The following is a 144,179-nucleotide window of genomic DNA, read 5'->3' on the forward strand; positions in this document are numbered from 1 at the left end:
TATTTGGTATTTCTGTCCAGGCCCCTGGAGTGAGACTGGGTGGGGGTGAGACTAAATCCTGTGGGGCATCTATGAGAAATTGCTTAAAATCCAGTGATCTTAAAAAAACCCCAGTGTACTCAAGACAAAGAAAATGGAATTTATAGATTTCTGTGTCTTACATGCTAAAACAAATATGACATTTTCAACTTCCAGAGAAGACAGTGAATACTTTACTGCTTGTGAGTGCAGTTTTCTCTGATGGGCTCCGCAGCCATGTGTGACTATGCTACTCTGTCCCATGGTCCCTCTTATCCAGTCTCTCCACGTTCAGTTATATCAGTCTTCGGCTTCCCTGCCTACTCTATAGTTTAGAGGCCCACCAGGGTTAGGTATCACTGCCATTTTACACAGATTTGCTCTAAGAGAGGGCAGCATGTGTGGACGCGTGCAAGTGCCATCTCCTGCTGCCCGCACCAGCTTGAGAGCAAGGAGTCGGGCAGCTGAACACGGAGGCGAAAGCTCTGGAAAGCAGATAGCAGACACCTCCCGCTCTGGACTGCACACTATTTAGCCCAACTGAACGTGTCTAATTTCTCAGTCACTGCTTCTCGCACATATGACCTGTTAAAAGGATTAAATTAAAAGAATTCCCAGAGCTAATCTAGTGATGATATTATGAGAGACAGGAGCTCAAGTGTATCCCATAGAAGGCTGATCAGGTTTCCTTGAATGTATTATTTATAGGGCCATCTGCTTTAGACAAGCACTGTAGGCTGAAGGGGAGGAGGATTTTGATGGAATTCAGTCATTTAATTGGGACAAGGGGGTTGTTGGGATTTTTCTTCCCCAAAATGCTATTGTAGTTATGTATGGAATAAAGCTGGCACCAAAATACCTGTGTGCTGATCTCTTGAATAAAATATTGCTAAGATCTGAGAGCTCTGGGGTGTCCTCACAAAAGAGGGCATTCATAATATGGTGTATTAGTATAAGGGAAAGAGATGTATAAATGTGTTCCAGTTTGAGCTATTGGTACACAGACTGTGAAATATAGTTGTATAAACAGATCTGTGACTGGAATGTGAGGAGGCAGGGGGAGCAGCCAAAAGAGGCAGAGCCTGTAGGGAAACGGGAAAAATTTCCCCAAAATAGCTAGTTTAGTTACTGTATAGCTCAGTAAATGTAGGATTTGTTTACAGCTATTATAGGCAACACAAAGTGAAATCACAAATGTAAAAAATAAATCATCTCTCTTTCTGATTTAGACTGACATGCTATTCAAATAATATGGGTCAAGAAATGTGAAATAAAATACCTCAATGAACAGGATTTGTGTTCTTTCCCTTCTTGTCTCTCTCTCATGGCGCTAAAAGCAGGCATGTTTTGCTGAGATTTCCCCATCACAGTTGCATCGTCAAATTTCTAAATATCACAGCTTCCTCAGGCTAAGTGATCAAGAATGAAATTTATCTCAGTGCTTTAGTTAGGAAGGTTCTGCTAAACCTTTGTACAGAACTTTGCTGGAAGCTACCTGTCAGTTTGCTGCCCATTTTCCAGTAATTCAGACTAATGACTCTTCACCCTTTTTTTTTTTTTCTTCCTTTTGCATCTGTCTAAAAGTAGCTTTCTGCTCCAGTTACTGGTTTAATAATGCTATGCTATCTACTGAGACAAAATTCTCACCCAGTCTTACCTGATTTGTCTCACTACTGTTTTCATAATCCTTATTTTGTTAGCTATTACAAAAAAAATCCAGGCAACTGGTTGTAGTGTTCAAAATTTTATACTTCTGAATTGGAGCATTTGCTTAAGAACTACTCTCCTGAACCCTGGGCCTACATAGGAAAGTTTTGTTTATGAAAATGCAGAAAGTAATCATAGACTGTCTGAAAGGCTGCTGTATATAAAATCAGAAAATCTTTTACACAGAATTTGAGTTTGGCTGAAATTTCAGTTACCAGATTGTGGAAGATTTGTCTCAGAGTTGCAACCTGTCTGTGTTTTATCCAGACAGACTAAAAATTAAGTTTTTGTCTGATATGTGACTCGACATGTGACTCAGATGCCAAATATTCACACGCCAGACAGCGAAGTGCAGATTATGGAAGGTGACTGAATCGGAGTAAGACTGGAATATGCTGGCATTGTTCTCACTAGCAAGCTTCACTGGGGTTTCTTTTAGATTTAACTACATCATGTAGCTGTACCATAGCCCTTCCTGGATGTGGCACTTTGAGATACTAGCAGGCAATGTTGGTTGGGTGCCAGTGCTGTCGGCCACAACAGCCAGGAAGGGGGTGCAGCTAAGCTCCTGGACAAATGGGCTTCAGGCAGCATGACAACATGTTGTGCCTACCCAGATAGTTGTACATAAGGGTCTAAGGAAAAGGGTTGTGTTTCTTCAGCATCCCCATCTCTGTGATGTTTAAAATGTAAGGATCAGTGCCCTAATCAGAATCAGGTGTAATGTAACAGAGGAGGAAGGAGATTCATATGATGCCCCAGGCATGGAGGCCACATTGGAGGAGTGTCTCTACTCATGCAGAGGTATGAAACTATGAGGGCAACCATTTGACATGTGCTTCAGCCTCTAAATACCCAGTGTTGTGTGTAGTGTAGACCAGACACAAATGTTCATGAAGATTAGTGCTTGTGGACAGAAAGGGACATCTACTATCCTGTGGTCACAAAAGTCTGAGTAAGCAAGACAATAAAAGGCAACCAAGCTGCTGCAGTCCCTTTTTGTTCCCATTGCTACAAGACTGATATCAGTGGCAGATTTTTCACTCCTCCTCTCAGCCTAAAAGCCTCCTGAGGACCAGCTTTCCTGCAACTGCTCTGGTTGGCTGCTCTGCACCTACTGCAGGGAAATATGACTCAATTAAAAGTGACAAGACCTCTGGGCAGGACGGAGGGCTAGGGATTTCAAAGTCCTTGCAAGACAAAATACTGAAGGTACTGAAGTTAAATAACTTGTGAATGGGCATCTCTGCGGAGGTGTCTTCCCCTTCCTGCAAACCAGGCAGAATATTCATGACAGCTTCCTAAAGAATACCTACAAACAAGAGGCATCTTGTCTCCCTATATGTTTCTACAGCTCTTATCACAAAGCATTTGACTACACCACCCTATAATTAAATAAAGGTTGGAATCCAGTCTGCCTGATTGCACAGTCATTAGCTGCCACTGTGATTACACTGCCACATTTGGTGGCAATACTTCTTAAGTCATCTCTTTTGCTCAGGATAATACTCTACCGGATGGCTGAAACAAACTCGCAGTTCACTGCTACTAGAAGGAGAGCACCAACTCTTGAATTCAGCTGCCCATTCCAGTGTCCTCCCTTGCTCTAAGTCAAACACTTGTTGGATGCGTCACTGAGTTCAACTCACTAAGCCAGCTAAGAAAACAATCCACTTCTGTTGCTGTTGGGTTCACCTTTGGCTGGCTTAATGAGCTAAACTAGCTGAGTGAACCAACGTGAAGTCAGAGCCAAGACAAGGTAAGCAGTGAGAGCAGCTACCAGAAGGGATGAGGGAAGACTCAGAGGGTGGCTGTGGTAGTGAGCCATCAGAGCAACTCAGTCTCATGTAACTTCCTCCTCATTCTTGCCTTGTACCTTCCTATCCACTGTGCTTGCTGACTGTTTAGTCAGTGATATAGTGGATCAGGGGAGCAGATCTAGGCGAAAAGTGATGGGGGGTGGAGGTGGGGTTGCATTTCTTCTTTCCCCCCCCCGAGTACTTTCAGCTAAAGCCACTTTGCTGGTGTGGATCACTGCATGGCTATATGAAGAGTTGTGTGGGCCGACACAACAGTGGGAAAAGGCAGGGCAAGGACTGCTTAACTCATCACTGTTGTTAAAAGATGTCCATAGAACCTGAGCCTCAGGGACCAGACTTGAACCTAAATTTTAGTTACCTAAGACAGCAGAACTCTAAAAGTAAGTGCTGATGTTTCCTGTGTAGTCAGTGAACACAAAAAGGGAAAAAAAAAAAAAAAAAAGGCTTTTGGAGGCTTCCAGGTCTTTTCCTGCAGGTTTAGGTGCCTACAATAGGTGGATTGGGTTTTGCACAGTAAATAGCAAGCCACATACATAGGTGCTTTCTTTGAGGTCTGCATGATCATGTTACTTCCTAGTGGCTGCAGTAAACACAGCTGAGAATCTCAGCACTCCTGCATGAGTATGGATGTTTCACCGGTTGCCTTTAGAGCAGTGCTGACAGGTGAGCTGCATGTGGGAGTATACAGGCTCTTACTGACTGTGTATCACAGCTGCTTAGCCATCATAGCCCCAGGTATGTGCCATGGTCACAAATGTACACCATCATTTTGCCAGACATCCTGAGGTGTGATCCAAAGGGTGTATCTATTTCCACAGAACCTCAGGATACATATCTTGCCTTAGCTGTCCTGGCACTAAAAATATATCATGAACCTCCAAAATAATACAGCTGTAACTCCATCACAAGTTTCTTTAAATGGATTGATTGTGATTTGCTTGGGTCATTTAGAATGTTACTGAGATGTCTCATTGAAAAGCAGTACTTTATAATATGCAGATGCTACTCTTGTTGTCTGTCCCTGATTTGTTATAGATTCAGAGAAATTATTTTGATATTATTGATTTCAATCATGTTTATTCTGTCTTGATTTCCATAACAACAAGTAAAGAACATTGGGCCTGAAGTAAAACATAGTTTTAATGTTGCAGCCTTGAGAGTTTCTGAGCACCCTAGGCATTTACTAAGAACAGCTTTCACAAGACAGAGGTCTTCAGTAAATGTTCCTTCAGCAAATGTAAGTCTGCCTAGCTCTGCAGGTCATGCTTTCTTCCTCTGATCCTTCTGCTAACCTTAGGTGTGTCATTCCTACACACAAATACTGGATGCTCAGTTTCAGCTCTGCTGTACCAGAATATACTTGCTTACAACACCTACAAAAAATTAAAGAACATGAAAATACTCCCTGAAGTCTGTTGTTCATCATACAGCCTACACAAAAGGCTGAATTCTTTTTACATGAGAACATGAGTACATCTGCTTGCAATCATCTTTCTCCCAGCAGCTGGCCTGATTAAGCAGAAATGTGATTCTCCACATTTTGCCCATAGAATGCTTAGTAGACGTTTGCAGCAGAGGGGCTGGGATACACGAGAAATCAAATAAATGTGCCTTTCACATATTGCTTCACCACCGGTCTGGTGACTCCAGCATTTGGAATCTTGGTCACTTCTTGCCCTACTTTCAGAAGGCAAGAAATGCTTAAATAAAGAGAAACTTGTTCTGTGACAGAAAAGGTCATTTCTTCTGGCCAGGCATTTGGAAAGGAGACAGGAAGCATATTATTTTAAAGGTAAACTGATAAAATATTTGTTTGCTGAAGGAATGGGAGGAATGTCAAAAACATGTCAGCATTCTTTAGATACTACCAGACGAAAAAATTATTGTGATGTCTTACTTCTGCCCTGACAACAACTGCAGGATGTCGTAAAGAAATGTATTAGCCTTCAATTATCTGTAGGCTCATGCAGGGTATTTTCCTTGCTGTAAGAATGCTCTTTGTCAGTATGTGCATGCGCACCCATGCGTGTCTGTGTGTGTGTGTGTGTGCGTGTGTGCATGTGTGTGTGAATGTGCATTTGGTAGCTAAGAAAGTGGCTAAAAATACTAGAAGTAAAGGATAGTGAGTGGACACAGAGGAATATTAGCAGAGTCTCTTACCAGGTAATGCTATTGTTTATTTCTTAATATTTTATCCATTTCAGCTGACCACCAAGAATGCAACTAAAAATCACTTACTTAAATGAAAGCTGAGTATTCTGTCCTATTGCAGTTTGTAGCACAGATGCATTATGGTTTAAGTACTTGTATAGATTTGTCAGATTACCTTTAAAAGGTTGCCTTTCATGCTGCTGCACAAAAGGACTGAAAAAGTAATTTATAGGTGCAATTAAGAATGACACGTTTGGGGAATAAAGAGAGGATATTTTTAACAAAAGCAAGCTTGACAATCGAGTAGCTCAGCTTTTGCATGATTCCTGAAAGAAAGCTGAAGGCAGTGGATGCAGTATACTCTCTATCCTCAAATTTGATTGCCAATTAATGTGCTTGTAAAAGCTAAGTTCCCTCCCAAGATTGCATTTTACTGGTTCACAGTGCAGATAACCTGGAGAGCAAGGTCTATAGGAGTACTTTGCCTGTGCAGCAATACAACTGTAACTGTACTGCAGAAATGCACACTACCCCTAGAGCACGTGCATCTCAGACCAGCTGCAGCACCTTTTCATTCATGTTACTGCATTGCCAGGAGAGGCTTTTGCTGGAGTGATTAAAATGGTCAGAAATCAAAACTCACCACATCCTTGGCTAACACAGCTGTGCAGGAAAATGCTGCAATAGAACTCTGGTCAGGAAGCCTTAGGTCAATGCAGCCTGCTTTGCATCTGATGCTTGGAGGCACATGGTTAAATCTGGCATGGACTTCTTTCAAACTCTTCAAACTGTACTATTTTCAAGACTTCAGATGAAATCCTGATCCTAGCTCAATGAAAAAGCAAAACTATCATGGCCATTGCTGTGATCAAGTTCTGTGCTTGGCCTAACTGAGTGCCTAATAGAGAGGAGAGCTCTCTCAAATAAGTCTGGCTCTGAGCACTTTTAAAAATCTAACTAACTGTTTTAGGGAAGTCGTTAAAACACAGAGACAATGCTCATGTCTCCCATTTAGTTTTTTCTAAAGTGTGTTGAGTAGGGTGGAAGAGCATTATCTGTCCCTTAATAAGTGCAGCACAATACCTAGCAGAGGACCAAAAGATTGGTGATTACTAGGGAAAGAAATGGGACACGTGAACATTTCAGAGGCTATGGAGAATCTTTGAAATAAAATCTATGAAGCCAGTTAGCAGATTCCAAATGTTTCTACAGATGGAGGGAGATGCCATTTTCCTTTGGAAGTCTTGCCAGCTACAGTCACTGAGATATTATCACCTATTTGAAGTTTTGACACATATGAGAATAATGCATCCTCTAATATGAAGATACATACAAACATCATACAGATATATGACCTGCCTTTATTGTCTTCTCATTTCACCACATCTTGACTTCTTGCCTGAAACACAAATAAAATGCATGAGTCTAAGCAAGAGAAATCACATCCCTACAATATGTCAGAAAAGGTTTGCATATAGGGCAGGTATAATGCAAAGTCTCTATCCAACAGTCTTTTACTATGAATGTCTGTTTTGTTCAGCATTTGTTCACAATTCCAGTTAGACTTTTGTCTTTGAATTCTCCCCAGTCACTGGAGACAATGGTGGACAGGAACTATTTAAAAAAAAATTTTTTTTGAACAAGGGAGTTTATTCATGTGCATTCACATACACACATATATATGCAGCATTTTAAGCTGACAGTAAATGACCTATCCTAGTGCCTGAAGATTCAAAGGGAAACATCTTTCATTAAAAAACAATAGGAAAGAACATTTATTTTGCAGAGGATGAAATATAGAAATGCTCTCATACTGTGTTTGGCATGACTTACTACAGACAAGACTTAATGATGTACAGAAGGGTAGTTTGAAAGAAACTGTGCAGGGTCTGATATTTTCTGGGGCTTCTCTCTGCTGGCCTTTCCTAAATGTTCTTTTGGATGTTGCAACACACTGACATTCTGTAATAAATCCACCCTGATCTTATTTAGAGACCTCATACTCAACACCTTTTTGTAATATGGCTTCATTCCCTGTGAATGCTAATGCAGATCATCTTGACTGACCTCTTCCTAATGATGATATACAGAGATGTGAATCCCTTCTATGATACACACAGATAGGATTCCTTTAGCTGTGTCAATAGCCTTTGGAAGTATTGATTGTGAAGTGTGATTAATGAGGAAAGATGCTGAAGCCTATACAGTTAACAGAGCATGGGTCAAACCTGGATTTTCAGTTATGGAAAAGATAAGCCCTTATGTTAGTACCTGTCTGTGGCAGTCAGTCAGTCTTACAGTTGGATGTCAGTGTAGCAATGGGAAAATGCAGTCTTCTTTTTAAAGTCTGTGTTTTCTAGAGAATATTCTTACTCTTTGCCATGCAGCTTTCTTCCTTAGCAGGTGGCACAAGCACAAGTGTTTTATTTCTGGGAGTAAATGTAACTTGTCCTCATTGTCAAGACCATACGCAGTTCTGTCTCACTCTTGCCTCTTGGTCTTTCTGATTTATGTCACCCCTTCTTTGCTTGCTCTGCTGCTTTCCTACATACCCTCTCCTTTCTGTAGCACTGTAACTAATCAGCCATTGTCAGATACCCTCTTAAGCCACTGTTGTGCAATCAATAGGCAAATGGCAACTCAGTGATGGTTTAGCTGAAGGAAAGTTGGCTTCAGCTGACATTTTAGTATATATTTGGAACTAACAGATGATTTGTAAATATAAATTCTGTGTTACTACCTGTCTTCTTCCTTTCACATCCTAGAGAGATGTGAGAGATTTAAGCCTAGAAGAGATCACTCTGCTCTGACCACCTGCATAATTCAGAGTATTAGACATCCCTGTATAAACTCATGTTTCAAGATCAAGAAGAGAGCTTGCAACTGAGATGATTGACTTTTAGCGAGAAAAAAACCCTCCCCTTATTTAAGAAAGATCCACGTACTCTAACACAATCCTTCTTAAGTTATTCCAGTGTTGTCCAGGAAAAATGTCTGGTATCTTCCATGTGTTTGTTAACACTCATCTGGTATTTTTCCTCTGAAATTAAACTCTCAACCCATCACACATCCAATTAGATTATAAGCACTCCAGAACAAAGACTGCTTCTCTATCTGTATAAACATCACCAAGGCACAGAATCCTAATATTAGTAAATGAAATAGATATGTTTCATAACTGTAATTGTCCTTGTCACAAACTAATCCTTGGATAATTTTGGATAATATATTCCTAAAGCTGTTCAGACAGCCTGGGAAGTGAAAAAGCATTTTCCAATATATTGCTAATAACGTTCTCAGATCTTTGAATATTTCTGTTTTGTATTGTTTACTTACATATAAGAGTTTAGTTCTCTCTGTGTGAGAGCTTATTTTTAAATGAAAATATATGCTGCTTAAATGGAAGCCAGAGATGAATATGTGAGAGAAACCTCTGATGAAATAAGAGGAGATGGAATGTGTCCATAATGAAACCAACATGTAAGAATCCTGTCAGCCTTTGTTTTACTTTTTCTCTTTTTAGCCTTGTCTAGAGTTGTCTGTGCTCTTACAAGTAAATTAATCTGTGCCTTGGGCAGTAGGAACTTTCCATGGCTGGAGGAGACTGATTGATTACTTCAAATATTGAGAATGTAGGTTTGATGGGAATTGTGTAGCAATGGTGACAGCAGTGGAGATTTGAGTGTTTTTGCTTCTTTACTAAAATATGCACCTTACAACACACACATGTTTTCAGCTAAATAGAAAAAGCCCTCTCTCTGCTTTGTATTTCTCTCCTTGCTCTCCAAGCCTTTCAGTATGGCTTATTTTAAGCACAAACTAAATTAATTAAGGCACACAAGATTACTACTGTGGAAAAGCTTTTCTCTAGGCACATTTAGTGGCTTGGTAATGATTCACTGATTTGTATATATTGGGGGGAGGAGAGTTGTTCTTTTTCTTTTTTGGTGTAGCAATATTTCTCATGAAAGGGCCAAGCCAGACCACACAATAAAAATTTCATATAAAATGATCAAGGATAAAATGCTGACTTCAGTAAAACTAAGGGTAAATGTTTCATGTGAATCAACAGGACCAGGATTCCTGTCTGGGTCACTAAAATTTGCTCAACAAGAGTTCCAGGTTAGGCCTCTGAGAAACGTGCTCCCACTTTGGGTGCTTCACACTTCAAAGTATGAACCCTCTGTGCTCCCGCAGTTTCCTCTTCACTGAGAAAAGGCATCAAATACCCTATCTTATTGTTGCCAATCGACAAGTGCTTATCAACAGCAAAGTTATATTGCGTGTCATGTGCTGTCACCGCCTGGATATGAAAATCTATATTAATCAGCATGAAAAAAATTTGTTAAATGATCACCTTTGAGAAGATGTTCTTAACTTAGTTATTACTTGAGTGAAAATAATCATATACCACTGTGCAGCCTCTCCTGCTCTATCATATTGTCATTGCTGTGCTTGTGCTATTTCTACAAGGTACAAGAACTCCTCAAAGAGTTTGTCTTTGTGTTTACTTACTCCTGTATAGCTGAACACTATTCTGGACACAAAAGGAAGAGAAGACATCAGTGTTGCCAAAGTGTAACTCTACAATTACCCCACTCAGGACCTACCCAGCTATCAATAATACTCAGCCACTACATATTAGACTTATAGCCATTGCATCTTCAGTAGTAATTACCAGGTGACAGTATCTTTCCATCATGGCCCTAATGGAAAGACAGGATTTATATTCAGAGGAAGATACTGGGCAACAGAGACTGGGTATTGTTGGCAATTGAGAAAGGAAGTCACTGTCCTATGCTTAGGAAAAGTACTATAGATCTGCAGTGCAGGATGTGCAATAAGAAGATATGTAACAGTAGGAAGATTTCTTTTTTTTTAAATAAAAAGCACTACAGTTTCATGGAAGAGGCAGTTTTCATTAAAAAAAGGAAGGGGTAGACAAATGTGCATGGTGATAGACCTTGAGAGAGGAGGAGGAAGCAAAACACCTTTGTGCTGGTTCTGGTAGCAGTAAGCTATTAAATTGTTCACCCCACCTTTAAGAACTGCAGCCTCAGAATTCCCATTTTTGAAGCTGATTAGCTTTCTGGTATCTGATAGTGTATCAGATGGTAGTGTATCTGGTCTGGCCCAAAATTGGGTAATCTAGCTCAAAATTGGGCTGTTTCACCCACCAGAGCGTTTTTGATTGAGAGGCCACAGCATGCTGCAGACAGCAGCATATTAGCTCCTCTGTGCCACAGCCATCCCCAATGGCAATAGCTCCAGTGCTTAAGAGCAATTATTCCAAGTCTAGAGGAGCAAGCAGGAACTTTAGAGGCCTGCCTAAATGAACAAACTAGGGAAGTTCTTCTGCTTGGGTGAATGAGAGGCAGCTTTAGTTGAGAAATCAGCCCTATTTGTATGTGTTTGGGACATAGCTAATAGGCCCTGCTCTGAGTTGGGTCAGGCCCCATGCCCAGCCAGAGCACAGCAGAGTTGCCCTCTGCCACCCACAAAATGTAACCACACAAAAGCAAAGAGCCATGGATGAAATGCATGCATTTACATAGGAGCTACACTTCTGTACTATGGTATTTTGCAAGATCAGGGTGTAGCAGCAGCAGACTGGAATTTAATATTCCTGAAATAGATGGGATTCCATAGTGCTATTATGATTAAAATTAAATATGTGCATGAATATTTGCAGGACAGAAGGTTAAACGATCACAACAGGCAAAAATCTCCTGTCAAATTTCCATACTCTGCAGTCGTGCAGTATTGTACTGCCAGGTTAGTAAACACTCCATTTGAAGTCACTGGCATCCAAGCATAGCCTGGTGCAGTGGGATTTCATGCTAGAAGATTAAAGATGTCATGATCTCTTACTCAGCAGCAGTACAGAAAGTACTACAAAAAGTGCACTCTTCTGGAAACAAACTGAACTGTAAATCAGAAACATAATCCAACATCAAAGGAACAGAGGCCTAGATTTTTTCACAGAGGAGGCTTAGACAGGGCATTGGTGAAACTAGAAAGCAAAGATATAAAGCAGAGCCAGGGAAAGTGGCAACAGAGCAAATCAAAAGAAGTAGAAGGTCATATGTGATAATGTCAGAAAGACAAGTAATGTTTCTACTCTGATAACCTCAGAATCCCACTCAGAGCTGAGATGTGCCACCTGTTATTAAGACTCCCAAAGCCTCATGTTCGAAACTGAGGCGAGAGAGATCACCTGTTCTTAGCTGGGTATGACTGCTGTATTTTTACCATTTGGGCAGAAATTTTCCATGCCAGGGGCCTGCCTCAGGCAGAGTGGTGCTGCTACTTAAAATTTCAGCCCATGTTAAAATTTCAGCCCCACTGATTTGATCTGCAGAGACCATTGCTAGGCATCAGTAAAGCCTCAGCCGAAACAGAAGGAGGAACCGATCCAACTGAGGCGCTCAGGCAGGATAGGCTCAGCGGATTCTGATCACTTCTTTCTCTGAAGTGATTTGCTCTTGAGAGAGTGCTGAAACCCCATCTCTCCTTTTGGTGCTGGTCCACTTGGTGTAGAATAATTGAATATTGACTGCAGCCTACAATCTGCTATTCCTTGAGGTGGGGTGGATATAATAGCCTCCTCCAGCAAAAAAGGGAAAGTCCTGTTTCAACAGTCACCCTGTTCCAACTTTTGGCCATGCTCTCCCACCTCTCTCTTACTTGGCCCCAGTTCTCGCAAACCACCTCTTTGAGCCATCACAGATCACTAGTACTGAAGAAAACTAACCCACCAAAAGCAAACCTGAACAGAGGTCTGCTGGTTTAGCACACTGAAAACACCAGAGCCAGTGCTAGTAAGAGAGGGGAGGACCAGGTAGCAGGAGAGAAGAGAGGAGGAGCATGATTTCTCCCTTTTGATGGCAGCAAGCCACCACATTGACTTAGCTGTTATCCACAGCCCAGGAGATAAGGCAGCTGCCTAGGGAAGCATGAACTGGTTTCCAGCCATACTGCAATTTGCACCTGATTAATCATAACCTACTTAACTGTGTGTTGGAAAGGCTGCCTTCTCTGGTTTCATACTTTAAAAAGGAACAGATATATATGCCTTGTTCTGGGAGGGGGTTTAGGACTACATATTCCAAGTGGAGAGTATATTCCTTCAGTCTTGGTGAAAGTGCCTGTGACTGAGGATGGCTGGGCTTGCAATAAACTCTTCTTACTGCTTCCTCTGGCCTAGTTTAGGCATGTTGAGGGAGGGAGAAAAAGTAATGTTTAGGGGTGCCTCACATGCTCCCTGCATTATACAGAGCATAAGGAAAGCATCATTCAGCCTTGTAATGCTTATGTACTCGTGGACATCTAAGTCACTCTCCTCTGCTCTCAGAGACACAGAAGGAGAGAAACAACAGCTCCCTGGTACAAATTGAAAAGTGGAAGTGGTTTGCAGAGGAGACCTGGGAGTTTGGAGGGATTAAACTTGGAGCAAAGGTGGTGGAAAGGTAGGGTAGAGTGGGATAGGCAAGGAAGGGAAATCTGGACTGGAAATAGTGTAACTAAGATCGTGGGAGTAGCACGAACATTGGGATTAGGTCCTTAGGAACAGGGAGCACGAGTTTAGAAAGACAGGGCAATAGAGAGAAGATGAAGATCAGGAGGGGTAGGGCAGGGGAAAAAGCTGGGCAAGGGAAACAAGACTAAGAATGGGAGTGAAGAATGAGGCAGAGCTGAGAAAGGGAGAGATAGGAAAGCTAGGACTGCTTAAGCAGGGATATTGAGATGAGAAACCAGGGGAATAAAGACTTAATAAATTCTACATGAAAAAATGTGAGCTTTGGGGAAGACACTGAAAGAACAGGAACAGAGTCAGAGCACAGGGACTTATTTGGGGTAGAGAAGCAGGACAATGTCTTCATCAATGACACACTATTATGTTTTTGAGCCTATTACACTCTGGATGGCTGCACTGCTACCTAACTTCTATTCTTTAGAAAAGCCTCTAAAACCCTTGGTGTGTGATTCCACATGAATGGAGCCAACCTAAGTTGGTACCACATGGTCCTGCCAGGCCCTGGTAACTGGTGCTGACATGAGGGTGCTGTGTCCCCAGACCAGTTTTCTGATGAAGCACGAGGGAGGAAAGAATAGTCTCGTGATGAGGATGTGGGCTGTGGCCTGGGAAGAAGAGGGAACCACGGCACCTGGGATGGAGGAGCTGACAGTGCTGTGGATGAAAATCAGTAACCCCTTCAGGGAAGGGTCTGATCACTGTGATTAGAGCCTGGTCACTGACAACAGAATATAGCACTGTGTCAAATAGCTTTTCTTCATGAGAGTGCCACCTACTCCATGAGTAAGTCCAGGATTTGGGGGAAAGAAAAGAAGGGTGTACAGACCATTAGGACAGTAATAATGTGTAGGAAGAGGGATGCTAAAATCAAATTGCCAAAACTAAGACTTTAAGGTTTTGTATTACTAACCTTGGAGTATTTGCAGCTTTTTTTTTTTTTTTTAACACAGTGTGTGTGCATTCTGGATGTGTATAATAAAAGAAGGGAATGAATACAAGTCAAAAATAGCTCAGAAATAAGAGTTTAGAAAAAATGTTTTGAAGCATGAAAAGAAGAGTCCTAAGAGACAGCAGTGAAAGAAAGTATTTGAAAGAAATCATTCTGTGGTGAAAAGTCACATTTTAATGTACTACAGTCCCTCTCAATCTCTTTTTTCAGTTAGACCTGACTCTCAGACTTACTGTATTTCTTCCAGTTTATGTAAAAATACATTGGAGGCAGTGGAAGAGAAAAAGGAGGATTTCTCAGAGAATTTTATATCCCTCTATGGTATGTCATTTAATGAAAGGGAGTAGTTGTGACCAGCTAACATTGCTGAATTAACCTGTTCTCACTGTTCTTATTACAAGAACAAGAAAGTTAATTCTATAGTGACGGCAGCAAACTACCACCAGTTAGCAAAAGGAGGAGAACATACAGACCAAAGGACACAATTTCATATCTGACAGGCTCAGCCAGAAGCTGCTACAAGTATCAGCAGTAGCTGAGCACAGCAAAAAAAAAAAGAAATACTGTATTTTAAGACATTTTCTATTGAAAATATAAACATTAATGTTTATTCATAATATGGACAAAGTAATGCTGCTACCAAGCAGGATTCAGTGGATGAAATGCTGTTATGCCTGTCAGTCACAAACCACAGACCAAGGTCAACAAAACTCACAGTCAGTGACAAATAGAAATTTTCCCTAAAGCAAAGGTGTTTCACCTGGGATTTGGGACTGGTCCCATCACTATTAGGAGGACTTCAGAGCAGTAGAAGAAATAGTATAAAATTCAGAATGCTTTGGAAATAACTGACTTAAATGGTCTTCCTTCTGTTTGGAAGAAAAACATGCCTCCTGCAGTTTCCTTGGAACAGATCACAAAAAACAATTTGGAGTGCCAAGTGCCTCTACCCTAAGGCTAGCTACCAGGGCAATATGATTGGGATATTTCGTAAAAACCTTATTAACAGAAAATAACAATTGTCTGGGTGTTTGAACACCGTTCAGCACTGGCATGTTCTTGATCAAATGGGGTCATTAAAAACGTCATGGTGCTTCTTTGCAAAAGAGAAAATGTTATCATCTCCTGCAACCCCTGGCCAATTTCCAACTCATCTATGTATCTACTAAGTTATGCTGATGCCAAACCTCACTATTTTATCATAAGTCTCATTATATTTGGTGCTTCTTTTCCTTAAAGATCCAGCTTCTGGAGTCCTGTGATTATATGAGCATCTCATGCAGACTATGTTTAATAACATGGTTGTTTTTATAATCTTGAAATCATGAAGCCTAAGAAAGGAAGAAGGAAAGAACCTATGATAATTTTCTAAACAAGATTTTTGTGGTTTGATTTTCTGAGTATCTTAGAATGGCAATACTGATACTATCTCTTACATGTTAATGAATATAACACACTTCTCTCAACAGCTACTGAGATCAAATGCAAAAGCAGAGGTGTGTCTGCTATTCAGAAATCTCTCTCTACTGAATTATTTTCTTAGTCACAGAATCAGAGAATCACAGAATGGTTGAGGTTGGAAGGCACCTCTGGAGATCATCTAAGTTCAACCCCAAATCACATAGTCAAAATGTACAATAATAATAAAGTGATTCAGACACCTAAAAATTCAATGATGCTTTGGGGCAGAGATTTTTTCCTTGTTTAGCTCAGATCAACTGAACAGCTTCATGTGTCAATGTCACCTTAGTTCATTTTAGAAGCCAGTGGACTTAAAGAGGCTACAATAAGCATGAACTCCAAGATCGTACAGATAAAACAAGGTTGCCCAAGCAGTTGGCAATCATTTAGTGAGTGACAGAAATTTAAAATATCAGATAGAATCTTATTTGCCTACCAAGAAAAAAAAAAAGTACACAAAGTCCTATACGCTCTGATACAATGCAAACCAACAGTATGTTCAGTGATCAGGATTGCTCAGGTTTACAGCTCCAGTGAGCTCCTTGCCTGGCTTCTGCCTGTTTCTCAAGGTCAGGCACAGAATGGCTTTCTGTTGGATTTCTCCCAGATTTCTGCCTCAGCACACAGGCTTGCAAAACCATATTCCAGACCCATGCTGGGCAATCTGAGAAATGAGCCAGCTCCATCCTGTTATCCTGCCGCGGGCATCCCTTCTATTAGCTGTCTCTGTTACACTAAGGGGTTTAACTGAGTTTTACACTGTGTCTGAAAGAGGCCCTGCTCACCAGTCCTAATCCTGAAGTTGTCTGTGGAACAATTCTGCAGATGACATGAATTAACATCTTTCAACAAAATTTCAACAATAAGAGTTTAGCACTGTCAACAGCAGTGGCAAAAGACATTTAACCAAATGAAATAAGTCAGACTCTTTCTGCTTCTGTCTCAGCAGCTCCATATCAGCAGTCCTCCTCTCTCTCTTTTTTTGAGAGTAGTACACAAAACTTCCCTTTCACTCTCCATGTGTAACCTGTTTGAAAATGTTTTGCTAAACACTGATTTCCTTGATGCTCTGTACAGATATGGAAGTCATTTTCCTGCGACCTTGGTCTAAACTATAATTTGACCAGTGAGCTCTTTTGACTAAGAGTATGACATAGCTACTGCAACAAGTTCCCCTTGGTGAAGACTTGCTTAGCTGGTGTCATTTGGGATGCTGTGCAGCTATGTCGACAGAAAACTCCCAACACTAGCATACCAGCAGAGACAAAACTGTAAGACAATCTTTTAAATCCTCTGTGCTGAAGAAAAGGATATTTTAAAGGGTGTAATGTCACTGTTAATAGAGACAATCCTGGAAAACCCTGCACTATCAAAGTAGCACACACAGTGACAGTGTTTTTAAATGGTAAATACCAGGAGGGGGTACCAATGGTGAGTGATCGTGAATAAAAATGAATACTTATTTGAAAATATATACTAATGAAGATGCAATAGTCGCAAGCTAAGCAGAAAAATATTTCTTGCTGCAACAATAGGGTAACAATGTGTTAGTGCTTAAAACAAGCTGGAACAGAAATAAAGACCAAAGATTGCTCCTGGAAAAATACCAGTCATCTTTCACCAGTCTTTGAAAAGAAATGGTGTTGTTATATTTTTAACAACTTTTTTATTTTATACTGAAAACTCCTGTCCTCTGAACTGAGAAAGTGACCTCCCCGGGAAAGATATTGCACTCAGTTTAACCTTGAGCATTATATTCTTCTGTCAATCATTTCTTCCACCAACAGAGCAATGATTTTCTACAATAACCTTGCACTTGAGTCAATACATTCTCTGAGTTACATGAGACAGCATTTTATCCAGGCAGTTTCTTGAGCCATGGTGATATATTTGGTACTGACGAGCTTTTGTGCTTCATATTCCCTTGGCCCAGATGCTCCAAGCATCATCTTAAACTCTGTATAGAACCAGCTCACATGCAAGACTTGTTACAAACTAACTGAACAAGATATTAGTTTGCCATTATCAATACAGTAGTGGACTGCAAATACTTAAGAGTTGCTTCCCTGTTTTTATAAATGACCTGTAGCCATAGTTTTGTGTAGCCATATATATGTACTCTTTGCTTATGTCCCTTCTGGCTATATTCTGTAACTAGCTACCCCCAAAAAACCAAATGGTTTTAGGAAAGAGAGTATCAGTGTTAAACTAATGAAAGAACCCATTGATTCTAAAGACTGGCTTTTGCTGAAACACACTGCATTACACATTAAGACTGCTGACACTTGAAACATTGAGCTATATGGAAGGAAGTTTCAAAAGCAGTGACAAAAAGACCAAACTAATTTTGATTCTCCATTGTATGGGAATTCATTGGAGAGGGTGGAGTGGGCTGAAGGACCTGGGACAACTGCCTCCTATGTGAGTGCTTAAATCACAGGGATCTAGAAAGTGCTACTTTCTCCCACCCTTCCCGCATTGAAACCGTAGCTCCTGCAGAAAGCAAGGGGCAGCTGGACTACAGTGATCACATCATGTTTTCAAGCCCTTTGGTGCTACTGTCATTACAACTGGGATAAGCAAAGAGAACTGAACTTTAGTATGAGTGCAGAATCGAGCACCTGAAGACAGGGGGAGGCAGGAAAATGGCTTGGGTGCAGTTACAAGTACTTTTTTCACAATGGGAAAGATTCATGGGGAACTCAGGAGTCACCTGAAGCTGCGTTAAGTCAGGCTGGGGAACTGCCCAGGGTGCAGCACATCCTTGTTCTGCTTCTGCAGTTTACAGTGAGTGATAAACCTAGGCATATAGCCCTGTCCCATCCACACAATTAAGCCCTGCCTGATATAACACAAAAGTGTTCCACATCATATAACAGGGGTTTGCCACACCATTGCATGGCTCTTTCCCTCCTCACATATATATAAAAATTGTGAATATATACATGTGTATACATATATAAGTGTGTGTGTGTTTATACATTTTATATATGTATTTATATTTCAACTACATACAGTGTGGAAACAACCCCTGGATCAGGCAGCAGAGACCCCAATGCTTGCCATTTTTCTCAAAACCAGCTTACAGAGCTCAGCTCTTTCTTGCTTACTCTCTCCTTCTCTTAAAAAAACCCCTTGCATTCCTTGCTGTACAGTAGCACAGCTTCATGGAGAGGTGAGAAGATTTCAGAGGCTTCCTGAGTGCTCTGGGTTTCTGCTGCAAGTGAAAGAGGTTTCTGTCCAAGATGGACTAGGATTTCGCTGGGCTTAATCTGGGTATTTCTGACATTTGCAGGGAAAGAATTTGGGAGAAACTTAATTCACTGAGGGAAACTTAAAACTGAAATAGGAAAATACAGAGTAAGTTTGGGAACTGTTGTGGTTATGATCCTGCTGAGCAGGGAATTAGTTTGTAATTTTGGATTTTGGCCCTGCACTTCTTCCTACATGCTAAACTTGTTTATATGCAGAAAGATAAAATCAAAATTTTAAAGCAGATTAGTTAAAATGCATTGCAGGCTTGTATGGACTTGAGAGGGAGAGACAGAGAAGGAAAAGAGGATGGAGGGAAAGAAAAAAACCCTAAGAACCTTTGGTTAATTCTGATTCATTTTGGCACCAAGACAAACTCTTGATTTTCAGCTGGTATTACAGGCAATCAAAGAACTGGCTTAATATAGGGAGAAATGGTAAATGACATACTACAGCTCATTTTTTTAAAAAAAATTCTTGTAACAAAAAGCTGTATGAACCACTGAAATGTCTTTACCGATTATACTGGATTATGTGTAACAGCAAAAATAAATATCACTAGGAATTTACAAACTGTGCAACACTAAACAAAAGGATGCATGTCCTGCACTACAGAAACATATTTAACTACATGTTCAAGTGCAAAAGATATAAAATCACATATGCCCATAATTATAGCAGATAACAGCTGCTGTGTACAGTGCAGAAGAGAGACTATTACATACTGAAAGAACTCCCTTACCAGATAATTAAATATGGTTTGATTGGAAAACTTGAAATACAACTTGGCAAGGGAATATGTGTTAAATGTTATGCTGAGAGTAACTTTGGTTATGAGTTCCCTTCAATTTTTTTTTTTAAGTGGTCTGTGGCATACTGAAGAGCTAAATATTTAGTCTGATAGCGGCATACATTCATGTTTGCATTATTTCAGGTGATCCTAAGGTTAAAAAAAATGTATTTGCTTTGCTTTCTGTTCCCTATGCCATTTGCCACAGTGCCTGCTCCCGCCTTCTCCCAGCGAAACTCCGCGGAAAGTGCCGTTACGGCCGTTAAAGGACTGCGCGCGCCGGGGGCGCCCACTGACAAGAGTCCGCGCAATGCGCCGGGTAACTGGGCGCCTCGCGCGCAGCGCGGGCGCGGGTCGGCGCCGGCCGTTACCGGCCGACAACGGGCGGCCCGCGCGGGGGGCGGGGAGGGGCCGGCCTCCCCCGCCATTTCCAGCGCGCCCCCAGCCCCGCCTGACCCCTTCCCCTCCCCTCCGCGCCGGACTGGGGGCGCGGCCGCCCTTTTCCCTCCTCTCCTCCGCTCCCGCCTAGATGGGGGAGCCGCGTCCCGCCGCGCACTTCGCCGCCATGCCGCCGCCGTGGCCCCGCGGGGCCCTGCCCTGCGCCGCCCTCCTGCTGCTGCTGCTGCTCTGCGCGGCGCCCGGTGAGTGAGGGCCGGACGGCGAGGGGCGCCCGCCGCGGGCGGGGAGAGGAGGAGGGTCCCGCCGCCGCACGGCTGCCCCGCGTCGTCCCGGCCGGGCTGCCGCCTCCCCGGGCGGGGAGGGCAGGGGCAGCCCGGGACCCGCCGGCGGTGCGGGGAGCCCGCGGGCGGGAAACAGCAGTAAATCCGGGGGGGGGGGGGGGTTGGGAACAGAATTCCCCCCCCCCCCAACCTTTCTCCCCAGGCAACTCAGGTAAAACGACCCGCTAACCCTGCGGGAAAACGTTTTCGGTCACTCCGGAGAAATCTGTGCAAGTCGAACATCTTTTTTTTTTCTTAGGAAAACTCTTTTTGAGCAAATAGCGCATTCCAGAAGAACGAGGCGCTCGCAGGCTTGCTGCGAGACCAGCAGCGCGGGTAACCCTCCACAGCTTGCACTAAAGCACTGTATTCTTTCTGCGAAATTGTTTTAGCAGCATGACAGCTTTGACAGTTTTTAGGACTGACTGGGAGGAAAAACTTAACAGGTCCAGTTGTTAACATGCCCCTCATTCAGCCACAGGAGTTTTTCAGGATTATCGTGCAACCCTGGACACTGTATCACTGTACTAACACCAGCAGCAGTTTTCTGCTGAAAAAAAAAAATAATTGCATAAGGTAAGCAAGACCACTATCAGGTTTCCTTGCCAAGATGAGTTGGGGAAAGGCTGTTGGAATGGTGAAAGCTTTCCTGTAGCACGTTAAACGTGAGTGTGGAAACTGGTGCTAAGATAGGCATTGATGGAAACTTGCTTCAGAGTTTTGCCCGATAGTCAGGAGTTGTAACATCTCTTCTGTATTTTTCATATGATTGCTGCTGTTGTTGTTGTTTCTTTCCTCTTAAATAAAACTGATAGCTAAAGTATGCATTTTATTTTTGCTTGTCTAGATGGTTCAAGAGGAAATAAGCTTAAACTGATGCTTCAAAAACAAGAAGGTAAATAAAGAGACAGAAAATTGCTTTCCTGTATTCTTCTGTTGATAAAAATTCAGTTGCTATGGATCAAAACTTTAAATGTGGTTGTCATTGTATTTTCGGTTCAAAGACGGTAGTCAGAGAAGTAGTGTGTATATATATACACACACTACTACATAGTATATAGTGTTTGTGTGTATGTACATATATATATGTATGTACAAACACACACACCAGTTTACAGGTGGTAGTGTGCAGACACTGTTGCTGTGTATCACACCAAAAACTCCTACACATATAGTGCCAACTCTGTGGAGCTGGTGCCTCCCTGTTTACCTGCAGTGTTGGAGGCTATGCTTATCACAACATCCCTCCTCCTCTTCAATACTAAAAGCCAACCAGCTGAAAACAAGGATTCATGGGCTCACACAGCAGACCTACATTTTGCTCTGCATGTCTGACTATCATTTAGCAGGATATTAGGCATACCTTTCCCAGTGTATGCATAGTAGTCATGACATTTATTTCTTACACTCTGGGAGGTCACAGGTTTTCCCAAGGAGTTACAACCTGTGGAAATACTGTTGTCTAAGATGCAGAAGAGAAAATGTGCAAATTACAATTGCTTGTTATGTGTTAACTTGTTCCCTGTGTCCCCTTGGCCCTCTATACACTTCCTTCTTGGAAGACTACTCTCCACGGGAAGGATTATGGCTGAGGGCCCAGTACACAGATGAAGCGAATGGCTCACTAGTTGAGCGAAGGGGATAGAAATGAGAGCTGGCCGGGGACAGGTGGCCCTACAGCAGATGGAGAGGCAGACTGAAACAGCCAAGTTGTAGTGACCTGCCTCCCCTCAGCCTGCTCTGTGGTTGAGGCAAAGAACTTAAACCTCCACAGAGGTGACTGCAAATCTCCCACTTTCTGGAAGTTTTCTTAACTTCTCACTGTTTTTTTCCTGTGCCTTCACCCACACCTCTTGCCAACCCTAAAACGTGTGTCCTGGTGCACTGCTGTGCACTAGGACTTTCTGTCTATTTGCACTTTGGCCGTCTACCTCACCTAAGTCCCCTTTTCCAAATGAACAGGCTAAGTACACAGTACCAGTCGCCTTGTTGGCATTGTCCCTTGTGTGACTCTCATTTATGTGACATTTGTTCTACTGTCCTGCTTTCCAGTAATATCACCCAGCTCAAGTGAATGGCAAGCTATCAAAGTTTCCAGCTCATCATCACAGGGCAGCATGCTGTTTTGCACTATTCGTGTAAAAACTCACCTCTCCCTCCTGCCATTTTCTCTCTTGTATCTCCTTCCAGTTGCAGTCCTCTGCCTCCCCCTGTGATGCTGCCTGGCTCCTACTGCAGTAGTTCTCTCATATCCACCCTCCTTCCCTTTCTGCCCCTGGCCTCTCCCCCCACATCCACTGAAAATCCCCATCCACATCCATGTCCATGTCCCTTTTCTCTCCCTTGTTGCAATGAACCCTTTCAAGCCAGGATGTTCCTCCTGCTCTACACACGCACTTATTTCTCAGGAAGAGCAAACATATACCAACAACACGAGAAAACTTGTCTCCTTAGCATGTGGCTAGCCAGTCATCACCTTCATACCTTTCAGAGGGGTAAATTCCTCTAGCAGCAGCACACAACCTACCTGTTAGGCATGGGGCAAGCTGAATAGCACATCTGGGGCTGGCAGGTTGAAGACATTCCTGGGCATTCACCAAGTTATGTGCTATGAAAACCTGAGGTATGGAAAGGGTTGTTATATTCAGACATACAGCGCTTAGCAGCACTCATTATTTCAAAGCTACAGGTGTACACAGTAGTTTCAGAAATACATATATACACTTTTGTGTGTGCCTCCCCTCACCCAAATAAGTTGTGTTTCTCTAGTATTCTTGGTCTTTTTAACTTCACCTCTCATTTTCTTTCACATTCAAAATAACAGCAGAATACAGAATTGATTCTCCCACTCTCTTGTTAAAGCACTACATAATGCTATATATGATTTGTCAGTTTTGGTTTATTTGCTTAAATGTCTTAGTTAGCTTGTATCTTTCAGATCAAAATTCCTGATAAAAAAATTCAAGAGAAGAAGGGTATCTGAGAAAACTTATTAGACTGATGATTCCAATTTTTACTACTGTTGTTACACATACAGTGCTGCCAAGAACAAAGATGATGACGTAATGAAAAAAGTGTCTTTAGTGTAATACATTTCAGGGTGATTAAAAGTTTCCTGGCATGTCTTTTGGGGGGAATTAATTTCAGCCCCTGTTGCCATTAAGCCTGAGGTGTCAGTGAGAGAAAACAAGGCCAAAGAGTTCTTAAGCATCTTGAAACGCCAGAAGCGCCAGCTATGGGACAGAACTCAACCTGATGTGCAACAGTGGTACCAGCAGTTTCTGTACTTGGGATTTGATGAAGTGGTGAGTACAAAACTTTCAGGAATTTTTCAGAGTTCAGAGTAAGTGGATGTGAGTGTGGATGCATACTCATAGGAGCACACAGGTGAGTGTAACAGTAAAGAATACTGCCTAGGGAGAAGCTGGCCTGTTTCCGTTCACAATTTGATAATATAATTTTGTTTTAAAGTAGTAAATGTTGCACAGAAATACAAGCTCTGTATTTGTTAGAAATTTCCACATTATTTTATTAATAGAGAAAATACTATTAAAAAACTTTAACGGAATTTTTGCGTTCTACTGAACTTAGAATTAATAAATTGTAACCAGATTTATGAACAAAGTTTACCTTGAGAAATAGACAGAGTAATCAACTGTAGTTCAGGAAAGAAGTTTAGTCATCTCAACCTAATCAATTTGCTTTTAAACACACCTTAAAATCCATACCAAGCTTGGCCTGATTAACATTCTTCAATAAAATTGTACTAGCATTGCATAAGATATGCGTGTGCCTGCACAGTGTGGTTAGCTCTTAACCATCACGAGCACTGGCAGCTATGCTTCAACTCTAAAATCTGAAAGAAAAACCATTTGCTAATGTGCAGTCAGCCTCCCTTCAAATTATAAGGATATATTTTTTAAAACAGTTAATTTGTAAAAACTTTGAAGTGGAATTGAGAATTTCCAGCTCATATGCATACCGCACAAAGCTCTACTAAATAGGCCACTAAAATAGAGGGGAAAATGTGCATGTAGTTGCAGTCCTATGTGTGGAATAATTTGTACATAAATAAGAGGTTAAAAATAGTTATAGATGTTCAATTCTTGGCTTTTGTCAGCCACATGAATATATTTAATGAGACTGAATTGGCACAGGCAAGCTGGAGTACATTTTAGACCTTCATACTATGTGAATTGCTTACAAGATGAATGCACTCATTTTCAAAGCTGGAATAATTAAAAAAAAATCCTTTGCTTAGACTGAAACAATGGATACATTTTTTGTTGCTTCCGGACATTATGCAGATAAAAAATACTTTTTAACTGCTTGGCTATACCCAACACAGAATAGGAAAAATAGGAAAAGTGATTTTATACCTCAGAAACTGAAGACTGTAGGCAGTTACTAAGAGGTAAGTAACATGGCATGCCATGCAGATAAGATGCATTCTCCTCTGAGAGTGCCTGTGTGCATTTCAGAAAAATGAGATGCAGCCTGTTATGGGATACAATGAATCCACTTGGTAGGTTTTCTTGAGTAATAAGACGCAGTTTTAACAATGAAATAACTGTTTGTTCCAGCAATGTTTTAGAAGGGACTTAGGCCATACTTAGCCATTGTGTATTTTGCAAAACTTTTTTCAAGTCTCAGCCAAAAATATTTCCAAAGAGTCATTCAGATGGAAAGACTTTGGCTTGGCAACTGTTTGATATTCCTGTGCACTCTTTTTCCTCTGCTGTTGTGAACAGATACAGAATTGAACTGCCTACTACATTTCTACAGCTAGAAGGTTGCACTGTATGTTCATTTTCACCCATGCAAAATGAGAGCGAAACATCACAGGCACAAAGCAAAGGCCTGTTGCACCCACTTTGCACCCAGGGACATCAGGACTAAAGGGCATAGGGCAATGGAGAACCAAGCCATTAGTTTTTAAGGACAAACCATTGAAATGTTTTTACAGTCCAGCACTGAAAAGGTAAAAGAAATAGGAAAAGTTCCAGTGCATATTTCAGTTGAAGGCTCTCTCTGTTTAAGCACTTTCTAGTGGGCAGAAGGTGTGAGTGGGGGTACCAGGTGAGGCTGGTCAGGACAGTTAAAGCTTATTAGTGTACTCAAAACACTGATACATCCCATAGAGAAAGTAGGTATAAGTCACAAAACCCCTTAGATCAAAACATTTAGTTTTTTCAAATATGCAAAGGATCAGGATTTCTGAAACAGACAAAAAGAACCTTGTACCTTTTTTGTTTCACTTTTTCTTGTAATTTTCAGGTTTGGAAAGCAAGTATTCTCTTTTTTTTCTGCAGAAATTTGAAGACGACATCTCCTACTGGACAAGCTTAGGCCGGCAGGGTAATGAATACTATGGTGGATATTACCAACACCACTATGATGAAGATTCACCAATTGGCCCACGAAATCCACATACCTTCAGGCATGGAGCAGGTGTCAACTATGATGATTACTAATGCCATTTATCCTGCTATAGTTAGTATCTATATGGCTGTGTTGGGCTTGGCTGAGTCTTCCCTCAGTCAATGGTGCTGCTTTCCTACTAGCTATTTGCATAAAACAGCAAGAATAAAGGAACTGTGAGATGCAACGTGACTTTTTTTTATGGTTACTTAGTAGTACACTATATATAAAGTGTTGTAGAAATAAAGCTTTTTTTGATAAAATAAACAGTTTTCCATTTACTTGGTAGAGTTTGTTGGCAAGTTTCATTCCAAAGCAGCGTACTACTGGAAATCAGTTTTTAAAGGGCTTTTTCATTTGCTTTCCTACAATTAATTGCCCAATTCCATCATCCAGTTTGGCATATATCATATAAGCCAATATATTTCAGATGTGCTTGCTCATTCAGATTTGTGTCAAATAAATCCAATTAGTTCAAGGGGAAAAGAAAAGAAAAATTCCTCCCAGCTGAAATGCTGCCTTGTTGCCTCCCTTGCTGTTTCCATACCTACCAAGGGTCCAAAGCAGGAACCTAACTTCAGAAGTAACAGTTGAGATACAGAGCACCCAGCCTAAGTGGTCCCTACCACTCCCAGGCAAAGTTAGCTTTTATGAATACTCCCTATTGTGTCCTTTGAGCTTGGCTGTAAGCTTTCACTCTAGCTTGAAATGTGGATTAAAATAACATGGATTAAAAAAAAAAAGTGGATTAAAATAGATAGTGATGATAGCATCAGATACTATCCAACACAGTCACCAGACGTTAATTTCATACCATAAAGCTGTCCCTACCCCCAATTCACATTAGGCTGAGCGTGGAAGCAGATCAGAGACAGGATTCATTAACGAAGTATAGTGGATTAAATGGAGTGGATGTGGTTGGGTGCATTCAGAACCTAAAAATATATCCAACTTTACCACAGCAACGTTGCTTTTTATCCCTTGTTGCTCTAGAGACAGTCCTTATGAAGACCTGAGGAAGCAGGAAGAGGGAGATTTCAGCTGTCCTGGGCTTCAGGAACAGTTTGGTGTGGGAAGGCACTCCTTAAGTTTGGCAAAGGTAGAGGACTGGGAAGGGACAGGTGAGGAAGGCTGGTTAGTTCCATGATTTTTGGAGTGGAAGTGCCAGGACAGAGAGAGATGAAATGTGTACCACAAGCTACAAAAGACTCTCAGAAGAAAGGCAGCAGGGATGCTTTAGCTGTCTGTAATTTAAAGCTTACAAGAAGTTTCCAAAGCATGGATTGTGGTAACACCAGTCTTTACACTTCTCCTACTTCTTTCATAATTGAGTATATTTCCTAATCTTTTTTACAGCCCCTGTTGTGTGATAGACTGGTGTCCAGGAGAGGCAGCCCAGCACTATCCAGCTCCCTGCAGGAATGTTTCCAGGGAGGGAGATCCAGACTGAACAAACATGTTAGTCACTTTTCTTCTTAACACAAAAATATGCACTAATATAACATGCTCCGAAAGAAATCAGATTTCTTCTAGGTTTTGGAGCGCTCACACTTAGAAGCAACCTTGCCAGTTAAATCGTTTTAGACTGGTGCATTTCCTAGGGTAGAAAGCCCTTTATTCCAAATATGGAATAGCCATTTATTCTGATTCAAGTACATACTCTTGCACAGTTGGAAAACCCCTATTCTTAGAAGAATACTTCATTTTGTGTCCTATCAAAAAAGTGAACAGAATTTGGCAGTGTTTTAACTGTGCTGATAATTTCCATCATTTCCCAGAATTTACAACTGGGAATTTAGACCTGCTGAATAAGGCAGAAAAAAAAAAAAAGTTGTAAATAAATACCATTCCAGCCTTTGTAAACTGTGTCCATTCCTGCAGGCTGACTCAGTCCAGCAGCTTTCCATGCCTTGTGGACTCACAGAAAACTTTACAGAATCTCTCTTCTGTATTCTCTAGGAAAGAAAAAACAAACAACAACCCCCCCACCTCCAAACTATCTTTTTCATTACATTGTACTGCATGCTGAAGGTTCCCAGTTAACCCATTTTCTTGTGGAGGAGTCCACCCGACTTGGAGTACAGTAGTCACAGTGATGCAGAAGCATGTGCAATAAGCTACAAAGAAAACAGGTATGAGTCATCACACGTTTGGGGAAAAAAAAGGAGAAAAAAATCTGTTTAAATATAATATACCATTTTTCAAATATCTATGGAGTGCCTCTAAGTTAAACAAACTTCATTTGAATTTCTGCCCCAAGACACAGACAAAACTCTGCATCCCCTCACAAGCAATCAAAATCCAGAGCAACTGAAAGGAGCAGCATTTCTATTTTGCTGTGCAGACTGCATAGAGCTCTTAACATCATGCCCAGCCACCCTGGCTTTGGCATCATGTAACCCCTCCACCAAAATTGTCCATTGTGCCTTCCTACAGAACAGGAACAGTTTGGCCATAGTCCAGCTTTTAATTTTTCAAGACCTGATGATGTCACATGCCCCAGTTTGGGGGTGTCAGCCTGATGAGTCAGTCAGACTGACATGGCAGTCCTGGCTACTTTGCTGAAAATACCTGAGGCATCACTTTTTTCAAATCACAGAACCACTGCTGGCTGTGACCCCCACAGCCACTGTCACATACTCTCCCACGGCTATACCCAGAAGATCCTCTCGTTCTCCAGGTAGAGTCTCTTCATCATCAGCCTAAATTATATCTTTTCATATTTTTTCTTTTTGACCTTCGTTGCCTTGAAGTTCCTACCTGTAACAAAACACAAACGGGGAGGTGGGAGGGGGCAGGTGCTTTTATCCCAGGACTGTTTGCCTAATAGATGATGTGGGTTTCCTGCTCACATCAGCTTTCTCTTTGAGTTTCTTGAGAAGAGGTGACTGAAGAGAGACATTCATAACTGCCAGGTTGCAGTCATGACTGTCAACTGCCCAGGGAACCCTCCAGAGTCCATACAGACACCCAGACACAAGAAAAGACCATCAGAGCATGATTTTACCAGATAACAACAACAACAACAAAATCTAACCAGAGAACATAGTCTACAGACACAAGGCTTCTCTAGACTATATGTTCATGGAACTATTCTTCAAAACAAATTATGTCTGCAAGCCCCACTGTAGTTTGTCTGTAGACCAGCAACACGGTTTACAAAGCTTTTGAGCAGCCCTGCATGTAGAAATAAGGAGAAATAAAACATCAGCTTAAAAAAAGGGGGGGGGGGGGAGGAAGAAAAAAAACTATGGACCTCACGTTGTGATAACTTTCAGACTGCTAAAGTGGCCCTTGCGAAGTTCAAGCAACCCACAGTAGTGGATGTCTTGCACACCTCTCCTACTAGGAAGACTGATTTCACTTGCCAGCACCAAGCTGGCTGGTTCACCACAGACCTCTGCTACATTGCATATCCCCTACAGAGAGAGAAAGACAGACTTGCATCTAACACCAGCTGAACTGATGCAGATCAGTATGACTGAATAGGCACATCAAGTCTGGTCATGTTAGTTTTATCTTGTCTTCCCAGCTAAGTGACAGCAGAAAATCCTAACACCCAAATTTTCTGAGAACAAGTACAAATAATACATTGTGTTCAGGCATGGAAATCCAAACATGGTTTGGCTTCATTTACTCCAGCATCCTGTATTTCCAAGCTTTCAGTCCTGCCACCTCTGTACTCCACCACCTTCTTCCATCAAAGGTGGCTCTTCTGGAATGGCAGCAGCTGTTTCTCATGCGTGGTTCCCTGCAAACTTGATGCCTTCTTTCTCCTACTGCGGAAAACTGTAATGCCAGATGGGAACAGAGAGCACCAACATGAAGGTTTGCAAGGCACACCTCATCAGCCTTCTCTCAGGCTCAGCTCAGACAGGACAAAACTTGAAATTACCCTGAACTTTCCCTCTCAAGCACCAGAAGACATTGTTTTTAACACCTACAATTCATGCCTTTTGAACCTGCTAGAAGACCACTCACCTGCTTTAAACACACAGGGCAACAGCAGTTTCTGTTGTTTCTGGAAGACACTAGGAAGAGAATGGGAACTGAACCAGGAACCGCTGAATCAAAAGCTAAAAGCAGTACAAGGAAAGTAACAGCCTGTCAGACAATACAGTCTGTCACTTGGGCCCTGTTGGGGGGCACACTGCATACTCACAAATGGGTTGTATCACTACCAGCCATTTGTCCTCTGTCTGATTTGCTCCTTTTATGAAGAAGGTCAGGCAATGAAGTAATCTAAAAAGCTTTTAAATTCATAACTTCAGTATCCAAACATTCAGATTTCCCCAAAGAGTTTTTTGAAAATGCACTTTTTGTGCTATAGTCTCTAGAAACACACTTGTTCCAGTACAGTTCATGTATTTTGTACTGAAGTCATTGGATTAAACAAAAAACAGTCCTGGAAGCAACAGCTGAAACCCACAACTCCCCTGTTCTTGATGACTGCTCTAATTGCTGGACTCAGATTGCACCCTGTATGTGTCACCTCTTTGTAAAGAAAGGATTTTGAATCCTTTGGCATCCCATGGCACAATTTGGATGAGGAGGAAAGATAAGGAGAAAGAGCACCTTCCCCAAAACATAAAAGGTTAAAAGGTTAGGGTTGAAAACACTGCACTGGGAGGTTGGTAGTGAGATAAAGTCAAGTCACTTCACTCGATGAGATTTTTCAATTTTGATTGATGAGGCTTTTCAATTTTGAGTGGCACTAAGACAAAATACCTTTTAAAAAAAGCCTCTGTCAGTCCTCCCTCCAAGGTATCCAAGCCTAGGTATGTGTCACTGTTAAAAATAAGAGGAACTGAGTGTTGATAATTCTTTTAGAATGACAGGCATAGTTATCAAAGTTATAACATTTACTGGCAATTCAATAAAATATTTAAAATGGAAATATTTCCTCAATTGGGGAGGCTGAAGTTGTAATCTATGGTTTAAAGAAAATCTTACATTTCCACATCATTACCAACTGCTTAAATTGGAATAAATCATGCTTTGTTTTTATCCAATCTATTTCAACAGACATCCTACAGTCCTTCCAATCTATTAAGAAACAGAAAGCACTGTTTTTAATTTTGAAACAATTATTTACAGATTGTTACTTTCTAATCAACATACAATATATGCATATATATGTGTAATGAGAGAAGTACCTACAGTGAAAACACTGAAACTGGAAAATAGAAGTTTCAATATTTTATTAAAATAGTATATTCGACCACTGTAACCAATAATACATTAACTTTATTCCCAGAGTACGCACAACACAGTAGTGATTCAAAATATCCTTATCCATGGTAATCAATGAAAATATCTCAAATTCAAGTGTACAACTAAAACTAAACCTTTGAAAAAATCTCTCATTTAAAGAATACATAAAGCTCTCATACAGAATTCTTTTAAACTCCTATATACTAGATGTCAGTTTCTCTCACCTGACAATACCACTCACTTTTTTTCTTATGCATAGTAGAACATCTCATATTTTATAGTACCCATTTTATAAATAAATTGGCATTTTCCATCCCGTTTGTGTTCATCTTCAGCTTCACAAAGAAACCAGTAAATAAAACTGTCAAAGACAGTCACAACAAAATGATCTCACAGCAAGATATAAAACTTGAAGATACTAAAAGATGCTTCTACTCTATTTTACATAAAAAGACAGATTTAAAAAGTGCAAGGCAAGATTTGCAGGGGAAGGGGATTTCTGTTTTTTGTTTTTTTTTAGGCACATCCACTTCTTTAAAGCAAGCTTCAGAATGAAATTCCAGTTTGTTCTTCATGATACCTGTTTCAAAGTCTCTCTTAAAAAAAAAAAGAAAGAAAAGAAAAAAGAAAAAAGAAAAAAAGTACATCCCACCAAATGTCAAGTAGAGAATTTCTTGTCCAACTAACAGTCTTCAGTTATGTCTTGTTCTTCCTTTCTTCATCCTTGCGGGTTTTGGTTTGGGAATATACTGATTGTTTGCTTGATACTCAAGTTCTTTGCGGAAGTAATGAATAGCTTTATTCAAACCTTCTTCCAATGGGACCTGTTCCCAAAAATGAGGAGAGAATCATATCACCAAGTTCACATCAGCTCTTTTCACAATAGTATCTTTTTAACACAGCTATTACAACACTTCTATAAAGTCCTTTAATTCTTAGCCAATATAAGTATTAACAGCACCACACACTGGTTACAACTCCGCACTGCTAATGTATACTAGCTTTCAAGCATTAGATATATTTTCTGATGTAGTAAGTTAAAAAAACAACAAAGTTAGCATAAAATAGTTGTAACTGGCCCATTTTGTGTCCAGATTTAAAAAATTCTTTCATCACACATGGAAGAGAGAAACACAGGAATTTAAGCCCTTCCTGGTTTTAATTAACGATCATCTTCCATAGAATCTCTGTAAAGCTAAAAAAGTTTTTTAATTACACCACTAATAAACAAAAAAAAGATATACAAACTATCAGCCAGTACCTCATTTTTTATTTTTAAATTCTATACACAACTGTAATTCTTCATATTCAATGCCTGTATTTAAACACTGCAGTTTGTAGACAGGAACAACAAGAATATTACCCACTTTTCTCAGGTGCCATATGCTCTTCTTGCTGACACCATCATCAATACAAGAGGACAAAACAGCAGGCCCTCCTCCCCCCCCCCCCCCCCAAAAAAAAGAAAGACTTGCCTACAACTTCATGTGCCAACATAGTGCTACAACTTAAGGGTAAATTTTGACCCCAAACATAGAAGGACAGAAGTATATCAAAGTTAACTTTTAAACCTTTTGTAAACCTTAACACTTTCCATCCTCCTTGTGCCTTGAGCTGTGGCAAACTCTGGTGTCTCTGAATCCTTTTGAAGTGGTCTGGAGCTAGACTTTCCCACTCTTAATAGGCTTTCATTTACTAGACAGGGGTCCACACCTTTCCTGGAAAGGTTTTCATCTGCAAACTCCCAAAAGCCTACAAACCACCAGCCTAGCTAGAAAGGGGAGCTGGCTAAGAAAGTCAAGATCTTTCTGGGGTTAAATGGGCCTCACCTTTCCCAAACATACCAGCTCTTATCTTCAGCTATGCTCAGTTATACATATGCACAGTAACTTTACTAGAAAGACTGATTAGGAAAAAATAGCGATCATAGACATTTTGCATTTCTTACATTTTATCTGTGCAAAACAACCACAAACTTGACATCATCTCAGATGGCTAATAACTAACCTTTCAGAGGTGAACAGGAATCACTGGGGTAGTAAGATAAAGTTAGACCAACCCTAAGCATGTTTCAAGTTTACCTACACACAGAACAAGCCCTGCACGTCTCTGCATATGACACCTGTAAGGCCAGAACAAGAGCACCTTATTTTGGTTTAGTTCGGTCTGCCAGAATAAAAGTGTCACCTATCTCAGGTTAGCTTCACAGTCTGTTTTTTTTTAGTTTCATATGGTATTTCCCTTTAAATGTACTCTAACAAGACGTGACATTTTTCTGTTGCTCATATTTCTCCCTTCCAATCCAAATTGCAATGATGTTGCAGATCATCTTAAAAATTACTCTAAAGATTTTTTAAAAATATTTTCATTAAATAGCATTGATACAGTACGACCAAATTTCTCCTTTCATAACTTGTGTTACCAGGGCAAAACAGGAACGAGGCCTGCAGCCACAGCAAATTCATTAGCTCTCATTACTAAGTACCACATATTCCAAAGGACACATCAAGCTTATGGAAGGGTAGCCACTTAATATTATGCATGTGAAGAAGTTAAGTATAAAAAACGTTTGCAGGATAGGTGTTTTAAGTCATTAGAAATACCAATGCTGATCTGCTCTCCTGTATGGCACAGGCCATAAAATCTTACCCAACAGTTCCTGAATCATGAGCTAGGGCAATGTTTGAGAGACTCCAGACACTTTACAGCCTTATGAACAACTGTCCTGTTAAACAGATATTCTGGTAACTTAGAAGATATTATTGTCATGTGACCTGGACAACGCATTAGAACACCCTCTCTATCCACCACATTTTTGGATACAACAGCAATACAGTTTTACATACCACAGGTTCCCAGCCAAGCAGTAACTTGGCTTTTCTGATGTCAGGTTTTCGTTTCTGAGGGTCATCCTGTGCTTCTGAGAGAAACTGGATTTCACTTCTACTGCCTAACAAACAAGAGACTGTACATTACCATCCTCAATTCACTATACCTGGCATTTACATCTTTCCTTCCTGTTGAAGCATCAGGTCTCTCTGCAGCTTTCCTTTATAATTCCTACCATTGAAACGCTTTTCACAGAGGTAGCTGCACTGAGTGCAACAGTTGGGTGAACCAGCTGTCACTGAGCACTTTTGCATTGGAGAAGGACTTCACTTCCTCTTTGCCCACATTCTTCAGTCTGATTGTTAAAGATCCAACATAGTACTTGGCTTTCCTCATGACAACATACAGAGACAGGATAAGGTCTCTGATGAGAAAAATCCAGCAAACTGTTTGTGTGTCATCTAACTGTGAGAGATTTAATGGATGTAGAACTAAATGACCTTTCCAGGCACAGGAAAGAGATCAAGTTGTTTGTGGGCAAACAGGCAAAGGGAGGTAACAATTATTTTATCTGCTAGATGGGTTCGGTACTGTAGTTTTGAATACTCCTCCCCAATCTGTGGACTCACAGATGTTTTCCAGAGGGAAGAGCCCCATGTTAGAATCATCACATGCATCAGCTTCTGTACCGTACATTTGAACCTGCCTTTCTCAGGTGCCATTTGTAGATCCCTCAGAAGCACTGCTGGGATCTACAGACTGAAAATCCTTGCCGAATGGCATCAGTATGTTTCATCTCATGAGGAAACCATATTAGAAGACTGAGCACAGCCATTTACTTCCATTCTTGGGAGCTTGATTTGCTATGGATCTCAGAGCAAGAGGAAGGGAGACCATGTTTTCTTCCTGGCCACATACAAGGAAGGTGCCAACAGCCCGTGCAAGAATCATTTTCAGACTTTGGAAGAATCACTGGTTAGATCAGTGGAAGGTAGAGAACGACTGTCACCACAGCATGAGCTTTTTTAATGGTAATTAAAGGAGAATCACTTGCAGAGTTGTGAAGAAATACCTTGCTGAATCTACTTCAGAAGCATCCTTATTTCAACTAGGAAGTTATGCAAGATATTTTCATTCATGCATTTTCATTAAGTTTATGTATTGTCCTTGTGCCAAAAAGAAGCTAAAAAACCTACCCTTTTAAAATCACTGTTACCATTTTGTCTAGTATGTATGCAGGGGTCATCCTGTATTTTTGTTAAGAGACAAACACTCTACATAAGAGCATAATAATATTTACTTGTCATCTCTACTCCAATACAACCTAACAGAGTTGAAGGGGTAGAAGAGGAAGGAGATGGCCAATAATTTATATACCTTCCATGAAATAAGTACAACATGCAGTGAGAAAGTCTCTTCACTGGCCACTAATAACCTACTAACTTGCATAAACAATATATAAAACTACTGGGATAGATCACCCAAATACACAGAAACAATGTATTCATTCTACTGTTCATGAACTGTTTTACATATAATTGAAAGAGGATTTTGATTATCTGATTAATATTTAATTATATGATCAGGATACAATTAAATGCCTTTGATAAAGCTATTAAGAAATCCAAAGACCAACTAAATTATCCTTATATTTTACACACACTAATCAAGTAACAATCATCACACAACAATAAGTACTTTATGAGCTTCATTGAAGAATGACTCATCATACTCACCAACAAGTTTTTTAATTAACTGGGCAAATTCTAGGATAGTGTGCTCTTCTGGGTTTCCCTAGACATGGAAGAATATTCATTACAACAGCAATTAAACACCTTAAGACATGCTAGTTTTCTGATATGAGAATTCTAATATGGTCACGTTCAGCTTTGTGAAAAAGCTAAATGCTTCATCTCCACTTTGAGGAAAAAAATAATCAATATTAAAAAAAAATTACACAATCCAGTATTATCCCATTTTCCTCCAACCAAGGCTAGTATAAAGTGATTTCTAATTACTGGAACCTGGGTACTCCTTTGGTGTCTTTTTTAAAAATAAAGACTTCAATCATTTCCTCTGTGCATTCCCCCCCCACTTTTGTTGTTTTGTTTTTCATATTCTAATTACATGAATCTTACTGCTAAAACAAACAATAAAATCTAGCAAATTTCTCTTTTCTTGGAACTACCAGATCCCAACATCTAGGGGCTTAGTATTCTTACTTATAAAGAGAATATAGGCTTTATTCCTGATGGAAAGAGCATTTTTTGTTATGTTTATTTCTTCTAAAAGCTAGCATCAGTGACAAGGAAGAAAACAGAGTTGATGGTGATGTTGGCTAGTGCAAAGCAACATAGTAGAACTCTCATACTCACCAAGTTGACAGGACTACTGACGTTGCTGTTCATCAAGGCCACCAACCCATTCACAAGATCACTATGAAAAGGTAAGAACAGATTGAGGCAGTATCCCATTTCCCTATAAATAATATTCTCATCTAAAAAGCGAGCTGCCTCTTTAGCATGTCAGTAAAGCAAACCAGTCAGCTGAGGAATGCCAAAATCAGATTTACAGTGTATATTTCAATGGGTCCATGTTTCCTTGCCTGTTTGCTCCACAGTCCCCATCACATAAAATTTCCTGAACTGAAGGTTAGTTTTAAACGGTGATTATGTTTGCAGTACACTGGATACAATTCCTCTGAGCATATCAAAGTCAAAACCAAGAAATAAAATGTTCATGAAAGACAGTAACTTTTCTTCTTTCCTCCAGTACCCAAAGTGCTTGCTTATTCAGAGGCCAATTTCCAACATATTTCAAATAGGATACAGTAAGTTTTTTATGCAGAGGCACATGACAACACTGCCTGCTTTGCAGTTTGTTGTTTGTGTTTGCTCCTCCCAAAAAATGTTAAACTCAGTTTGTTAAAAATAGTATTTTGGTGTTATCTCCCCTCTCCCCAACAAAATAACCCAAAGTTTTTTGGGGTAATTGCAACAGACTTCTTAGCTCAACCCTGGACATACAAATTCAGATGCCTTTTATTATGGCTTATTATCAGGAAAGCAATGGCTACTTCGAACAGATATGTGTTTCTGTAGCTTCTACCATTGCTATTATTGCATTCAGCAGAGGGAAAGAACAATATTTAGAAGTGCAGCATGTTTTTTTTTGAAACAAAACAAAATATCCCCCTCCCCTCCCCAAACCCAACAGCAGAAGGCTGGCACTGTTGTTTAGCTAGCAAGACAGAACAAAATGTACCTCTTATTCAGCTGAAACAGACTCAATACTGCAATCTGATTAGTGCAGATGGACTGTTGTATCTGAACAAATACTGCTAATTTCAAGGGAAGCATGTGTAGACACCAAGATCAAATTACAGGTTTGGCTTTCTCTTAAGTATCTTAAAGCCAAGAAAGAGTACGATCAAGTGAAATGCCTGTAATTAATAAAGCAGCTAACATAGTTTATTATGGCTGATAAAAAACAATTTCAAAATTAATCTTATTGAATTTATTAGTTATTTTTCAATTTTTGTTAACTAGCTAGCAGGAACAACATAAGAAACTCCTTCATCTCATGGCTGTCAAGACTTGACCATAATAGCAATCATAATTATGTTACTTCAAGTATTGCATTATTCTTGTGTCTATCAATGTTTATCAATTCTAAACTAACAGCTACTATGATTTGTAGTTTGCTATTATGTCACTTTGAAAATCTTCCAAAAGCTGTTACTGTTTATATTAAATCTCCTCACAAAAAGAAATTCTAGTGCTTGAAGTGTCATTTTGAAAGAAGACACAAAGACAGTATTATATTTTCAATGAATTCTAATTCAAGGGTTTGATCTTAGAATTTTTATTCATGTAACCAATCCTATTGAGGACAAAGTTTAACTTCTGAACAACGAGCTGTTATAGCCTAAGTTTGGGAATCATGTACTTTCAAACTGGTTTTGGTCATGTAGGCAGAAAAAAAGTGCATTTGAGAATTAAGAAAAGAGAATGGGACTTGACCTATACAAAAAAAGAAAATATAATATAAAAAGGAAGTTGACTTTCACTTGCTATGTGTTTTGAATTTTAAAATGGAAGCTCAAGGTATATTTTTAATTTATCTTTTTCCTTATTTTTTTCCATTAATGCTTTTCATAAGCAGAATGCTGCATACTAGAAAGGATCCTGTTCTGTCATCATTCTTTTAACATACCTGTCTATTTTTAACATGACATGGTCATGTAGAATAGCTGAAAAGGCACATTTTCTACTTCACGTTCTGGCACAAAATTTTCCTTTATTTTTAAGTGTCGTAAGAATAACAAATCAAAATGTACCAGACAGCTCTCTGAATCGTACCACTGGTAAGTGAACAGGATCAGCTCTAAGAATGAGTTCAGTAATGTGATGAGCTTGATGCAGGCTGCTAACCTCAGCCATTTAACACGTGCACAAAACTGTGAATGTCAATTTTTGGCCATCAGTTTGAGAAAGACTCCAACAACAAAACATTAGAATTCCTCTTGTCACTAGCACAAACCTGATAAGGTGTAACTTCTCTTGGGAGCCTTAGAACTGATGTGCGCAAAGCTGGTGAACAGAGGAGTTAACAGCACTAAAGAAGTCCACCAACCGATATGCGCAAGGATTGACATGCGCAAGGCTGCGGAATGGCAGCACTAACAAGACTGAAGAAGTCTGCCACCTGGAATCTGCACGGACCCCCGGGGAGGGGAGAAACAATACGGAGGTGTTGTGGTCTTGCCTCGCTAGCAGGGTCCTCCCAAGCAGACAAACAAACAGTCCTGCGATTGCGAAACTCGCAAAAGTCAGCAAAAGCAGTGTTTGCCCAGGGCCCCAGCCGTATAAAAAGAGACTTGGGAGCTAGGAGAGTTTGAGCAGGGACGGGAACGTGACCTGATCATCCTCTCCGGCTGGACCGTGAGTTTTTCCCCCCCCCCCCTCCTTTTCCTGGGACGCTGGGTTAAGGTAACTCCTCAAGGTTGAGAGTCCTCTCGCTAGGAGAGTGAACAAGCTAGCTTTCAAGTAGGGATAAGCAGTGCTTCCGATTAATAGCGCAGTAATCGACGGTTTCAGTTATCCTTTCTAAATTAGCAATTGCATTATTTTAATGGATGTTACTAATCCAAGAACTTGTGTGAGGAAATAAACATTTCTTTACTATTATTATATTACTGTCTCAGTCGTTGCTATCGAACCTTCACAGCATGACAGCGCGACAAAGTCAGAGTAGTCCTGCACAACCCTGGATTCCAAAGTATTTGACTAAATGGACAACGTTAGATCAGTTCTTTGTAAAAGCTGCTTTCAGTTCTTAAAAAAAAAAAAAAACAACAAAAACCCCCCCAAAAAACCAACAACAACAAACCACACCCACAAACCACATTAGCCGGAAATTAATGAGCAGAATTTAGGCAGTCTCGTGAAGTTTAATGCTGGGCAAAGAAAATACTTAAGTTTTCCATATTGGAAGATGCTGGCTTCTATCTTAAAAGGACATGTAGAAATAAATTTAATACATACTGCTTACTGTCTGAATTTTGCATGTGCTTACAGACTATGCTTTTATTTGAAATGTTCTGGTTTTCATGCTCACAAGCCTTGAAAGGAAGGGGTATCAAAAAAGAAATCCAGTAACTCTAGGTACAGTCCCTCTGTATCAACAACAACAATGCGCTTTGAATTTGCAGACTCTTATGATTACAGTTTTATAAGGCAATTCCACCTTCACCACCAGGAAAACAAACAAACAAACAAAAAACAATTCCTTAAGGAAATCAAAATCAAGTCCCCTCATACTTGCAAGTGAATTCTAATCTTGAAATAATTTCTACCATACACTAAGCTAGGAGAACTTTCACAGGAAGCTGAAAATGAAAAGCAGTTAGCGTTCTTAATCACATACAATCCACTCAGAGGCAAACGTTTTCCAATGAATTAAAAAAAATCAGTTGTAAAACAGAATCACAGCTGACCTAAACAATCTGTCATTGCAACTTTCTGTTAGATATAGACTAACACAGAAATTGGTATTAAGAAAGTAATATATTGGAACAAAAGACTCTGGGCATCATGTGTTTCACTTTTTATTAGTGAAAGCACATTCTAGTCTTGCCTACGCTGTAAATATTAGTTACAGCAATAACCCCTCAACCTTTTCCTTCTGACAGAAAGGGACACACACGCTGACCATAGCGCTCCCTAAAGACACAAGGTGGCAGTATTGCATTGCAATGCAAGGACTTACCACTGAGGCTTTAAGCAGCACGACAAACCTATCAGTTACTTGCTGTCCCTTGAGGGGAAGAGCACGTTAATACCTTAATCCAAAGTTCTAAACCAAATAATGTTTTGTTTCTTGGCTATGTTTTAAAAACCTTCAATGTCTCCTTTCTGAAAGCAAAGCTGTCCTAAGGATGGAAACAATTTATTTCTTTGAATAAAATGCAAGTGCATACTTGTTTTGTGTTACACTAAGTTGGCCAAGCTCAAAGAACCATCAGGCTAAGTAAACCATATCAGACAGCACAGACAAGACTTACCTGACATACTGGAAAGCTCTTGTCTGAGTTCCAGGTCCATAGACCTAAAACCAGATGAAAATTAGAGAAGTTAGAGGAAAATGAAAGTCCACTTTTCCCCTATTTCTTCATTATTCTGGAAGTCCCAAGGAAAAACACCTGGGACATAAAGTCCATGTTACAGGGACTGACAAAGATGTGCTCGCAGAGCCTTTGGCAAAGCAGCAATCTTTGAAGGTCTTTCTGTTGGAAGTGTCTCCAGTAAATATACCCTTATGCATCACATTAATCCAGAATTCTGGAAGTAGGAAACATTTTCTGAGATGTGTGACAAAGTGATGTTTTGTCCTCTTCTGGAGTACTGAAAGAGGCTGCAGCATGAACTCAGTCAGAAAAAAAAAGCCAAATATTTAAAGCAACCTCAGAATATTAAGATGTGGTTATGACAACCAATTTTTATTTGCTCATTAAGACAAGACAGCTTCAAAGAAACCACCAAATGTTAGTGGCCTAAAGTAAAAAGAAAAAAAATGTTAGTAGTTCAAGGAGTTCAGGGAAAAAAAAAAGTGACTCTCTAAATATTAGTATCTGTGGAAAGGAGAGGTGGAAGAATTTCTAGTGCACATGACTCCCAGAATCACCTGTACAGATTTGTTTAGAAAGCCTAGGCAGGGAAAAAAACAAGTTTTCCCTCAGATTATGTGCTGACACTTTGGAGCAACCAAATTGTTTACGTCTAAAACAGACATTAACACATAATTAAGGTATATATAATGGTATGAGATAATATTAGTTATTTCAAAGCTTAGTTAGGGGCAGTATTGAAATCCCTGGAACATAAATATTTAAAATCTGAAAGCTATCATTAGGCATATTTAAATGGAGAAAACACTTAGGCTTAAGTGGGGGACACACATCTTACCACTAGCTTGCTACGCTAGAAACACTTTTCTGAAGGGAAATGCACAATGAGAGGCCAGCAGACTGTCAGTATGCCCTCAGAGCAAACAGGAAGCAGATTTTATGCAAGTACAGAGCTTCCCACTTGTCCTTGATTACCTTGTGGGATAAGGTCTGCAGAATAAAGTTACATGTGCATGACTCCTGAAAAGTCACCCTTGTGGCTATATTTCTTAAATGCAGGCAATGGCTGGAGAATACACTGTGGTTTCCAACACTCCCTCCTCCCCAGTTTGTCTTAATATAACCCTTACAACAATAAAAAGCAACAATGGCCACGTCTGCCTAGGCTATGATTTCTTAAATGAGAATAATTAAAGGGATTGTTTTCACTTTGCAAGATTAATTTACTCCATTTGAACAACTACTTTGAACCAAAAGAGACTGAATACATCTGATTTATAAAAAGGTCAACGCTAGGTATTCTTGTCAGCCAAACTCTCTAGTAACACAAGAGTAAAATATTTTTTTGGTCTCAACCACTGCTTCTTGCTGACGATTCATTTTATTTGACCTGATCAGTGAGACAATTCCACCCTCAGTTCTTTTCTCATATCCAGTAATTTTCAATGTCAGATAGTTACTTCCTAAGGAACAGTGATGGTGGCCAAAACGTTTAAAGCATTTTATCCTCTGTTACATTCTTGATAAGGTCTGGATGGCATGGCAGTCAGGTTAACAACAAGAACAAAGCAAAGCCTTCAATATTCCCTCCCACAGGCTGGCACTGACTCCAGACTTATCTTACTGACACTCTGAAATATCCCAAGGATTGCATATTTTAAAACAAGATAATGTCTTCATATTTAGTAAGGCTTCACAGAACTTCCAGCGATTGTTCTCACTCAGTTCTACTTATAAAAGGTACACGGCTATTTTCAATAAAACTTGAGAAACTAGGCATGAATGAGGGGGGGAAAAAAAACAACAAAAAAAACATGCCCACATTTTTGACACCAAATACTGGAATAGCTCTCTATATGCAGTAGGGGAACAAACAGGGAAGACAAAGTACCTTCTGACCCTCTGTAGGCTAGATAAACTTTCTAAACACCATTTAGAGGCTCAGACTTTAATGCTTCCAGGATGCCACCAAACCAGTACACAGTTATGCTCATATGTCGATACAAGCAAGTCCTACAAGGAACAAAAGTCTCAAAACAAGCAGCACCATCTTCTTGCCTTCTTGTATTTGCTTAGTGTCTTGCAACAAACAGATCCAGGCTCACCCTGCAGCTTTTGGGAGAAGCCTGAGCAGTAAGAAGATGAAACTCCTTCTGCAGGAATTTGAAAGCTTTCTTGGGTGTTTTGAAAGGGGGGTTGATGGCCCACTGTGTGCTTGTTTTGTTTTAAGCTAATGCGATAGATTTGGGCAATTTGCTACAAAATGTAACCAACTGCCTGCAGCAGTGCAATGTCTCATCAAGAAAGGGCTGGTGTAGGGCATCATCAAACAGATGGAAAGAACAAAGCAGTCTTTGGGCAAACAATTACCCTGGCTGTTTAGAGACTGGTCCCACATTCACATTTGAAGAGTGTATCCATGCCAAAGCCTTGTGTTTTTCATCAATAACTATTTCCTTTGGGGACAGAAGGAACAACATTTGGAACATTGTTAAGTAAGTATTAAAAAAAGAAATGTCCTCATAAATCCTTCCAGCCAGCCAGCCTTGCTGACAGGTCCTCAGTCCCCAAAGCTTGCTAACTAGTGGACACCCCGAGTCTTAGGTATATTTGCTGCCTGCAAATAAACTTTGCAAATAAACTATAATAGTTCTGCTAATGTATAGACAAGAAATGGATTATCATTATAATACAAATAATTCACTTCAATCTTGCTATGATCTAAGAAAGAAGGGGGAAATCAGTTTATTGTTGAAGTGCATCCAACAGTCCCAAACCACTTCAGATCATATTTCAATGCAAATTTTCCCACCGGAAAACCATGGTACTGTCTCTTGACATGAGCATACAGTAGTATAAAATGTGAAATTCTAGCAAAAAAAAAAATTAAGAGTTTGTTTATTTTTGATCACTATTAGCAAATGATTCCCTCTCCTCCTCTTCCCTCTGAATTGCTTAATATCACTGCTCCAGCATAGAAGCAGCAGAATTCCTGAGAAATTAGGTAGGCAAGTGTTTATTTCTGAATAGGTAGGGTGTATAAGCTTCAAGTGGCAGACTTGTTTCCCCAGCACCTGCACTGAACACAAGGGGTCATGCAATTAGCCTATTCAGTGCTGAAAAGGCTGATCAGTACTGACTAGGCAAGCTGGGCTCACTGTTTTTACCAGCTACCTAAGACTGAGCCACAGAGACCTGCAGTCCTAAAGACAACTCATCTGACACTAATCATGTCATGTGTCCAATCAACACTGGCCACTAAGTCACAATCAGCATCACAAAATTACAGCCATGCTCTTTCACAAGCACATTTGAACAGTGGTAGCACTTTGTAGAAAAAACTAAAACTCTGAGGAAAAGTGAATCTTCAGGAGATGTTGTGAACAGAGCATTCAGATTACAACAGACTTGTTACTATGAAATAAGCATAAGGCGAAACCAGCAATTTAGCAATGCTTAGGAATAATAGAGTAGCCAAGACCCAACACTGGTAACACTGAAAAATAGAAAATTGCCTAAGATAACAATCACTGATAAGCAGTAAGCAAGTAAGCAACGGTTGATTTCTAGAGAAGACTAAATTTCAAAAATAATCAGAGTACTTAAGACAGATAGTGTATATCACTTGGCAGACTATACACAATTTGAACTTCCTCAAAGGGTTTTAGATTTCACCCAACCAGCAGGGCAGCGCCTGCTACATGAATTCTGTAAGGGGCAGCCATATTTTGGCATAGTATGTATTAAAAAAAGTTAAAGTAGGTGAGATCTATTACAGGACACCAAGCCTCTTCTTGCCAGGGCATGACTTAGTGCCATGGTATAGACTCTTTGGTATAGACTCTTAAATGCCCTGTCCAGTTTCAGGTTTTGTTCTACATGAATCACAGTAGCAGGAGTTGCTACAAAAATTTTATTCTCTTCCCTCCTTAGATTGTCTTCCCTTCCTACAGAAAGTCCTGGCTGAACTCTGGATTTGCAGTCACCAGTAGAAGAAATGCTATCTCAATCTCAAGACAGCTGCCCTGTGGAGGCACTTAGCAATATTTATAGTTGTTTTTCAGAATAAGAGCTCATAAGCCTTTGAGTAATTACTTCACTCTTCAAATCTAGGCAGTATTAATGAATTTATATGAAATTTCTGTGGTATATCAAGTAAACTGTAAATGTTTTCATGAGCTCACAACAGATCTCAAATTACAAACTGTTCTCCCTGGCTCCTCTCACTTTTATTACATGTGCCCTTTATTTTACAATAGTAAACTAAACAGGAGCAGGACATAGGCCAGGTAGTGTCTGTATTGTTGAATTATCATCATCAGCGTCTCTGGCACTGTTTTGGCCCGTTTCAGCTCTTGCTCTCCCAGACAATGCTGCGACATTGTTTAAGCATTAGCAAGAGACAAGGACCATTCACAACAGTCTGGATGTGGCAACTTCTTTTGGAGGCAGGAAAATTTAGCTGTATAGATGAGGGCTATGCCATGTCAGTTTGTCTGTAGTCACAAGAACTGTCCTGGCCTGCTTTATTTACTAATATATGATGTAGCCTGAGGGCCTTTAATGTTATTTTACACATAGAAAATTTTGGCTGCTCTGCAATTGTACAAAAAGGCATTTAGGTTGCTAACTTCCAAAAAGAGTTGAGAAAAAAAAGTTCCTCAACAGGAGGAAGTACCAAAACACGTTGCTTGCTTGCTTGCTGTGGATGTTGCCATGATTTGTTCCCATGGAAGAGTTGTGACAGAGATTTAAGTTCAGGATGACTGAGAACACTTTCTCACATTACAACCAGTAGCCTTATTTCTCTCTGGGAAAGGAAGAGCAGTAGCACTGACAGAGTGCATCCTTGCATATATAATTCTGTACACTTGAGCTTGACACACTGTGAGATTAGATTTTTGGAGGTGGACAACCTCAGTGTTTTCTAAAATCCAGCCTCTTTCACAGCACGTAAGGATAGGTTATACAGCAAATGGACTCACCACATCACTAAGAGGTCATTACTTACAGTTAGGGGTTCTCCCTGGAGAGCTTGCAGGATAAAATTACTGACAACTCTACCATCATTCATGTGCATTCGAGGACCAAAGGTATTAAATATTCTGGCAACTCTCACTTCAACTCCTTCCTGCGGGCAAAGAGAAAGAAATGTTACTACTTTATTAAGAATCTCTTTCTTCCTAAGAGTGCAAATTAACCCCTCCCCCACAAGCTTCCTTAAGAACCTCTCTTACAGATTTAAAAATGCATTGTTTTCTTACCATGAAACAATTCTAACCTTTCATCAACCTTACTGCAAACTACAGTGCATACAGCATGATGCTTTACACAAATTCTCACTATTTGTAATGCAAATTCTGAATCAGCGCTAGCACCGCAAATGATTTCAGCACACGCATTTTCCTTTACCAAGAACTTTAACATTTTCAATAGTACACTTCCAGCAACAACAACTTTCATCTGGGGCTTATCTAGACATAGAGAGACTAGATCAATTAGATCACTGTTTGCCATTTCCCAGAAAGACAGGGGTGTGCGTACAGGAAATGGTACATCTGTGGCTGAAGGACGCAGCTCATACACACTTCATTCAGGAGAGACCCTAGAAACAGTTTTCTTGGAAATAAGCATAGCTTCAAGTAGAAGAGAAACTTACAGGCAAACGATTTTCTCTCTTAGGTCTCCAAGTAATTCATAAACAAATCAATCCTGAAAGGAGTTTTGTGAAAGCAGTGGCTAGCACTCCACAGATGGGATAATGAAAGAAGCAAAACACACTCTAACATTTTAGATGTTAACTACTGTTGACAAACAGGAATCACCAGGCAATGCTGCCCAGTGTGGCCACAAAATAACCTCACATCATCTTTACTCTGCTGTGTTATCTTGGGTAAAGAAGTAGTTCCTGCCCGTGCGAAATGCAGCCATCAGGAACATGTTCTTCATTGTAGTGTAACACGTCAAATGTATGCTTCCAGCATCACATCCCAAATCCATTACCAATGTCACTAGTGTATCGTAGAATATACTCTGATACAGTTTCTTGTTCTATTGTTTTCCCCAGCACTCTGCCCTAAAAGGACATTAACTCCTCCAAGGAGAGATCGTATTTCATGGGGACTTTCCAGATATATCCATTAATAACAAGCACTGAAAATACGGCACTTGGAAGCTAGGGCCCCAAGATAAAAATAACTCATTAAACTATGCTGACCAAAAAGTGACTCTTATATTGCACAAGCTGCAGCAGCAGCCTCGTTTTCCTGTACTGGCTGGAAACTAGCGAGGGCTCTAGGTAAGAAAAACAACACTCACAGCATAATAGTAAACCCAGCACTTCCCCTTCCTGCTATTTATTTATTTATTTTTTTGTCCAACGTGGCAATGCTGTCTTTTAAAATGAGTAACTTTTTACTTAAAGTGTCATCAGGTAAAGCCCTTCCCTGCAGCGTACTGCTTTGAAAATCTATTTTCTGTGAAGCTGAATTTTCACATGTGCCTGTGAAACTGGGATCTATCTTCTCTTAAGAAACTCTTCCACAAATAAATATATTTTGGTGCCAGCAACTTAACATGTGACCTAAGCGGTTCCCTTTTCACTTCAGGAAAACCTCTCTGTGATCCTTTGTGCACATTCAGTAATTCTCTACTCTTTTTTGCATTAACTGCCTACAAATACCGAGGGGTACACTCCCATGCTCGGTTATTTGAACATCAACATCATGCTAACTATGACCAGCTCCTCCACAGAATTTCCACTAGCAAAGTCAATTACTTCCCCAGATTTGTGGGCAAACCTAGCACTAAGTCATGTGCAATTTTTCATTAAATCTTAAAGAAAGGAGGAAACTTTTTCAGCCCATGTTTGTACTGCCAAACAAAATAGAGCTTGAAACCAATCCCTGGCCCTGAGACCAAATAGGAACAACTAGCTTTTGTCTACACTGCTTAAGACTAGGCCTTCTTATAGCAGATTAATAGAGAAGAAAGTTCCTTGAGCAATCCAAAAAAGTCATGGAGCAAGCTAATAAAACGTAGCAGTGTGGACTGTCAAACCACTTTGATTCACTCCCACTCTCTTGTTTACCAGTAAGTGCGCATTCACAGCGACCATGCCTGTGCAGAGGGAGAGGGAAGACAGAAAAGTGCAGAAAATATTTTTTATGGCTCACAGATAGACTGCTCCTCTGAACAACAAAAAACCCATGGTGGAATAAAGAGAAGAAGGTGGGTACAAACTGATCCTATTAAAGAAAAAAAAAAAAGCTACAGCTGTCAGTGAAGACAAAAGGGGAACATCAGGTGCTCTTTTTTTTTTTTTTAGTCCCCTCCCCCAAGTTCTCCATGGTCTTCAGCACGTATTCTTAGCCATTAGTCCTAGAGATCCTGGCTTCATAAAGCAGCAAGGTAGAAAAGATGCTATGATAATAACTTAATTTAGAAAGCCATATTTCAACGTAGTAAGCTTCTGAAGAAAAGACATCTCCTTGCCTTGACTGTCTGAGAAAATAGATCAATACAGAACATAACTCAAATGTTAAGAGGTTTTTTAATTGAAATAGCTTCAACATATGCTGTGGCCATAATTCATTAGGATATCAGACAAACCTGTCTTACTCATTAAGTGTTAAATCTTCCTTCTTTGCAAAGCCTGTGGATGTATCTGAAGAGCAAGCATCAATCAGAACTCTCTACATACAAAAATCAGGAAACAGAAGGCTGCAAAGTGACCAGCAGACAACTGAGATTCACTGACAAAACAAACAAACAAACAAACAAACAAAAACCTTAAATAAAGCAGGTGAGTGATCTCTCAGAAAAAGCCCAGGCAGCTGAACAGATATCAGTGAGCTGAGACAAGTCTTGATCAACAATTCGGGTAAAACTACTAAGATTGCTGCCCACCTCCCTTGCTTTATTAGTCACTTCGTTAGCGACTACTATTCCTTCCTGTATGTTTCAGACATCATTAACTCTCTTAAAATTATTTCCCATATCCTGAATTGTAATCACAGCAGAATTACCGGCAGACAGTTCACCAGGACCCATTTGTGATATGTTTTTAAGCTACAAAGCTCAATACCGAGGCTTGGCCTAAGGTATCATATGTATATCTATCTATCTATATATACACACATTGCCTACTGTAGAAGCAAAATGAGATTCATTTCTGGTTACTAACAACTTTTAAAATTGTTTTGCAAACATACAGCAAAGGTGAGATTGAATTTCATAAGTGATAAGCTCCTAAATAAGGTAGGAAGGACAATCATGATATCTGATTTCACTTTCTGCATAATGCAGGTTCCTGAACACAACCAAGGAATATCTGCAATTCTCCTGTCTCATGGTTGAAATCATTACCATGCTTATAGGTCAGCATTTCCCAGACTAGAGAATTTACCACATCATTTCAAGGTCTCTTCATATTATTTGCACCTGTCTGTTAAAAGTTTTTCTGATTTCTAGTGCTTGCCTCAGCTTGCACGCATTTTGTTTGTATTGTACATGGCCAACGCAAACAGTCACAAGTCCATTCCACCAACATTTTTATGGAAGACTTTGCCATTTGGAAGAGATGCCCACCCACTTAAGCATATCTATGCCTGAACTACCAGGATATCCCCATCAAACAGGGATTTTAACTTCAGTATTGTACTGCACAGCCTGGCTTCTGAACACGAGGAGGCAGCTTGCGTCTAGTCAGTGCAGCTAAAACCAGTGTAATGATACCCAGGGAACGAGAACTTTAACACAGTTTCCAGTAAGTTTCCAATAAGGGCCAGGAATACACGGAAACAAACAACAATTCAGTCTGAACAATTTAATTTTAGACTTCCGTGTGATGGAGAGTTCTGCAGAGAGTAATACTCATGAATTAGTGTGACGAGCAGTTATGGATGTAAGATAATGCCCTGACAACAGTTTTAGAGCCATAGCAGCTATCTTATAGATAAAGATAAGATGCTTACCAAATTGAAAAAGTGTCAAAAACAATATACTGTTTGAATCAGAAGACAAATGCTACTATGTATATGTTGTTATTCAAATAGTGGTTAAACTTACTGAAATGAAAAGTAATAATAATAAAAAAAAGCTTAAAGTCTTCCCGACTTCTGAATTCAACTTGCCAAACAGTGCAGCAATATCAAGAACAAAGGACTAAGTTCTCTGATGATTACTTGAGGGAAAAATCAGAAAATGGACTTCTTACAGAACAGCAGGGAAACCAAAAAATACCCAGAGCACAGATTACAGGAAGCATTCAAGCCTTTTGGGGGAAACTGCCTGTATTTGTTTAATCCATGGCTTTGCTAATTTCATTGCAAGACAATCTTCTATTCTGGTCTATGGTAAAAAGTTCTTTTGCAATTGTTAACAGCATAAAGCATGTAGAAACAGTAAAGGCACTACTACAACATCAACAAAATGATTTGTCAGAATACAGGCAGGAAGACCAGAAGGTTTTTTCCTACTGTATACATGCCATGTTTGCATTAGGAAGTTCCAACACAGCAGGTATGCCAACCCAAGTTAGAAACAGATGATCTAGTAAAGAAATCCTCCACTTTACAGAAGGATTCCTACTACTAACGACACAATGAAATGATAGGTTGCGTTTTTATGATATTGCCTTAGATATTACAAGGTTCTGCTTCTCTCCCTCCCTTTCAGCTCACTCCCTCTAACTGGGTATGGACAACAGATAACTTTGGAAGACAATATTCCACTCCCACATTTTACAGTGCCAAACACAATGATACTGTGGTTCACGTGCAAAGCTCCTACACAGCAAAAAGAATTACAGACAGCTCTGACAATTCATCAGAAAATGTGCAAATCCATAAATCCAATAGTATGGAGCAGAAATACTGGGAAGTTTTAGAAAATGACAGTCTGCCAGAGAAGTATGGCAGGACTGCATGATAGAAACTAGAAAAAAAACAGTTTCAAAAGCTTGGCAGTATTTGAACTCCAAACTACTGCAGTTTGCAGGACTAGACTTTACTGAACTATGGGGAAGTTGTGATTTTTATCTGACATTTCTCTTTTCCAAAGTATAAAAGCATATTTGTAAGCCATGCAGTTACTACCGTTGAAACCAGCACTGCTTCCTCTCTCAGCAAAGTGGAGCCAGTTCATTAAAAAGATAAAAACATGACTAACAAACAGTGCTTGATATTTTCAATTAAACCACTGCATTTATTGAGAATATTGATACAACTGTGAGCGTGTGACCTTTCAAACTTTGCAGAGGAAAGGAATTGTGTCCAATTCTCTTTTCTTTCTGAATTTCGCTGACCTGGCATACAACTACTCAGATAACAGGAGAACGCTAGCTGTGGTGATGACACCTGCAGTTTAAGGGGTGTCAATGCCCTCTCACAGTCAGCAGTGGAAAATATGTTAGCATTTTACAGACTACCCTCTCCAACCTTCACCTGGGACCTGCTATTCCTGAATGTGAAACTCTTTTGCATGGCTTCTAAAAAGCTAAAGAGATCCATGATATTTTAACACAACTACTTAGTCTTGGCCTGATATATACCCAACAGCAACCATCACCTCTGGCACTAAAAGACTGTTCTCTGAGCTTTTGACTCACTGCCCTGATGAGACACAATGCTTTCTCTTCTTCTCCCCTATGCTGTCAGAAGCACAAGTACTTCAATTCCATTCTTCCACAAAGATAATCAAGTCTGCATCTTGTCTTAAGCAATCTACTAGCAAACTTCATATGACAATACCAAAAAAAAAATTGCTGAATGCTTAAATAAATCTATATTGACTATCAAGGGAAGAAAACAGCTAGCAATAACTAGAGAACGCAGGATAAACTCCCAGGAGACATTTAGGAGCAAGCTGCTTTATTCCAGCATAACTGTGTTTTCTAATTACTTAATAACTACCTGGCTATTCAATATCTTTGCAGTTACAATTCAATCAACAGTTTTCATTATCCCAACAGTTTGCATCAAGGCTTTTTATGATTACTGAAACTAGTCTGTGAATTAAAGATTAGAGAAAAAAGTGCAACTCATAATACAAAACAGAAAATTACCCTAGGGTTGCAATTGAAATGTACTTTTAAATTTAACAGCTTTCGACATTGATTTGCGTGTGTTATCCTCTCATATGAATATAATAAACTTTACCTTTATATGCCTTTCTCTCTTTTTTTCTGTTAGCTAATAAGTTTTCTGGCACAAGGAGTCTTCTCAGTCCTGATCTTGAAATATTCTATAAGGCAAAGCATAACTCTTGTCTACTTAAAGACAGTAATACTTAATATTTTGTTATGATAACTCAATTCACTTCTGTATGCTTAAAAAGGCAGTTTCGAAACTATCACATCATATCATGTACAACTAAGTCCATTTGCTACCACTTAAGCTTGCAAAGCCACACGAAGTTGGTATGAAAAAAACCCATCTATTTGAAAATAAATAAATGGAAGGAGATTAAGTTTCCCTGCACCATTCCACGGTGATCTGAAGTGTTGCTTCAGGTCTGGGGAATTTCTTAACAGATAAATAGTGAAAGAGGAGAAATTACATCTAGTTCACAGAACACCTTTAATACACTAAGCACTTAAAATGGTGTGTGTTTGCATTTACAACATACCTAAGCAAACATACCAGATTCCTGCCATGAAGGTAGCGTCAGATTCTGACTAGTATTTAAGCTAAGCCACAGAGTTGGAATGTACATAAATATAGGGACTCCCAGGTAGCTCCATCATTTCAATCACATTTTTTGAAAAAAGCTAAATGCACATGGTATGGCAACTTCTGAACAAAGCACAAAATGACAATGCAATACTGTGTGCTGAACCTCCACCCCCACCATGGGCACTTTTTTTCCACCTATGTGTCCACAAGATCTTATCTGCTGTTCAAAGAACGCTGCTCATTTCAGAAAATTCTGGTTTCACCGTATCTGGTAAACTAGAACTTTAAGTTATTTTTGTGGAGAAGCAAAATTACTAGCTAGGCAACCATATCACATCTCCAGCAAATACACACCATAGATGAAGTCTGCACAAAAAAAGCACAGGAAGGACTAAGAAGGACAGGCAGAATAGTGCCAAAGACAGGAGTCCAGAATGAAAAAAGCATGCAGATAGATAAGCTGTTGTTATAAGCAATAAACAGTTTCAAAGCTAAGCCTTGCACCTTGTTGGGGCAGTGGAGTGAACTACAAAAGGCTTTCCAGGAGGGAGTGCTAGCAAACACTGAACAAGAGATTGAGAAAAGGGTATTGAAGTTTAAAACAGAGGATGCAGCTTAGTTCCCAAATGAACAGAGCAGGGAACTAAAGCTCCTGCTGACTTCAGAAGAGCTGCAGCAGCAGGGAGGATAACACCACCTGGATTTATTCTACTCAGTTCTATGTGACTGACAAGTGCATTGAGGAGCACAGCTGACCTATATTCCCACACTGATTTAAGGAGGGAGAGCTGCTCCCAAAAGCTTTTAGCAAATACACTCTCAAATCACACAGTCAGGTGCTTCACACGAGATGAGATGGGCTTGTATATATGCTTTGAAATTGTGAACCCTGCAATTCTCCAGCAAATAGTTCAATTCCCCTCCTCTCCTTTTAAGGAAATGCTACTACTGCCCTTGGACTCCTTGAAGAGGAAGCACTGCTGGTGACAAGCCTGCTGGGCTTGTCAAAGGAAGGCTTTTGTAAACAAGAGACCAAAGTCAAGAAATGTTTAATTCATAGGGTCAAAACAGTGAAAGAGCAACCTTGCCAGCAGAAGGGAGAGCACTGAAAAGGTCTTAGTCAGGACACGCTATTGAGAAACTGCAACAACTGTGTATATAGAATCAGCTTTGAATATAAGCAAGAATTGTTTTGATTCTAAACAGCCCATCTGACAGTATAATTTTGAAGTATATTTCTATCTTATATTTTTGAAAGTATGACTAGTTATCTAAGATATCTAAGAATGTGCATGATGATGGAAGACTTTGGAAGAAGTGACAAAAAACAGAAATAAGTTTGCTTGTTTCTTCTTTTATTGAAGTTTAGAAGATTCAGGAAATGTTTTAGTCTGAAATCCTGCCCATCCAGTTCTTTTGGACTAGGTCACTCCTGTCAGAAAGTGCCCTTAAAAGCACAATACCCATTTTCACAGCAGAAGTCAGATACTAGCTAGCAACACTAGCAAAAGCTAATGTTTCCTCCCCTTACAATAGTATAACATTTAAACTCTGAAAAAACTCAACAGTGTTTCAGAATACAGAAGAATGTGGGACAAGCTTGGGCAGACTTCACTAATCTGTAATGAAGTACAGGATGGATCCCACAGGGCTGCCCTTCGGCACAGTTCATTTACATCACGAGTTTTTATTTAATGCATGTGTGCACCACAGTTCCACTTTACAAGCCCTACTATTCTTTATAAATCCTGCATAAGACTTATGGAATAGTATTATGACTCACCCCAAGGCCTTAAGACACAGCCCCTGATTTCCAAAATGACCCACCATCTTCCCCACTAAAAGAACAGTGCAGTGTGCACCACAGACTCGCAGAAAATTCAACACTCTACAGCACAAGGATTTCTCATAAAAACTGTGGTATTTAACAGTGAACAAATTTCCAAACTTATGAGGAATGCTTTCCTACAGTAAAGTACAGAACACAACAGCCTGAACTCTTGTTCAGTAGTATCACCATATTACAAGTTAAATGATTTAAAGTAGAGCAAAGGAGATATGAATGTCGAGATTTTTCTTCTCTATCTGGTAGAAGAGATGGGCTAAAACTACTACATTCACTGTGTTAAAATACCTTCCCCCAAACTCTTAACATTTATATTTAAATTTTTTTTCCAAGGTTTTAAAAGCATTTAATATTTTATCATTTAAAGATTAAAATTCTGTAGAATATTTTACAGCTGATGGTGTTTACAGCCTTAATATACAAAGGTGAAATCAGAGAAACAGTGATATGGTTTTCTTTAATGTGTCACATTTCCCAGTAGAATAGTATCCCAGAGACTAACTGAGCAGCAATTAAATATGAAAAGATTCACGTGCAGGTAAAAAGTCAAATGCTGGGTTAATTAATGATAAGTTCCTCCTTGTTGATTATTAAACCCAAGGAAGATGGCATGTATCATTTCACAAATACATTTGAAAATGCATTTTTACCCTCATGTTAATGTATTTGTCTAAAAAATAATAATAATAATAATTCTACAACTTAGTATTTGTATCTTTCACTAAGGGCTATATTTATACTTACATAATCCGAAGACATTCTAAAGTGATTTAAGTAGTCTGCTCTTATATGAGTACTCATTAAAGAACTTCTTCATTTTTACCCGTATATTTGGATTTCAAGTACACTCATTAAACATTCCACTTTTATCAGTAATGGCCCAATTCAGCAAAGCACTTAAGCAGAAGACCAACTTAAAGCAACTCTTATCTGGCTCCCAAATTAATAAGGTCACTTCAGTTTAATCTGTCTAAAAACTATTTACGATACTGAAAGACATAACAAGTCTAATGAGAAGACTAAAGCACATTTTCTTGGAGAATGCTACTCAACTGAAATATCACAACAGATGGGAGCAATAAAACTTCCGCATTAAAGAAAACAGATTTTGCAATTACAGTACAAACGCTCCTATTCAAGATGTTCTCTTTCTCCCTTCTATTCCCAAATACATGCAACACTCCAGTTTTGCTGTATATTTGGCCCTCACAATTACAGAAAATCCACTCTATCTGATACCACTTTAATACCTGCTTCATGTATGCATAGCACATGGTCTCTGCAACCCGCTTTCCTTCATCATAGCAGGCTCTGGGGCCTATTGGATTCACATGGCCCCAGTAATCCTCATTTTGAGGGTGAACTTCAGGATCTGTGGAGCAAAAACAAAACTTAAGTGATCTTTTATCAACAGAAAAGGTGACCATATGTAATGAATCTTTTGGTAGATCACTAGTATTATTTAGTTGAACAACTCTCTGGCCTATGTATTTAAAAAATATCACGTTTCAACATCACTCACTAAAAGAGTACTCACTGTAACCATAACACTTCATTCTAGATTCTAATCAGAGTTCAAAATTCCCCCAAAAGCCTTTATGAAAAAGACATAAACGAAGATGCAGGAATGTTATATACAACAGTCAGAGCCTGCTTCCACCACTCTGACAAAAGACTTAAAGCAAGTACTAATGCCCACATTTTAAACTGTGAGAAGTAGACCTGATGAAGAAATCAAGGTAAGACAGTGATGAAAATATATCATCTTGACACTATCATGCATCAGAAGGTTTGTAAATACCCTTTGGTTAGCGATACCTCAAGAGCTCTAACAATGATTTTATCCTTCTTACCTCCATACACCTCTGACGTAGAGGCCAGTAGCAGCCGTGCTCCAACACGTTTGGCTAACCCTAGATTTTGGCAAATAAGGGGAAAAAGAACATAATTTGAGCAAGCAAAAGAATCTTTGGGTTGTGTTTGCTGCTTTACTCTGATCATATATAAACATGCTTTTAAAGGGAATTCATTTTCCCCCACTAGTTAAATCCAGCTGCAAATCACATTTGTTGCTCCCAATCTCAAGCTAGGGCCTTGAAAAACAGTAGAATAGCACACACCATGAGTGATGTGTTTGCTTCTGGGACTAGAAGCTACACTGAACCAATATCCAGAACTTAATACATTATGCTCTAAATAAAGGCCAAACAAGCATAAACCATTCCAGTTATGGAATCAGGATTTTGAAACAACACACTGTCATGATCACCAAAATCAGAAAGATGACTACTTAAAAAAAAATACAGAATAACGTATTATAAGACGAAACCTAATATTTTTTCTCATTTATAATTATTGCCCCTTTAAACAGCCTAGATAATCTACCCAGCACTCGGGATTACTCCATTCCAATAACTTTGTGACCTTAAAGTTGGCATAGCCAAGCAAACAAAACCCTTTTCCAGGCTGTGCAACTGTCTGGTGGCATAGTAGCTTCTAAATCACTCAATTCTCTGAATCGTACCCAATAGCATCTTTCTCATATGAGAAACTCAGCAGGGGTAGGTTTTTTGCCTCATAACAACTTCTGTGGTTACAGACATCCAGTTAAAGCTGCAGCACATGTCAAATAGATTAAAGGTGTGAAGAAAAAGTAGTAAAGGCTTTAGGCCCTCTGTTTACAGGCCCATTTCTGAACAGCATCAAAACCGATAGCTAAAGCTGAGAATTTTGCCTTGTAATTATCTACTATGAAGCTAGACAATAAATGTCCTTGCAGAATTTCCTAGCCAAGACATACACAAGAGGGAGCAGTGCTATTAACATTTGGGCTTGACAGAGCCAATGGAGGTCTGCTAGTTCAACATTTGCTGCGACAGAATGGAACAGTCACTCACAGTAAACATGAGAGCGTTCCACAGCCGCCAAGGTAAGAACTGCAGTCAATGCCACAACGTCACTATAAAAAAATCCCATGCTCCTAATTGTTCCTACGATTTCTATAATTACTGCACAGGTTCTACTCCATAGCCAAGTAACAGACATGGAAGTTCTTGTGCTTTGACACCTGAGTTTGCATGCAGTCAGAGTTCACCTGCAGATATGTTTAAAGAAAAAGCACAAAAACCTTCAAAGAGGGGAAAAAAACCCTATTTTTCTTAAAGAATCTTTTATCTATCTATATCTATCTATATATTCACACACACACACACACATATATATGTTTATATGTATGTATGTATATTTTTATATATATGACTCAGCTGCCCTCCCTGCTAAACTCTGTCCAGGTGATATTAGGTCTAACAATGTTAAGTAAGAAGAAAAAAAAGACTTCAACTCACCCAGCATGTTTAATGTCCCAATAGTGTTGGTTTTTAATGTTTTTATAGGATTATACATGTAATTTGGAGGAGAAGCAGGAGATGCTAGATGATAGATCTGGTCCACTACAGAGCAGGATGGGGGAAAAAGAAAGAAAAAAAGCACCATTATTTTCCTGTATAGCACATTAAATGAGAAAGTCTTAGACAGTCAAGAAACAAGTATTTATTTTTGCCTGTCCTAACACTGGAACTCAGCGCTTACTATACTCCCACCTACAGATGACACATATGCAAACCTGTTGTAATGCACAGCAAGTCTCAATTTTCAGTAAAACAAAAACTAAAGTTTAATGTATAACACATTGTTGAGATAGATGCAGAAATTTGGGGTGCTGAGATTTTTCCACTTGTAAAAATTTTACTTATGAGTACTTCAGAACCAATGCTAGAAGATGCAAGAGGACATGCAATATTTTATTCCCCTCACATTTGTTAAGTGACTACCAGCTTCAGAGTTATTTTTCTCAAGTGGAATCCCCCAAAAATGGCAGATAAAATTTCCCAGACGAGGAGGAACCTTTCAGAAAAAAAAAATACTGTATTTTTATTTGTAAGCCACTTGTCGGTGAAGTATTAATGGCACTGGTATCATATTTATATTTTAATAGTTATGTCTTGAGGGACATGAACAGATACAGGCATTTAACTTTGTTCTTGTTTCACTGTCTACTGCCTTTGTTCCACTGGTGTTCTATATTGTACGTTGGATAATACAGCATTTCAGCTTTCTTTAAAAAAATGCAATCCTCAATACAAAGATTTTCCCCTCTCCGATTTATGAAATGTATTTCATGAACACACTAGACAGCACCCTACAATCAGTAAAGGTATACTGATGCCTAAGCTAACTTAAAGTATGCTAACCTGGGTATTAGTTACACACTGCCCAGGTAGCACAAGGCCCCCATTCTTAACTAGTTTACCTTGCTGCATTTTTGTGATCACAGTGTAGGCATGCCCAAAGATTCAAACCATCCACAGGAAATACATATTTCATATAACAGCAAAATAGAGCCTGGCGTAACAAAGCTAAATGAGTACACCATTTGTCAAGAGTATAGACCATAGGAAACTAGCATTCTTAATTTAACAATCATTCCTACTGCAAGAGAGCAGACAGAGAAGAGCTAGTCAAGGCTGTACTAGATTTTAAGTTCAAAGATCAGGCATATCATCAATCAGGACATCTTTATCTCTCCCTTTTTCTACTTTTGTTTGCTGTTATCTTAAGCTATATGAATCCTGCTTTGCTCTCTGTTCATTCAATAGTCAACCAGGCTTATTTATTTTTATCTGTTTACCCACATTTTCATAAAACAGTATTTCCAGAAAAAGGTATGGCAGGCATTTCTATCAAGGAAGACATGTACAGATTTCTGATATAAAGAAACAAGAATAGATTCTGATATAAATAGAATCTGATATAAAGAAACAAGCATGTAGGACTTTGCTCAACTTTGGTTTTGTAATAAGCAGTCAGGCAAGTTGGTATCTCCACTTCAGAACTGCAGAGAGAACAGCTCGCCCCCGGCAAGTTTAAGGAACTTAAAAAACCCTCAGGGAGCTGTGCAGTACACCACAATCAAGTCTTAAACATGAAACCTCTAAGAACCCAAAGATACTGGCTGATTAATACCAGTAACAATCAAAGTCATAGGTAAACCCTAACCTAACCCTAACCAGCTTCAGCATAACAGGGTTGCTAATTTCATTGCATGAGACAAGAATGCAAAGACTGGAGCTACTACATGGAAAAAGCTTTTTAAAAAAATTATAATAGAAATCAATAAAATAACATAAAAGGTGGACACATTCGTACAAGTAGTGTTGCAGTTTTAACAAACCTCAACTCACAAGCCTTTCATACAACTCCTAGAAATGTCTTTGTCTTCTATGTAAAGTCAATCACCACAGTTAGTAAATACAACTTAAAAAAGAGAGAACATGGATAAGACAATGCCCCAAAAAATTAAACATAACACAATCGAGACATAGCAAGCTACACTTAAGAAAGAAAAAGAACAAATCCTCCACCAAGGTCATCCAAGAGAAGTAATTAAAACATTATGTAAGAATGAGAATCAAGGTGAAAGGATGGAAAAAAGGGAAAAATCATTCCTTCTTTGTCCTGCGAAAGAAAAGTTTGCTTTTTTAAGAAGAGCTGGCACTGAAATCCTAAGGAACTTGGAAAAGTCAAAGCTAGCTGCTATTCTGACAGAAGACAATGTTACAGAAGACATGGTAAAAGGCTGTCTTGCCCTTGAACAGAACACTATTGATTTGGTGATACACTCAAACAATAAATATTTTTAAGTATCTTCCCAGGTGTTTTATAATTAGCAAGTAATAGGAAATGACACCAATACAAAATATAATACCATTCTTGGACAACAAATTGATTATCAGTAGCCCTCTGCTGGGTTCAACTTTCACAGTATCTGTGAAATAATGAACTTTCTTCTCCATTTTGACATTAAGCATTCTGCCAAAAATGTGATAGAAGCATCCCTGACTTTCAAATAAAAAGGCCCAAACCTTCCCAAATTTTCCCTTTTCCCATTTAAATCTAATTACACTTGCTTAAACAGCACAGGCTGCATATAAGATACAACTAATAGGAAGAATAATCACATATTAAGTTACCACCTGCTCTCAACTGACCGAGACAACACTGAAATGTCAGAGTAATATGTGTTTTCTGTTAAAGACTTCCCCTATTCCATTTTCCAGTTTCATTTGACAAAGCAAGCACACATCCTTACCTCTAATATCAAAAGACAAAATGGTTAGTGTGACAGTGTACATAAGTGGCTTGTTTTATCCATGTGGGATGTATTCAACAATACTTTAAGCAACTAAAAATTAAAAGGTAGATAGAAGCGTCCAAAACACAAGTGTATCTTTCTTATTAAAGCATCATACCCTCTTTAAGATAAACACGTTCTGTAACAAAATTTAAAAAACTGGCAAAGTTGGCAAGGAGTCATATTTAATCTACCTTCTCTCCAAATCTTTGTGAAGTGTATTTGCACATACATTCATGTTTCTCTGGATTAACTGACATTTTTAAATCCACTGGGTATGCTCACAGCTCCCATGACTGCAGTGGCTCATCCACAGGATGCATGTCAAAGTTCAACAGACCAGCTGAACTTCACCCCACGCTACATCCTCACATTATTTGCGACACTGAGTTATTAACATATCCACCGTAACTTCACGCCTCCCGTGATACCTACAAGACTATGTCTACGCAGTTAAATAGCTGAAACTGTCCTCCTCTTATCTCCTTTACTTTTACCCCATTCCTCCTTCATGTTTTCTGTTTCTCCCAATCTTGCTCTGCTCCCCAATACTGATGGCCATTTGCAGATAAATACGTGATGGTGACCTTCAGCAACAGCTTTTTACACAATGACAGGTTGACACGCATTCATTTCCCTTTTCTCCATGCTGGTTGAGAGCAGAGACCAGTCAGAATTGGGATTCTCTCTCATTTCCACACCAGCAGAAAGAGTCTGCAGGTCCAACTACAGTACCAAAGCTACAAGAGTAAATCTCTACTAACCACTCTAAATATTAAAGAGGGGGAAAAAATTGCCCTAACACAATACAAGAAATTCTACAAAATAATGAATGTTTCCATGATGGAAAAGGGCTAGGCAAGAGGGTTTACATTTTCATGTTTAAATTTTATTCACTACTTGAATTCAAAACGTCAACAGTGACCAACATACAGAGAAATTATTTCAATCAAATTTCATCAAGCAGAACAACTAACTATCAGCATAAACACACAACCAGCTTTAAGATGATCTGCATGACTCCATCACTCTTAAGTCTTACTATCTTGACAGAGTAATGACATTTGATAGTTTGTATTCTCAAGCAGGTGTCACAAAACATAACCAGTTCTTACATCCTGCCATGATTTCTTTGGTCTTCAGCATTTAACCTCTATAGCAGAAAGGAGCAGCAGCCTCCAAGATTTCAAAACAGCCCAGAGAGCTAGAGGGATGAAATTTAAGCAGATGTTTCGCACTGGTGAGGACTTGTTCTTGCATAAAAAAATGCAGAGAAATGTGATTTCATGGAGCAGACTGCTCTGCTATTTGCTATCACATCAACATAAACCAAGCATTTCCATTCAGTACCAAAACCAGTGCAATATCAAAGAGAGCTTTTCACAGTATGCAACCTGTATTAACTTGACTAACTAGAACAATATCCAAAGATGGTCTGAGACAGTGAGCGCTGCAGGAAGCGAGCTCCCAGTTCAGCCTTGATTCAAAGTACTACCCACACTCCTAAAAAAACTCAGTTGCATTAGCATTCTGTCTGCCACATGAAGTATTCCATGAATATAAATGAAATGTATGAAAATTTCAAGATATGTCTTTGCATGAAAGCATCCCTTCACCACAGCACAGTGCTGTCACGATACCAAATAAAATACGTAGACTGAAAGCTGACCAAAGAAACGCTCAGGGAATGCATTTACTGCTGCTCATGGGCAGCACACGCACTGCTTCAAGCAAGGTGGCTCAGAGGAATGAAACGGCAACTGACAGCTAAAGCCACCTGCAGCCACCACAGAGGTAAACTCTGACCTTAGTCTCTGGCTGTTTCTCTCTACCTGCTCCCTCTCACCCCTTTCTAAAACTGCTTTTTGATAGGCTTTGGTGGAGTTTTTTTTGAAGTGACGCTTTCTCGCTGCAAAGTATTTATGTCCGTCAGATAACTTACTGCCTGAACCTATTCTGTCAAAGGAAAAGCAAACACCTCCCTACTTCCCCTCACCCCTTTCTCAAGACCTGCTGTAATTTTCCGACACACAGCAGGAACAGCTCCTATAATGATGAACAGGGCCAAAAGCTCATGAAGATACAGTTAAGCCTGTAATTATCCAAATGGACATATAATTACAAGCTAGAAACACGTGCAAACCCGAAACAAAACCCCAAAGATTCCTTATCATTTTCAAATCTCATTTTTGATGCATAGATAAGTGTAACACACCTCACAAAAGAGAAGGCGCTCTCCTTCCTCTGGTCCTTCTTCCTCCCTTTGTTTCCCAGCTCTCAATTGCTTTTGAGTACAGAAGCCAGGAAGAAAAAAAAAGGAATAAAAAAGGGCTTTACTTGCCCACGATGTGGACATTGCCTCAACATGCTTCCTCCCCTACATGCAATGGCAAAAATAGACCTCTCCCCTATGGAAAGGGTTCAGCAAAAGCAGAACTAGCAGATGGAAGGAAGATGGGGCATTTGCCAAGTGGCACATAGCCATCTTCTAGATCAAACCGGCAGGGAGCCGGACAGCTCCAGGACCTTTCTCCCTTGCCCAGAAAGAAATCTTTAGAGTATCTAGCTTTAGACCAGCTCAAAACATTGTTTGTTTTCCAAAACATTTAAAGAGTGCTGGACCTTTCAAGAAGGTGGAAAGGCAAGCTTCTACCCAAATGTGCCACTCAATGGTGCTATCAAGCTCAGGATCTCAAGACAAGTACAATCATTTCTAGTTCCACTTTCCTTTTTTAACTGCCAGGTCTGAAAAACACAAGGCGTATAAGAATCAAGCAAACTCTCTGTACCTTTCCCTCAGAATTCCATCAGGCAAGCCAGATGTCCCAAACAAAAAAAGCCATATACCTAGCTTGGATGACAACCTCCTGTGCTCTGGCATAGACAAAATAGGAAGCTATTTAAGCCAGCAGGCAACTTAAACTCTACTCAAGCCAGAATTGTGGAAAGCTAGCCTAGCTACTGCTTTTCAGAGGATTAACAGTTTGGGGTCTCTGGGAGGAGCATCTACAGGAGGATAGGGGCAAATGCATCCTGCAGCTGGCCTCCACTCCTCTTCCCTTTTTATGAAGTGAAAAAAAAGATTTCACAACATTTAATTGTGCCTGCTAAGAAACCTTGAGCTGGCTTTGCAACTAAGCCGTAGTGCAAACTGAAAATCAACAGTGTACAGGGACGTGCAAAGCCTTAAGTATATAAACAGTGACCATAACAGAAGAACAAAAGCACAAACTTGCAGAATTTTACTACTGACTCAAAACTGGGGGCTAGAACTCTGTAAGTCACTGTGAAGATGACAACAAGAAGTTTACCAAGCAGGGGAAGCCAGGCTGGTCATAAAATAAAGAAATGTTATCCAGGAAAGTTTTAAATTTGAGAAAATATGTTTACTATGTTCTAGCTAGCTTGGCACCAAAAACCTAAAGGCAAGTTTAAAACTTCTACACACAAAGATGTTTTTCAAGCAGAGCCAGACACTGCAAATAGAAATGACTTAGTTACAAGTGTGTCAGCTGAACAGGACCGCAACAAAGTATAAATTTAAACTCATGCACAGAAACTGCACTTACTCTAACCAAAGTCTTTAGTCAAACTGAGACACAGCTCAAGTTTTTGTATGTTTATATTTGTGTCGTTTTTTTTTTTTTTACAGATTAGAATGGAGAATTTGTATAACACCTACTGTGAGAAAACATAATTAAGTTGCCACTCATAAGTGATCATTTATCCCCCCCCCAAACTGTAAATTTTGCAAGTTACAACTTATGCTGAAAAAAGCAATAAAATAAATCCATTTCAAAAAGCAGAGATAGAAGCTGGCATTAATATCCAAGCCACCAATTACACTGTGAAAATGACAATATCATGTGATGAGATGCAACAAAATCTCTAAACTTTTAGTTACGTGTTATTTGCAATTCCATCTTCAAATAAATAAATCTATAATCAGCATCAATAAAGTTTTAGTAATATACTGTAATCTTTAGAGCTCAACAACTAAAATGAATTTCAGTTGTGTCCATTTTTTTATGTGAAAAAGCTTTAAAAAACACTATAATTTAGTAGATACAGAATCTGTAATACCTAAATCCTGTTCAGTCTTGAGTTTTCCTTAATGCTAAAGGAGTATTACCAACATAACCACTCACATTTGCAACATGTTGCAATAAAACTGCCCTCCTTGGCATTATCTACCTGATTTTCCAGATGTATCAGTGTGTGTGTGCGCTGGGTGCTTCCAAAATGAACGTTAAGGGTAGAATCTAACACCTTTCCTATGATAAAGCTAGGAATGATCTTCATCTTCAAATTCCAACTTCAACGTGTGCTATGGGACCACAACAGACTAAGGAGGTCACTAAGTCCAGTAAGTACCTGCATTCATCATCTGCTAGCCAGTAAGCTTTGATCAGGAGTGTACAAGCAACTTGTTACAGCTTACACAGACAGGGGTTTCTTGTAAAGAACAGCTACACTAGTTCACTTACTGTTTGTTGGTCAGACCGGAGAAGCTGATACACTGAAGCTAGCCATTTCTACTGCACTGAACTATTTATGGAAATAAATGACTTGAAATACAAATTCATAATCAGCTTCTACAGTATTATTTTCTGAATGTTAAAAACAAACCTGACAGAGCTGGTTAGAGCCGTGTATTTACTGTACAAGCACGAAGCAGAAAATGATCCTATCTTAGCCCAGGATATTAAATCTGTGCCAACATTATATTTTTACTGCAGAGTATTAAGTACTGGCTGTGGCAGGCTGTCATTCATCCTCCTCTCTACCACTGTTGTCTTTGTACTGACCACAAACATTCTGCATCTGCCTGAAGATTGAAAACAAACAAACAAACAAACAAACAACCCCAGCTTTTTTATGGCTAAGTTCAACACTGCCTCCCAAAATGCCTCCTCCCCCCAAAACAGCCTACAGCCCCTCTTCCTGCGGAAGAACAGCCTTCCAGAAGCCAAAACAGTAATATTTTACCAAACACTGGTCTGACATCCCAGAATCATTCACTCTCCGATCTATTCTACCTATAACTTAAGGCAAACTGCAACTTTCTAAAGGTTTATCATATTGTTTTTCCTGGGGGTTTAGAGAGCCTCACCACAGACCTGGGCACCACTGCACTTGGCTCTGGACAAACAACATCAAGTGGCACATGCTGCCTTCTCCCTTGCCATGACTGTACCCTAAGTGCACAAGTTACAAGCCATCAAGTTGAGTGAAGTAAGTATTTGGCACAGAGAATGAAGACCAGGAGGATGCAGATCAGGGATGGAGGTACTCCAAAGCAGCAATGATCTTTTTATAAAAATAGCTGATGAAATTCCAGATCAGTTAAATGAAGATTAAGGTCTGAAAATTCTGCAAAAACACTGTCCAAAAAAGCAACATACTGAAGACATCCACATAACAAGTTAAAAGCTGTATTTGAAAAGAATCAACTCGGACCCACAAAACCAGCAAAGTCCTTTAGAATAAAAGCACTGTTAGTCCCAGTCAAGCCAAAGACCTATTACAGTTCTGTAAATAATGTTATTTTATACATGTATGTGAATGTTAATAACAACTTCATACATTCTGAAAACTCTAAATCTAAATGCCAATCTCCTTACCACTATGCATGCCATGTGCTCACCTTTAAGACTTCTCAGCCGGCAAAATGTATTCTTATCCCATCATTTGGAAACCTCTTCAGTGAAAGTTGTAAGAGCCCAATATAAAACCTAAACCACCTTTGTATTCACAACAGTTACTGAAAATAGAACTGACATTTAAGAGCTGTCTTGCCAGAAACTGGACTTCTGGAATCAAGAAATAAAGAACAGAACAGACCAGCTTTATGTAACTGATCTTCATATGAATTCTTATAACTCGTCTCAGAAAACAAGTGATAAAGTGGTTCCTCCTTACCTACCACATATGAACACTGTTCTTCTCACTTGATTCATTTTATGTAATATAGGCAGTGCATTCACATGTGTTTTAAAGAGTCTACCTTTGAATGTCAGAACGGTATTACTCATTATCCTCAGCAAAAAGAAATAGCCTAATTTGCATTCAGCTGACACAGACTGCAACTTTAGCAATGTCCTAGTGATATTTTACTGAAAGCTCCGTGTTAAACAGTGAAGTGTTGGAGGCCATCAACAAAATTTCTACTCCGCAACTGTGCTCCTATGGTTCAAAAACAAAGTGGCTAGTGTGATATACCTAGAGAAAGAAAAAAAATTCTCTAAATGAAACTTGTGACTAAAAACAATCCTTGAGGACTGCAGTGAACATCTTTTCAAGGGAGGAGAGTCTTTCTGAGCTTTATCATTTGCTCAATGTAACGATGAAGCACCCAAAACGTACTGTGCATTTGTGATCAGCAGAATGAAATCAGTTCAGTTGAGTCATTACTGACAAAGCACTAGAACTCCTGTGGCATCTTCAGGTCTGTTTTTGTTTCAGATTCATGAAGAGGCTGGTAAAAAACAACCAAAAACCCCAAAACACTAAGCGTGTCTCTAATATACAGATCTACAAGGCCAAAGGGACTGCAGCAGCTAATTTTTGCATATTATTCCTTGATTCCAAACAGGAGGGAAATGCTTCTCAAACGTTAAGGGACTGCTGATTGATTTCAACTACTCTATTATTATTGTAACACTATTTACTCTCAAAAAATTGTAATGCAGCACTTACGTTTAGTTTGACAAAGGTTTACTACTCTAAAAGCACTACAAGGTCTAAGTATTTCACACCATCCATTTCAATAGTTTCTTTGTGGTCACAACATTTATCACAAAAAGTTGTGTATATTTGAAATCACATTTTCCCTATTCTATGTCTAGCCCATTGTCCAGCTGAAGAGGATACTTCTTTCAAATCCAAGAGATGGCAAAAAGTAAAGGGAATGTGCACACATCACTTTATAAAAGACTATTTGTAAGGCTTCCAAAGGTTGCTAAAGAAGCAGGAAGAAAAGGCAGGAGTGCCAGGATATGGGCTGTGCATACCTGCCCGAAGTTTTCTGGAAGAGTTACTCAATTGCTGTAGCTATTGTGGACAAGAAGGAGAATGTACCTAACAGTAGCTGATAAGCAGCCCTCAAGCCTAAGACTGAGAAGCATTAATTGCTTTTAAGAGTCCACTTTGTGGTATGACTGCCATCTTATGGCTTCACCTTGAAATCTGCCCTTTTTTTTTTTTTTTTTGCATAAGTTTAGTATGCAAGTAAAATGACATTTTAGCATAGAAGTACAGACTTGGCCACTGAGTGAAATCACTAATAATATAAATAGAACCGAATGGGACAGAACAGGATAGATCCCCACAGGCACATAGTCAACTCTCTCATGTGGTCATAACTAACAAATTTGGGTATAAACAAAGACAGCACTAATCCTCAGTGACTATGCAAACTAACGAAGTGCATTTTTTCTTTTCCACATTTAATTACATTTAATCTAGAATTTCATTTAGTGGTCTTTAAGACAATTCTATTACCATCGAGTGGGTAGATCACAGTGACACTGGTGCAGGCATTTATACCCATTTGTTTTCTGAGTAGTACCTGTGACTCTGTATGCTAAAGTTTACAGGGATGTTAGCAACAGCTCTCTCAAGTAAACATCTTTTGGATTTCTAATCTTAAAGAATATAAAGAATGAGAGGTAGAAAATAAGCATAAAAAGGTGGATGCTCTATACTTTTTGCCAGATAATTCAGAAAAGAGTCTTAAGAGATCCTTTTCTTTATAGACTACCATTTGGGGGAAAAAAATTGTCTTTTCGGAACAAAAACCTCATTTATTAGTGTACTAGAAGTCAACATGAAGGTTAGGCTAAAATGCAAATATCTTTAAAAAAATCCCACGTAGTTTAAGAACACAGGGTTTAAGTATGATAAAACAAGCTTTATACAAATGTTTTGAGAAGTTGTGCAAATTTTCTTTCCAGACAACATTTTTTGACTATTTGCTGCCTTCCAAGATTCCTAAAAGTTACTTTCATTCAATTAAAGAAATCAGAGATCTTGTTTTTCTTCTTGAAAAAAGTCTCAGTGAAAGCTATCGGTTCTTGTGAGTTTTCTACTGACATCATCTTCCCCAAATACTAAACTAAAGGAAATCCTACTGGAGGAAGAGGAAGTCACTCAGCACTATAATTATCATAGGAACAAGAACAAAATGCATGTGTTTAGGTGATTTACCACCGTCTCTGGCCAATCAGATCTAGATCCAAGAATGCAGTTTGCCACTTCATGTCATGAATCAAAGAAAGATTTAAACAAGGCAGACTGTACATAGACTTTTTCACATAGACTTCACAGACTGCCATCACTGTGAAGCTAAAAAAATGCATCAAGAGATTTAGTGAAAGATAGGCATCTTGAGACTAAATTTACTTTCAATATCAAAAGTTTATTCATTCTTCTGTCTAGATTAGAAACGAGGTTTCTTACTAAATAAACCACTGATTACCCTCTCTGAAATTTAAGTGTTAAACATCCTGATATGACCTTCTTCAAACATGACAGTAAATAAATAGAAATTCTTCAGATAAAACCTGTTTTCTTAAACCTCTTTGTCATGACCCCAGTTATTCAAAGTCCTATTTACAAGTAAAAAGATTCTAAAAGTTAGAACTAACTGTGACTAAGAAAAGACGTAATGATCCATATGCCAAAAGGGGCAAAAAAACCCCAGCAACTTGTGAATCTGTTAAAATAATCATCCTCATTGTTTCATCTTTTTTTCTTTAAGCCTGTTCTTCTAGCCTTTTTCCTATGTTGGGCTATAAACTCACTGCTGTTTTTAAAACCAAAACAAAATTTTATCATGCCCCTATATCAGAATATCAAAGTTAATTTTATTTTAGTATTTAACCATGCCATCTTTAATCTACACTGTTGTAGAATGAGAAGAAATTCAGTAAACTGCCCACTGAATCTCACAGTGTAATTTATAATCAGCACGAAATGGGGAATTGGTGTCTTAATTCCACAGAGCATGGGAGAGTCGGCATAAGCATCTCGGAATTCCTATTCATTACTGCCCAGTAGTTGGACGACAGCATTAGCAAAACTGGTAATTCTCTGAAGAGGCGCCAAATACAATCAGTTAGAAAGAAGGTATTGCAGGGAAAAGATTAGGAAAGCTGACAGACAGAACTGGCTAAGGTACAAGCTACCAGCACCTGCAGTGAACAGAGAGCCAATTACTCAGATCCTAGTCCCATCACCATCAGTGGAAGCAGAAGTTTGAAGTAAAGTAACAGACAGTAACTGAACCAACGCATTGTCAGAACAGAGAAGGAGTACATGTTTGCCCAACTGTTTCAGTGGTACTGTCAAGATTCATCACAAGCAGTATCACAAGAGAAAAAATTGCTAGAGATTTTTTCCTGTAAAATTCAATCCATTAGAATACAGCAAGAAGAAAAAAAAATACAGCCTGAGATTTATTTTTCCTTTTAAAAATGAAACAACTACATTTCTACAAAGTTTTAAAGGAATGAGGCAAAACCACCACAACTCCAGTGTGACTGGAATAACATTTTCATTGATCCAGTACAAGCTGATTTATTTCAGAAGTCTATAAATACATATATATCTTGTAAATATATCTTTACTAATGCTGTCTTGCAATTCAGCATAATGTTCTGAGATTTATGGTAGATTAGACATTGAGTTATTTCTACTTTTTCAAATCAGGATGCTTTATCTTTCTTTTTCTGAAAACTGTGAGAATTCAATACTGTTGTCTTCCTATTCTACAGGCTGCTGTAGAATGACTGTACCTAAAATAGGAACATTGTTTTCCACAGAAGAAAAATAAGCCAGCTAAGAAAAATGAGCTGACCTGCCCTCTCAAACAGCTTGTTTTCCTCTCAGCTGACCATACAGAGTTGCAGGAGGTATGCAGGCTAGTGCAACTGTACTCTGCATAATGGGCTGAGCATCTTAATTCATCTAGGCCGCAGAGCAAGTGAGTGTGCACACAAGGGACATGAGACACGGATGGAGACAGACGGACAACCTATCGTCACCTCTGTGTTCTCAGAAATCATTGTCACATTACAAAGTTTTTAAGATTTCCTTCCTCCTATCTGACTAACCACAAAGAAAGCATTGTTTCAAAGACAAAAGCCCTCAGAACCTCTCAGCCCGTGATGGTCACAGAAATCAGGCTAATCATGAACAAAGCATACAGGTACTGGACGGATCAATCCACGTGTCTGTGCATAAATTGGATTTCTTTACAAACATACTTAGAGGGTAAAGCTTAACAAAGCGCAGATACCAAAGCACAGACTACTCACCTTCAATGTACAGGGGCTCAACAACATCATGATTTATCAGTTCGAAGTTCTCATGACCAATCCAGTGCTCCACATTTCTTTTCCTGCCCGTAAAGAAGTTGTCCACAACTGTAACCTCATGGCCATCCATCATTAGTTTGTCAGTAAGATGAGAACCCACAAACCCTGCTCCTCCAGTTATCTGCGTTAGGACAGTTGGTATAAATTTTTTTTTTCTTTTTACAGAAACACCAGACAAAGTCCACAAACATGAAGACAGAAGAACAGTAGCTTTCAGATCTTTGCTTACCCCAGGGGAAACAACTCCATTTCCATGTTTAAATTTCTTGCCCAATATTTAGGGAATTTAAAATTTCAAGAGAGATGCTTGATATGTTTCATCACTGTCAGCCTAGAACTTCAGCTAATTATTCACATCAACAAGATCTTTTAAAAATTATATTATTTTCCTTTTTCCTTCAAATTGGATTGTGCCTGTTTATGTCACAGCACAGCACAAAAAGACCCAAAAAGGATTCTCTTGCATTCCTATTTCTCAGAAGGACGATGACAAAATGTCAGGTTATTTTTGTATAAGCTCTCTAATATCAAGGATGTCAAAACCAGCCTTTCTCTGGTTTTAATGGAAAACATCTTTAGTGTTCTAAGTAAGTACCATGAATTCTTTCATCCTTCAGAGAAGGAAGGAAGGGTATTCTTAAATGAAAGTGAGTCCTTGAAGACCTCCCATTTTAAATATTTCATAAACCAAAACTTCTCTGTTTTACTGTATCCATAACCCACATCCTAAATTTCAGTCTCTGACACCATTAGCTCCAACACCCAACATTTGCCTGTTTTAAAACTTCATAATGTTTTATTATAAAGAAATAAGCAGAAATTAAATATTTAAAGACTTGTACTCTTGTTCCATAGTAGATGTAAGAGAAGGGAGTAAGTTCTTTATTTTTTCCCTTTCTGCAGCTCAGTTTTAAGAGTAAAAAAAGAAATATCACTGAACTCAGTACTGGAACAGTCAACATAGTAGAGGAACTGCAAGTTGTGTGACACATCCTACCACACACATCTCTGCACTTCATAAACTGTTTTCAAGAACACACAAAGAAATAATAGATAACTGCTCTCAAAGAATGAATGAACTTGTAAAAGCCCAGTGTGGCATCAGCTATTACACGACTGCATGAATAAATTCACATTTTGAAAAAGTGATTCAGCTATTATCTCTGTTATTCACTTTCAGTCAGAAATAACCAAACAACAGACTTGGTGAATTTGTCAAAAAGGAATCTAACAAATGGATTGTGTGCTACGATGACAAAATGCTGTGTGTAGAATGATGCAGATGGCTGAAATCCCTTCACTTCAGACTAGTCAAAGCCTATCCTGCCCACTCCCTCAACCCACTATTGAAAAAATGAGATTAACAGATTTTTTTTTTTAATCCAGAAAAAAAAAAAAGGAAATAGACAGCTAACAAAAAGGTAAACTGAAAAGGAAAAGAAGATAGCCATATCTATTTTCTTCTAAAACAAACAAAAAAACCCATGCTCACATTTTCTCTTGTTCCAAGCGTTAGTAAATTTTAAAAAAGCATTTACTTGGTCTATGTAGTATTCTTTTGGGTTTGTCAGTGCTTCATTGTAGCAGATTCAATATATGATTCAGTTCCCTCACAAACCTGAAGAGCAAAGAGCATTTATGGGAAGTGCTCTTTAAAAGGAAGTAACAGTCTCAGGGCTCCTACTGTCCTGCAACAGGCGGGGGGAAGAACAGCAACGTACCTGACAGAATGCTGAGAACAGGCAAGGAGAAGGGTACTAACTGAGGGACGACAGTCCTTTGCCAGGTATGACCACTTACAAAGGGAAAAATAAACTGCATGGAAAAGCTGTTGCCAGAAGTTTATCCCAACTCGAAAGGGAGCTGCAGCCTTGTTAAACATTCCAAAGGTCTTTCTGTGGAGACCAGGACAAAAGTTACCAGTAGATGACCTCAATCTATTCCTTCAACTGAGGGCCGATAAAATTCCCTGCTTCTATTTCTATTCCCAGGATTCCAGAGAAGACAAACTACATGTTGTCAATAGGGCTTTGGTTTGGTAAAACATGCTGAAGGTGTCTTGATCCCCCATCTTCCAATTTTTTGGGGAAAACAAACACACACACACAAAAAACAAAACCAAACAAAAAAAACTAAGCAGTGCTTGAAGCACTTGTCTGTGTCATATTTAAGGGGGGGGGGAAAAAAAAGCACAAACCAATTATGTTTGGAAAAAAGTTTCTAATTGCTTTACTGGTAAGTATTTTTTATGATAAAAATCTGTTAGCTTTATTAATGTATCACTTCCACAGGTATTAGACAAAGAACTACTTGGAAAAGGAGCTGAATTTCCCCTGGAAAAGTAAACAACTGTATAAATTATTTTTTTAAATCATTACTCAAGGCTTCACTAAAAACGGACAGATGATTATCACTGAAGCTTTCTATATAATCTTCCTGTAATCACTCATAAAGGCAATGTTAATACACTTTATTTCTAAATACAACTTTCTGTAAATAACAATGACATATTAATCTCCAAAATCATATACTGTACACAAACCATTTGCATATCAGATTTGGAGAGATGCCCCTGGAGCTTAAACAGATATTCTTTTAAAGGACCTCATTAATACAAAACATTTAATTATGTAATAGAGCCAAAGCGCTTGGTAACTTCAGCAGCTACTGAAAGCCATAAACATTACCGAATAATTTCCTCTACCTGAGGCATTTAAGAATTTTTGTATCTGCCAGACTTGTTCATTTCTGCTATCTGCAGTCAGATTGAAGACATCTAGTGTTCCATATGGAAATTATATTAATTTTTCATTTTATGCTTTCATTGGTTTACTGTATTCAAGTCAGAGAAAACACACAACAGACCGATCTTATGTCAAAACTATTATCCATAATGTTAACATAACCTTGCATAAGAAGGTGTTGCCTAGTCACTTCAGAAAAGTGAGCAATCATGCTCCTCAGGATGAAATTCAATAGACTTGAGCTCTTTTGGATGAATGTGCCAGAGAATCTAGTCTTAGCTGAGATACCTCCCCTCCTGGTAAACATCTGCAAATAGAGGAGCTATAAGCAAAGGTAACGGTTAGAACTGCTGTCTGCTCAGGTCAGTGTTGTGGTTACCTCCAGGTTGTAATAAACTAAAAAACTGCATTCCGAGAAAAACAGAACAGATTCCAGGAAAACTCACCCCATCAGCAAAAAAAAAAAAAAAAAAAAGGAAATAATCTGCAAAAGTTCATTTGCCTTGCCGATTCCTATGTTTACTCCTGACATATTTCCAAGTGTCATGCAAGGCCTACGCAAGCCCTCCAAATGCTGTCTTCCACTACTCAAAAGAACATTTTTCCTACATAGTGACTGTGATGATGTAACAGCCTGCAACTGCCCACTTGGGCAGGAAGCTTGTGAAGACCAATCTGAGTTCACACTGAATTGTTCACCAACTATGATAGATAAGAAATGACAATACAACTCACTCATCCTTTTGGCCAACTTTCTCTTTGGTAATTTCATCTCTCCGAAGTACACAGATGTCGAAGTCGTTCATCCCCAGGCCAGCAGAAAACACTTGTATTCCAAATACTTGCAAACCACAGTTGAAGCAATATACTCCTAGCTATATCAACAAAATATCCAAAATCTTTACGTGGAAGGTTTTAGTATTAAGAGTTCCACAACCCTTGAACAGCCTGCACTGATATTTTTCTTGTAAATACCTTCTAATTTTTACACAGAAATCATGACATTAAGGTAACACTATTACACTTGCATGTATGAGCACACTACTTAGGAATTTTCAGTTAAGCCTGTCTTTGCTTTTTTTACCTCAGTGTACCTTCCAATTTCAGCAAGGGAGGAAGCAGTCTACAAGTTTATCTCCTTTAGACTGTCATAAAAATAACAGAATAACACTGCAAAATTAAACTAGTGAAATTTGATAACACTTATTTTTTATGAAGTTTTTTATAGCACTGAAGACAAATTTGCTTTTATTTGCAATCCACTTGTCCTGTGGAAATATAAAAGGGAAATCATAAGCTATTTGCAACTTTTCAGCATTTTTCTTCTAAATTTTGAAGAGTCAAGCCAAAAGAGAACACCAGACAAGTTAGAACTATAGGAACTTTAGCAGGTATTTGTCCTAGACTTCACCCTCTACTGAAGAGACAGAAATTTAAACTATATGTTTACACATCTTAAGCAGCTTCACCTTCCTCCACCTCTTGGAAACCTGGGGACAATATTGTCCCCAAGACAGAGAGAACAAGTAGACTCTGACAACTCAGTTAACCTGAAAAGTGTTTGTAGATACAACTCAAAAGCTGACATAGCAGCACAGCTCAGCCTAATAATGCCTTGGACCAGTCCTCCTTCTGACCTAACACGTGCTCTTCTTCCACCCTAAAATGTCCATGGTGCTTGGAAATCCCACAGAAGCAGCACAGAAGATATCAGATGGAGAAACACTCTCTCAGTCTGACAGTTCTGTCTTAACAGTGCTGCACAGCAGCTACTTTTTGGGCCTCATGATTAGATTTTGTCCAGATCAGTCATACAAGCTTTCTGCACTTTCAAGATGTGCCTAAAAAACTTCCCAGTCTCAACAAGCTTAAGCCAGCTGGAAGCACAGACAAAGACCTTTGGCAACACAATTTAAAGATATTACAAACAGACAATAGTAGCTTAATCAGCGAGACACATCTCCAATCCAGAGCCCAAGTCTATTACCTATATGCTATATTTTCAGCACATCAACATGGTAAAAGTAGAGGAGCACTTCTCCCGAGCCAGGCAGCCCATACAAGGTCCATGGTAATTTATTTTATTCCTGCTCATGCCTTTAATTAATCCTCTATCCCCAATTACATTCCACACAGTTCTTTTACTTCCCAAGCACAAGCCCTGATTAAATACCAACTTACCAGTATTCTTTTGCGATCCTTTTCTGACAAAAATTTCACCGGTGGATATTTCTGGGTGAAACTACAGAACATTCCAAAACAAAGAAAAAATGTGTTAAGTTTCAACTTTGCGTTTTCTTAAGAATGCTTTTTCTTTCATATATCTGTCTTTGAAATGTCAAAAACAACTCTGACAATCTCCGATTCTGAAAGTTCTTTTAAGGATACGTTTACTTCATTTTTCTAAAGAAGAATCTGGGCCAGTATAAGAAATTGTTTATGCTTAGTCAAAGCACCTCCCACAATAATAAAAAATGTTTTAAAAAATTTTGCCTAACAGATTTTCTAGTAAAAATCACTGGGCTTCTGTCTTTTGAGGGCAGAAGTAATGGTGTTAGGTATGGCATCGCAAGAGAATAAAACAAAAACAACAGATGGACTTCTTTTAAAAAAGTTTTAAAGAGCAAACAACTTTCTTAAAAGTTCTTAAAAGCTCTGGAAAAGCAAATAAACTGGGTTAACTTATAACACTGATTTCAAACAAATCTCCTTGAAGTTTCATCAATGTAAAGTTTAAAACCAGAAAGTTGAAGAAACTGCTTTTAAGCTGGCTCAACCATCTTACCAGAGAGCTTATTCAGTATGATAGCTAATCATAACTTGCTTCCCAGAAGTGGCTAGACTGCCATTGTTTTGACGGTCTTCAAGCTACTTTCAACTTAATTTTTTGCACCTTCTTATTTAAGAGAGTTTAATCAGAAACAAAATATCCTAAAATAAAATTATGTGACATATGAAACTTAGGTGCTCTCTTAAGCTTAAAATTAATGTTCAGGAGCTTGAACACTTTTATGCACATAGAATTATGTCACTTTTTCTCCCCCCACTTGCACGCCTGCTGTATATGGCAACAACCACCTCCAGAGAGAGAAAAGACTTTTTTTTTTTTTTAAAGTAAATAGCATTTTAGTCTTGACAATATTTCAATATCTCAGGTGATCCTTAACTAAACATCAATATGACATTGGAAGGAACTCTATCTACGGTTATTCTTGTCCTTCAGTTAGTCCACATGCCTAGACGTGTAATTGGGTCTAGCAAGTGGGAGGCCTATAAGCCAAGAGTTCACACTGAGACTACATATTCATCTACTCACAAACAGATCAGAACTGAACTGACTCTACACCTCTGATCCTGAAGTACCAGGCCTCCTCTGCTTCTAACCTGCATCACTGGCTCAAGAGGAATTCTTCACAGGCAGAGCACAGATGCTGCTGTACTTGTGACACCTTTTACTCTTCATCCCAGAGTGAATGCCATTTTCAGCTTCCTGCATAGGGGAAATATGGCAGCAGAATCTTCCAACATTACCCATACAGGAAGACTGAAGTAAGCAGTTTCCTTCACGTGTACCTTAGCACTACAGGGGTCACAAATGGCAACCCTATTTCTTTGAAGCAAGCTGAAGCACTGAGAAACAGCTGTGCACATGCATAATACAGACATATGAAACAGCCTTCCTGTGAGAGAAAGGCAAATTCACCAATAACAACAGAGTTAAAAACACCTTGAAATTTTAAGTTTATGAAGAGTAAAAGAGTTAAGTGCCAAATGACTAGATGCAAGATAAAAGTCAATCTCCTCCATTTTTTTTTTTAAGACCATGCTTATATGGTCACATTAATCCAGCACGAAATCCAACTGCTGCCAAAGGGACTCCCAAACATTCCTGCCCCTTCCTTACACCAAGGCTAGCTTAGAGGCAATGGGCAGGATTCTGAAACTCATCCAGCTGAATGCTCAGCTGCTGGCAACCATCTTGGCCTAATGCTCGCTTTGATCCAACTTCCAACTTTACCTCGAGTTAAATAACCTTTTGTCAGGAAACTAGCTTAAGGAATTCTTGTCTTTCCTGCTTCCCAAAAGCATGGGCATGGTTTGCTTTCAGATTTTATCAGCTTATGAGGTAAAAAAAAATTGCCATTAGAGAAAAATATTTTTTTTTACAAGCAGGATCAGCCTTCAGGCATCTAATAGTGAGTAGTTATTTACTGTCATTTTACACAGATATAAAATTCAAAATTCACTACCAGCAAACATCTTACACATGATCAGACCGGCAGAGGTAAACAGCTACACTGTTTAGAAAAACCCCAACAACAAGAGGCAATGCTCACTCTTTTGATAAAATATAATTCCTTATCAGCTCATACAGAGGTAAAATATATTTTATTTCTTTCCTCTCATTACTAGGGACTTGCTACAGACATTTGAAACAACTCATTAATATGGCACACTACTCAAAATGAAAAGAGCATTTAGGTGCTTCCTGAGAAGAGCTTAACTTAACAGTTCCAACCCAACAATTTAATGCTCATTTGAAAAAATGCAATAACAACAACTACAACAACAACAACAACAACAACAATAAAGCCAATCAGGATACCCTAACACAAAGGTTCTCTGTGAGTGGCAGAAAGAAGCTGAATTACTGGGTTATCAGTAAAGATTAAATAAGTTAAGAGACAAGGCATCAACAATTTCATCTGAACACGAAGTCATTACTCTACAATTTCTCCATTATAACTGGTATGGTAGTATGACATGCAACCAATACAGGTGATCCAGTCTGTAATTTGTTTCATGTTGTCAATAAATTGCCTAGTTTGATCCATGAAGCCCATGCTCACATCAAGAGATGAGCAATCATATCAGTATTCTTCCTAAAATAAACTGCGTGTGGCAGGTGTCAGTGAATCCTCCAAGTCAATTGTGAAAAATCAAAACGGACTTTTTTAAGAGCATAGGGACGGACGGTGGAAAGGCAACTGCTCACTGACAAACTGGCAAGACAAAATTCAAAACACTGTGGGTGCTGAGCGTTCCTCTGGCTGACAGGAATGCAATTCTGCCCCCTCCAGAGGAACAGCACATCAGCACATTAACCACCAATATGACATATGTAACCACACAGGTTTATTGGCACTGCTTTGATAAGGCAAGATTCAGCCCTTTGTAAAACAGCATTCCCTACTAGCTGTTTGTCTGGCACATCAACAGCGTCATCTATGAAACAGCATCACTGTCAAAAGCAGCCATGTCCTTGTCACAATTGCCAATTCCCACTCCTATTGCAGCCCTTTCTTTGTGATGAAAAGCATCTGTCCAAGTGAAAACTGGGACTGGAGAACTGATATGGCTGCAAGGCAGCCAGGCTGGGGTGGGAAGGAGCTGTTTGTGAAGAAAGACTGAAATGCCTTAGTTTCTTCATCCAATATACTATCAGCTACATAAACGGGTGTGCTGGCATAAACGGGTGTGCTGGCATAAACGTAAGAAAAGGATGTTGCAGGGTGGACACAAGCAGCCAGGAAGTGATGAGTCAGCCTCCCCTCCTGCCTTGCCTTTTTTTTTTTTTTTTTTTTTAAACAACTATGCCAACTTAAAGGGCTTGAGGAACTATGGCACAGAAGCTCTCCATATTTAACATTTGTGTTTAACTTAGGATTTGCTCTTCACCCAAAAGCTTGTCTGCTTTTCTCAGTCATATAATCTAGTTTAATTCAAGATTATCACCTTCCCTTACAAACCCTGAGAAGGGAGTCTGTTACTTGTACTCATCCAGAGCATGCGTATAGACTAAGATTCACAGTCAAATCATTCTACATTAGCTGAACCATGTTAACTGATCACAAACACAGGGAATACAAGGTAAAACATTTATTTTCAGTCTCTTGAGGCTGAAATCAATAAGTTTTAGTACACACCTGTGCTGGACTTACCAAACCATGGTAATCTGTGCACCAACAGGACTTAAAACAGCTAATTCCTCCACAGCATTTGAACTTCACAAAAATCAAGCACTCACAATTACTTCAGTGGGACTATTCAGCCTAAACATTTTAGACATGCATTAATGTCTCCTGGCATTCAAGGCCCCAGGTCCCAAAGGTAACAAGGGTATACGCAAAACATGCACACATCTCAAGCCGAAAGCTACAGGACTGTCTGCTACAAAACAGAATCTGCTTTTTGACCAGTTCCCAAACTTAGCAGAAGAGACTTACCTTTTCTCTAGATCTTTGATTTTCTCCCTTAGAGGTGCAACAGCCTAAAATAAAGGAATAATATTTAATCTTTGAAGAGCAAGATTTACATCACAAAACATCCATAAAATAAGTTACTTTAGAGCAAGAATCATGCAACTAGTCATACTTGTCATATGAAGAGCTTCACTGAAGACACTCCAAAAAGCTTACACCTTCAGCACTCTTTATGTCAAAAAAAATTCTTAAACCATTTTTTACCAAAAAGTAGATCAGCTATTTTACCAAAAGCAAATCAGCTACAGTGTGAATTCTCTTAGCTTACCAGTGAAAACAAAGCATCTCCAAAGCTAATGCAGTTGTTCAAAATGCGGATAAGAACACTCAAGGTTATGATTCCTATTTAGCAAAATGCAGGCACGAGTGACTTGCCCAAAGTGGTTCAAGACAGCCGATAATATTGAGCTACAGCATAATAGGACAATCAGTAAAACCTCAACTACTTAAATGGACAGCATTTGGACATCCTTTAGTGGATACAGAGAAAGAGGCATTAGCTCCAGTGCAAACAGCTATAATTCTCTCAGAACATGGTATGAGAATTTAAAGAAACATTATCTTAAAAAACTAAAATATACCCTCAAATTATGTTGTAAAACACATTTCAGTTTTTAGAAATTATTATTAAAAGATTTTCTAGACAATAAAGTTCACCTACCAATATTTCTATTTGCATTTTCATAGCTTTGAAAGAGAAAATCAGTGAAGTCAGCATCAATTTCAAGTTCTTTATCGAAGGACCCAAAATTATAACAACAGAAACAAGTTCCCAAACTCTTGTCAAGTTCACTAAAAGCCTGTCACAAAATTTAACATATAGGGCCATACATAAGTTTAAAGTTGTCAGCAGGTATCACTTGAGATGTTACTAAATAGCAACACATTGCCAACCACCATTCATCTGTTTCATACAAATGCTGCTGGTTAGAGCTAGACAATTCAGAACTTCATGAACTGAAATAAGCTGCATATTTATGTTAAGAGGAACTAGTATCGTTATTTATATTCATTAAAGATCCAGCTCTGGAACAGCAAATAGTTCCTCAAATAGTCCTACTGGTTCTGATTGTTCAAGATACTGCACAACTAAAGCTTTAAACAGGATCCAGAAAAGCTTGACTTCTCAGAGATCTTGCAGTATCTTGCAGCATTTCACCACTCTTAAACAACTGGGATTTTCAGAATGCCTGTTGCAGGTATTTACCAAAAAAAACAAACCAAAACAAAAAAAACCAGGAATGCAAAGACATGAACTAAGAACACAGTCCTTCCATTGCTTTCAGTGGGCTTCTGACTGTGCCCAGAGGAATGGTTGCTATATAAACCTGTTAGAATACAAACTCTAGGTAGGCTAGACACATCTCAAAATGAATATGGTTACACATACAAACACAAAGGGAGGGGGGTCCTGACCTCAAAGACATTTGTATCTGTTAAATTCTTCCTTTCATTGTTGTTAGACTGGAATTCTATAAGCACCTGGAGAAAGTTCTGTTTGCAAACACTTACCATATTTCACAAGAAACAGAGGTTGAAATGGAAACTCAGAGGTAGTGGTATAGAAATTCAGAACCACCAGTGTGTTCAATACCCATGTCTACATTAGAAATTGCGAGCATTTGTGCTTAAAGCATTGGTGGTGCAAATCAGTCCCAGCCTACAACCACAGCTAATAAATTAGTTCAAGAGTTAAGAACAAAGGAAAACATGTTTGGGGAGTTTCAAATTTCTACTGAAGCTGATGCCTATTTAACATTTTGAAAGGATGACAGAGGAAGAATTTGTATGTTAAGTCCTACGTTCAGTAACAAAGGTCAGCTCTTAGGAGGACTATGACTACTACAAAGTCTCTGCAGCAAGAGAGTACCTCTAGAGTTACAGCTTCCAAGAAAGGTTTAGAAGAAAAAATATAAAAGGAGGAGAGTCACTGATCGATATCAGAAATATCACTATAATTAAAAACAGTACTGACACAAATCTAATGCTTTGAATGGTTTTAGTAAAACGAACAGTAACAAAAAGGGTTAAATAATCTATTTCAGTATGAAATGAGTGAAATGGAGACTTCAAAACAGAACAGACTGCAACAATTGGCAAACTAACCTCCTCTATTTTACTTTCCACCTTCTGCTCCCCATTTTCTTGAAGAGACCTGTTGGAGAGAAAAGAAAAAAAATAATCCACAACTAAGCAATATTCACTATAATGCACCTGCAACATGTTTTCCTTGTCAAAACAGTATCTTTTAAACAACACAAGCTAGTCTTATTTCATAGACATAGTGAGAGCAAATCAAAGTAGATGACCAGTCTCCACTGAAATCAACTAAAGTCTTGTCACAGAGTTTGGCAGACACTGAACCAAGCCCACAGAAAAAAGTAGTAACACTGAAGATGATGTTCATTTTACAGAGAAAACTGACTTTAGTGTAGAAAAGTGTCTAATTACTACACCAAGGATAAGGTTAGCAGAAACATTTTTCAGTGTAACTTTACTATGAAAGTGCCCAAGACGTCTTTTTGAGGGTCTGTTTTTACTGTATGCTACAAGTACGCTAATAAAATATTTTCCCTTATTGCCACAACTGTAATTTCAACCTAAGAGAGAGAAGGACAAATCTGCTTAGCTTTGACTTTGAACTTTTATAAAAACAAGGAAAAAAAAACATACTGAAGCTTGTCTTAAGTGACCATCTGAAGGGCAATAGTGACTTCTCACATGAATACTACTTCTATGAAGTGAAGCCAAGCCTATACTCTGAAGGATGTCAAGGTGACCTATGAAAACAGTCTTGCACAAATCTGCTTGGTCTTATGTAGAATGTAATTGTGTAAACTATCTTAAGCAATTAACAGTTTCCATCCTTTGAGTAAACTTCTACAAATGTAGAATATGTATTTTTTAATTTTACCTCTTACATCTAGTCTATATGATTTTCCTCAAGTTTCCACAATTCTTTTTTTTCCCAATTACACCCTCCCTCAGAAAGGGGAATTCTTTATCAAGCCTTATAGTAGTAAGTTTCTGCATACTAGAGGATTCATGGGCATCCAGCATAAAACGGAGTTCTTTCAAATAAAACAGAGCTCCTTTACTTGGGACCAGAAGTCATTACACCTAAAGAAACAGAAGGCCCTTTGTTAAGTAGATATATGCATATATATATGCCACACTGTTAGAAGCTACAGCAACGATTCCCTTCATACCCCTCTGTGAAACTCTCTTACTAAAGTTTGTCCAGTCTACTTTACTGAGGCAAAAATTTCATTGAACAGATTCATTTTGTCTCATCAGTAAGGAGTGCAGTAAACTGCTAGGCTGAGCCACACAGGCCCAGACCATCTTTTCATAAAAAATTGTAATTTATTGTAATAGTGGCAAATAAAAAACCCTCCAGTTAACACAGTATGAATTTATTATAAGGAAACCTTATTACATAATTCTTGTAAATTCTTCACATTTCCCCAAAAAACTGAAAGCTTCAAAAAGCTTTCAGGAATTATCTGTGGAACACATAACCTTTCCTCTTTGCTATACGATCAAGGAACATTGAGAAAACCCTTCAGATTACTAAAAGGTCTTCTCAGAAATGGTTCCTACTATTATCTATTCATGAATCCTGGAGTTTAAGGACTGGTACTAGACAGTTTAAGTTTTTAATAAGCTTTTGCTCCTAACAGAGACAAACAAAACATTTTCCCCACAGCCCCCTAAAATGCTCCTCAAATAAGGAGGCGCATGTAACTAATGCTAAAATCTGAGTAAGGAGAGCTTATCAGGGAAGCAACATATTGGTGCCCAATACCACCTGCCCTCCTCAGACTCCTTTCTGAGGTTCTTGCCCCTCCTTTGGAAATGCTCAGCTGCTCGTGTAACAGCTGCTCAGCTGCCATAGTTTGGTGGTCACTATAACAACATGGCAACCCAAATGATACCTCCATCTGCAAACTGCAGCAGTTCGGCAGCTGTTTTGTTAACAGCTGATCACTCTTGCAGCAAGCGTGGGAAACTCCAAGAGGAATGAAGTGGACAGCTAAGGGTAGGAACAGATTCCAGGATAAACTGTCCTGGGTGAATCAGAGTGCCCAGAAAATTAATTGATTTTCTCGCTTTGCCTCAGTCTTCCTCTACACTGTGCCACTAAACATGGCAGCAGAATAAATAAAACCTTTTCTAGCAAAACAACATGGAATGGTGGAATATTTTGTACTCTATGGGCAAAGACTTTGTTGCAGGGAACAGACTGTTTCCATATGCTCCTCACCTTCTATTTTAATCACATCTTCCCCATGAATTTTCCCAGAGGACAAACAGTTGTGCAAGCAGCAATACTGTGAAAACCTTTACAAGTTGCTTGTGTATGTTAGGCCTTCCTATTTCTAAGGGCAAAAATTCTGGGGGAGCACACTGCACGATATTTTTGTTTTTCAGCAGTTAAACCACTGGATTCTTTCCCAGCTAACTGTGGAAGGGAAAACCTTATAAGCACACCACTGTTTCTAGGCACAGAAGTGTAATTATGGTAAGCAGTGGAGAACCCACTGTTCTTGAATGTTTAAGCCTATATTGTCACTGAGAAGTGGTCAGGCCTGTGCTGAGGGAAAGCAGAATCCAAGCCCATGTGCCCAGCTAGGCTAAACAAGTTGCCTGAAAACATCTCCCAGTTCAGAAGATGAATTTGTGTAAGGAACAGAAGATGCTAAAATGTGTAAGATCCTGGGCCAGATGTGCAGCACAGACACTACCCTTTCCGAGACTGAACATCTTTTATTCAAAAAATGGTATCAGTTGCTTAGCAACCACTCCAACAACACTATGAGCTGCTGTTCTGTTTTCTCCCTACTTGATATATGGTGATACACGGTGATGAGAAAGGTAATAGTTAACTTTATTTCAGCTAAAGATAATCAATAACAAAAATAATATACAATACCTCATATTGACAAAGTTTCCCCATACAGCTGTAAAATAAGAAGAGAGAGAACATTTTAGTGTCATATAATAGTATACAAAGTCATTTTTTCTATTATCATCAGAAGGAATTTAAAACAGTATTAAATTTGTTCATCATAAATTATCTAAAAAAGTTACATGTATTACGTATATATAAACCAAGTGATCAGAACACAGTTTACAAGCATGGGAGGACGTCCCATGAAATTACATGAGACTACAAAAAAGGAGGAAAACAGAATCATTCAGTTAAAACAGACTAAAACATTCCAGGTTACACGTGGAATTATCTGAGCAAACAAGTCAGTGGATGCATTTACCTGATCATTACTCCCACACTATACTGCGTAATACAAAACACGCAAGAATTCTCTCAACCATAATTTGTCACAGCACACAAATTAACCAAACCAGAGTTCTCGACTTGTTTATCAGGGATATCAGATAAAAAAGTTGCATAGACCTGAACCACAAGAACTGGAGACTGCAGTATGACAAGGATAAAAAGATTGGCCACTACTTGTAGTAGCTGAACCAGTGCAAAGAGGTGACACAACAGTCCTGCATTAAAATTTTTAAGCTCTCTCACTTTGTATTGTGATGCAGACATAAAAAGGAATCTAAGCAATATAACCAAATGCCTCACTAAGCAAACAAAGCTCATTTGTTTTTGTACAGAAATAGTTTTTAGGAAGATAAACCACAGTATAACAGCACAGCAAACAAGTATCAGCTGTTTCTGAAAAGACTTATCTACTGAATCTACTCTATTAAAAAAAAAAAAAAACCCTATGAAGCTATTCAGGGTTTCAAAGATTACATTAAGACTATCAGAACACTACTTTTCCTTTTAACTAGGAGATGTAATATAGTCTAAAGTGAAAAGACGAGAAGGCTCCAAGTCATAGCGCAGGCTACACTAGAGGGCTGACAATTTCAGATCTTCTAGATGAGTAAGGTTAATACAGAATGGTTATGTAAGGGACTCTTCAACAATAAACAACACAGAAAATGCACCCACAATATCTCCAGAAAATCATTCTATAATTGCTCTTTAAGAGACAAGGCTCAGCCTAAGCATACAAATTCCACTAGGTCTTAAGGAGGGGTAGCCTGTATGCAGTTATCATATTAACGTACATACAGAACAAAGCTTCTGAAGTGACCTAAGTTTTCATAAGCTGTGTTTCAGCCCTCAAGCAGCAGACATTTAAATAGTTCGACAAATTAATATTTCACTTTACTTAGATTCAGGCTTTGCATACGTATTTTTAGGATTATTATGTATTGATCTCAAGTATATGATGAGATATCGGTGAAACAAGAAAGTAAAAAACACAACAACAGTCACAAGCACCCTCTGGGCAACGGAATAAACAAAACAAAAGAAGCGTGGGGGGGACAGGTGAGAATGCAATAATGCAGTTTCTTTTCTATCCATTTGGGGATGGAAAAGTAACTGAACTGTTTTTAACTATGAACACTGCTGAGTAATTCAAAGAGTAACTCAAACGGATTTGTGACAGACTATCAAACAAACCGCAGGAGGACACTAGATCAATGATGGTATCAGAAAACCTCTGTCGTCTTTGGGGGAAACAGAGGGAAACTATTTTAGGGACAGCTGATCAATAAAATCTAAATTAATATAAGACACTGGATTTTACATTTATTAGAAACACTGAAGTAAATTCTCAGAGGGGAAAAGGGATACAGTGTTGAGCATTAGGTTAACGTAATCTACTATTTGGCTAGGATTTTATAATTTTTATATTTATAAGGTTAACAAAAACCTCCTATTTTTTGTAGTGAATTGCGACCATTTAACTGACAATCATGGGTATAGAATTATCAAGTTATACATTGCTCAGATATACTGATAATAGGTTATTTTCCTGAGCTACAGAAACCTGTACAGAAAGGTACCATATTGTTTACGTAGTGGCAGGAAACATCTGGGCTTAGTTGGTGAAGCAGGAATTGACAAAAAATGAGAGTCGCCAGCTGCAGCGGTTGTGCCCGCTGTGTTGCAGCAAAGACAGTGCAACTACATTGCATACAAGAAACTGGCTTCTTAAAGAAAAAATATTATTTGTGTGCTCAGTGTCCCCAACAAGGAAGGGAAACTCAGAAAACCATTTGTATGCTTCCAAAACCACTACACTATGCTTGATATCACAGTTCCATAGCTAAGTAAAAGACCTTCCATTAAATTTCTAGAAAGCTTGAGTATTTTTGTAACACTGCAAAAAAGAATGAAATTGCAAAATGAACTACATACTTCACAATTCTTCAAATCCCTCCATGTGGAATTTTCTGTATTTCACACATGGAGAGAGGTGATGCAAAAACTTCCTTGAACACAAGACCCTTACAAAGAACTCCAAATGCATGTTTCTAAGGAAGTTCTCTTTGGCTAGTGTGCATTCACATATAGTTTATGTCAAGGCTGAAGGGATCGGAGGTACACTTTTGCACTTCAGTGCACATCACAGTTGTTACATAAAGGTTACAGCAAGGTAGCTCTGACATCCAGGCAAGGAAGTTTTTCTGAATGAAGGAAATATCATCATATTAAAACACTTGAGCCCAAATCCACAAGCAGAATGATGCAGAATTGCAAGCCTAAATCCAAGACAAAAATCTTCAAAGGCACCATAAAACCCCTTAATGCCTACCAAATTCAAGCACCAAAAGCTACAGGAATGTGGATGGTCAAAAATACTTCCATACCAGCAAGTCATGAATCAGGTGCTATACACAAACACAGCTTTCCAAGGCCTCACACTCCTAACGGATCCAAATTGAGCAAACCCTAACATAACTGAGCACCCCACAAAATTTAAAAGCCAGTCTTTAAATAAAGAAAATCCCCACACAATACCTTTTAAGCCAAAAGGTACTCATCAAGCACAAGAGCTCTATACCAATTCTCAAGCCTTAGGGATGCCCCCACAACCACACACACACACGCTACATACTTCCTGGAGAACTTCCTACCCATCTGACTAGTGGGCATTCACAGACAAAGTCTCCCTGCCATCTACTGAACCTCTGCGAAAGCGAAGAAAAGAATTAAGGATTAATTGGACTAGACAGAGGGCAGCATGACTTTGTAACTAAACACCCACCTACAAGAGAGAGGAAATAAAAGTTCTGCTTATTCTCTAAAAGGACTATTTGTAAATTTCATCCAATGACTGATTAAGGTAATACATATTAAGTTGCCATTAGGGAAGAGATCAGAACATCTGGATTGTTTTGAAACACATGAAAGCCTAGTTTAATGGCCTGTAGGAGAAAAATGTAGTCCTGCTTTGGTTCTATCTGATCTGGGATTTTTCTCTCTTTTCCTTCTGCTTCACTTCCATAAAATAATGACAAAATTCACTTTTTTGGTAGGATTTTTGCAAGAATTAATTACAAGTATCATGAAGACTAAAAATACACCAGAGGCATTAATCACTCCCATAGATACCACACTTTAAAGTGACAGTTTCCAAAGAAGAATGCCATGACTTGGAGGAAGCAATAACTATACTTTTAGAAAAGAGAATATTTGCTTCTTAAAGCCTTAATCACAGTTTTGTTATTAAAGAGGTATTTAAATTTATACAGCTAAACAGCAATGCCTCATAGCTTTCAGAAAACCCCAATCCTTCTTCCTTTCTCCCGTCCCTGAAAAATAAAACTATAACCATTTGGCTAGCACAACCTTACAGCAAAACTGTTGTAGATTTCCCCAAGACTTCTTGAAACTACCTTCAACAAGAGACAGTCACATATGAATAAAGATTAGTTTTCTTTCTATTGAATAAACTTGCAATGATGAGAATTTAAGTTCTTGTTTAATTTTCCAAGAGAAAACCACTTCCGAAATTAAGATGGACACAGTATAATGATCAGGCTACATCCAACAAAGTGCCAGGGAGCATTCCAAGTGCTATTTGTTCTTTGGATACTCCATTAAGGCAGGGGCTGGCCTAAATTAAAAATATATATATATAAAGTCACACGCATAAGAAGGAAAAACAGAAATCCCATACAATTTGTTAAAGAGTATCCACTGCTAGATGGACATTTCCTTATCTGTCATAGTCAGAGTTTTGGTTCTGACCAGTTGCACTTCATGGCAAGAAAAAGTTATTCTTTTAATCTTGAGAATATAGGAACAGAGTGTATAATTCCTTCGAGTCTGTCATCTGCCATAATACTTATTGCATTGGTTTTTATAAAACACAGATTACGATACTACTTGAGAACCCTGCATGCCTTAACTCATCCACAATAGTCTGGGTAACCAGAAAAATACTGCTATCAGCATCTGACAGTGGGGGAAAAAAAACAGAATTTCAAAGGAAATCTGCTACCCCAGGATGATCCCTCTTCTCTAGATTTCTTCAAATGACATTAAAACCAAGTCATGTCTATCACAATGCACATACGGTAATAACCACTCGATCTCTCATCTTCACTGAAGATACTGGTTTCAGTATCACATAAATTTTAAAACAGATGTTTTAAAAAGCAAGACTGTGATGCCTGTGGAGATTCAATTGTACTATGCATAACAATGGATGCAATCTCTTTTAAAACCGTTTTCTTTCCCAAAGGCTATGTTGTGTGCCTTTTCAAAATATCTAGCTTTGAAACTTCTTTACAAAGTTTTGCTCAAGTAATTTTAGCTGAAAACAGGGGATTTTTTTTCCCCCTGTATTGCCCTCCTTATATTTTCCAGTCCTCCAAACAGGAGGGCACATGATATTGGCTAGAAAGGGATTTTGCCATCAATGGAAACAGCAAGCAGAAACAAATGAAATTTTAGAGCAGAACCTTAGCATCTGAACACTCAGAGTGAATCACTCCAGCCAAATCTCTTATTTCAGAGATGCAAAGACATTCAAAGAGATGTTTTTTCTTAAATCAGACTCTCACAGTCACTCAGGAGCATCAGTCTCTTGATAAAAATAAGCTTTTCCTTTTCAGAGAAAAACTTGGCAGAATGGAAAAGCATGCAAGAGCTCATAAAATGTTGATTAGCATTACAGATGCATTAAAACAAGCATTTAATTCTTTTGCATATCTCAATTAGATACATAATAAAGAAAGTGATTATTTGGTCAGTGCATTTGGAACTGTATTTTATAGTCTGCATTCCAGAACAATAAAACCTCAATTGTATCCTAACTATAATCTCAGTATTTTTTTTTAATTTGCTTTAGAAAAGTATTATACTGATGAGAGTATATTGCAATACTATTGGATACACAATTGGATACAATTATTAATCGTAACTTTGTATTATGGAATGGCCCCTTCCTGGGTGAAATTTAGGAGTTTTGTATTCCTTTTGTATTCCTATATTTGTATTTCCTAAAAAGGTGTTAAAGGCTCTACCCAACATGCTTTTCAATTTGAAAAGATGCTGCCCAGAATTGTGGCAGTAATTTTATGAAATGCACCAGAGTAGAAACCCTGACATTGAATTCCTTGGTAAAAGCATGGCATATTTAGGGATAAGTGTTATACAAGATAGAAATATGATTAAATAAATGCAATTACGGCACTCCTAGTAAAGATACATGCACATGTATTTAGTATGTTTCAAATGCTTGGAAGGCTGTTTTAAATATTTATTAAACATCAGTAACATTATGTGAGCCAGACACCACCAATTAAAAAAAAAAAAAAAAAGTCTGTTGGCTGCTGTAAAACTATACAATGCAGACTAAAGGAGGCAAAAGGATTTACACCAGTTGAGTATTCTGAGCTCATGACCCAGCCTCAGGCATCAATAACATTATGTTAGTCACCTAGGCTTCCTGCACCTTCTAAACAAACAGACCTGTACAGGCTGCTGGGCACAAATCTCCCTATTTTGAGTGAAGAAAAGAGAAAGCAGCAGTACTGTTATCTCCAACTGAAACATATTATACTCATTATACTCAGTTTTAAGCAAACCACACCTTCCAAAGTCTACACAGCATCCCAGATTTCTCAAAGGCATTTCCATGTTTTTTTAAAAGGGATTTCCATTTTTAAAAGGCATTTCCATTTTTTAAGTGCTGTCTGCTTAATTTAGCTCTCAACCTTCCCTTTGTTTCCCTGACCTAGGTAGAAGAGTTGGGGACATTCTTCCAGAAACTCAGAGGCGCACAGGAATATTCTACACACCCAAGACGACGACGAAACACCAGCACACATGTCAAAACTCAGAACCTGAGCAGTTAACTGAGGTGGCATGACTCAAATGAGGGGTCATGACTCAAGCCAATTATTTTCAGCATTTTTTACAATTTGCTGACTGCTAAGGTTTTCTCAGTTACAGTACAGACCCCTGCAGTACACATTTAAGTCCACTGGAAACAAACTCACTTTCTCCAGTTACCTTTCACAAATCCCCTCATGTAAGTTCACACAGTAATCTCCACCGACCCTGACCTGGGATCCAAGGATGAGATGTTGAAAACCACCAGTTCAAATTAAACTCTACTTTGGTCAATCAGCCTTCAAGAAAGGAAACAAGCAGTGAAAATGAAAGGGCAAACATTTTCCCTTTGCATAACGACAGGGAGGAAAGACGACGAAAGCTCTAACAGTATTTGTCCTGGAGTGGAAAAATGACAGCACCACTTCCTGCGCATGCCACAGTAAAGACAAATACTAAGCAGAGATACACTGTAAACTGTGAGGGTGAATTTGTCTAGAAAGTAAGAAAAAAAAAAAATTGTGGCTAGCAAGGCACAGTCAAAGCCAATTTATTCCTGACTTAAACTAAGAACTGCTATTGGAGGTTAACAAATGTTCATGAGCTACATGGCCAGAGCTAGCTGGAAGTCTGACGAGCAAGAGAACTGGAAGCAAGGGAGATGAACTGATTTGCATAAACCCACACATGAAAGGCAGCTCTGCAAGACATGAAGCCAGCAAGCAAATGTTTTTGGTTTGTTTTTTCTGGTGGAGAATCCCTGGCATGCTGACACAAAAAGCAGCCAAGCATGATGTCACATCAGACCATTCCTACCTCTTCCTTGGCCAATCCCGCTAGCTAGTTGTAAAGCAGCTGGGGAAGGAAGAATGGCTCTGCTACTCTCAAAAGCAGTGCTAAATAACTTTCAGACAGTTAGCTGGAAGCAATAGGAGTGGGCCAAACTCACAGCTACTTTTTCTATTAAGAAAAGTGAAAGTAAAAGTTTCAAGTTATCAAAAACACAACAGTAAGTAGCATTTAACCTTCATTGTGAACACGTACGAGATGTTAAAAATAGAAGAAGCTGGTGAGATTCAAATCTAAAAGCTTGCTGCCACTTTGATATTTTGAAAAGAGTACATTGCATTCTTCCTAGCTGATGGAAATCGGACAAAAACAAATAGCTAACCTTACAAAGCACAGGGTAACAATTGGGGAAACTAACAATGCTGGGAGAAGTCAAGCCACTAGACTCCAGATATACTTTTGTCATATTATTCTGACACGTTTTTAAGTTGTATTAGTAACTGTGTTGTAATTTATTTTGTAAAAGTAATGAGGTCTTAATCCTAGGTCTCATGACAGCACCCTTCCGTTCATTCTTTTTTACCTTGGAGAAAGAACAAGATACTGACATACTTCCAGAGAATTATCTGATCCACAAATGAGCAGAGAGAACTGTTCTACTTTACCAGAAATAGAGCTCTTCATTTTCATTAAGAACACGCAACTCCCTTGTTATACCAAGACATCACTAGATTATTTAAAGCAGCATTAAGATTAAAGCAAACCATGCAGATTGACAAGCTCTGGTCTTTAAATCCTGGCTAAGACATTTTACAGATATATTTCCAATAACTTAAATAAGGTCCTGATTCTACAGCCTTGCTGAAGCACCTCAGTATGCCTGTATAAAGCTGAATGAACATTTACAACTTTGTGAAAGAAAAGAATTTAAGGCATCTATATATTGACATGGCATCTTACAAACAGACACTTTCAAGTCTCAGCCTGCATATAAGTAAGTTAATCAGGTTGTGATGACACTAGATCTTTTCCAATGCATACTTAATTGGTTACTGTTTTATGATCTGTCTACATTTCTCTTCCTATGAACAACAAAAAACAATTAAATCCATTTCACTTGTGTTTACAATCACCTCATGCTCTTAAGTTGTGGTTTCACAATGGCTTCAAGATGATGCAAGTACAGCCTGTGACTGAAAGGATTGGTTCCAGGCCACCTCCAAGTTCTCAACCCCTCCTTCACTTAGCACAAGCACTCCTGCAGTGTCTTGTAGGGAGTCAAATCAGAGAAAAGATCTAGCACAAGATTTTCTCTCTTTAAAGGGGCAATGAAAATTCAACCTTTGGGCATGGCTTCCCATTACATCTAACACAGTAGAGCCATGCAGTGTTCACAGATGGAGACAGCACTGCACTTGAGTCAAGCAATCTAATGTGGCTTCTCTCCCCTCCACCCCCCATCCAAATGGGTAATATTATACTGAATAATTCAGATCGCTCACTAGCTATATGATCTCCAGATTCATCACCAGGGTGATGGGGAACTAAATCACCTCTTTTGCCAAAACCCAACAGATTAGGTAAATGCAACTGCATCCTTCGTTAAACTGTTCAGTTTTGCAGGGTTCAGTATTTGCATAAATTACAGCAGCTTTTAACTGTCTGCTACAAAGAAGTGTTCCTTTTGGATTCTCTATTCCTACAAACTGTGCAAAACAGTTTGTTTCAAGTGGGCAATGATTTTTTTTAAATTAAATTAACTTTACAAAAATGAGGCATCAAATAAGACATAATTCAAATCCAGAGAGAAAGCAAGGACCCTTCTTACCATAAGTGGGACTAGGGAAATCAATGAAGACCATAAAAAGAGTTCTAGATATCTTTAGTATGTGCCTGAATATGTCAAGAGTGGCACTTTAACCAAAATCAACAAGATTCCTTAGATAAGACGCAAGTTGTAGAACCTGCAAACTATGTGATGACAATACTGCTTATCAGTGGGCCCAGCTGCTCATTCCCCCACTGCACCATCTCCTCTGCTCAGCCAGAACAGCTTTCTGAATACCCACACTGTGAACTGGTTTTACAACTTAAGAAGGACCCCAATACCTTTGTGCCAGATGATTTTAATCCAGACCAGCTCCTTTACCTAGTGTACAGCAGAGCCACGTAAGCACTTGGAAAGGTGATGGAGGGGCGGACAGGCAGTGCAGGAATACCAAAGCCAGCCTAGCCATCCATCATTTTGAGCTGTGAAACTAAGAGAGCCACTCAATGACTCTTGAGATTGAGATAGCAGAGAGCCTTTCAGTTGTCTTTAGTAAGTTCTTCCTCTAGTTTGCTAACTCTCATAGAGAAGTTCTTTAGGCATGCCTGTGTCAAATTTGCATTCAAAGGCAGAAGCTTTTATGAAATAAGACACTTTGCTAAAAGATTAGATGCTCTGAACATTCTCTCAGGGCTAAGCTCACAAAATGGCACTATCAAAAAGTGCTAACTCCTAGCTCATAAAAATTAATGTGGAATACTTTGCTAAGCATTTTGTTCCTTATAACATACTGTGCTCCAAATTTGATTCCCCATGTTCTAACACTGAACGGAAATTCATGGAAGGGAGGTGTATATCCTGAAAACACTTAGTCCTTTGGAGAGTACTTGAGAAAGAAAGAAAATAAAAAGTGCCAGCACATACACCTACACCAGCAGCTCAGTTTTCTCAAAATCTATGCTATTTTAGTCTGGTATTATCTGACTGCAGAGCACAGTGATGATTCAGTAATATTGCAAGTAGTACAGTTTCAGGATAGGGGGATGGGATCACAATCACTTCCATAGAAAATGTAACAAAAAATAGTTTCTCTAGAATCTATTAGAGCAGTGCCATCTGCCAGCATGTTATACTATACTGAAGACACCAGAGCTGTAACTGATGATTCCACTACACAACTAGCCAAAAGATTGAAAAACACAACTAGACATGACAGATTTACAAAAAACATACTTCTATCAGATACCAGCCTACTCTCTTTTTAGGCTACTCTTTGCCACATTGGAACTGCAGTCCCTCTTTTCCTCCCATTTTTCTGAATCTCAAAGAACTGCTAGAAACAAACAGTGAGAAGACTTATAATACTTACATCTCAGACAGCAAAAGTTCTTATATTTTTTCCTTCCTTAAGGCTAATCTCTCCACGAGATTAGAAAGCAAACATTAACTGTTGTCTACAGAATCTAATCAATAACCAGGTCTCCCTGGCCATGTCAACTGCCACTCAATTCTTGTATTTTCACACCACCCCAGTAAGTTCCCTTTTTAGGAACATAAAACTCTTTCAAAATAAAAATAGACATTAAGCCATCCATGCTTTAGTATGCATGGAGCCTGAAGCCACTTGGACAAATCCAAGACTGTCCGAGGAGTCACAGCTGGCATTTTATTTCAACAGCAGCAATATCTAAATAATGAGATCTTGCAAACACAGTAACACATGGTTGTAAAGGGAATTCCTGTGCCGTGTTCCTAGAATAAGAAACACCACCCTTATTCCAAAATCAATACTGGAGTCACACCTTTTTTCCCTCCCAAATGCAACGGGAAGATCCTAAGTAAACCCTGCATATGCACCCCCCCCCCCCCCAAAGCCAGCTCACTTGTATATCTTTCGGAGCATCAAAAGAGTTATTTGTCTTCAGTTAAGGTGACAGACCTTCAGAGATTCCTTCTCTTCGTGTGCTCACTGCCTCCATAAAACCTACTTAAGTCTGAAAACAAAGAACAGGCCAACATAAAATAAACTGATATGAAAACAAAAGTGCAACAGAATGAATCTGGACACGAAAGGGAAGAGGATTGACAACACTTAAGTCTGAGACTCCCCCTATTTGATTCATATCTAAAAAGTCACATCACAAATATCCCTGTCAATGGTTATTTTAAGATGTGCCAAAGTACCTTTAGGCCTGTCTTCAGACTCTTAGATTCCAACTATGTGCTCAGTAAATTAAAAAAAAAAAATTATCCCCAAAGGAAACCAGAAAGCTCTACAAAAACAAAACATGAGACCTGTCCTGAAAAACTTCCTTTCAGTCTTTACCTCACACAGCTACTAGGTTAAGATCCATGTAGACAAAGAGTGGTCTAAGGAGTGGCTGCGGAAATACTTCTTGAGCCACGTCTCATTCAAACAGCTCCCCCTCAGATTATTTGCCCAGGCAGTGTACTCAGCCACCAGACATATTCACAGCGCACATGCCCCACAAAGCAGCCCCTACTCAGCCCTGCAGCTCTACTTGAAGGTTTGTTGCCTGCAGCAAGCTCCCGAAAGTCTCTTTCTGCAGCATGTTCTCTCATTCACGTGTAATACTTCTGCACGATACAGAGCACACACACAGCTCAGTACACACAGCTGAAGAGAGGGAAAATATAACTGTATGCCTTTGGCCTGGCACAAAACTGTTAGGGGCCTCATCTGCATTCAGAGCCGGCCTTCTTACACGGGGCACCACTACCCGGTACCTGATCGCCCCTTCATTCTGGTGCCACCCAACTTCTTGCTATTTTTAGAAGTCTGCTTCGTCTGAGTGAGCTGCAGCCAACGCCACGGCGAGAGGCCGAGACGCGTGCTGGTTGCACATCGGCAGGCGCCTGCCGACGGAGGCTCCCCTCCCCGCTGCACAGCGACTCCCGGCCACGCACCGCAAAGCCCGACCACGTTTACGGCCCGCCTGGACGTTCAAGCGCTGAGTAATCCGCCCGCAGCGTAAACACGCGCCGGCAAACTGCCGCCAGCGGCTGGGGCCGGGCCCCCCTTAACCATCGCCCCAACCGCCACTGGGGGGGGGGGGGGGGGAAGCGAAGGGAAGGGAAGAGAAGCAGGACCCGTCCGTCCTCCCCCGCGCAAGCCCTCAAGGAGGAGGTCGGGGCACCCGCCCGCAGCCCTACTGTTCGCCGGGGTCCCCCGCGCACCGCCCGCCGCCCCGTGGGCGCCCGCAGCCACGGCCTAGCCGCCTGCCCGCCGCACTTGAGAAAGTTTTGGCGGAGCGGAGAGGCGAGGAAAAGGGAGGGATCCCTCAGCCCCACCGGGGGCGCCCAGGGGAAGCGGAGGGGTGGGGGGGGCACCCAACCGCCCTCCCCTCCAAGCCCCCTTCCCCGTGGGGGCCGGAGCAGCCGCCCTGCGGCGCCTCGCAACGGGGCGTAGGAGCCGCCACCGCCTCCTCCCGCCGGCGGCGGCTGCCGAAAGGGGCTGGGGCGCCCCCCCAGCGGGAAATGAAAGGCCGGGCCGACCCCCGCCGCCCCCGCTCGCTCGCTCACTCACAGGCGACATAGGCGATGAAGGCGAGCCCCATGAGCAGCTTCATCCTCCTCCGGTTGATGGCGGTCAACAGGCGCAGCAGCGGCCCCTTGCTCACCATGCCCGGCGGGAACGGCACGCAGCGCCGGGCGCCTGCACAGCCGGGCACGCCACCGGGCTCGCCCGCGCGCGGCCACCCACGGCACCACGGGGCGGCGCGGCGCGGCGCGGCGCGGCTCTCCCCGCCCGGCCTGCCCGGGAACCGCCCGCGCACGCGCAGCGGCGCCTCCCCTTCCCCCGCGCTGGATGCGGTCGGCGGCCAACGGCGGCCGGAGCGGTGGCGGCGCGGCGCGGCCTGGCACGGCGCATGCGCGGGTCGCCGCGCGCCGCTGCCGTTGGCGGCCTCGCTGCCGGCGGCGTGGCGCGTTGGCGTTGCTGCGGGGCCGGGTGTCCGCCCGCCCTCTCTCCCCCTTCGCGTACTCCCTTCAGAATCAGAAGCGAGGGGCCCTTGGCAAGAGGCCTCTTGGCTTGCCCAGGGTTTGCCCGAGGAAAAAGAAGGGCCCCCGCAGCCTTTCCGTGCCCCCGCCTCAGCCTTTTGGGGCCTTGAAAGCTGGCGGCTGTTGCCACCCGTTGCCTCCTATGGCGGCCGGGTTTGTGGGGCACCTGCACACCCACCTAACAAGTGGTGTCGGGTATTTCTAAAGCTGCACTTGCCCCATCTGAAATGTTCTGTTCTTTCCAGCTCTCCACATACCTCTCTGTTACCATTAAATTAAAATTTGAGGGTTTTTTTTTCCAAAACCTTTCTAATTCTTTATTAATTTGTCTCTGTTCAGGTATAAGTTACTTTAGAATGGTTTGCATTTCTACTGCAATTTCCATCTGAAGTTCTTGTGGCTTGTTAACAGCTGCAGACTTATATTTGTTTAGATAGGCACCTTTCCCGCATGTCAAAACATGTTTTGTTTTTTTTTTCCAGTAAAGTAAAACTACTCAATCTGAACAGAAAGCTTTCTACATAACTCAGTCTTCCCAATCAGTAGTACGACCTTTGTACAGTTGCTGAATCGGGATGTTCTTCTCACATTCATCTCCCTCGGGAGAAGCCTGGAGGAACAAGTATTCTTGAATTAAATGGCTTAGTTTTAATCATTTCATTTCAAGGTAGAGATAGAGCTGTTTACACCAAAGAAACTATGACTTCAGTCAAGCAAAGACCCACATATTTAGCAAGAGTTAACTCCTCATTACGAGGAGTCAAACACGTGAAAAGTTGGGCAAATGTGTAAGCCTTCAAAGGAAATGTGCAGTGAGGTCCGGTTCAGCATGACTAAGAGTATCACACTACGGCCCAGAGAGGTTAAGTTATCTGACTTTATACAGGAAACCTTGAAAATTGAGGTTTCCTAATGCCTAATCCTGTACTTTAATTAAAAGGCCACTTCTTTCCTCTTGACTTTTGTTTCCTTTGATTTGTGCTTGACATACTTTACTTGTATGTTTGTTTCACTGCTTATGTCTATGTGGAGAAAGATATAAATATATCAATCAAAATATAATCATTTGAAACACAATTGAGCACCAAATTTATATGAGAAGTAATCACTCGAACAGTAACAATTTTGTACTAGGGGAAAATTTGGCCATCAAAAAGCTACACATGAACAGTGCTGTACGAAAGCTAGATAACATTACTGGAATATTACTCCATCCATTTGTGAGGTGAGCCCTGCGGCTTAAACTCTGATTGTTTTCAGTCAAAATTTTGCTTAAATTGGATGGCAGAGCATATTGGTATATAATGGCATCCACAAGCACAACACCTATTCTACAAGCCTTTAGGGGTAGGCAAGACTTTTTTAGCAGTTGCTCTGCCCTAAATTAGGCTGCACAATCCACAGCTCTAGCAAGCTGCCTTCATGAGGCACCTTGCTTGGCACGATGTTCAGCAATCAGACTAATCTTTTGGCAGAAATGTGTTGAGACAGGCTGCAATGTGTGAAGATGGGAAGGAGAAAAAGGGAGCAGGAAGCACTGTGGAGCTTCATGACGGAAGAGAGTCGGACCCTGTGGGAGGCAGCATGACCGTGCTCTCTACAGGGCTGTCTGTTTGTCATCCTTGACACCAGGGCCAGCTGCTGCGTCCTTGTCACTCTCTAATGTACCCAGAGCATGTCTAAATTAACAGAGGCTGCAGGAGGGTGAGCTTGTCTGTCATATCTCAGTAACTATAGGCATGTACATTATAAGTACTACACAGTTCCCCAGGCACATGTTGGCCAACAGTAGGGATACTTATTTCAGGATACAGCTGGTCACATTCACAATCTCGTGCCAAGGACTGGCATCAATAACAGAGGTGCTGGTATGTAGTGGCTGCCTAATGTGCTGGAAGAAAGACTGAGGGATCATATGGTCTTGAGTGCTGACTCTTACGAGTGTGTTATGCATCAAGAAGCAGGCATCCTTCTGCCTTCAAGTCATTATCTTAGCCAGGCCGATGAGTGACCTCTGCTAATGGCAATCCTCTTGGGGCTGCTTTGCAGGCAATATGCCCTGCCTCCCATATTGCACTTTTCATCATTAGTTCTTAAAATGCTTTACAAGAGCATTTTGAGTTTTCACTAAACCACAGCCTGTAAAATCTTAAAAAATGTGTATGTGCAGGCTTGTCTGCCTGAATGACCGCTATGAACTTAGAATTAACAGAACCCCCACAATATATTTTTCCTTGATGCATGACCTGATCAGAATTGTGCAATTAGTCAGCTGTTTTTCCAGAATCAGAGGAAAAAAAGATCTGCTCCATTATTTGCACATGATCCCCACATTATGCCATATGAGGGAGACTTCTGCCACGTGGAATTACAGGTAAGATCATGTCTTTCTGTCCCTGGCACTCCACCATGTGTTCTGGGAAAGAGCAATGGACCCCGGGCTCTGAGACCCGAGCAGAAAAAGCTACTGTGTATGAGATAAGGCAATGATATGCAAAGCACTGAAAAATGCACGAAGAAAAAACAGCCATATCAACAGACATTGGTTACCACGCTACTGTCATCTCTTGTAACTTTGGCCTCTGAGTTGGTCAAGGCTGCATGTAGCCAAGATGCACAGTCATGCATGCCTTCCCTCACAATTCAACTGCATCCTACAGCTAGTGATACGTATGTGAAAGGAATTTTCTGGTACCTTTATCCTCCTCTAGTAAATCTACAGCTGATTCTATGGAGTAACATATGCCCACTGCATAGGTACAACAATACAAAGCCCTAGATAATCTTGGAAAACTAATGGCATTAGGGTATGCGCAGATAGTAAAAATGTGAAAACAAATTTTTCAAAAAAGTTTGAAATATGAATTTTTTTGTCCAGTTCTACTTTTAGCAACAGATCATGGTGAGGAGGGAAAGTCATGCAAAAAAGTATAAGTTAAAACTGGCAGTGTTTCTTTTCATGGAAGGTTAGAAGTTTGGGGGTTTTTTGTTTCTTTTCTAAGACTAATAAAAAGAGAACATGCAGTTCTGGGAACAGAGTCAATTCTTTCAACATTAGCATCTCAAAAGGAAAGAAAAACCTGCTAAGTTCAGAGTTATTATTTATCATTTGGATGGTGATGGTGGTAAACAATTTCAAATAGGACTGGATCACAACTGTCCTAGGTACTGCATGAATGCAGAATTGAGGCAATCCAAGACCTTGAAAGCATGCAAAGTAAGAGACAGATCTTCCAGTGAATGTGAGCAAACAAAGAGATGTCAAAGCATAATATGAGAATGACTACTTAAATACGTGTTTGCAGGCATTAGGTGCGTCTAGTGCATTTTTAAATGATTTAGTCAGCTATTTACAAAGAATAAATAATAATGTATAAGCAAATAATTATATTTCAAAAATATGTACAGTCCCTACAGTAGTCAGTTTCCTATAGGCATCATGTATGAATAGTCCAAGATTACTTCATTCTGTAGAAGCTGATGCTCCTTTTTACAGCAAGAACATAGAAACCCAAACCACAAAACTACCTGGAAAATTGCTTTATACTCCAGTTTTGAAATTTATTTACTGAGTATACAAAAAAAAAACTAAAACAGATTTCATAGATTGGCTGGTAACATTATCTACATAAAGTACTTGTTCTTCATAATGCATTTTTCCTCTGAGGTAACAAAAGATAACCCTGTATATTTTCAAAGTTGGAAAGAGATTTAGAGATGCTATTTGTATTCTGAAAGTGCAGAAGCTGACACACCAGATTCTCTGGTAGTTGGGCCAGAATGAAGTAGCAAAGATTGTGGCTAAGTTACTGATTATAGAAACTTTAAGATGGAAGTACCACAGGACCCCCCCCCCCCCCCCCCAAGTTCTTGTATCATCCATCAAAGAAGCAAGCTTATTAGGGCAGGTCAGCAAGTAAGTTAATCATTCACTGCTGTTTTACATTTAATAATTTCCCCAAGTCCTTTGGAGGTTTTTAATTGGCATGGTTCCACCCTACAACACTTGTGAAATCAGTGACTTTGAATAGCTTTATTTAGGGTTGGGTTCAGCCCAGATCGTGTTGGAATTAATATCTGGCTTGTGCTTTCTTTGTATGATGGTGCAGAGCAGTCATAAATATATGTATTCCCCAGGATATCACTGTCCCAGAAAGTGAACTAGAATAAACCTATTTTGGGATGGGCTAAGCATGTATATGCATGTAACGTGTGTGATTTAGTGTCTGCAGACTCTTGGTTAGAAAAAAAACAGTGTTGTCCACTGCAGCTCTGGGGACAGGGAAAACATTTTTCTTCTGCATCTTTACTTGTGATAATTCTAGCTGGATGTGACCTTAGCCTTTTCAGCAGCATTTTATATAAAAGGTCTGCTTCTCTGTTGCTCATGCCAGCCTCAGGCGGGTGATTTACAAGACACCTCAGTGATAGTGTTTCTGCGTAACAACAATGTGAGGATTATCAACTTAATTGTGAATAAGGGGCTCGTGTTGGACAAGTGGAGGATCAGGACTGCAAGATGCTGGAGAGCACATCTGCTCTGCAGTCTAGATATATCTGTTGCTGTTTTTTTCCTCTGAGGTGAAAGATTCTTAGTGCTGTTCAACTATTCTAGCTGCTGTCAAGAAAGCAGAAAATAAACAACGTCATTAAAGGTGTTAGAGAACTTGTAAGGTTGAATTTACAGACAGACACTAGTCAGAGGAGTCAGTATCACAGCCTAGTCGAAATATATTTGGAGTGCACATAATCCCTAAGAATAAAGTCTTGCTGATGTTTCATGTTATTCCTTTTCCACAAGTCTCCCTAACTCTAGTGTGAATGACAAAGAGGTAAGATGATTGAGAGAGGGAAGAACACATACACTCACACATATCTGGACTTGTAATATAGAAGCGTTATTAAGTTTATGTGGTCCATGGCTATGAAGCTCCATGGCCTTAGGAAGAAGGATATGGAACAGTTGCAAAGAGAAGAGCCTCTTGCTGAATTGCTCAGAGTGTCCAGGCTCATTGCAGTATAGGGCCAGAACTGCAGAGGGCCAAATGAGTCATGGAAGTACAGGGCCTGTGCACAGATGTGCCTGTGTATTTCTTCAGATCTAGGACTTCACCAGTACCAGATACTTCCTTTCTCCCCCACAGGAAAGTGTTTTTCCTCCTGGATGGAATGACATAGAGGAGATTTGTGTGAAGGGAGTCTCACAGAGGTTCCTGCCTCATCTGGAAGTATTACCATATGAGGGTATAACCAGCACGAAGGTTATGCTTACATGCAGCACAATGCATTGCCATAGAGAAATAGCCAGGCTAACTCTGAACATCCTAATTTAAGTACTGGAAACAGAATAGACATGTTAGTGGAGTGCACCACCAAGGTTAATTGGCTCTGTTCAAAAACATAGCTACTGCTACACAGTACTGGCATTAAATTTAGCATAACCGTACAAATAAATATAGCATTCAGTCAGGCTGCCCGATGTGTCTTTGCCTCTCATTGTGCAAGTTTCACCTCTTAGATCTTTGTAATGTTATAATTGCTACAATTCACCATTCACTGAGAGTGTCTTTCAGGGAAAATTACACAAAATGGAGTTAAGAAGACCTTAACTTCTAATGCAAAATGAACTGGAGACATTTGTATATCATGAAGCAAGCAAAAGCACAGACCCAAATATTTTCCTTTGCTGTTGGTGCTTGTGTTATACCTTTGTTCTGATCTTGGATACAGCTGGATAGATGCAAAACCATACAAATACAAGTACCTTTATATGAATTGACTATAGTCATCTCAATAGAAATATTCATGTGAATAAAAACACTAATGAACACACTTCTGTGTAATATTATTCTCTTCTGCAATTACAGGCCTTAGAATTATAGCCTGTGGTCACAATAATGTTACAGTATCAAATTTCTGTTTTGAAGTAAGGAGAATTAGGAATTTCCAGATAGGTTTTCCAGAAGGTAATGAGATTTAACTGAATAAACTTTCTTTCCTGCCTTCCAAATTTAATTTATGATCTTATATAAACAATAAATTTCCCCAGTGAATACTTGTTAAATGAATTTGCAAATTGTGTTGTAGCTCAACAAGCAAACAAACAAACCTAACCAAAAAAAAACTAATTTTTTTTGTTGTACAGAATATAAATTCATTGCTGGTGAAAGGAGTGCATCCATAGATTTCCAAATCATGTAAAAGCAGTGTGAACTTTGGAGTATGAAACCTATTCATAAAAAAAAATCCTGATAATTCTTGGGTGCAAATTTCTACCTTTTGCTTGTCATTGGAACGGAAGATTTAATAATCACGGCTGCAGTGCTCATTGAAAGCAACGAATGAAAGATGATGAAGGTCTAATGCATACAGCATTTGTACTATTAGCATGAAAATAATTATCAGAAAGTTATCGTGTTCTTTTATTCCAATGTCTCCATGGGAATGTTTTTTAAATGAACAAGTTTACATTATCATGGGCTTCATACTTGGCAGTTAAGCTAAGCCAGTTAGGCCAGCCCTGGAGAGTACCATATGTTCTTACTGGCTTATTCAATCATGTTTTTTTTTCCTATAGAAGCAATAGTTTGGGGCAAATAGTGAATTAAGGGCAGGAATCAGCCGAAGACAAAGCCAGAACATACACCTGAAACACAGCTGAGAAGTACTGTTAGATCCCAAAGTTTCAACATGTGGATTGCTTTGAAGAATTCTACAAAAGGTACAGAGAAAAAGTAGGCTTAGTATCAATAAACTTCCGTCTGAGGCTTGGTGGGGGGAGGGATATAGATCAAATAGTCTGGAAGCCTCTCTCTCTGCGATATGGTGACTAGGTATGAACAGGATCTCAAACTCTAGTGCCTGTTTAAAAGGAAAATTGAAGTGTTGATTCAAGGTACTGGCAATTTCAGCAGATGCTTGAGTTTGTCCACCATACACACAAAATGACTTCCCAAGCTAACTATACTGGATTCACTCCCAGCAGATTACATAGAATATATTAGCAAAATAACTCTTTTGCCAGGATAGCTTAAACTAGATCCCTGAATAGAATCAGCAATATCAGAAAGATGAGTTGTTGTTAGACATCTTGCTCAAATATCTGTGCTGGTGAAGGCTGTGATTTTTTTAGCCTGTGTGCACGTCTGTATACATATATGTACACGTGCCTGTGTATCTTTATGTCTCTCTGTCTTCCTACTCCCCTGTCTGTCTGGTCTCCCAGTAATTTTTTAATCACTGGCTTGTTTCATCTGAAATAGCATAGGTCTCAGGATGTTAGGTCCCCTATACATTTATGGGAAGTAGGTGCATGAAAAAGGTATAGGTTATGCTCAAGTCTTAGTAAATAACAAAGAATCTATGCAAGAGAAAGATATATGAATACTGTGACTGTGAGAAAAATTTTAATCATAGCTCACAATTTATTAGATATGAAGCAATCCAACAATAAGACACAAATTCTTCGGAAACAAGGCTTCATTAGTTCTGCTGTTCCTGGAGTCACTAATGGTTCTGGCAAAACTTGAGAAGAAAGCAGACAGTGCCAGCTTCTTGGGAGAACTAAATGTAGCCCCAGAAGCAGAGAAATGTGCAGGATAAAATGGAGAGTCATATGGAAAGGGGAAAGGAAAAGAACCCAGGGTGTTAAAACTAGAAAGCTATGCCCAAATATCCTAAAGCAAAAGCTTTAATTATCCGTCTTTCTCTCAAAAAGTGTGAGAACAATGCCAGGTGATAGAGATCTAAAGTAAAGTTGAGAACCATTTTTCTGCCCACACCCAGTACTCTGTGTAGGAGCAGGGAAGGAAGGGTGTCATCCACATGAATGCCATTTTGGTAGCATTCATTGGCTCAGTGAGTATGATTGCACAGCACTCACTCTCACGCAAAATTAACTTGTCTGTAGAGACTCTAATTACGCATGCATATCATACAGTCTTCATTTCCAAAACCCAGCCAACCAGAGAGCAAGTGCAAGTAAAAAACAGTTTTGTATTCCATCTGTCAGGCCATTCATTTGATTTCTATATGACTTTACTGCATGTTAATGGACATTTCAAAACAAAACAATGCATTTGAAAGGCATTACTTCCCGTTTTCATTTTTTAAAGAACAAAATGACTGTATCTACAGACTACATCAGAAAGCTCTGTCTAGAAATTAATGTCCTACTCTAAGGAAATTCCTGAGCATCTTTATTATTTATTTCAATTTGTAAAGCTATGTAGACTAGGGTTTTTAACACCTGAATTAATCTTGAGACACTCTAAAATCTATAATACATCTACAGGCTGCCCTGTAAACACTCTTCATGTTAGTCTAGCTTTAGTATAGGCTATGCTTATACATTTATGGTCTAAAGTACTCTGTGTGGTTTCTGAATAGAGATAGTTATGGCTGAACAAAAGCTGTATTCAAAATCCAGCTGTCAAGGACTTCTAAAATGATGCCCTTTAACATGGTCATATACTTTGAGAAAAAATTACAGTTTACTACCAGGGACAAAGAAACATCTCTTTTTAGAAGTAATTGCTATCTCTCTTGCATCCTACATTTAGTTAAGATGCTATCTATAGGACAATTGTTCTTCACTGGGAGCTGAAGAACGCCTAAAAGTAAATTCCTAACCTTCCCGACTGTTTTGATCTCAGACCACACACAAAATTACTGTTAGAGTGAAATAACTGATACAACAGCACAAAAACTTTGCTATTTCCCAGCTTTCGCGTGCCAGCTAGTACATCCCACAGACAGTCTTGATAAATCCTATGGGTTCAAGTGCTCAAAGCTCCAGCTGGGGGCTGCTAAGTGCAGGTCCTGGGTATGCCACAGAGAAGCAGTAATGAAGGCCAATAGCCTAGAGATTTGTGTTTGACAGCTGGCTCAGATTTTCTTCCTCCCCATGCATTGCTAAGCTAAGGTGTTGGGCAAATGTGAGAATAAAGCAGGGCTCTTTGTGTAAAGAGTGAGATACAGAGCCTGCACGTGCAAACAAGTTAGAGGAGAGGAGCACTAGAAAGATTTGGATTATCAATTGTTTTTTTGGGGTAGGCATCACACCCCAGCACATTCTGTGCTGTATGTGGAGTGGATATAACTAGACCGCTTAGAGGAGCTGGTAAAGCAGGCACTGTGGTCTTGGATGAGGCACTCCAGCTAGAGGTTATACGCAGACATGTGTTGTGGACATGGCTACGATATGTGGCTAGGGAAAGGGGTCTGGTTAGCCTTTCTGTATGCTTATGAGACAAGGCTCACTGCTCTTGTAAATGCTTCTTTCCCATCTGTTGGTCCACTTGGCTTGGAAACTCACAAGGGCATGGATATTCGTTAGTTAAATGGGGGAAAAAACAGGCAGGCTAAAAGGAGAATGGGAAGATGTGTTTTTGTGTAATGGCTCTTTGTACTGTCTAATTTATATTTTCAATGACTTACTACACAGCTTTCTATTTTCAGGACTGAGCCTGTCCTTGGGTATTGCTTCTGCTTCAGATGATTTTTATTTTTTTTTAATGGCTGTTACTTTATTCTTCAGCTTTTCAGAACTTCATTTTCCCCAGAGACACAGATACTCCCTTCCTCAAACTCCTTTTCTTTTTATACTACAAGATAGCATGGGAGGGTAGAGTTCTGAATAGAGTGAAGTAACCACTACAGAATGAAGTAGCTAATGCAGAATTTATACATCCCTGCAGCAAAACCAGAGCAAGCACTCACTCTACAGCTCAGATCTTTGACTTACCCATTTAAATACTTCACTTTTAACCTGTTCAGTTTTATGATTTGAAATTAATCACTAGAAATAAGGCAGTTAGGTTTTTTAAAAAAACTTTTGATGTGTATGGTGTTTCCATTAGCTTCATGGAAAAGGAGATCTTTCCAGTTTACAATTTCAAGAAGGTGAGTAAAGCCTTTGGAACAATTAATACAAGTCACTGAAAAAGTGTTCATGCCTGAGTTTTTTTAGACTCCACTAGTTTAATTTCCTTTTGAGCCTGATGAGGTGTTGATCTCTACTAGATTGTAATAGCTGAGCCTCCTCTGGCAATAACTTAGAAATAAGACCTGGTATAACGTTATTTAAAATCTCCATCAGCAGAAGTGATCATATAGTTTATATAATTCTACTTCAACCTAGTAAAATAAAGAAAGTTCTATTTATAATCTGCCTACTCACTGCTTATTTTGGATACAGAAATCATTTTTATTTAAGTTAGCAGTTTCCACTGTCTCCATCCAATCCTGCAGGAAGAAGGAAGGCAGGAGCTAGAGTTGCAATCCAGAGTCAGATGTTTCAATATTTAATATATTGTCCCTCTTCCAAAATACACTTTTTAACAGTCTTTCCACTCCTCATGAGGTTAGTAGGACCTGCACATACAAAACATGCCTTTTATGAGTGTGGGTCATTGCCAAGGCAGTAAGGAGCTTTACACAAAAAATTGGGTGAATTTCTTGAGGTACAAGTTAAAAGCAAGGAAAGTGAATTTCAGAAGAGTAACTCTGTAAGAGTGATGTGTTATAAATACATTGCTAACCCACATGCTTATTGTTCAGATGAACTGGTGTTAGTGTCACACTCTAATCTGAATTAGGGATTGGGAACAGGGGGTCCATGAATGTCAAAGCAGATTCTTGTGTGGCTATTCTGAGGGAAACTGCATAACTTCTATGCAGGACTTTCTCCTGTTGTTCAAAACAAACATTAAAAAAAAATTAAACCCAATAAATCCGGAATTTCATAGTCTCGTGAACATTCAACTGAAAATTGCATAAGATGAATGCAAATTGTATCCTATTTGCTAACAGCTATATCTGGAATTGGTACATAAGCATGTCTTGGAACCCTCTTATATTCCTTGTGATCCCTACTTTAGTTATAATTGTGTTGCAAGATTGAAGGAGACCTGAGTTGAAAATTGTGACTGGAGCCTTCATGCACCCTATAGCATTAGAGTAAATGAGTCGGTGTGATGTAGGGGGACCCATTGAGAGTCCTGAACCTGCTGAGAGCATGACTTGCTTGATGCAAAGACTACAGGAAACAGATAATATTTCATGGTTCAGATGGATTTTCCCCTGAGCTAGCTGATTCTCCTTATACATTGCATAAAGAACTCTAGGCACAGGAGTATAGATTCAGTTTTGGAGGTCAGACGTCTTTAGTCTCAGTGGAGTTGAATTTTTAGGCAATTTTAAGGCCCTTACCAGCTCTAGCTCAAAATGCCTACCAGGTTCCTGGAAGAACCGGGTCTCTTCTGAACGTCTTTCATTCTGCCTGGCCCTTCCCTCTCTTGCACCAATCATTGTCATGGGACTAGATCAAAAGTATCTTCCCCCTTGTTTCATGAAACAGAGGAAAACAAAGGAACAACCTAAGATACCCTGGTGCTGCAGGCTGGAGTCTTAGTGAATTCTTTGAGGTAAGGACTATTTTTGTATGTGGTTGTACAACAGCTAGCAAAATCAGCATGACATAATTTAAGTAGCAGAGGTGGCCTCTATAAGCCTGAAGTGTTGACTACTTTATATGACTATGCAGACTCTCTAACAAACTTCATAACAAGGCTGTTATCTCAGTCTTTCATGAATTATTGCATCTGAATTAATTCACTAGTTCAGCTGTTATTCTCTATTTACACAAAGCTTATCTATCTGTCTGTCTGTATGTCTGTCTCTCTCACATTCTGATTCAACATTTTTCATTTACGAGGAGTCTATTTGGTTTCAAAACCAAGAATAAAGGCTCGTCTCATTTTAACTGTGTGAATGAATATTCTTTTTCCATCTATCACTGAGAAATAGGATGAACGTAACTTTCAAATGTCACCTGAGCTGCAACAATCTCCATTCATTTTTAAATACAACCAGATGGCAATTTATTTTCCCATTTTTCTTAGATGGAATATCCTATGTGGTTTACAAGGGTCCTTACAGCCACATGCTTTTTTTGACCATAGAGCAAATGAAACACTCAGATTCGTCATTACTTTTAAAGTATATTACAGCCTTGTTTCTAAGCACAGTTCTGTTCTTATTTCTTCCAAGAGTTCATCACCATTTGGAAGGAGAACACACGTTGAATGCTGACGTTGGAAGTCCGAAGGAATGTTGGGATCCTAAGCATATCCCCCCCACAACCTCCTGGGGGTTTGCCTGCCTGGGCTTAGGGCCAAGAGTGCATTCAAGGCCATCTCGCTGAGAAGAGCTCTTATGAAGAAAGGCTGCAGGTAAGGCTCCCCACTCCTTCTCTTGGGAGCTGCTTTTAAGCAGTGACTCTCGTCCTTGTTTCCTGCCTTGAGCTGCATTGCAGCTGCACTGCAGCCATACCTGTCCCTGGCCATGGACCCCGTTGATCCATACCCTGATCCTGACTCATGGACTTGACTTCCTCGCTTCATCTCAGTCCTGCCTGTGGACTTGACTGATGATCTAGGCTTTCAGCCTAAGCTGACTACCATCACCAGACCTGCTCTGCTCATCTCACTTGAGTACTGTGGGACTCAGCCCTTGCTGGCTAGGCCCTTGTACCTGCTTGCTGTGTTATTATGCTTGGCTTCCTGCTTTCTTTTCCTCAGGGTGCAGATGGATCTTGCTGCTCCCTGACAAGGAGATTCATTGCAGCAGGCATGGTTTGTTAGGAGTAGCCTGGTTATCACACTATGCAATGACACACTGAAGAAAAAAAGTAATTTGAGAGGTGAATAAGGCCATCTTGCGGGCTGAAGAACAGTCATCCTAAGACTTTGTCTATACTTGACAATTTTTCCTGTTGTAATTGTGCCAGAAAAAAAGTGTCTGGCTTCCCTAGTCACCCAGCCACTAAGATACAATAGTAGAATGATGCATATTATTGGGTTTATTATAAAAAGCTGGAGGGTGTATTGTGGACTGCATGAAATGTCTGATACAGATATAACTAACCTGCCCAAGAAAATCACACACCCTCTCGCCATCATAGTTAGAAGTGGTAAGACTTTAAATGTATTCTAGGCTTCAATTTGTAATTTTGATGTAGTTTTTCTGCTATTTTAGTTACCAAAGCTGTATTATTGTGTTCCTTTCCAGTAAAGTCAAATCCTAGGAAGCGTGCAAGTTTGCTCTATATATACACTATGAAAAGATGTTTGGAGGTACACACAGGAGTTCTTCATTTTGTCCATGCCTTTTTCTAAGCAGCTTTCCATCATGCTTGTCTTTATGCTGCAGGGATACAACTACCTAACATTCAGGTAACACAAACACACTGGAGCCAATGTGCCAGAGGGACCCAAGTGTGGTTACATAGTTGGGCATAAGTAAGTACTGGTGACTTTATTTCAGCAAGGCTCTGGTCTACCATTGTGCACTTCTGCTATATAGTCTTCACTACCACATGACAGGATTGACATTTTCTCCTTTTTGTGGTTTATAGGTCTCTCCTTTAGCTTTTCTCCCTTTTCAATGCTAATTATCATTACACATTTTTTTTTACTCTTTTAAACTTGTATCTTCATAAATATCTTGTTACAGTTGAGAAGGTCTATAACCATGCTATGTACTGCTCAGCCTTAATAAGACCTTGATTGCTGTTTTCAAGAACAATTTAGCCGTCTAGAGCTAAATCTGCATCTGACCCTATCTGGGTTAGATGTATTAGTGATTCATGAACAGTTACTGGATTACACCTCCATAAAAGAGTATTCACCAATAGAGAGTTTTAATGATAGCAACTTTCCAATATTAGCCAAAACTCACATAGACCAAATCATCAGAGTAACAAACCTCTGCAAGCAGATCAGCTCCATGGGCAGAAATTTCCTTCTCATGCATTCAGTCTAAGTTACTTATATATGTTCTGCCGATAGAGCTGGTATCGACCAGGGGAAATAAAAGCAGCAATACATTTGAGACAAAAGCAGAAAGACAAAAACTGCAGCGCACAAAAAGAGAGAGACATTTTCCTTTGTTTTATTTGTGCTGGTAACTGTACTTTTTACAAGACTACCCAGAAACCTCTCTTCATGTGTTGTGAGCCTTCCCCATTTGCCAAGAGGCTTTTATCTCTGAGACCTTATTATAGTAGCTCATTGGCTTACTCAGCATGTTTTCATTTGTCTGGAAGGTCTCCCACGACTACCTCAGCTCACTTCTCTCATAAGTACTGCTAATAGACTATCTTCACAGCAGAGTTAATTCAATTGCAAGCATAGTGAAATATGATATGAGACAACTCAGATGAAAAGTGCATTAGGTCTAGCGGCCTTTGTCCTGGAGACGCTGTAGGCTAAACCAATGTGACTGTGTCCATAGAGACACTGTCCTAGCCTAAGTGCATTGAGAAGGATTGTTCCATGAATTCATTCATAAGGTGCTTTCTCCTGCCATAGACAGGAGATGCTGTCTATGGTAGTGATATGAAAACAATACTTTACATAAGTAGCTTCCAAGTAGTTACTCATTATTGATGCAGACAGTTCTGACAGCAAAAGCAAACAGCATTTGGCAGCAAAAACTTAATAAGAATATCATTAAGGAATTCAGTCTGCCAACCAGCAAGTACTCCATAGTGCCGTGAACGGACTTCTCTGCCTCTCTGCCTCTTATTTTGGCTGCTAAACATAAAAATGTCATTGTAAATTTATTTCCCCTCTTGATGTGTCTTACTGGTACCATGCAACAGCTTATCAGAAGATTGATGTCAGCTTCTGCCAATCTATATTCTATGTCAGTACCATTAGAGATGAAACAGAAAAACATGAAAAATGTAGAATACAAGAGAAGTTAAGCAAAGAGGTACAAGTCTGGTAATACATAGGTTTAAAATGGAAGATTAGCTATACCAGCATTTAGTTTGTCTGCATCTTCGCTCAGTATAAACTGATTGCTAGTAACAGCATGAGGACCCACATGATCAAAGCCTCTCAGACACACCTGTCTGCTGGGCCTTATGGCATGCTCCTGAATGGATTTTTCTGTGTAGATTGGCTGTACCGGTTTTGACTTAGTCCTTTTACCTCCCATCCCTGCTTTTGCTGAAGACACTGACAAACACCAAAAAATGGATGCCTTGGAAGGTACCTGTGGGTACATTTAGGCTCAATTCTCATGTACTTTTTACATGGAGAATGCAAGTCAACATCACTTTTCTCTCAGAATAATACAGAAAAGCCCAACTTTGTGAACTTACTCTAGTCCAGAGACCTGTAACATAGAAATATGCTTAGTTTTGTTCTAGAAATTATTCATGTTGAATCCCTTATAAGCCTTTCTAATAAAAACCACTGTTCTCATGAACCACTCTGAAGTGAGTAGAGGTGAGTTGTATCCATGTCATGTACTGTACCACAACTGCAACGAATAATAGTTTTTCCCTGTCTTTGCAAACAGTGACTTGTGTAAGTGCTTTGCAGGGTATTAGCAGATGGCAAAGGATAGTCTAAACATGATCTCTGATGGAATCTCCTGTTATTTCCTTCACTCACACTTATCCTGTGTCACAAAACTGAAATGTATTTGAGCCCCATAGCTTTAGCTTGACCCTGAGACAGTAAAACATTTTTATAAAATGTCTGAACAGAATTTCTGTATCTATTGCTTTAGAAGGGTTAATCAACAAAATAGCATTGGCATCTGGCACTCAGTCCGGAAAGGCAGAATACCATCCTGCATGACTGTGCAGAGATGTAAAACAGTATAGTGATCTGGTCTTGATCCAGACTCAGCTGGCTTTAGATTAGCAAGTCAGCATGTACCTACTATTTCACTAGAGGTGATCTGCAAAGGATAATAATGTTTATCAGGTCTCTTTAAAAAAAATAAAAAAGAACAGAAAAAGAACAAAGTGCACACTGTTCAAAAGAACAAAGAACCATAAAAAGTCTCATGGCTGGAGAATGAGGAGCACTTCCCAGCTTTTTTTCCTGCTTCACTTTTTAATCTTAGAAATATCAGGAACAGAAATCTTGTCCTTTATAGCTTTGGTGAAAGATTTATTGAAGCATTTAGTTAAAAGAGTAGGAGTGTTGAGTGATTCACACAGATTGTATTTCTTGTGGATAATTTAATTAAATAAATGTAAACTAACTCTAATCAAACAACAACAAATTGTACAACTAAAGTGTTTCAAGCAGTCTGAATAATGATCTCATTCCTTCTATTTGATCAGTTTGAATTCCTTGCTTTGTGTTATGTCATAGCCCTGCCATTTCTCCGACTCTCCATTGAGATTGTAAGGGAAAACAAGACCTGAAAGTGTTTCTTTTTACAACCTGAATAGTTAAAAATGAAAATTCTTTTTGTAAAAAAAGTCTTTCAGACCATCATCCTCACCGTAATTTAACCATCGCCTCCAGTTTTTCAGTTCTCTACAAGCCATCTCCATATGCATATAAGTACATCTTTTTCTAGGGCTCCAATAAAATTAGTAAAAGGCCAGTCAGAGCATTATTGTGATCTTACAATTTGTGTTCATAGGTTCATCATCAGCTACCCTTATCTGAAGTATGTAAAGATAATTTACAAGAGCAGGAATTGGTAACTTGCTTCATAACCACTCTTGTTGGTCAATACACAGACACTCATATGCCTAAAGGTAGAGGAACTGGGATGAGTAAACGTGACAGAAAAAAACAGGGAGCAACTGTATCCAGAGCTTGAGTGTCTCTGAGAGTATTCTTGAACACTACATAGGTAATTGCTGCTATTATATCTTGTGTTCTCTTGAGAGTGGTTTTTTTTCTGTATTTACAGAAAGAAAAGCCAATAATACTTTGATCCTGAGATAATTCTGGTTTTGGTGGTGGTGGTGTGTGACAATGTGCTCCTTCCTCTCCACCCTGGATGTGCTCTCCCCCCCACCCCAACTTGACCTCTCTGTAAACAGCACATAGCCTGGGGCTAATTAAGCATGCACCCACCCAAATATGACTGGTATGCAAATATGACTACAAGTCAACCATCCTACTCCATAAATAAAAGGCAGCCCAGAGCCCGTTGAGCTCTTCTGCATGGCAGTGGGCTGCATGGCAGAATCTCCTCTTGAGTAGGGATGGCTCTCAAGGTTGCTCCTTGCGGCTGAGAGATTCCTTACCCACAACAGAGCCTCGGTAAGTGACTAATAGCGCGCTGAAACTTTGCAAACTTTGCTAAGTTGCGTCTCTGATTGATTGTGCACATAATCCTTTAGACATAAACCATTGACCAAGTCTGGGACTAAGATTGGATCCAGCCGCACCCAGACTCCTCTGAGAAGGAGTTTGGAAAGCAAGAGTCCACTCTGAACCTCGTGTCTCAATGGGAGGGTCTCCATTGCATGTGCATCTGACCCTGCCCTCCATGCAGTAAATAGCTGAGTGTACCTTGCCATCGAATCTTGTTAAATCACTGTTTTATCTGCCATTGAACTTTGTTAAATCACTATCTTATCTCAATAAAACATATGCTGCTTCTCTCTTACGAGTGAAGTGCACCACTCATCCATGACATAGTGTGTGTGTGCACCTACTTTTGAGTGTTCATAGGATTTTGCTAGACAGGGGAGTCAACCTCCATGCTTACACCACAGGAAGTATATTTTGGAAAGTGACTTGTCCTAGCTAAAGATTTTTTCAGACAAGCACAAAATCTGCTTTTTTTCAGGCAGATGCCATCTGTAAAGATCCTTACCTAGGTCTAGAATGTACAGGAATCCTATTAGTTGGCACCTACTTTGAGTTGATTGTGGTGTAGCAGAGTTCCTCTTAAAACAATATCCAAACCTCCGTTCAAGTTTCTCCTACATATTTCACTTTATCAAGCCATCAGGTTTGACTGCACTCATTTTGCTCTGGGACTGATGATTTCACTAGCAGCCTCAGACCATCAATGCCTCACAGACACTGACAACCCACAGAAACCCCCACAGAATAGAGAATTTCTTATTCCAGCCTAAGGACTGAAGCAAAAAGGGCAAAGAAGGCCGTACTCTACTTCTTCTGTTCAGGTTACAAGTACTTCTGTCCATGACTGCTCTCTCCTTGACTACTCATAAGACATTCAGCTCAAACGAATGAGGTAGAACATGGCTTTAAGTGGCTTACCTTGTGTTGGACAGTTAAACTGTTTTAAAGCTCTTGTATATGTGCTGAAAGAATTAATCCTGCCCTTCATACAGTTGCAGTGAACCAGACGGAGAACTGATCTGGTTGAAAACTAGGGGTTTTTTTTGGTGTGTTATATATAATGTCTGGGGGCTGGAAGACAGCTGGAGTGATTCTTTTGCTGGAGGGGCTGGCTTCACTTGTTAAACTACAGACTTAGTTTCAGGGTCCCTCTGAGCTTCATACATCTTCCAGAGATGACTACAACCAGCTCAGTATAAATTTGACAATTCATCTGCTTTCTATTTTTATTCTTCTATAGAACATTTCATCATATGGTCTATGTTTATAAAATATCTTGTTTAAAACCCATGGGCACATCAGAGTTGTGAACTTCCACAGTTCCATAATTTTAGTTCTATATATTCTTTTATGTCTACATGTTGAACAATTAGGGTTAATAAATCAGCAGTTAACCATGGGAAACCTCATTTTAGATGACCAATGTCCAGTTGGTCCAGAGAAGATGATGAGTGCTTTCTTCTATGTTAATCTTGCCTATGCTGTTGCTTTAGATGTTTTAACTTAGCAAAGTGGTTTGTTTTGTAATTCTTTCAAACATTCCTTATGGGGAACTGAATTAAAACAATGCTGATCAGAAGCTTCAAAAGTGATCATTACCAGTACCTTTGAGACTTTGGAGATTCATGCATATTCCCAGACTTTTTTCTATTGCTATGGAAGAAAGCTACATATTATTAAACTCCCTATTTTTTGTTTGTCTATAGTCCTTCCTTCACTGAATTTCCCATCTTTGGAATTATAGTAGTTTGAACAATTGTCATTTACTAACCCAGTTCCAATCCCACCAAAGGGCAGAGTGACTTTGTAGGGAAGCAATGCTATCTATACTAATAAGCATTAGTGACACTCAGGAAATTGGGTCTTTTGAGTAGACTCTGCATGTTGCCAGCTTTCTCTGCACTAATGAAGGAGCTGATGAACTTGCTGCAGCTAACGACTGCTGCAGGAAAGGCTGCAAGGCTATTAAATAAGGAAAGCAAATACAGCACATTAAGACTAATTGAGCAAGCTGATTCCTGTTGTGACTGTGATGTTGCTAGTTATGATAATGACACCTCTTCAGTTTCTGAAGCATTCCAGAGTTCTGGTGTACGAGCAGATGAAAATTTTGGAATAGCAGCAATTTTTGAAGTAATGTTAATGTCAGCAATGACAGTGCTGGTGACAATCAAACATGGAGGAGTAGTCTGCTGAGGGTGGCCAAAATCTTCAGGTCTGCTCTGTTGTGGAGAAAGGTGGATTGCCATCATAGTAGCTGGCAAAAGGGGTTGGAAGGAGCCTTAAGGATTCACCTACTTCCTTCCCCTACCCCATATTCCTGAGAATTATTTGCCTGATAACTGATGGAGATTCTCTGAGCTCCTAGGCAATCTATTCAGGTGTTCCACTAGTCTTGCTGTTAGCCATTCTTTCCTATTGTCTCAATGCATCTTCCTTGCTTAATCCGACTACTTCTTACCTCATTCACTAGAAATGTGGGGAGCAAATTATTCTTTTTGTCTTTGCAACAGGCTTCCACATATGTGTAGACAATTATCATGCTCTCAGTCTTCTCTCCTGTAGACTAAAAATTATCAGTTCTTTCAATCTTTTCTCATAGGTCTTTTATTCACTTGGGTCACATAGACCCATGACACTAAGATGACATGATTTTGTGCAAAAAAGACCTCAAATGAGAGAAAAAAATAATTGATTTCTGTCTAAGGAGTTTATATTGCCACATCACAGGAATATCTAAATATCTTCCATGTGTAATAGATATTTTGCAGAGTCTGTGAAACTTCTATCCGGTTGTTTTTTTTACTATTTAGGTTTATTAATATCCTTTTAGGCTATGGGTCTCTGGAAATAAAACGTATTTATATTCCAGGTTTCTTTTATGACAGAAAGTCTTAAAGAAGGTCTTTTCCTAAAAATAGGCATATTTATTTGGTTTGATGATTTTTATGACTGCTCACTGTGATCAGATCCTTATCTGGGAAGACAGCATGATTTCCAAACAAGATGAAGATGAAAGAGAGGGGTTTTAGATTATGAATGCCATGCTCTGATTGATCCTGAGTGAGGCCTGTAATATTTTACACTCAGGTGATGAAGACTGTGCATCGTCAATGGAAGGTGAAAACTATATCGCCAGTGCATTCAGTTCTGCAAAACACTTTTTCTTCCTAGACTGGATCACCAAAGTCTTGCTTTGGTTTCCTTTGAACCAACTCCTTTCCATCCAAGACCACTTTTGGGGAGGAGGGATTCAGAAACTTCAGTGAGGACAATGATTTCATCAGCACAGTATGGGATACAATACTGAGTGTTGATAGCATAGCTAGTCTCACAGTAGTTCATGGTCTCATGCTGTTCGTTCAAAGAAGGGAAAGTAACAATCCCTATAGGTCCCTTGTTGCAAAAATTTCAGAGTGGAGGAACGGTTCTCTTTCAAACCCCATTGAGTTCTTCTGCAGAGAAAGCAGAACTTCTGCCTTCTGGGTCCTCTGTTCTTGCTCTGTTTTATGGACAAGTTAGGAGTACCCAAATGCTGAGATAAAACGAGCTGAGAAGCCCAGCAAGGTGGATGTAGAGATCTCCATGACCATGAAAAATTTATTTTTTAGAGCACCATGAGTCCTCTCTGCCCTGTGCCTTTACACAAACTCTCTCTCTAGGGCATCCAACACATCGGCTGCTGTTGCATATTGTTGCAGCTTGGCAGTTATTCTTTATTTAGTTATTTCGTCCAGACATGAGTCTGGAGAAAGACTCACGGATGGGTAGCTCTTGAGTAAGTCTTGTCTTTTTCAGATTGATGTGATGATATACAGCAAGTTTCTATGAGTTTGATATTGGAATTCCACTACTAGAGGTATTTACTATTTCTTTAAAAAGTGAACAGAGATTACTCTTCACCAAAGAGTACAGAGAAAAACATATCTTTTCACAGGCTGCAGGTCTGCTTATTTTTCAGAAGTTTTTGAACTTCAGTATAAGTGAATGGATGAGGTCAGTCAAAAGTGATGGAGAGGATAATATTTGACATTCAAAGGCTGAATAGCCACATCCTTTTACAGATCTTCCATGTCTTCTCCTCCACCATGAGACACATCCCACAGCAGATGTTTTCTCTGTCTTGGCCACAACTGACAGGAAGATTTGTAGTGCACATGTACAAAAAATCCAGGTCTTGAAGCATTTGGGTTTCAAGGCTCTGGAAGATACCAGAGTTCAAGATACTGCCCTTACAACAGCAGGTAAGTGAAGATTTGTCAGGGAATAGTATTTTGTATACTCTTGACTTTGTTATGTCTCTTTAAACACCATTGTTAATCCACACAACTGGAAACTATAAAAAACACGTTAGATGAACTTATCTGGAGCTGGTGTGTGTCTACTTGATACTGCAGACTGAATGACCTCTTGAGAACCTTTAACTTTGTTTTCTCTTATTCTATGCAAATGTTATTATTAGGGATTGTTTTCACCCATGGGAGGATTATAAAAAAAATCAGAAATTAAAAAAAAATCTGAGAATACTTCAGAGGTGCCTTATAGGACCTGTTGTTTGGGTGCCTCATGACATGTTTTCTTGTACAGGTGGGGCTCCTTGATTAAAATAAAGCCCCGGTTGTGAACTATGGTGTTCCATTTTGATGAATATTGTCAGGTTACACTGGGAGTACCCACATGAGATACCTGCTGGAAAGTGGAATCACACTTGGAATTCTGGTTGAAGGAAAATAAGGACACTTGTAACAGAGGAATTCCTATGAGGCTTTACATTAGTGTTTCAGAAACAGTCTTTCTGATTGCTGAAAGATTTCATTTCTCAAAAAATAAATTATTTTTTGCTTTTTAGGAATTCATTTTCTTTCCAGGAAAGAATGCAAGATTTGCGGTAGTTTGCATTATTACCTCTTTTAATTGTCTTTGTTCAACATTTTCACACAGTTCTCTTTTAGTCAGTAGGAAGTATCTGTGATGATTAGTAAGAAGTAGCATCAATGACTTTTTAATTTTTCCTAGAATATCTTCTTCCCTACTTAGCTTATATTTCTTAATACAAAATTTTGATGGTGAGAGATAGTGACTCTTTGTGTAGTATGTTAGTTAAACTGAAAGGTTTACATTCATAAATAGATAGTTGGAGAACGTGTTGACCAAGAATGAGCTTTAAAATTTGAAAACACCTTCTTTTGCATACAGTAAGTGATAAGAAAAAATTAATATTGAAGCAAAGACTTGCTGCTTTGTCATTAATTTCCACTTTCCACCTAAGCTTTGGTTTGGCATCAGTTTCTCAGCACATTGTACCATCCTGAATCAGAGAGGAAATAGAAAGCAATGGATTCCACTTGCTGATGCATCTTTCCTGTCCTGCCATTTTCCAGGCAGTGTTCTCATCTGCTGCTTATAAATTAGTTTTATTTCTGGTGCTTTGCAGATAACAATGAAGAAATTTTGAATACATAATTTGAACGATAGCTATGTAGGACTGATTATTCAAATAATAGCAGCGATTATGAAACCAGGCATGTGTGCATTTGAATCCTTATTGTAAACCAGTGCTGTAGACTGGTTAAAACCAAAATTGATGGAATCTTTTATATAACCTAAAAAAACCCACAGTGAATACAATGTGCAAAATGATTGCATGAGTCTAATAATACACCCTGATCCCAAACTCATATGAAAGACTAAGGAATTCACAAAATTGGACTTGGATATGCTGTCTCCAACAAGGAAACTCAAATTCTGCAAACTGTACTTAGAATTTAACATTTATTATTTTATTCATTCATTATCTTAATAATACACAACAGCTCTCCTGAGGTGTTCCAGAAGTGAAACAAAACCTGCTCTCTGGACTCAGTGCCAGGAGGAATGGATCACAGTCTGGATTTCGTTTCCAAGCTAAGAACACTTTGTAGAGACAGAAAGTTCAGCCTAGAGAAAGTTCTCATGTGGCTGAAAAGTGATTTATTTCTTTTTTAATGTGACAGACAAAATTGATGACATGCACAGGGAATAGACATTAAATCTTCTCAGTGAGGAGAACAACGGCTACAGAATTATGCAGTCCTTGCAGATTCCATTTATTCTGCTTTTAAAGAAACTATTTGGCAGGTCAAGTTTTTATCCAGAATGACTGATGTATAATTTGATGTCTGTCCACAAATCAGTGTGAAATCATAGAGTTTAATTAGTTTTATTGCAAATTTTAATTGAATGCAGTAGTGGCAGAAATAGAAAGTAGCATTTCCACAGTCCCCCCGCCAAACTCGTCATTCTCACATGAATATTTTCCATTCCTACAAAATATGAAGAAAGACTGATGCTCACACCAGAAAGTTATGTTTCAATCTCCAATTAATCAACAGGTTCCATACTAATTCTCCTGATCTAAAGATAAGCAGATTATATGAGACATTACTTGACATTTGCTGGAGCAAGTTACAGGGATCTATGGCTGCATCTACGTTATGTTCTGCTTTGATATAATAGTGAGGTTTTGTAGCAAATTCTCATATCTGTCCCCAGCTGTGCATTGATTCCTTTTGAAGAAGATTAAACCTGAAGCTGTCTTACAGGTGTGCATTAAGTGCACTCCAACCCTTAACCAGGACGTAAGAGCCTGGATCAATGACTGGTCCTTTGGACAACTTCAGTCCACAGTCAGGGGACCAGACAAAAGCTGATCTGAAGTAAAATCCCTGCACCACCTGGTGTAGATACAGAAGACAAACACTAATTGCTTCCTTGCACTGAGCCACTCCTCTCACACCAAAGTGCTTGCTAAAGTTGACATTGCCTTTCAGTTTTCAGTTTCTATGAAGTATTTTAATCTCCTTCCTTCGTTTACATGTCTTACACTCCTCTTGGTTTCTTTTTTATTAATATAGACACTAGACCCTTGCCATAATAGGACTTTTTTTTCCTGATTTGATCTTGGAAACAAACCAGTGGCCTGAACAAGTTCTTCTGTTTCTAGTTTATGTGTCTAAATGTAAGTTATGACCTTCCACTTTTTCTTTTTATCTTTCCTGGAACATTTTCCTTATCATTTTCTTTGAGATGCCCATTCCCCTGTTAAGTGGAGTGACATGAAGATGGAGAAGCTGCTTCTGTATAAATTAGCTTCCTCCCTTGTCTTACATTTCTAATGAATTTTGCAGTAGCTGCTTTTCAGAAGTTCTTTAGGAACATTATTACAAGGGACTCTCACTGGATTACTCACTGAGTTCAGTGTATATTACAGTATAGCAAAGGCATAATTCAGTAAATGTTATTAAATGTTAATATGCTTGAAGTAAAACTGCAGCATTCCTTCATCTATGACCCTGATGATTGTTTTATGATTCTACATTCTATTCATCCATATATGGCCACAGTTTGCGTGCGCAGTTTATTCTTAGGCCTATTGTGCTGGTTTTGCTTCAGTCTCCTTCCCACACTATTTTTTAGATTATCAGGCAGTGTAGTTATGTGTTAAAAATTCACATGGGTTCAAGGGAAGGCTGGACAAATTACCAGAAGATAAATGCAAAATGCTGGATATAGGGTGATACCTGAGAGAAGTACTATGTCTGCTCAGCCTCTTCTTACACACTTTCAAGCATTTGCTTCTGGTCACTCAGGACCACTTCAGCCACCTTTACATTTTTGTGGATGTACTAATAATGCCAGTGTTTATCAGCTGCGGATCTGCCCCTCCAAGCTTGATCTTCCTCACAAAACCAGCTAGTGACTTTTTTACTCCCCTTCCAACTCTGTGAAGTTGTATGGGTACCAGCCACAGCACATTCAGGTACTGATGCAGCCCAATGACAGACAGGTTGTTGAACCTGATATTGTTAAACTTGCTTTGCAAGTTTGGTATTGCTCTTGCAGCAATAGCTGAAAAGGGAGCAGAGTATTTTCAAACATGCTGGAGCCTCCCTGTTTTAGAAAATTCAGAAGTATGCTGAAATTACAAGAAAACTCTTCCTTGTTGCTGTAGTGAAATGCAGCAAAATCTGAAAAAAAAAAAACCAACACAAAACAAAGCACCTCAGTATTTTTAGTGCAGGACCTACCTAAAAATTCCTGCTAAACATCCATACAAACTATGTGCAGGATTTTTTGAAGAAGAATGCTCGCCATTATTTGGTTCTTAGGGCTTTTCTTATGGTAAAATGGGAACTCTCAGCCCTGAGTGCAGATGTTGAGACTGCAGCAGTAAACAGTCAATCGCTTTATTAATTAGCTGCTATCTGACTGAAGGCCCACAAGGAACAACAGGACTCCTCTGAGAGCGCTGGCCTGCCTACAGTGAGACCGCTCAGTGCAGGGAGCTGGTCTGATGCTGGTTGTCTCATAATATGGGTTAGAAGACTCATGTTATGGAGGCAATGTGGTGGGAAAGGGCTGTTTTCAGATCCTCCAGTATAGATTCCTGATTTGGATATTTGTGTAGTACAGCCCCTATTCACAGGAGCAGTGTGCAGTTCAGATGGTCTACTACCCTGGGCCTTTGCTCTTTCTGAAGAGAAATCACTGTACAGCCTAAGTTAGACCCACGAAGTGGGATTCTTCTCAGTTAACTTTAGCAGTTCACAAGTGAAATGTCTAATCTTTTTTCTAAGCTCCCCTTGTAGTCTAGGGGATGAGATACTGCGCTCCAGCTGGTGATATGTTCCACCTTCACACAAGCCTCCACAAGTACCTATTGCCCCCCAGCAGCTATTGTGGTGTCCATTTGAAAGACTGAGACCCATTCAGGTCCCTACTGCCTGATACTGCCAGGCCCTGGATCTGCCTGAAGAAAATTAGCAGCTAATGTGAGCATTTGGAAACACGGGAACTTCTGTCATCTCAGTAGCACCGGGGATAATTCCAGGATTTCTTTGGAGAAATAATTGAGTTCGGTAATACAAAATCTGTGTCCCAATTAAGCATGGTTAAGAGTTTGGGGGATCAGCCCTGCAAGGAATTGAGTAACTTGTCCCCGTGTGAGCAAAAGGGTTGAGAAAATGAACTTAACTTGATGCCCATGCAACTTCCCAACCCAGTAAGTGCTTTGCTGAATCAGCGCAACACCTTCATTTATTGATTGCTTGTTTGGAGTTAGTATTCCAATTATCTAGAACAATATTACTATTATCTCTAGAACAGAAGTGGATAATTTCATCATAGAGAGTGTTTTAACAACTACTTTCAGAAAACAGGTTTACAGTTACTGCAGTAGTTTAGGATTTACTAAATGGGTTGATGCTGAGCGAAGTACAGCATGACATATTTATTCTTTTTAATCATGTCAGTGTTATGTTGACAATAAACCTTTAATGATTCAAAATCTATTTGAAATAACCAGTGTGCAGTATAATTCTAGTTTTAGATCTAATTAAAACTTTTGTTCTGAACTTGATTTTCCCTTTAATGCGAACTGCATTACTATATATTTTAAAAATTCAGTCATATGATTGAGTGGATTTAAAGTAATAGCTTAAAAAGAAGGAATGGATAATCTGAGTGAGACAAAAACAAATTCAATGAATATGACTAAAATGGACAATAGGATTCATTTGCATATTTTATTTACTTATATGCATATAAAAAAGCACACACGTACACATGCATACACCCTCAGACATTTCTGCATCATGAACAAATAAGTGCTTTATCTGGTAACTGTAATTTAACAGTGGCTGTTAGAATCTGCTAAATCCTGCTGAGGGTAATTTTTGAATGTGCATTCACTAGCGAATATTAACATCCACATTTCATTTAACAGAGCCAGGATAACAAGAAATTAATGGACCAGTCACTTAAAATTAATTGCTTCTATCTCTCAAACTGTCTTACAGAATCAGTCAGTAAGAAAGATGTTTATTCATTATAATGCAATACATGTAATTAATGTATTTTCTCTCACACATCTGCAAAATGCTGTGGCTCAGAGCTCCAGCAAACTTTGGCCGTGAGCTCGAGCTATGAGTGAGACCATTTCACCCCAGAAATTCAATGTCTTGAGATCGCAAGCGTGACAGAAATGGGTCGCAATTGCAACCAGAAAGGCTAAAGAATGGCAGCTTGGTGCGGAGCTGATTCTGCTTTTGACAAAATACAGAGTAGCAAGCTGCTCCGCAGGGAAGGGGCTCTCTACCACCATCTCCTGGTGGACAGGGGACGGTACATCCAGGGAAGGGGATCATTTATGGAACCGTTCATTCCCCTTCCTGGCAGCAATTTGCCAAACCATCTCTTTGCTCAAAGAGGGGCACGAAGGGCAGCAAGGGAATTTTTTCGTCCTGTTGGGGAGAGAAGAGAAGAGAGCATCTCTCGAGCTGGGATGCCTGTAGCTAAGGAAAGTAGCAGAGAGAGGGTGTGAGCCCAGCCAGCACTTTGAAGCTGGAGACAGCTTACTAACTCATGCCACCCAAGTGAAAAGAGCAGACAAATGAGAAAGAAAATGGACATAAGTGATGCATTTAAAGGATATTTTATTTCATTGCAATGGGCAAGGAACTGAGTTAAAGTTACCATAGAGGGGGGAAGTCTTGTTTATCACTCCTTTATATATAGTATGGCTTTTCCCATATTGACACTGTTCCCCTTTGTCTTTCTGTGTCTCCTATACAGATCTGGTACTTGTAGACAGGGAATTACTGCCCAGTAAGGGTACCCTGAAGAGGAACTGAGTATTTTTCAAGTTTATGAATGGGGGTTCATTGGTGTTTGCAAATGTTAAGAAGAACTGCTATGAAATTCCATTGGCAGGAAAACTGCACAGATGCTTTTCTAAAATGGAATACAATGAGTCTGTTGCATTATTAATGCCGTTCTTTTGAGGGAGGCAGAGTGTGCGTAGAGCAAAGAAATAGAGAAAACTACTTTTTGAGTCATTATGTTAAGAAAACATCTTTCACTCTAGTTGTGTAGATCTCCCATGGTCTACAAAAGGCCAACTGAAGGCGTCCCAGATATCTTCTCTAACAGGAGACACCACTAAGTCTGGTCAGCTGGTCAGGAGTGTATGTAGTACCTAAGGAGAGTACAGGGCGCTGTGTGAGGGGACAAATCAAAGCATCCGCTGACCAGCTGTATGTGGCATGCAGAGTGATAGAGCATGAGGGAGTCTGTAGCACTGCCTTGCCTAGCTATATCAGGACTCTGTCTCTGTGGGGTAGAGGAGGGAAAAGCCTGTATGTCTCCTGCTCAGTAGCCCCTTTTCACACTGTCTGGAGAGTTGCATGAGAGAGTTTCTTTATTGCAGTAGGCGTCCTGCACACTCCCACAGCTTAGGGCTCCCTTTGCAGGAAGTGAATGGGGTGCAGTAGTGTGAGCAGCCAATGTTTTTAAACTAAGTAGCTCAGCATCTCTGCAGATACTCAGATGAGCCATTGCAAAAGAAAGTTAGTTAAGTCCTTCTTAGGCTGAGGATATTGTTGTAGCTGTGCTTTAGGCAGTGACAGCTGTCATACAAATCAGCAAAGAAGAAAACTTCCCCATGCTGCTTGCAATGAAATAAGTATATGCTACCAGAGTGTGGTCTTTCTGCCAAAGACTGGCAGCAGCAAAGCTGCTGTGAATAGAGCCCCATGGCATATAAGTGCTAAGTATTATAGAAAAGTGTTAAATGCTATTGACTGTGCTAAGTACCGTTGTACCACACAGAGACAGATAAACATAGGTTGTGAGGTGGCACATAGCATGGTTGCCACATAATATTTTGAGGAAACTCCAGAGGGTCTGGATCATGAGAGTGAGTAAGAGTGGACTAAAGTGTGTGTCATTCTTCAGTGAACTATACTTGGCTTGAAAACTAGTGACTGACTGAATAAACTAGCTGTATAAAAAGATAAATACTCAAATGCAATGCGATGTTTGAATGATTTCCTAGGACAGAAACCATTCCAGGCAGATTTCTGGGATATAGCTTGACAGAAAGGCAGGTACTTTCCTCCAAATTGCACATCATAGTTAGCTTTTCTGAGGCATCAGAAATTGACATTAAGGGTCTGGTAGTCTTGCTTTGACCTGGGCTGTGGTGACTCTTTCTTCATCTCAGCTTGTAATTTCTAGAGAACTTAACAACTCCAGTATGATTTGAAGGTGGAGAAAGCAGTGGGGAGAGAAATACGTGGATATGGTCCCATGGCAGCCTTAATAACTCAGTTCCCAAAGGGACACATGACAAGGTATTTTTTCATTTTCTTTTTTTCTCATTAACTCTTCAAAGGCACAAGCATTATAGTCATCTCATTCTGGATGGACACTGCTGTCTAAGAAGACCATCTATCAATGAAAATATAAGAAACAAGAACTGCGGTAGCCTAGTTTCCCATGTCTGTTTCTCCTCATCCCTTTCCTGCTTCCCCACCACTCCTAGGAGAATTTTTGCTGTCTAATAGAGCACAAAACCATCCTTTAATGGGAGCACCAAACACAAAATATGATTCCATAAGCCTTATTTCCTTAGAAAAACACACTAAAATAATCTAGACATTTTCCTAATTTAAACAGTAGTTTACAAGCTATATTACCAAGTGGGGACGTGGGGTAAAAAATATTGTGAAAACATCAATCTTTGGGTATATACAGTAGTGGAAGACTAGCATTGCACGTGTATCTGAGGTGACCTTGGGATGACAGTTTACCTGCCTAATACCATACAGATTAGGTCATTGTGCTTTCATTTTGGTTTTATTACAGATCTTGCTAAGATGAAGCAGTTAGGTACCAAACCTAATGTCCACAGGAAGCCTAAAATAAACAGACCTCTGCCCACATGGACTTGGTTGCAAAATTCTAACCTTCTAATGCAATAAGGCATCTCATTGGTCTCAGAGCCATGTCATAACAATCTATTCTGGTTTTAGGTACTCTTACAACACAAAATTTAAGCTGTTAAAAAATGCAAGGGCAATATTTCTCTCAATCTGTGCAAAACCTAATGTATAGTGAAACCATAGAGAGATCTAAATGTGAAGACAAATAAGCAGAATTTGCAATTCAACACTTCACAGCAGCAATCAGGAAGGAAATTCATGAACCCATCAGTATGCTAAAAGAATTTGTTTTGTTTTCCATTTGATATTCTTCACATAGTTTAGTAATTTAAAATTTCATGTGCTTCACTGAAGCTATAGTTTGCTTAGCAGGATCTTTGTACACTATCACGTATTGCAAACTTTGTATTGTATCTAATGCTGGACAGGGGTCCAGAGGGAGAAGAGGGGAGGGGAAAGAAGGGAAGGGGAGAGGAGGGGAGGAGAGGAGAGGAACCATTTTCTACAAGATCAGAGACAGAATGTCCATGGTTGCACTTTATGAAATCTATTCTTTCAGCTCGTTAGCACCAGTGCTGGTGCTCTTGTATTTTGGGGTAGTTCACAGAATTATTCATTATATGACTTCTGCAGTCCTTACTTCTTTTAATCTCACTGCTCATGCCATTATCCTAGTTGTTTTGAAAACCCTGGGTGGAAATCTGTATTATTTTATTCAAAAACATAAACCCAAAAAACATCTTTCAGGAAAGCCTACAGATTTGCATGGTACAGTCCATTTCCTATCCAGTCCCTGTTGCCAGATGAGAGAATGCAGATCAGAGTGTCTGGATGGGAGGCAAAAGTTTTGTGCCAGACTTGAATCAGAATTTGCATTTATCTTGTGTGGGTGTATAAAAGTGGAGGCAGGTGCAGAGTGGATGAAAAGCACCATATACTCTTGAGCCAGCATATGCAGGTGAGGATGGGGAATGTAAGCCCTATACAAGCTACTCCCAAGACCCTGCTTAGCCTTCAGCATTAGCCACCAAAATTTCCCTGATGCATATAGTAATTCACACTGTACTGTAGTTACTTGAATCGGTCTTATGAATTGTGCTGCCAGCCTAAACTCTGCCTAAAGATTTTGCTTCCTCCAAATAATAACTTCTAGTTTATTTACTTTTTCAAATGAATCTGCTTACTATCTGTAGGGTAGAACTTAAATATTGCTTGAGTATTTGCACTTGATTTGGATACGTATTATTCTAAGGTATTTGCACAGCATCCTGAATGCTGTGAAAGAACTTTATAACTCAGTAACATGTCATCAAAATCTATTTTTGCCTGATCTCTTGAGCACATTTTCAAAATCCCTACCTGAGTCAATCAGCTGCAATCATCCGGAGTACACATGAATGATTGATTTTGGCATCTGGAATGGTAAGATTATTATAATACAGAATAAAGCACCTGTGCCATTTCTGCCTTGAATGGCTGTTAGGGTATTAACATAAAATAATGATCTATCTAACACAAATGGTTAATGTGAACAGTTAAGCTTAATGCATTTTACAGTCAAAGCAGAATGCTTTGCAAGGAGCAAGATGTATAAAAAGCTTGTTTCAAAATGCATAGCATCATCATCCTATATAAAGACCTACATAATCATGATTCTCATTTTCAGCTAGCTGTACCCAACACTGTATTTTGCATAATTAAGCCAGCAAAGGCTGTTATTATGTACTAGTAACAGAAAGACTTGTGGTAGTAAGAGCTCCAATGCTTAATATTTTTATAAATAACGAAAAGAAAGTGGTCCAAATCTTTGAGTGTAAGTAGTTATGGTCAAGTCAGTGGAGCTGTACCTCATTTTTATCAGCTCAGCATATGCCCCATCACATTTGTACTCCTATTGAATGCCAATAAGGTAGCAATTAAGTTTTAGTGAAAAGCATGTCAGTCTTTAGCAACTGAATCCAAGCATTTTGAGTCATCTTTTTCTTGGCTAACTAGAAAACTGAATGTATTTTCACTGTATAAGTCTCTGTCTTATAACTAGGGAATAAATGTCCCAGCCTTTATAACGGTTGTGCCTGCTTGATTGCAGTTCCCCAAATTTCAAGAGTAAATGCAATCCTGCTTTTGTGCTGCACTCAAAAGCACCCATTCTATATCAGATTAATTCCATTTTTTGAAGGGTTTAGACTTTACCCTTAGGTGCTAGAGTATCATCTTCCTGGGCCAATATTTATGATAGGTGCAGCTTAATTCATACTTCACATTCCTACATGTTCCAGATTGACTGAAAAACTGCACTGAAGTGGAAGTGACAGGAAGACCTGTTTTTTATATAAGGCTTCTCTATAGCAAAATGTCAATAATAGTAATAATAATGTTCTATAAAGTCTAGTCAAAAGGGAATTTGAAAAACAATGGCATTGTTATAGAAGAAATTCCCAACATTGCAGTCAAATAAGCATAGAGACACTGTGGGCCTGAAGAAGTTGGCAGGATTTGGATCAGATTGTGGCTTTCATGCTGTTTCAGTCAGTTATGCCTGTTGCAAGGAATGTTCTTCAGAGCGGGGAAAATGTTGGATATTCTCAGTTAATCCATTTTGCTAACTGTGCTATAGTCTTCAGGCTGTACTCAGGTATTTCAAAGAGGAAGAAATATTAAAACTTTTAATAAGACTACTCAAATAAATAATAGAATAAAGAGGTGTTTGCATGCTTAAAGATGTAGAAGCTTAGGGCCTCTGAGGAATCAACCAGAAAGCTTGCAATGTAATTCCTCTAACAAACATTTCAAACCAAAGCTGTTTAATGCATCAGAAGTCCCTAAAAAGGCAGCACCTTACCTACCATTTGTTTGTTCAGAGACTGGATGGAAAGGTTATTGATGCAAATTGGAATGGTACAAGGCTGGGCAAGCTACTTTTTTTAGTTTTCTAGCTTCACTTCCAGTTCCATCAGTTCTGCATACCTGGGATCCATGCAAGAGACCAAGCTTTGTTTTAGGAGCTCTAAGCATAATGGTTTTGAGACTTGAAACCTAGATAAAACCTTGAAGTATGTATGTCACTAAGACATATACCCATGCTTAAAATTGAGCGTATGCTCACTGATGGCTCAGTGTCCAAAGACTGTTCCAGATACTGAGGAAAACAGGAAATATAGGGCTTATATTTTATCTGTCTTTGCAAGTCTCCCATATTAACAAAGTGAAGAATAACCTTCTTTGGAGTTTTGCAAAGAATGTGTGTTTCTTTGTGTGTGAAAGACCAAGACATTTCTCCTCTGAAGATTTCACCTGTGAACCCTGCTCCTCTGTTGTGCAGAGAGAGAGCTTGAAGCAAGGGCCTGCCCCTCGTGTCCCCTGGGAGCTGCTCTCAGGAGGAGGCTGCACTGCTGTGCAGCGGCTTGTCTGTGCCTGATCTCAGACCTCCTTAATTCTGATATGGACCCACTGGCTCAGCTTCCCAGCTGGACCTTGGACCTGCCTCATCACTGAGGATGTTCAGGGTAGTAACTGGACTGTGCCAGGACCCAATCATTGTCTTTGGACCCAATCCTGACCCTGTGTTGCTGGCCCAGCATCTTGGCTCCTTGCTGGTGAGGTCCTGGCTCCTGCCCGCCTGGCTATCACACTTGGCTCTTGGCTCATCTTCCCTTGCGGAGCAGCTGGCCCTTGCTGCTTCCTGACTCTGTCCAAATACTGCAAATGGAAATTTAGGAATTTCCATCTGAGAGGAAAAGAGATCTGATTTGGAAGAAGAGAATGAGTCAAGTGAACTAGAAGTAACCAAATCAGAATTTGCTTAACTGCTCCCACCAGTGTTCCAGAGGTCGTCCAGGTGGACGTTGCCCCTGATCCCATTACACTGTCTGGACTCTTTTTTCCCCAGAAGAAACAGGATCATCAAGTTATCTGTGTAACTGCAAAGATCCTGTCCTCCCTGAACTCAGTGTTCACAGAGTCTAGCCTGACTGTGCTAGGGTTTGTGTCTCTGCTGAAAGTAATATCAAAACAAACATAGCTTTTTATCTGCACAGGCTGGCTGGTGTTTTGCATTCCGTGTGAAGGATTTCCTGTCTATCCCTCTCCTATCTAAAGCAGCCTTTTTGTTCTCCTTGTTAGGCCCTTCTGACTTGTTGACAGGCAGACTGAGCAAAATTTGCTTTGCATATGCATCTAATTCTCTTCTCACAGTCTGTTAAAACACCACTAACACTATAAAGTAATCATTGTCAAGTGGGAGTTTTCATTTTAACAGATGATTTGTTTGTCAGAGTGATTTTTGCAGAAGAGACCACACATTTGGGGGAGCTGTTTGTCATTTTCTTTCCTCAGATGGCAAGACCTGCATAAAAATGTTATCTTATTAAACAAGTGTTTGTCAGGAAGCTCTGAACTTCACTGAGAGGCTGTCCGGCAAGACTGCCCTGCCAACACATATTGCAGAATGTAACCACAAAGCTGCCTTTCCTGTTTCTGCACATGAATAAGGGAAGGATTCATCTCAGCTGGACTTAGGCAGCTAATCTTAGTTAATCATCGCGGCAATTCTAATCTTTTTAAGAAAAGTATCTAAAATAACTAGAAGGAGTTTCCCTGTGGAGGTGCCAGTCTCTCTCTCTTGCCTAGAGAAAGTGTCTAGACTGCCAGTTCAGACTGACACCAATTTTTTGGATGAGGAAGTTAGGTGATAGCCCACTCTGTTCTAATGTCATCCCGTATTAGGTTACTTCAGCTGTTTCACCATTTTTTGCTCCCCCATTGCCTTTTTCAGCAAGCAAACTCTCAGTTTCTGAGACCCCCACTGCAGCTGCCCATGCCTGCAAATGCCTGGATTTGCCATCAGTGTTATCTTCACAGGTCTTCTTGATCATCTCAGGGAATGACCAAGGGGAAGAGCAGCTAAGATCTGCAAGAACGTGACTTTTAAAACACACTAACCATTGCGCCTTTCACTCTGTCACAAACAGGGGAGTTACTACAGGTTTAAACTGCATAGTAGCCTTTCCTCAGATGTGGTTCCACTCTTCATCTCCTTTTGAAGGTTTCTGGATCAGCTGCTTTCTCCAGTAGATCTCAAATTGTCTTTTCTCTGACTGTGTCCCCAACTTAAAAGAAACAATAACAAAGAAGCATTTCATATCGAAAAGAAAACATGGGATCTCAGATATCATTGCGCATGATGAAAGGATAATTCATAGTTAGGTGATAGGAAGATGGTGGGAAAACCCATAATTCTAAACTGGTTTAAGTTATGTAAACAGTATCTTTCCAATGCAGTATCTCTCCTGGCACTGCACAACTGTCATCACACACAGGGCTCAACACATGAAGGTTCTGTTGACCTGTAAATTATTTGTCTCTTTCTCTCATAGAAAATGTTATTTTTTCCAGGCTACCTTTTCCTGGATTGCATCACTCAGCCATAAATGCAAAATGTAAGAAGACTGTATTGGCCAGAGTGGACTAATCTCAGTGAGGACTAGACATAAATGTGGGGAATACTGGTAATAGGTTAAGCAAAAAAGGCGCAGATGTTTTTGCTATTGCTTTTGTAAATTCTTCCAATGCATAGGATTTCTATTATGTGCAATAATTTTCATTTGAAATAACTGTTTGTTTCTTCTCCATTCCCAGCATCTCTGGGATGTACTGTGAAATCATTGAAGGAGCTGGGTCACTTTTATGGTAGTAGCTATGCCAAACCCTGCCTTTAGTTTGGATTTTCCATGAAAGATATAGAACTTCCAAAAATCAAGCTGGGATTTTCAGGAGTTCCCAAGGGAATTACATGCTGAATGCTCTGAAATACTATGGGAGCTGGGCATCTAGTTTCTGTAACAAATTTGAAAAACTCCTTCCTAATGTCTAGAGGTTACTCCTCCGCATTAAAAAAATGTTAGTGGAGGCAGCTTGAAGCAGGAGAGATAAGACTTGTTTCAACACTATTTCAGAACTCCTGGGACTTTAACATAAACCCACACTATTATGTCCAGGCAGAACAATAACACTTTCTGGCTTCTTGCTTTGATATCATCCCCAACATCTCAGCTATCAATAAGAAAGCATGGGTCACAGTTTGCTGTTACTACGTTTCAATTCAAAAGCTGATATTTTTACATCAGTCTCTCAACTTTCCCAGAATCCTTGCAAAGACAGAAGACCTGTGCCAAAGTGTACTGAAGTCCATGGGAAAAGATCCTTTAATCAGATTTATGGTGTATCTACTGACTTAAACAGAACAGAGAATTAAGATAACCACTAACACCTAAACAGCTTTTTGCTGAACTTTCAACATGCCATCCTGCACAGAAACATTCATCCTGCTTGAATGTCTCGAAGTCATGACTGTTTGGTGTGTTTGCACACTGAAATTGCATATCTTAGAAAGTGGTAAAGAGCAGCTACTGCAGGAAGTACATCTGTTCTGCTTTCATTATTAGATATCATATTTTAAAATGTTTCCTACATATAATTAGGTATTTATCCTTGTTCAGAGGTGTGCAGGAAAATTATGACTTACTTCATGATAGGGTACAAAAAGATGTTCAACAGAATCACTTCATCATTTGTCTGAAAGGAAATGGAATGTTGTATTTCAATACAATTTTTTAAAACAGGATGACTGAATAGACTTTTTCAAGACCAATGTGATAAAGGCTGCCAAATTTGTGCAGCTGCCTCTTCATAAATATTAGTATGCCTACTTTTTTTACTTACTGAAAAGACATTGTTTTAGAGGAAAGACAGGTATATGTTATTAAACTCATTTTTTGCAGGTTTTACGTTGCCAAAAATAAACTGTTAGCTGAAAGTTGCAATAAGGCTGTACAACAAAGTGTGATGCCATTAATTCCAGGCCTTTGTAAGTAGGTTTTCTTGAAAAGAAACATACCTCTAAAGGATCACACCTTCAACCAGTTCTTGATGAGGGAGGGTTTTAATTATGACTAGAAACCTTCTTTGTTTTATTCCTAATGTCTTAGGTTTCAATTTCCTTTTTCAGTCACTTATTTTGTTTTGGTTCCTTTTAATATTTTAACACTTGGAGTATCCCTATTCATAGTTACCTATGATAGTATTTTTTTTGTTTTACATAAAAAACATGCAAAAAGTTGGCATGTCCAGCATTAGGACAGAAGCTGAAAAAAATCTTGACCAATATTGCCTATTTTCCTCGCTTAAAAGCAAATTCATATCTTCATTTATTTGTATTCAGATTAGCTCTGAAATATTACTATGACACTTATCTTTCTGTGCTATGCAGAACACATGCATGTTTGTATTCCCTCTCTGTCCCTTTTCAGGCATGACTGAGTCGTCTCTCAAGCACTGATCATGCACATTAGCTGGAAATTTTCCAGATCCTCTTCTTGTCTTCCTGTGTACAGAAGCTTTCACAGAATCATAGAATCACCTAATAATGCAGTTTGGAAGGGACCTCCAGAGGTCATCTACTCCAACCCCCTGCTCAGAGTGGGTCTAATCTGTTGCAGGGGGTTGTCAGTAACCTGTCTGAGCAGGTTGCTCAGGGGCACATCCAATTGAGTCTTGAACACTTCCAAGGATGGAGGCACCTGTTCTAGTGTTTGACCTCCCTCATGGTAAATTTTTTTTTTCCTCATATCTAGTCTGGAATTCCTGTCTTCCAACTTGTGTGTGTTGTCTTTTGTCCTATTGCTGTGCACCTCTGAGAACAGTCTGGCTCCATTTTCTCTGTGTCCTCTGATCAGGTAGCTGTAGACAGAAATGAGGTCTCTCCTGAGTAGTCTCTTCTCCAGCTCTCTCATCCTCTCCTCATGTGTTGGGTGCTCCAGCTCCTGACCAGCTTGATAGCTTCTGATGGACTTGCTCCAGATTGTGTGTCTTTCTTGTACTGGGCAGCACTAAACTGGGCACAGCACTCCAAATACATCTCACAAGTGCTGAATAGAGGGGAAAGATCACTTCCCTGGGCCTGCTGGATATGCTGCTGCTAATATAGCCCAGGATACTGTTGGCCTTTTTCATGAGGACACATTGCTGGCTCATGTTCACCTCATCCAGCAGGACCACCAGGTCCTTTTCTGCAGAACTGCTTCCCAGACAGTCAGCTCCCAGCCTGTAATGGTGCATGGGGTTATTCCATGCCCAGATGCAGGAACTTGCATTTGCTCCTGTTGAACTTCATGAGGTTCAAGTCAGCCTATTTCTCCAGCTTGTTCAGATAGCTAAGTACACATTCCCATTCCAGTCTGCAGTCTATGATAAGAGGATGAAGGGAGATATTTGGCTATTCATTGCTTCACTACAGAAAATTTGAAAGGGGTTTTGAAGACATTAACAAGAGTTAGGGTGAGATTTATCTTGCTTAATTTAACTTAGGCATCGTCTAACATTGCTTATGTGCACTGAACAGGCTTTGGGGAGCTAGGTATCTCTAAATGATGATTCCTTCCATCCTCCCATCCTATAATATGCATATTATCCCCTGGAAATATCTCTTCCCCTCTTTACCTCTCCCTGTTGATTACACAGGGAGGCTCAATAACAAGCTTAAGTTAAACTCCTGGTTGCTTCTAGGTGGTTAAAGTCAGAGGAGATGTACCTCATCCTTAGTGTTCCACTAACCTTTGGTCTTACTTATATAGGTTGTACTGGACTTCTCATGGGCTCATTCCATCTGTGGCCAACAGATAGATAATTAGGTGTCTGGTACTGGTCTTTGCCATTGATTCTACCTCTACCTGTACAAGAAATTGATAGCAGCTTCCCTTCCTTCTTTTCTCCAGCAAAAAGGAAGGGTATCTGGAAAGAAAGATAGGGATGAGTGCACCAAGAAGAAAGGGCTGTGTGGCTAGCTGTTGAGGCAGGGACAAGATGTACACACTGGAACATTCCTTCTGCTATGTCTGTTTTCAGTTCTAGCAACTTGTTTTGATTTACGTTTTCCATATTCAAATAATGAGAATTTGTTCCTGCTGAGAAATTCTATACCTCTCTACTGGTCTCTTTTTCCAGAAGCAGCATGTCAATAATGTACTGTCCTGACAGCCTACTGGTGAGTGCAATGGAAGACTATAACATGACACAAAGTGCAGTGCAATTACTAAATCCTGAAGAAACAAGAGAATGGGGTAAGAAATATGGTTTGGCCCCTTCCAACTCTATGTACTGAGCTGGTCATTTCCAGATAGAGAAACCAGCACAACTTTTAGGATTACACATTTTGCTGTACTCTGCTTTAAAGTGCAACAGAGAAAATGTTGCCTGAAAAATCTTCAGAGGTACCTTCAAGTCACGTTTATCTTGAGACTGCGAGGCATTTGCCTGAGGGTTCAAACAAAAGAGACATTGCAGTCATTGTGCTCTGGATAGCACCCAGTTCCATTGCAGAGTATTTTGTGTAATCTCCAGGATCCTGTTTGCACAAGTAAGACACAGACTCTTACCAGTTTAAAAATATATCCAGCAGACAACCTCAGAGTAAGATGTAAATCTTACCTCTAGAGGCCTTTCTCTCAGCTTTTTTTATTTTGGGCCAGCAGGGAGGTTTTGAAGCAAATTCCCTAGTTGTCTCCACCATTGATTTGTCTAGCAGAACAGTTTGGGGGCATGCAATTAGGTTCTTTCCAGTGGAATTTAAATCAGGAGGCCCAGACCTGTACCAAATGTGCTCCACCCTTTCTGTGTATGTAAGGCTCTGAGCCTCTGGACAGCTTTGAAGCAGATGGAGATGGAGAGTATTTGGTTGTGGGAAATCCAGTTTGAACCACCTGGTGTGTATATGGGAGCAAGGCAGCAGTTACTTTGATGTGCTGATCAGCACCTCTTGCACTGAATTACTTGCTAAAGTAGTTTGTAGCCCTCAGGATACACACAAAAATTATTACAGTTGTGCTTTAACATTTCTAAATTTGAATTACTTCTGGCCAGTGTCCATCCATAAATGCATGCCTGTATACTACTGCCTCCTGCCTGCATCCAATCTCCTTTCTTGCAGATTGCTCCTTCCATGCTAAAACCATATACTAGTCTATCAGTGAGTAAATAATAAATTACACAAGATTAAGACTTGTATTTCCCACCAACATTATTACTAAGGCTAAACAGTATAGTATGAGTTTCCATCTACTTACCACAGGGTTTTATGCTGTTTGTCTCCAGCACCACTCCAAAAAACCCAAACATCTCTATATTTACTACAGCAAAATATGTGTTCTTGGACCTGTATAGAATGGCTTAACAATTTAGGAAGGGTATAAAACAACCTCTTTCTCCTCTCCATAGTCACACCAATATACAGGCACAAAGATACTCCTGCCAGCACTACCTAGGCAGCAGTCTGCTTGGCTTCACTTTCCTTTATTGCTTTGGGGGAAGAAAGATTAAGCAAGAAAATACATTTCACAAGCTTCAAAATGATTGCAGCTCTAGTTCTCCAGTGTCATTAAAAACATTAAAAGTCTCACAGCAATTCCAGTCCATACTGAAAGCCTGCTAAAACTGTTGTTGAAGGCCTGCTGTTAAAGAGGGCCTTTCTGCTCTGCCTCGTCTAGGGACCTCTGCAGCAAAGCCCAGCAAGTAGGAATGTGGGTGCGGGGTTTCAGGACATGAAGATGAGTTATCTGTCTATAAACAGACCTGACTACTTTTAAATGATGCAATTTCATGCTTACTTGTTCCATGGCTGAATCTGGTCTTTTACTCCCCCCCCCCTTTTTTTTTAACACTGCTCTCATTGTGTCATTACCTTACCAGTGTAGTCTCTAATGCGTAAAGTGAGGCTCAATCTCCTGAGTGCTGTAACAAGTTATTCAGTGTTTGACCACAAGATGTCTGCCCCTCCTTTCCTCGGTTATGAACATGAACTAAGAAAATCATCCTGCCTCCTTATTGCCTCTAAGACAATCTTTTACTGAAATACCTTAACCTATTTACCTCACACACTAAGCCCATTATTTCTGCATCAGCAAAAATCTGATTCTTAGACTCTTGAGGAAAATCTGTAATGGAAAGAAAAAAAAAAGAAAAGAAAAAGCAGCAAACCTCAACTTTTTTCACCCACATCACTTATTTCTTCCTTTCTTTTCTTTTTACATTAAAAAATGTAACACTGAGGTGACAGGGCCCTGTGGAGGGTGGCTACTTCTGAGCAGGCAGGAGACTGTGTTGGGCAGATGCTGTGAGATGAGGGGAATGAGCATGGTGAAGGCAGGGGATATGGATATGGGAAGAGGAGAGGAAAAGAGAAATGCGTCACCTTCGGTTTGGATGTGTGCACTTTGGCATGGCAGAAGGGAGAGGAAAGAGAAGTGCCCAGGGAAAAGAGGATCACAGGAAAACAGTAGAAAGGGAGAAAATAATGAAAATAATAAGAAAAGGGAAATGAAATTAATTACTTTCTCATGTATAGTTTTGAAGCCGGGTAGTTTGAAATGAAGGCCAGGACTGGGGGCAGCTGCTGGGGAGGGCAAGCTTCAAGGAGTACCTCTTGAAGGTAGGCAGCCTACCAAAAACCTCAGCTGAGCTGAAGCACAGGAAAACATTGTAGAAAAAAAATACAAAAATCAAGGCAGGCACAGAACAACTGTACTACTTCCTGATGCTTACTGACTGGTCATGCCACTGTTTCTAAAAATGCCATAAGCCACTGATCTGCCCAGTAAGTCTTATAAAAGGGTAACTATAACAGTTACAGAAATGAATATACAACATGAAAATAATACAGTGCACACTGAGAAACATGGTGCCACACTCTGAACTTGGAAAATTGTCAGATGTGTTCTGGTTCCAGTGGGGAGGAACGCTCTGCCTATTCCTGGGCATAGACAGTGCTAGAGGGAACCGAGACTCATCAATCTTCGTTCTCATTAGGAAAATTCTTTCCTTTATCTGCAGATAAAAGTTGTCACGCAGCAGTGTTGTTGAGCAGGTTTTGGTAACAGTTTAACTACAAGCAAAACCAGGACTAAAATCCTGTTTAGCACTGTTTTTCTCATTCTGTATCCTAAATGATGCCTATCATGATTCGGTGCCTTAGATAAAATGTTCTCCAGCATGACCTACTTGCTCTCTTGTGTTGTTAGAAAAATATTTTCTCTTTGTGCTCAAACATCAGCTGGTGCTGTTTTGCACAGTAAAATGGCACTGCAAAGGCCGAGGTGAATTAAGCTGACCACTTGAAATGATGACTGCACATGTGGTGAGAATGGAGGAGCAACACATAGTCATACTGGGCATGGTCACCGGCTGGTATCTTCCTCAGAGGTGATGAATGGTATCTTAAAACTCATCTGTTTGGGATATACAAGGCTGGGCAGTGAGAACGTGTTAAATTCTATTTTACGCAAATTATATGTAGGTAAATGCCATATGCCTGGATTTCTACCAACAGCTATACTGGATTTCCTGCTTGACTCCAGCATCTATTTCAATTGAAAAGCTGCTGCTGGCCACAAGTTTTTTTCTTACCTGGTTAAATTGTGCTTGAGAAAATGCTCAGAGAATATCTGGCATATCCAATTAGGTTCAGTTCTGACAGAAATCGCTCCAAGCTATTTTAGAACAGAGCTTATAGGACTTTTAAAGCTCTGCTATTTATAAAGCCCTACTAGAATAGGGCTTTATATAGCTCTGGCTGGGATTCTGAAAAGAAACTTAAAACTTTTTTTAGATTTTAAAAAGTGTTAATAAAACTCTAATTGCTCACATCTTCATTACTGCAAACAGACAAAAACAGAACAAATCCCTTGGCAGCTAATGGAGATTCTAGGCAAAGCTGCTGGTCTCCTTGGGTATTTGCTCTAAACTCATGATTGGAGCTATACTCAGGTCCTCTCTTTCAAGTTAAAAGCTCATTACACAGAATTTATAAAATTGTTCTTTCACAGAGAAAACACTGATCTTGACTATATGACTTGTAATGATAAATTCAAAGTGAAGTCAAGCTATCAGAGGTGTCACAGTTCTCATTAGAATTGATGAGAGCATGGTGCACATATCAAGGGAGGAGCAGACCAGTCTAGATTTGGTTTTCATTTTGTCTAACAGGTTCTTTGAGCACTGTGATGAAAATTCATTCTGATAAGCTTAATATTTTTCAGGGAGATAAAGTTTTACAACTGCTTATAGTAGATGTCAGCGGAGCTGACATATTAATTGGGCTACTGCCACACTGATGTAATTCAGTGTATACATTTTACTTTTAAAAAATGTGGATCAGTAATACTCCTGCTTTTTGAAACAAGTCAGGATGTGGCAAATCAGCAGCTAACTTTTTGGGTTTCATCTCATGCTCAGTGACTCGGTGCCCTAGATTCTATTATTCTCGTTCCTATTCCTCCTGGTCTCATTTTGCTGATGAAAGCTATTCATGATCAGCTTCCCTAAGGAGCAAGAATGCCAGGTACAGTGAGAAGCAGAAGGGCTAATGCCATAAACCACATATTTGTAGAGCTCTTTCTTGACTGTGCCGGTAGCTCCTTAATTTTGTTAAGAGGATTCCTTTTGTAAGCCCAGAGTGACTGATTTTATCTGAGGACAGAATCCTTCACTCAAGGCTGTGTTCAAGTTGACCCATGCATGTTTACCCTCTGTACTTCAGCTGGATTTTTTTAAATGTTTGGGCACCTCCTGAGACCACCAGAGTGTCTGTTTGGGCTGTGTTAGCTACTGACATGTTTTTGAGTATTCATGCCTCAGAGGCATGAAATCTGAAATAAAAGAGGTGTTCTAGCATAACTCCTCTCTTACCTCAATGCCACAAGAGCTCAGCTGAAAAAGAGCATGGTACAGCCCTAAAAGCAACAACCCATACGCCTTAAGGTTCCCAAAGCTACTAACAGAGATAAAGAGTGATAACAACATAGGGCAACTTTTAGCCTACTTCTCTCCAGAGTGAGCAAGGTCACTGTGAAAACTCATCAAAAACAAACATAAAAACCATGCCTGTGCTTCTCTGTCTGACACTTCAGTACCAGTAAGGTCACATGGGCTGAGAGCTGCTGCAGCACAGGGAACATAATTAAAATGTAAAATGACAGAAAACAGTATTATTGTCAGTAGAAGGTTCATTTGAGTGCTGCCTCCGAGTTGCTCTGAACCACTTTAGAAATGATGACATCAGTGTGAATGCTCCCAGCAGCTAGAGCCACTGTGGAAAATGTTTATGTCTTTGTTTAATTTCTGACAGTTAATGAGACCTACAGGGAATCTGCACGGAGCAAAAAGTGCCTTGTTTTGGCTTGTTTGCTTTCTGATCCAGAATATTATTGGTCTCCAGTCGCTCCCTGATGACACTTCCCTCTTGCAATCTTTGGCCTCTGTCATTCCAGATATAAATAAATAAGAAGAGAGACACTTTGCAAAGTGCTTTTAAAAACTGCTTCTTTGAACTTTCCCCAGGGGACTTGTTTGCTTCTGTTTGTTAAACACTGGGAGACTTTCCCCTTCCTGATCTCTGGCACCTTCTTCCAGCCTGGTTCTGAGCCAGCTTCTGCTTCTGTGCAGGAAACGCCTTGGGTCAGTGGCCCTGTTAATACTCCCCCGCACATATGCAGACTGTCGCACTGAGGCAATGTGGTGCCTGGGGCAGGGTGACGGCTCTGCCCTAATAAGCTTATTTGAAAGGAAGACTGTGTTCACAGGAGGGTGATATGGGGAATCCTCCCTGCCCAGCCTCTTGGGCAAATGGATATTAAGACAGAAGATTTTGTTCCGTAAATATGTTTGTCCTCTTTTACTATCTTCTCAGGACAGGCATCCTTCTCTTGGCTTCTCCCTGGCTATGGCATATACACACAGACACTGTCTGTGGCATATGCACAAAGCTACCAAATGAACTGAAGATCTTACAGGGTAATATGAGTGCCCACATGCTCAGAAATAGAGACTATAGCTCTGAGGAAGAGTGGAAGTCTTAATCTCTCCTTGCTCAGCAGTAATGTCAGGAAACAGTGAATACAAGAGAAGCCATTTCGCTCAGACATCATATGTTTTTTCTTATTCAGAGACCTAACAATGACATGCCAGTAAGTACATGTACTTTGTCTTAAACTGGCTGTCCACAGATAAATCTGTCAAAAGGCTAAGTGATATATATGGAATTCCTCTATTTGCCTAGGATTGCTGATCTAGCAGCTGGTGAGCACTAGTTCTCACGGTTGCCTCCATTGCTTCAGACAAAATGGAGATGAACCACTCCATTATAATTAAGATCATAAACACTGATGTAGATTACTGGCTTGAATAGAGGAAATATATACATAGTTCAGCATGGCTGTACCTGCCTTCTGCTAACTTACATTTTCACAGCTGGTTGTGAAGGCTTGAACATACACCAAATTGCCCTAGTATAGCATTAATAATTGGCTTTTGTAATAGCTATAATTAAACTGCTGTAAAACGACTATGTGGACACGGTCTGATTTTGATGAGAAAGCAGTTCACTTCAATTGGTAAGGATTGTTGGGGAACGGTTGGGAAGTGAGGTGAACAGGAGTCACAGGGTTTGGGTTCTGATCTGGAGAAGGAGAGAGTGTGAGAGGAAAATGAAGAGAGCTGTGGAACCGGAGGTTGTTATAGGAGATCAGGACCATGTGTGTGTGCAGGCATAGCTAAAGGAAAAAATTCCTTCTAGTTATCCCATTTGTTTGAAAATGTTGTAGTTATAAGTTAGCAGACTTTCTGAAAGAGAGTTTCATACTTCCTTTCAAATTGTTCTGCTATGTCTGAATTCACTCCTGAAATTATACTGCTGCAATTTACTTTTTTGTTTGTTTTGCAGACCAGATACTTAGGAAATTTTAAGGAAAGCAGTATGATGCTCTAAGGATACTAGGTCAATATGACTTTACAGACAAAGCTGTATGAAGTTTAGCACTTTCATTTAGCTAGAATTTCTTGAATCTTTTTTTCCCCCCTTATCTAAATGATTTAAATTAGAAAACAGCTTATTGGAAATGGAAAATTGAAAAGGAAATTGCTTCCCAAATTTCACTTTTGACAGATTTAATCAAAAAGTTAATAAAAACGGTGATGGTATTTTGATTCCAAACTATAATCTAAGTCCTGTAGCATTCAACCCAAGGTTACTCCATGTTAAGCTTATTTTTTCTGTTTATAAAACTTAGTAAAACACTTGGAAGGGGAGACTGGAGTGAAGTTTGAAGTGAAGTGAATGTTGTTTGGATTTGGATTGCATTGTAAAAGCTTTTCTTTTCCTGTAACACCTTCTTCTCCAGAGAGAATAGCTTCCTATTCCTCCCAATTGTTAAAAGCTTTTTAGCTGTGTTTGCTTCATAAAATGTTTTGTCTAATATGAAATTCTTCATTCCACCTTTTTAAAATTATCATGCAGAGAGCAAGCATTTTCAAGAAAGCACCTGTGTTCTAAGGTAAAGAGGTACCTCTCTTTCCACAGCTATTCCATATCTAACTTACTTTAAAGAGGCAAGGGAAGACAAATCTAATTCTTTGGGTATCCAAGGCTTCAAAGAAAATCAATAGGAATGGAACTAATTTTGTGACACACAGAAGACATTCAGTTCCTGTAGGATAAGGCTCTGATACGTTTCCACATCTCCTGTTTTGGCAGACTGCAAAAACTGAAAGTCTCCTCAGACGGTCATACTAGAGTTTACTCTTCTTTTGCTGACACTTGTGAGGAGGAGAAGAAATTATTTACAATATAAATAACTGCAATGTGTTTTATCAGTTCGTTTCCACTTTCAAATGAAAATTTGTCTTGCTCCTTTGGATGCAGGAGAGTTTGATAAAGTGAGAAATATGCAATAAAGCCACAAAAAGAGCTTCTTTTTAATATGGGAATGCATAAACCTTCAGGTTTCCAAACAGTATACATATTGCAAGAGGGGAAATCTAATCAGCTGAACCATGGAAGCATGGAATCATTCAAATTGGAAGAAACCTCTGGGGTCTTTAGTCCAACCTGCTGCTGA

General features: G+C 39.6%; 2 protein-coding genes across 6 annotated transcripts; one reads left to right on the forward strand and one right to left on the reverse strand.

Moving 5' to 3' along the window:
* Positions 1–20,155: 20,155 nt before the first annotated feature.
* ECRG4 (ECRG4 augurin precursor) lies at positions 20,156–26,106 on the forward strand. The gene is made up of 4 exons (XM_067295022.1): positions 20,156–20,326; positions 21,252–21,299; positions 23,552–23,709; positions 25,717–26,106. The coding sequence occupies exons 1-4, from the start codon at positions 20,215–20,217 to the stop codon at positions 25,876–25,878; spliced, it is 480 nt and encodes a 159-aa protein (XP_067151123.1). The 5' UTR covers positions 20,156–20,214; the 3' UTR covers positions 25,879–26,106.
* Positions 26,107–31,009: 4,903 nt separating this feature from the next.
* UXS1 (UDP-glucuronate decarboxylase 1) lies at positions 31,010–97,064 on the reverse strand. Of its 5 annotated transcripts, none has more exons than XM_067295034.1 (16): positions 96,862–97,059; positions 84,530–84,557; positions 81,700–81,748; positions 79,558–79,601; positions 75,512–75,572; positions 74,066–74,205; positions 70,527–70,609; positions 57,362–57,466; positions 55,871–55,930; positions 55,268–55,389; positions 45,508–45,627; positions 40,434–40,477; positions 36,244–36,304; positions 35,605–35,662; positions 33,886–33,989; positions 31,010–31,863 (listed from the first exon to the last, which is right to left on the reverse strand). In XM_067295034.1, exons 1-16 carry the CDS (start codon positions 96,956–96,958, stop codon positions 31,732–31,734), a joined length of 1,308 nt encoding a protein of 435 aa, XP_067151135.1. In that variant the 5' UTR covers positions 96,959–97,059; the 3' UTR covers positions 31,010–31,731. The 5 variants fall into 5 exon arrangements, with proteins under 5 accessions (XP_067151135.1, XP_067151152.1, XP_067151142.1 ...); XM_067295051.1 differs by lacking the exon at positions 96,862–97,059 and adding an exon at positions 95,198–95,290; XM_067295041.1 differs by lacking the exon at positions 74,066–74,205 and having other exon boundaries at positions 70,527–70,707; positions 96,862–97,058.
* Positions 97,065–144,179: the final 47,115 nt, after the last annotated feature.

This window comes from Apteryx mantelli, chromosome 1, assembly GCF_036417845.1.
Source record: "Apteryx mantelli isolate bAptMan1 chromosome 1, bAptMan1.hap1, whole genome shotgun sequence".
NCBI classification, from domain to species: domain Eukaryota; kingdom Metazoa; phylum Chordata; class Aves; order Apterygiformes; family Apterygidae; genus Apteryx; species Apteryx mantelli.

Excerpts from the sequence above, each read along its gene's own strand:
- ECRG4 (XM_067295022.1), top strand. The coding sequence starts at position 20,215 with ATGGGGGAGCCGCGTCCCGCCGCGCACTTCGCCGCCATGCCGCCGCCG. Across the intron at positions 20,327-21,251 it reads GCTGCTCTGCGCGGCGCCCG|ATGGTTCAAGAGGAAATAAG; the intron begins GTGAGTGAGGGC and ends TTGCTTGTCTAG. Across the intron at positions 21,300-23,551 it reads GATGCTTCAAAAACAAGAAG|CCCCTGTTGCCATTAAGCCT; the intron begins GTAAATAAAGAG and ends AATTAATTTCAG.
- UXS1 (XM_067295034.1), bottom strand. The coding sequence starts at position 96,958 with ATGGTGAGCAAGGGGCCGCTGCTGCGCCTGTTGACCGCCATCAACCGG. Across the intron at positions 79,602-81,699 it reads TGGAAAGTAAAATAGAGGAG|GCTGTTGCACCTCTAAGGGA; the intron begins GTTAGTTTGCCA and ends CCTTTATTTTAG. Across the intron at positions 55,390-55,870 it reads TACGTCAGAGGTGTATGGAG|ATCCTGAAGTTCACCCTCAA; the intron begins GTAAGAAGGATA and ends TTTGCTCCACAG.